Source organism: Phascolarctos cinereus, unplaced genomic scaffold (assembly GCF_003287225.1).
Source record: "Phascolarctos cinereus isolate Bilbo 61053 unplaced genomic scaffold, phaCin_HiC Scaffold_5;HRSCAF=322, whole genome shotgun sequence".
Taxonomy (NCBI): domain Eukaryota; kingdom Metazoa; phylum Chordata; class Mammalia; order Diprotodontia; family Phascolarctidae; genus Phascolarctos; species Phascolarctos cinereus.
In genome coordinates, this window is record NW_027555958.1 from 6,464,104 (window position 1) to 6,608,282 (window position 144,179).

Below are 144,179 nucleotides of genomic sequence, written 5' to 3' on the forward strand. Positions count from 1 at the left end.
TTGCTCTAGAAGCCACAGGAGATCACTGTTACTTTGACGCTGAAATGCAGACCACCTCAGTTAAGTAACTGAGGTCATTCCCAATCTGGTTCCAGCCAGTCATTCCAGGCCCATTCATGCATCATGCATATCATTCACCTTGTTCTAGCATCCAGGGTCGTGCTGGTAAATGTTTAACCACCAGCCCTTTAAAAATGCAGGACATGCTTTCAAGTGGAATGTGCATAATGAACATTTTCTCCATTACTTCATTAAGTCTAGACCAGGCCTGTACAACCTGCAGCCTGCCAAAGGATTTGGGATGGCCCATGAGAAATGTAGAGGCCTCTTTCCGCTCCCTTTTTCTCAGGCTTCTGAAGATCCTTTGGTGGCCGCAGGGCACAGATTGTGCAGGCCTGGTCTAAACAATCAATCAGACAATAAATCAAGCCGTCCTTTATAGCATTGGTTGATTTCTGAGGTGTCAATGCTCACACTGAAAACTTGAGGCTCTCTCTGTCTGAGCTGGCTCAGACATACCGCTGCCTACCTCCCAGCCAAATTCACTCACTTGCTTACCTAGACTTTTCTAGTACATGCATTTCCATTCCCCTCCTTCCAAGCCTTTGCATAGTGTGTCCCCCTACCTTGGGTGCCCTCCTTCCTTGTCACTACTGGGAGCTTCTAACTCCCTTCAAGACTCAGCTCAAATGCCAGTTGCTATAGAAGGCCTTTCTTCATTCTATTCCCCTGCCCCCCAAGTTGTTGGTGTCCCTGATGAGGATGGGATCTAGACCCCAAAAAGGAAAAACCCTGGACTTTCCCACATGGCCAAATCTCTGGTGTCCTCTGAGGCTATAATCCCATCAACTGGCCTTTCATTGTGGCTATGCCGGATCTCTTACCCTTAACCTAGCCTAGACCTCCCTATGCCCCCCCCTTCTCACCCTTAATCCTATCTAGGCTCCATTCTCCCTTGGCCACCCCTGGAGTTCTATTACCTCATACTTGGCCACTCCTAGATCTCTCCTATAGTCTTTCTGTATTTAAGGTCCATCTCATCTCCATTAATTTGCTCGGATTCTTATAATCTAGCCACTGCTCAGATTTTTACAATCTAGCCAATAGCTCACAGATACTCAGATTCCTTGAAAGTCTAGCTAACATGGCAGATCTTTAATAAACCTTATCTTTGGCTGAAGGAAAGCTTGGGTCGAATCCTTTCGGACAGGACCCATGTGTCATGATTTTGGGGTTCCATTACCCCTAAACCTCTAGACCTCATTATCCCCTCCCACAATTATTTTTATTTACTTATCTGTGAACATTTACCCCATCTCAATAGAATGTAAGCTCCTTGATGACAGATCTCTCATTTTTGCCTTTGTATTTCTAGTGTTTAATATGTGTGTATTAATTAATATTCCCACGTTCCAGAGGCCCCTCAAGTCATACTCAAAGCCCTACATTCTGGCCCCAGTACTTCCTCTGACCATGTGACTTTGGACAAGTCACTGAAACAACCTGGACCAATTCATGTCAGTGAAGTGAGACGCTTGGACTCCAGGACCCCTGAGGGACCTGCCAATCCTAGATTTCTGACTGCCTTGGTGTGGCGTGCACTGGATTCACCATATACTGATCAGTTGGAAGATATGAGGGTGCTGAGCACACCCCTGAATCCAACCTGCCCCTTTAGCCTTTCTCCATTATCCACAAACAAACCAGAACATAGGATCACAGGATCACAGGATGTAGAGCTCAAAAGGACCTCAGATTCACGAGAAAACACTCCACCAAGCAGCATTTCTAACCATTTTGGAAAAGTAAGTCTAGGGTTTTCTGGCCTCCAGGTTTTCTGATCTAAAGACCCACAGCTTAGGCCACAAGGCCCTGGCACAGATCAAGCTAGCAATTAGAACAGTAAGAAAACCAGACAGCAAGCAAGCTCTGAGAGCCAGGAACAGTTGGAAGGTGAAGGCCTGGGGCACTGGGCCTTCTTCCCCTTCGAGGCAAGTCTAGGCTTGTTATCCCAGTAGGGTCTTAGATCTACTGCAGGAAGGGGGAGCGAGGTGAAGACTGTTGCTTCTGGCTAGGAGTCTTTGAAGGCCTTCTCAGCTGCCAGCTCTCTAGATGAGAAATATATTGAAAGAAATCTAGGGAAATCCCAGTAGAATTCTAAGGTGTAGAGCTCATTTCCCAAAAGGCAGGGGACAAATGTGGAGGCATAGTTCCCTGAGGAGTTGTAAGGAACAAGTTTCAGTCTTTGGGCATCTAAACTCAAGACCTTCTCCCCCAAATGGATACAATGGTTGACACGACAGCAGCAACAACCACAATGAAGGTTGCATCTTCATTCTTTGTTTCTTTTTTTTTTCCCCTTTGGCTAGGCAATAGGGTTAAGTGACTTGCCCAGGGTCACACAGCTAGTAAGCGTTATGTGTCTGAGGCAGGATTTGAACTCAGGTTCTCCTGAATCCAGTGCTCTATCCACTGTGCCATCTAGCTGCCCCTGCATCTTCATTCCTTTTTTTTTTTTTTGCTTTTAGGCAATTGGAGTTAAGTGACTTGCCCAGGGTCATGCAGCTACTAAGTGTCAAGTGCTTGGTCTGAGGCCGGATTTGAACTCAGGTCCTCCTGACTTGAGGGCTGGTGCTCTATCCACTGTGCCGCCTAGCTGCCCCTGCATCTTCATTCCTGAAGGAGAAAAAAAGAACCCTCTGTGGTATTTGGCATGTAATAAGCAATGTTTGTTGCCTGCTTGTTATAACCCGTGGCTCTCTGGGGAAGGGAAGAGGGAAGGAGGCGAGAGGAAATCTCTATGTTGGTGAAACTAAAAGATGTCAATAAAAACTTATTTGAAAAAACATCGTGTTTCATTTGGTCATATGCAATCTGGCCACTTGTCTCGATGGGAAGGAAGTGTTCAGGCAGAAGGCCTCCTGTTAGAGAGAATTTGGGGTGGAGGGTGGGGTTCTTGACACTGAATTGATAAATGAGGAGAGTCTCTAATCAGAGACTTTCAAGTCCCTTTGAAAAAAATAAGGCCCAAGCATAGAAAACCGAGTCATCTGCTGCTGGGACCTTGGTCTCAGATGACAATGGAGGAAGGCAACCGGCTGACATCTACCATCTCCCTTAGTTGTTAAATCAGACTATTTAAGGAAAGGGAGATGAAGGGGCCCTCTAAGCTCCTTGATGGAAAATCAATATTGGAGGCCAAAGAACCTTTAGGGTAGAGGCAACAGCTGCCCAAGGGATCTCTCTCCAGGGCTTCGGGGATGACTTCTGCCAGCTCCTGGCAAACAGCCAGGTGTAATTGTTGGCCAATTAACCTGTTTCTGCCAATTCTAGTCTTTACCCTATGACTTAAATCATGGGAGCATAGAACTTAAAGCTGGAAAGGACTTTAAAGGTCATGTATTCCAACCTGTTGCCTTTTACAGATGAGGAAACTGAGGTCCAGAAAAGGTGGGAATCTAGCATTTATGAAATAATAAGCTAATATTTATGTAATATCTTAAGCTTTGTAAAATGCTTTATGTACCTTACCTCAATGGATCCTGAAAACAATCCTCTGAGCTATTGCTATTATGATTTCCATTTTCCAGAAAGGCAATGCGAGGCCCTGAGAGAGTAAGTGGTTTGCCCAAATTTAGACAATGAGTGACAAAGCTGGGGTTCCACCCAGGATCTTTCAGTCTCATGGAGTGAGCTTTTGTCATAGTCCCCCCACTGGGGAATTTTGTGATCTGTAGAGTGATGTGACGTCTTTCCTCAGTGGGCCAGGAGTTGGTCTGTGTGCTGGCCGGCTCCTTGGTCTTTACAGCACACATCTGCCTGCTGTGAGGGAGGAATCCCTGCTGGACATCTTAGAAGATAAAGATTAGATCTGTGGTTTTAATGGCATGGGAACTACCCAGGTGAGAAACCTCATCCATTCAAGCTGGCACCTTCTCTGCAAGTTCTGCTGTGGATTGCCTAGTCACTGAGGAGTAGAGTGACCTGCCCAGGATCACACAGTCAGAGCACTTGAACCCACGTCTTCCCTACGTAGAAGCTGACTCTCTATTCACTACACCACACTGCCTTTCCTTTTTGTTTTACTACCACTAGCAGGAATTTGAGAGCTCTGCCTGAAACAAGAGAATAGTTTCAGTCATGCCCGAATCACACATCTAGGCACTCAAAACGACCTTGACAGATCACACTCCACCGATGATTGGGTCCTGCCCAAAGCATTCCAGGAACGAGGTTTGGTTTTCCCCATTTTAGACAAAGCCCCTGAGGCCCTGAAAGTTTCGGTGACTAGTTCTAGGTTATGTTCGCTACTTGGGGATGCTGGCACTAAGACAAGATCTCTCTCTTGTTTTTTTCTTCCTGATTCTCTTTTCCAGCGAGGCTTATGCTATGTCTTACTGTGGACCCCATCATGTTAGGTAATCTTCACATCTTCATCATAGCATCATCGTCATCATCATCACTGTTTTCATCCTAAGTGATTTTGAATGGAAAGAGGTCTTTTTGAAAACAAAATCAGGAATGGGAAACTGAGGCCTAGAGGGTCCAGGTGACTTGTCCAAAGTCACTTAATTAGCAAAGTCAGGATTTGAACCCAGATCTTTGGACTCTAGACCCCATCCTTTCTTTTCTCCATGTACAAACTCTAGTATTATTGTCCACCCTCCTAATCCGCCTCCTATACTGAAAATGTTTGCCCAGGTAGGTATGAGCATTCCTGGGAGCTGGACTTTGCCCAGACAGGTAATGAAGCAGGTATTCAGCAGTCCTGAGTTTGGGGACACAGCAGAACCTGCAGGATTGTTAACTTGATTTCACTTTTCTTCAGGATTCATCAGCTACTTCTCTCACATAGGCAAGAGGCCGAAAAGAAAAACAAAACAAACAGACAAAATGCCCCACCTAAGCAGATCCAGAAGGGGCCTCAGAAGCTTTCATTTTTACTTATGAAAAATAAGCCCTAGAAAAGTTAAATGACTCACCCAAGGTGAGTGTCAAAATCAGATTTGAACCCAGGCCTCCTGACTTCAACCCTGCACCTTTCCCACTGGACCACATTTCCTTTCTCGGTTTTCTCTCTCTCTCTCTCTCTCTCTCTCTCTCTCTCTCTCTCTCTCTCTCTCTCTCTCTCTCTCTCTCTCTCTCTCTCCCCCTCCCCTTCTCTCTCTCTCTCTCCCTCCCTCTCTCTCTATCACTTGCAGTAAACTTTGACTGAATGATTTCTTTTTGCCTTAGGAGTGAGGTAAGATTATTTAATGGGATTTCCTGGAGCGTTCTGTTTTCTCTCCTCTGATTATTTGGGCACCAAAAATCGACTGCGCAAGTACAGGATTGGGGAGATGCGCCTAGACAACTGATCCACTGAAGAAGAGCTAGGGGCCTTAGTGGACCTCAAGCCCAATATGAGTCCACACTGCCAAGTGACAGCCAGAATAATTGAAATACACACTATCTCCCAACATGTGCCTCAAATTTTCCTATATAGTTACTCAACAGAGTTCTGGCATTTATCCCTAATTTATTCAAAGAACTTGGTAAATGTCTCCATTGTTTGCCATGAAATTAAACCTTGGAAAATAGATAGGGATAGGGACTGAACCTATGAATTCATTAAGTGAGATAAGTTCAGAATGAGGAAACTCCTTCTATAAATGTTAGTTGACATCTTTTCTTCAACTTACATTTGCCTTAGAAATTTATTCGTATGTGATCTTAGAGAGTTTCTTAGAGCCCTATGAAGTGAAGTGACTTCTGTAGGGTGCCGCATCCAGTAGGTGTCCAAGGTAGGTCTTGAACGCAGGGTCTTTCTGGAGCTGAGGTCTGGCTCGCTATCCAGTCTGTCCCAACGTGATATGCTGTACCCATTGCAACTTGTTTTTAAGAAGCAGTTTGGAAATTTTTTCTGCTTTGTTAAAGTAGACAAGAAAATTGGCAGAAGTCCAGAAAGTTGAAAGGGAGTCTCTCTTCTCTAAGCTTACCAAAGGGGGCTGTGGCAGTCTAAACAAAATGATAACAAAAGACATTGAACTATGCAAAGACTCCAACGGTTCTTTGATCTCATCCGCTTGGCTATTCCATCCAATAGTGCAGATTGCAACCCGTCCATGCTTCCCCACCTTGGGTGACTTTTGTCCCTCCTGTCCTACAAATTCAACAGAGAACCTCCTGCCCCCCTTGGAAATGTCCCCTTTCAGAATCTCTCTCTGCCCTACTCTAGCCTACATGGTAAAAGCACCTAGAGGACAGTGCCAGCCAAGAAGCGCTCTTTCTTTAATGCCGCACGTGTGGAGAGCTGCTTCCTGGGATGGGCCTTTCAAGGGCACCATGAGGAGGAAGACACTGGACTCTGGAGAAGACAAAAGCCTACAATGACACGGACCAACACAGGGCGCGTGGGTGTGAAGACGAAAAGGAAAGAGAAACAATGCAGCCGAAGGGCCCCAGGCTGCCTCAGTCACCTCCTCCAGAAGGTTCAAGCACTCCCTCGGAGCCCCAGAACAAAGCGGCAGCTCCTTTCTTTGGCATGCAGGGAGAGCTCTGGTCTCTGGCCACACAGATCCCCCCTCTCCTCTTCCCAGGACCCTTCTTTCCATCCTGCCTGAGGTTAGTCATGGTCAACGCGTCCCATCTCCCTCAGCCAGCCTCTCCATGCTGCGATGCTTTCCTTTCTCACCGAACTCCCTCTGAACTTCAGCTCAAGTGCCATCTCCTGCGAGTGACCTTTCCTGATTCCACCAATCACTGTGTTTCCTCTAAATTAGGCTGTATTTATTTTGATCGGTAAAAAACTTACCCGTGAGCACCCACTGCTGAGCAGTGGGTGTAACTGCAGCCATTTGGAAAAGCCCTAGCATCCACACTAGCTGATCTCCGATGAAGCCGTTGATTGGTGCCCTCTTGTGGCCAAAATGTAGACTGCACTCTACCGCTTAACTGAACTGAGGAATGAAAGGACAACCTGGTTTTCTGTAGGTGGTAGAATGCAGGTACCGTCGGCAAGTGTACGCGTGGCCCACACCGTCAGTCAGAAGCAGAATAATAATCGAGCAGCTCTGCCTGCTTTCAGCTGCCCCCCTGCAGTCTACGATCCAGCAACACTCACCTAGTCATTCTGTTCATGGCACAGAGCCTTCCAGCTCCCACCTGCTGCAGGAAGCCTTTCCTCCGGAGTGCCCCGCCCCCAGTCCCCGCTGCTAGTGCTTTCCCTCACAGACCATTTCTATCAGGAGGACCTTGTATGTACTTGGTTATTTACACATGATCTACCCACATCAGAAGGTGAGCTCCTTGGGGTCAGGGATTGTCTTTGCAAAGAAGTGGTGGTAAGTCTGCACCCACCTTCCCCAGCTATTGGGAAGAATTGTTTATACTTGTTTTTTGGTATGTTTTTGAAGTAAATATCCCTAAAGGAAAAATCTGTCTGTCTGTCTGTCTGTTTGTCTGTCTCTCTCTCTCCCCACATATAAAAAAATATATATGTATATATATACGTATATATACATATATTTGTCTATCTATATTTCTATTTATCTGGTTTTTTTTTTACCTAGAAAGTGCAGAAGATGGATGAGACAACACCCAAGCTTCCATGCAGCATCAAAGGTATGGAATTCTAGGTATATAATATATAACAAAGGCATACAATTCTAGGTCTGTGATTCTCTGATGTCACTTTGGTGAGAATTTTCAAAGTGAGTAGAAACATGACATTGCCAAACGATAATTCGGGCCCTCATACCTGGCATTTCTCTTGCAGAGAGTTAGCAAATTAAGTGCTCTATAATTTAATACACAGTCAGCCTCACTGATTCAAGTCACCTTCCCAGTTCCAAGGGTTCAGATTCAGCCCAGGCATTCAGGATTTGTTTGTGATGAATATAAAACCAAGGATGTCTTTTTGTCCCCTGGAAGTCACTGCATGTTTCATGATGTGTGGCAAAACAGTTCTGAAGAGGTGCAGAAACCCCACCTGGTCCTGGTAGAGCCAGAGGTTTCTAGAGCTAGAAGGAAATGTAGAGGTTGTTTGATTCAACCCCCACATAGAGCAATGCCCAGAAAAGTTAGGTGACTTGGCCAAAGGCACACAGTAAGTTAGTGATAGAATAGGAAGCACCTTCTCCTGTTTTTAGCCTACACTTGGCCCCAAGGCTTCTCATGCCATCTCCTCTAAGGACACCATTCATCTACTCCGAATTTATGTTGTATGTGATATTCTTTACACGTCTCTCCCATTAGGCTGTAAGCATGTAAGTTCCTTGAGGGCAGGGAGGAAGATTGCTTTGTTTTCTGTTTTTGCCTCTTTGGATACCAATGCATGAGCAGATAAGAGTGCCTACCTGAAGTCAGGGAGACTCATCTTCCTGCATTCAAATCGGGCCTCAGGCCTTAGCTCTCTGACCCTGGGCAAGTCACTTCACCCTGTGTGCCTCAGTTTCTTCATCTGTAATAAAGTGAGCTAGAGAAGGAAATGGCCAAACTCTCTAATATCTTTGCCAAGGAAATCCCCATTGAAGCCATGAAAAGTCAGACATGACTGACATGACTGAACATTGTCCCCAGTGCTAAGCATAGTGCCTAGAACACAGTAAGTGCTTAATAAGTGTTGTTTGCTTGCTTTTAGAAGTCAGCAAAATCACAGTCCTCTGTTTCGCTTATTTGACTTCAAAGCTCTTAGACTATCTGTAGGGTTATTCCTCCACACAGCCCACAAATCAGTCCCCCAGGACGATGATGCCCTCACCCAGATGTTCTCCAGGAAAGGCCCCACCTGAGTTCTCTTCAATCCCGACTCACCCACTCTCTAGACCACTTCTTCACCTCCTCACTGGCCATCTCTGCCCTGGTCTCTTGGTCTGTGATCCTTTGGCCAGGCCCACTATTTCAGGAGGAGTCCCAAACAGGCTCATGTCACTGACTCCCCTTCTGGACTTCTTCTTCACCTTCTCACCAGCCCCTTAGCCACTTAGCTCCCTTGTGGGTACCTTACCTGTGAGATGCTTATCATTATGCAGACGGAGTGCCTGGCACAGAAAAAGCACGTAATCAATGCTCTCTCTGTCTTTATCACTCAGTAAGGACTTAGTAAATACCACTCGGTGCCAAGCATTATTCTGGGGTGCTAGTGAAATAGCCCCTGTCCTTAGGGACCTTGCATTCTACTCTGAGATTTGGGCAGGCTCCTTGAGAGATGTTCTAGTTAAAATTTCCTTCTCTGGGTCAACCTCAGCTGGTCCTTAGACCACAGAGTAGCCACTACCAGGCTCATCCTCCAAACCTCCCCTGCTGAGGGGATATTCCAGAGCTTAGGCTTTGCCAGTCATGGCCTCTGAGAACCCAGGGTCACCTTCACATCAAAAGGAAGCAACTGAGGGGATCAATTTTCAAAAAAGACCCAATATATGTGATTGTTATTAAATAAAAACTTTAAAATCAGTGCTAGTTCTGCGATTCTAATCTTTGGTACATGTTTATGAATAACTTTTCTTTGAGTCATATCATTCAGTTAGTAAGCATTTATTAAGTGCTGACTGTTTGCCAGGCATTGGGAAGTCAGAGACAAAAAGGGAAGAGTGTCTGCTTCCAGGGAGCTTACAGGCTAGGAGGGGAATGTGAGGGAAGAGAACCTATGTAGAGAAAATTAGGATAGACACAATAAGCCACTGGAGAAAGGCAGTAGCAATTGGAGCAAGGGGAGGGGCCCAACAGGCTTCCTAAAGGAGGCCACACGTAGGCTGAATTTGGAAGGAAATGATAGGATGTGGCACCCTATAAAAAATAAATTTCCTTCTAAATTTAATCAACCCTCTGTGCAGTAGTAAAGGTATTTAAAGTTAAAGGGATGTTCCTCTCTCCTTCCTACACTTGCTTTGGTCTGGCATGGTTGGCAGGCATCTTAGGCCTGGGCCAGGGGTCATGGAGGGTCATTCCAGCACCAATCACAGTCATAGTGTCAACCTTGCTCTGTAGGACCACCTTAGCCCTGCCAACCTGGAAACTTTTAGTGTTATTATAAATGACTCTATTCTCTGGGTGGCTAGTCCTTATGAAACAGATGCCCTTCATGTTGGTAGCTAACTCCACTACTTCATTTGGGTAAAAGACTATTCCATTGAGAATGTCCCAGAATGAAGAGAGATCTTTGAGGGCCATCTGAGGGCCATCTTCACCAATGAACACTTCACAGTGTGAGCTACAGAGGTTGGTATTGCTCCCAGAGATTGATGCCAAATGGATCTGGTCAAAGGACCATTTATAGAAGCTAGCAAATGGGCTGTGGAAAGTCCTGGCCTCGTCCTGTATGGTGCACCCCATGGTGGAGCTCATCATGTTCTGTTCTGCCTAGGAACCTTCAATGAAGCAACTCTAGTGCTGCTTCCTGGAGAGTTCTGAAAAGGTGAGATTCTTGGTGACTCCATTCTGAGTAATCACATGGTCACTGGTGTGCCCCAATTTAGCCAGTGCCAGGACCTGGGCTTTGTAGATGACTGGCTTGTCTCCAGGTTTGTAACTTATGGCAGATATTATCTGGAAGCTGGTGATGTTAATCACAGGGACATCCTCTTTGGGGATGGCTGCTAGAATCTTCTTCTTGGGATCTGGCTGGAAGTACCCTTGATGATTTGTTCTTCCCATGATTTGGGGAAGGAGTTTCTCGTGCCAGGATTCCTTATCTTCTGCATCTGTGCTTCTTCTGCCTTCGAACATCTTTACAATGACAACCACTAGCTGATGCTTGGCCTGGACTTTCAGAGTTCCTTCACACTGTGTCCATCTACCATGGTTGCATTCTACCTAAAGGATTCAAAATGTTTCTGTAATATTCTACTTGATACTATAAGGGAGCAGGGTCACTGTGGCTCAGCTGGTTGATTCCAAGGATGGCAACCAGGGTACCCATGCAAAAGCTACGGCCTCCCACACAGAGCCTTTGCATGGCTCCCTATCACCCAGCATGCAATGGACATGTAGCTGGCTTTATTCAAGTATTTGCCAGTCTACACGATCCCTTAAATTGCCCCAGTCTCCTGACCCATAGAGGTTTATCTTGGGATTGAGTGGCTATCTAAAATAGAGCTAATCTTCAACTGCAACCACCTTGACCCAGACGGCACAGAGGAAGGGAGTGTACAAAGTGCTCATTGCTGAGGTCCCTGAGGGTGTGAGGAAGCAGAGCCTTGCCATGATCTCTGCTGCCATGGTGGCCGGGATAGAGCTGAAGGCAGCCATTGGTACTGTCCTTCAGTGCCTGCAGCTTTTGCTGGCTGGGCTGGTTGGACTTATGGCCATCCTCCATGGCTAGATGGGCAGCAAAGGCAGCAGCAGTTGTAGCAATAAGAGAAGTGGGAGCAGAGTAGAGTGGCCTGCCGATGGAGGTCAAGGAGCAAGCTGGGGGCTGTGTAAGCCAGAGGTAAGGAAGTCAAGCATTCCAGCCACAGGGGACAGCATGTACCAAGGTTTGGGGACAGGATGTGGAAGGTCATGTACTGAGAACAGCAAATGGGCCAGTTTATCTGGAGCAAAGAGTGAGGTACAGAATCCTCCTGTTGAGGAGCAGTAAGAAGGTCCTTCTTGGAAGTGTCCTAACTTGGACACTAATTGAGACAAGAGGCCAAATCAACCTTTTTGTTAAAGTGATTTTTTTTTTACTCTAATGGTGTTGGTTAGGGATGTCTTTGGGGATTTTAGCTGAAGGCAGTAGGAGTGGGAAGAAGGAGGAGGCCCTTGAAGATGATGAGAGGACAGTTTTTAATGGCTTCTGTTCTCTTCACTTATCCCTAAATCACCCTGACCTTATTTCTTTCCCTATGCTACAGGTCTAAGTCAGCTCCTGGTAGTCTGTGGTCTTCTGACACTTTGATATATAATAATTGGCATTAACATAGAACATTTGCATAAAACATCTCATGATATTTTATTTATGTTATCTTATTTGAGCCCCACAAAAATCCTGATTCATGGTTACGATAAGTTACTACTTCCATTTTAAATGGAGGAAACTGAGGCTAAGAGGTGAAGTGATTGGTTCCAGGTACAAAACAAGTAGGTGTCAGAAGTGGATTTAAAGCCCAGCCATCTCCTGATTCCAAATCTGGCAGTACCCACTGGACAATCAGCGGTAATAGCTGGCAGTGATGTTTTACTTTTTCAGGTTTACAAAGCACCTCTTATGCATTATCTATTGCTCTATGTTGCTTCTGCCCGTCAGTCACCCTAAGAAATGCCTTCCTTCAGCACCTCTCACCTGGACTTCTCCAAGAGCCTCCCAGTGGCTTCCCTGACATGGTTTCTCCCTTCTCCAGTCCATTTTCTTCTCAGCTGCCAGACTGATATTTTGAAGTGCAGTTCTGACCATGTCATTCCACATCTCAAGAAGCTTCTGTGACTCCCCATCACCTCTTGCATACAATGCAAACTCTGGCTTCAAAGCCCTCCATGAAATCCTGGGGCTTCACACTGGCTTCCCCATGATGCCTCTGACCCCCTCTTGGCTCTACTGGTTTTCACAGCACTATTAACTTGGGCTCTTGGAAGACCCTGAAGTTCTCCCCTGGAAGCTTGGCTTTCTGCTTTCTACCTTATTTTCTGATAGCACAAACCCAGCCCAAACTCTCATGGACTGCTTCACTCTCCCTGGTGTGGATTCCTGGCTGGTTCCTGGAAGCTGGCATTTTCCCTTATCCTGCCCTGCCCCCTGGTGGAAATCAGAAGAACGTCACTGTGTCCTCCCTGGGCAGAAAAAGGAAGAGAGAGGCCTGGATCTGGATGGCTTGAAGCATTGGCCTGGTCCCTGGCCAGTCCTAAGCCACAGACATCTACCAGGCACAGAAGGTCCAAAGCTGTGGTTCTTTGGCCAGGGGTCAGTTGGGCCAGTTGTGAGCAGATCTCAGGCCTAGGTGCTGTTCTCAAGGGCTGTGGTCCTGAAGCAGTCTTTCCTCCTTTCCTTGGTACTTGGCATATGCTTTCCATGTATTTTGCATGTCATTTGAGCTACGCTTTTGTTTTCCTCATAGAATAGAGGCAATGATGAAAATGGAAAAACACAATATGCCAGCTCCTACAGGCACAAAGAGAAGGGTAGCCTGCCTTCAGGGAGCTCACACTCCAATGGAGGGAGACAACACATATAGGGGCAGTTAGATGGCTCAGTGGATAGGGTGATGGGCCAGGAGTCAGGAAGACACGAGTTCATATCTGACCTCAGACGCTCATTAGCTGCATGACCCTGGGCAAGTCACTTAACCTATTGCCTTCCTCCACTGGAGAAGGAAATGGCAAACCACTCCAGTGTCTTTTCCAAGGAAACCTCATATGGGGTCATGAAGAGTTGGTCACAATTGAATGATTGAACAGTAACAACAATATCACACATAGGAGGCTCTGGCTCCCTCTCCTTTTGGGATGGAAAGAGGTGACTGGGGGGTACAGTCAGTAGGAAAACAGACTTGGAGTCCAGAAAACCTGTGTTTAAATCCTATCTCAGACACTTAGTAGCTGTGTAACAGTGGACAAGTCACTTACCCTCTCTTGGCCTCAGTTTACTTATACATAAAATCAGGTAGTTGGATTTGATGGCATCTTGGATCTCTTCCAGATCTGAGTTAATACTCTGAAAGGTCCGGTGGTCCTCAGGGTGAATGGGCATGATGGATGGCTGAGTTGGGATATCAGCTCTGCTACTGCGTAATTAACTATGTCACCTCGGGCAAGCGACTTCTCATTTATAGACCTCCAGAGGAGATGGTGTCCAAGGTCTCTCGCAGCCCTTTGTTAAACGGGCTTTATTCTGCATGTGCTCTATGCGTTGAGGACAGTGCTGGGAAGGAGGGAGAAGCAGTTTGTTAGAAAAAAGTTTGACTGATCCTTGCTGGTTTTTATATCATAGTCACTGATGGAAATAGAACCTTTCTTCTTTCCCCTCCCCCCTCAGAATTATGCCAAAGGGGCCATGTTTTTGCCTTTCTTTGTTTCCTCAGCAATGAGCACATAGTAAGTGGTTAATAAGCGAGCATTTTTCAACTGGCTGACTGACCCTATTCATGAGCCCATGCTTAAATTTTCATTTTACCCCAGACTCGAGGGATGGGGTATAAAGGGCCAAAACATGTGAGGAAAGAAGCCTGACCCTTCTTTGAGGTGATTAGGTTCCCCCAGGACTGGATCCAGTCTGTGACTGCCTGGGTCCAGGGTGGAGGGGCCCCATGGTGAAGAGTCCTAGATCCTTGGGCCCAACTTACATTCCCATGTTAAATTATCATTACTAATCCTACTGGAAAGGCCATCTCTTAGAGTAAAGAGAGTGACCGCTTTTATCCTAACATGTATCCTTAACCATGGAAGAAAGCTCTCCCACGGCCTCCTCCATGGTCCTGCTGCCATCCTGCAGTGTTCTGGAGCCAGATTTGGACCGTACCAACTGCTATAAGTGTCCACAGCCCTTAAAAGCCATGGGCTCCTGAGGTCACCTCAGGACACGTTGGCTGTCAAGGAACAGGTGGCACCTGGGGGTTGACAATGTGTTGGAAAGTAGATGATTTCACCAGGTCTGTATCCCAATACTTGTACGCCTCTTCGAGCATCACGTTGTAGAAAAGGTGCCGACTTTAAGCCAGAAGACAATCTTACCTGTTTTTCCAGGCTCTTTCTCCCCCCTCCCCCCAGCCCATCATCCATATGGCCTTCTTTGTCTTAGACTTTCCTCCTCCCCCCCCCCCACCGTGGTTCAGCTCAATTGGAATGCTCCAGGGGCCCAGAGTTCCTGTGTTTTCCTTTGAATGCCAGAGTTCTGGATCAGGAGGACCAGGGAGATGCCTGGTGGCTTGGCCTCGGAGCTGCAGGTTCCCTGCTACGCTCCTGTAGCAGCTCCTCCATTTGGACAAGTAGCCTGGAATTGAAGGATACCCAGGCTGTAGGGGCTTCCCTAGGAACTGGTGGCAGCGAAGGAGAGCCTTTTAATGGGAAGCAGACACACCCTTTGGCATATGCCAGTGATAAATGTCACTGGATAGTGGCCACTTTCCTCCTGTTATCTGAAGTGGTTAGTGTTGCTGCCTCTAGATAATCTCAGGAGTTGTTGATTCTGGTGACTTCACTCTAGGTGATTTCCATCACTTGTCACATTCGTCATTACTTATGCTGAAATAGCCTCAGTCTGGGACTTTGTCCCCCATGCTGGGCAGGCAGGGCCTGCTCAGTGCCGGCATGTGGAGGAGCACCCTGACAGCATTCCTTCCCGTGGATCAGCTGCTTTCTTCTACTCCCCAAATATCTCAGAGGAGGTAAGAGAATCCTAGAAAGGAAAGGGCAGTGATATATCAGCAAGCAATGGGCATTATTCAGGCCTGGGGCCATTCAAGGCATAAATACTGGGAGATTCTTCTTTTTTCATTGCGGTGGGAGGAATTCCACAGCCCAAGAGGGATTCTTGGAGACATTGCAGGAGCCACTAGGAGAATGGGAGGGAGGGCAGAGTACTTTCTAAGGGAGACTCTTCATAAAAAGATGGCGAGATGCTTGCACCACTATCCCTAATGGCTCCCCTTACATTGGGAGGGGGAGGGGCAGTTTCTTCCAAGGGCATGGTATGTGTGAGAGGTCCTAGGTCCCCACGGAGGTTCAGCCCCTTCCCAGACCTGGTCCTTTCCCTGGTCCTACAATTAATCTTATTTAGAATCAGAATTAGAGAGCTAGACGAGGAAGCAAAAAGTCCAGAGCCGTTAGAGCCATTGCCAAAGGTCACACAGGTGGGAAATGCCAGAAGTAGGGTTTGAACCCAGGTACTCTGAGAGGAGTCATGGTTCTGTAGGAAGAGCGTTAAATTTAGGATTAGGGGCTTGGGTTCAAATTTTACATCTCTCACTTCCTGAATGCCCTTTGGCAAAATCACTTAATCTTAATCTCCCTGTGACTCAGTTTCTTAATCTGTAAAATGGCTGGACCAGATGGCCTCTGACATCTGTGATGTCTGACTCTATATCTTTCCACTGCCCCCCAGTGGCTCTCACTGGCCCTTCCTCTTCTGTGACTTGCTGACTTTTCCTCCCTTTCTTAGGTCCTCCTTTTTCTTTTTCACTCCTCTCTTTCCACCCCTTCCTCCCATTCCTCTGCTTTGTGTTGCCACCAGAGGGCTGTATCTCAGCGAGGGATGAACTTAAGCTGCTTCACTGATCAAGGATCCGGGTGTAGTTCCTATTTGTGATTAAACCGTTTTGTGGCTTCTGTGGAAATAATAATATGTACGGTTTAAGTCAGTTATTATGAGCAAGCACAGGCTGGTGGTGGAGGGATGGGGATGCTGCTATGGGGAATTCTGTTCCAGCCAGAGCTGGCCTTGGCACTGTGAGAAAGCAAGTGGTTTCCTGTGATTGTTTTCAGATGATATTGTAATTATTATTTCATTGCTCATTGAAAAGATGAGATAAAGATAATAACTCACATTTCCATAGTCCTTTAATCTTTGAAAAACACTGCACATTTAGTCCGGTTGGATCTTCACAACAGTCCTGAGAGATGTCATCCCTATTTTATTTATGGAGAAACTGAGGCTTGGAGATGTTAAGGGACTTGCCCTGACTCACCCCTACTAAGTGTCTGAGCTAGATTGGAACCTAGGTCTTCCTGACACCAAAGAGCACTTTTACTGTCCCACTCTGTTCCACCTATGGTCATCAGATTGAGAACTTGAGTCACCTCATCCGGGGCTGGCTTCCAGATCTTGTGTGACCCAGAGCTCTTCAGTAGCATTCTGGGGAAGACAATGAGCCCAACCTCCCACCCCACTCCCACCAGGGTTTCTAGGAATCATGTTTTTAAGTGAATAAAATGCCATTGGGTCACAGAGGAAACTGATCATATTGAAATAGGGTTAGCAAAATATTTTTAAAAACAAGTTCCCAGACTGCAGGTTAAGAACCCCTGTATTGGCCTGATCCTTCACATTTTAGGCAAGAGGAAACATCCCTCAAGAAAGGAAGTGACTGGCCTCAGGCTGCGAGACCAGTGAGCAGTGTTGGGAGAGCTTCTTGGACATCCCTTCCTGAACATGGTGCATTCTAGGGGCACCTGGAGGCAAGAGGCTCTCGTGTCACCTCCGGCATTTACTGATTGTGTATCTGAGGACGTTAGCCAGCTACTTGTAAGGGGGCTACGCTGAGCCTCCATGTCCTCATGCATGCAGTATTCACACCGTCAGTGCCTCAAGACTAACACGGCCATCCCTGCCCTCCAGGAGCTTCCATTCTGATGGAGAGATGGCAGGCAGGGGTGGTCAGCAAAAGAGACGTATGGTCTTCGAAGCCACAGAGATGCTCTGCAGTAAGGGAATTTTGTAAGGATCAAGTATGATCCCGTATGTAATGTTTCACCGCCATTAACTGCTATGAACAGGTTCACAATGAGGGTGGGAGAGGTCCTCTGAGGGGAGTTGCAGGTTAAGTCCCTGGAGGCACAGAAGCTGACATGACCCAGGCTCTCAGGCTTCTGGCATCCCCAGCCTGCAGGGCAGAGGCAGCCATGAACCTCATGGTCCCTTCTCTCTGCAGCTCTTCCTTCAGCAGCTCAGAAGAAAAATATGGCATCCTTGAGCAGAGGGGACAGGCTCCTTCAAGAAGGTGAGCTGCCCATCTGGCCTTTCCCCAAAGCAGAGGGAGGCAGTCAGGATCTTGCAGGCCTCTGGCTCCCTGATGGCCCCTGGCTCCCTGGTGACCACCCCTGGCTCCCTCCAGCCCCCAGCTCCCTGGTGGCCCCCTGGCTTCCTGGTGGCCCCCAGCTTCCTGGTGGCCTTCAGGCTCAGTGGCGGCCCCCCGACTGTGCGGTAACCTCTGGCTCCCCGGTGGCCCCTGGCTCCTCTCCAGCCCTTAGTTCCCTGGTGGCCCTTGGCTCCTCTCTGGCCCCCCTGGCTCCCTGGTGGCCCCCAGCTTCCTGGTGGCCTTCAGACTCAGTGGTGGCCCCTGACTCTGTGGTAGCTCCCAGCTCCCTGGTGGTACCCAGCTCATCTGCTCCATCCTGGCCCCAAGAAAGTAATGGGCTTTCTGAGCAGGGCTGGGTGACCTCTTCTAGAGGCCTTTCCCATCTGAAGTTGGGAATCCTCTGACATTGTCATGTGGCAGAATTTGGGGCTATGAGTTTTGTTGAAAGCCTCAACAACAATAATAACACTGATAATAATATCTTATACCTCGAGGGCCCTTTAAAGTGTACAAAGCACTTAGGCCACATTGTCCCATCTGAGCATCAAGTCAACCAGGACTGATTGAACGCCTGTGTCAGATAAGGCAATGCCAGAGTTTATGAAGGTAGGAGTGACGCATTCATGCATAATGCAAGAGCAGAGGTCTGATTGTCTTTGTGTGTGTCTGGAACAGTGTGGGATGCACACACAAAGGCAATTGAAAATCTGTGCTCGCGAGGACCTCACAGTCTAATGCAATCAGCTACGTACAAATAAGATACAGACAGGATAAACTGGGGGTACTCAGAGGGAAAATGGGGGGATCAGGAAAGTCTCCTTGTAGAAGGTGGGCTTTCAGCTGGGATTAAAGCCAGGGAGGCCAGGGGATGGAGATGAAGGGGGAGAGAATTTCAGCTGAGAACCAGTGAAAATGCAAGAAGTCAAGAGATGAAATGACTTTGCTGAGGAAGGGCTGAATAGAGGAGCAAAGTGTAAGATAATGATTAGAGGGTAGACTGTGACAAGGACCCTGGGGGGTGCAGGGGATTGTAGCTAGATAATATCATCCCAAAGGGAATTTCATTGGCTTGCCCAAGGTCAACCAACTAGTCAATATCCCAGCCCACTTCCTTTCAGGTTCCAGATCCACCCCACCCCATTGTGAACTCCTTAATTTTCAGTTTACTTAATTAAAGAATTCTGCCCCTCCCACAAACCCCAAATACCACAATTTCAAGCTTCAGCCAAGAGATAGATTTGGGGCAGTGGACTAAAGAAATAAAACCCAACATCATCAAAACAGAATCTCCTGTCTGTCTTTTGGCCATCGGAAGCCTCCAGGATGTTGCAAAAAGAAATCTCAAGGAACATTTGACAGCGTTATTAGTGAGGACATTGACTGGTTCCATGTGGCAGTCAAAATGGTGCCTATTACTGTCCTGATAACTAGAAAACGAGGACTTTTCTATCTTACCAGAAAGCTCACTAGGAGTGGTAGAAGAAGGGAGAGAGAACCTAAGAATGACAGTAAGCATTTCTCTAGAGCTCCGAGGTCTGTAGAGCACTTTACCTGTGTTAGCTCATTTGATCCGTGGTCCATCTTACTCTGCCATGACCACTCCTCCACCCTACCTCAGCCACACTCCATGGCCAAACCTTGATCTTCCCATCACCCACAAATATACCACTTCTGTGGTCTGAAACAGCCTTATTTGATCTCAATCCATTAGCATTCTGTCTTTCCCCAACCTGTAACCCCAACCCCTGTTCTTCATCTTCACCATGACCTCCAGTCCCTTGACTCTTCGGTTCTTTCCCAGGCCATCTCCCTACTCCCCTTTCTTTCCCCCCTCACTTCTCCATCTTGACTCCTTGAAGACCCAGTCCAATCCCTCACTGTCCTCTTCTCTTGGGTCCCTTACTCTCTTATCCTATTGCTGATCATGCCCTGCCAAGCCTCAGCCTTATATAGCTCCCACCATCCACTGTCTTTACCTCTACCCATGTGCTGCTGAATGAAGCTGGTGAAAATCAGAGAGCTGCCGACTGGAGCCACTAAAACTTCATGCTCCATAATCTCAGCTAATCTTCATCCTGGTCACGCCTGCTTGCTCATGGGCTGGACCTTCTTCTCCTCCCTCTGTACTACTATACTTGATGAGCTCATTGGCTCTCATGACTGAATTATCATCTCTTTGTGGGTGATTATCAGATCTCATTATCCAGCTCTAACCTTTCCACTGACATTGGACATTCTCATGGCTCCAGTGGCCCATTAGACATCTCAAATTAAATGTCCTGTTGACATTTTAAACTCGCCAAGTCCAAAACAGCTCGTTGTCCGTCCCCCAAATGCTCCCTCTTACTCTTGAGGCCACCCCCCTCCTCCCAGTCCCTCAGGCTTGTAACCTAGGTGTCATCCTGGCTGCCTCACTCCTTCTCACCCCCTATATAGAATCCACTGCCAAGCTCAGTGACTTTACCTTCTAATGTCACTCCAATAGCTCCCCTCCCCTCTTTTGCTAGCACCACTGTCCTGGTTCAAGCCCTCATCCCTCCCGCCCCCTGCAGTCGCCCGCTGCTGGCTCTGACTGCCTCAAACTTCTCCCCACTCTTCCAGCTGATCCTCCAGGTCTGTTTGGTAAACTCCAGTGGCGCCCCATCACCTGCAGGGTCCAGTGTACAATCTGGGGTCTGCTCCCCTTTCTAGCTTCTTACACCTTGCCCCATATGATCTTTGATCCACTGTCACAGACCTCCCCGCTGTTTCTCACGGAACACTCCATCTCCAGACTCGGGGTGTTTTCTCAGGCTGTGCCCTCTGCCTGGAATGCTCTCCCTCTTCATCTCTGTCTCCTGGCTTCACCAGCTTCCTTCAAGCCCCACCTAAAATCCCCCACCCACCCAAGCCCTTCTCAATCCTCATACTGAATGTCTTCCCTGGCTTGCTTATCTCCAGCTCATCCTGTCCATGTTGTCTTTGTGCATGTGCATTTGCATGTTGTCTCTCTCATCCAACAGAGAGCTCCTTGAGAACAGGGATGGTTGTTTACCCTCCTTTGCTCCCCCAGTGCCCAGCACAGGCTGGAAACAGAGTAGAAACTTCATAAATGCTTGTGACTGATTGACTGATCCTCTCAGCGGTTCTGGGAGGTAAAAGTTATTATCCTCATTTTACAGACAGGGAGACTGATATACCTTCCCTGCTTCCTTTATGAACCCGTAAGTAACTAATATAATAGAGAGAGCTCTGGCCCAGAAGCCATGAGAGATTTACTCTCATCCATGCCTATGTGACCTTGGACAAGTCACTAATTGTTTTGGGTTCAACTTTTCGTGAATGAAAGGTTAGACTGAAAAACAATCTCTAAGATTCCTTCCAACTTCAAATTCAATGAAACCAATTTACCCTTTGCTGTGATTGGCCAAAGGGCTGGAGGTGGGCTAGTATATTTCTGACTGGTTTTCATTGTGTATTTTTTGGTGATCTCTTGATGATTCCTGATGGCACCTTCTCACCCTCAGCATTCAGCCGACATTTGTTTGTAAAATAATGATATCATAGAGCGAGGAAACGCTTCAAATGCACCTCACAGTTCCCAGAGTTCGTAGATGAGGAATTGTGTGGTTCAGAGAAGTGAAATGATTTCTCCAGGGTCACACAAATAACAAGTGGCAAAGCCAGGCTCTGAGCCTGGGTTAAGTGACATGGCCTCATCACATAGGGGACTGCTGGCCAAACCAAGACCAACACCATGGGTTCCTGGATCCTACTTCCCATTTTGCCGTGATATACACTAACTAGACAGAATTCCCAGCCATCTAGGGAGAGAGGCAGTGACCGGATGTGTGACCACATATATGCAAGGACCACATCTGTTCCTAAATTTTGGGGTAAAGTTCTGGGCAGCATATTTTAGAGAAGACATTGACAAATTGGAGTCCATCCCACAGGAGGAAGTCCAGATGGAAAATGGCCCTAAGATCATGCCGTGTTTGAATCAGTTGGAACTCTAATCTGGGGAATGTTTCACAGAGAGAAGATAAGAATAGGGCAGGCAGGGGACAGTAACTTTCAACTACCTGAACAGCTCTTACATGAAAGAGACACTAGATGTGTTCAGCTTGGTCAGTGAAGGCAGAATTCAGAGCAGTGGCTGCAAGTTGAGTTTAATGTCAAGTTCTATATTCAATCCAATACCAACAGAGGGTTGGTTGGCCAGCCCTAAGAAGGGGAAACAGTGATGGTGCCAACATGGATTCGCCAAGAGTAGGTCAGGGGAGACTTGTTTCCTTTCTTTTTTGTGATGCTTTCTGGGATGAGAATGCAAAAATTCCTTAGAGTAAACCTGCACTTTATCTTTTCATTTGTTCACAGAAAATGAAACTGAGGCTCAGAAAGGTTCAATGTTTTATGTTTTTCAAGGTGACTAGCCAAGATGGGAACTTAAGTCCTCTCACTTCAGGCACACTGATTTTTCCCTTCCAACACACTGCCTTCTTGTTCTTGGTAACCAAGTCCCTCTCCTGGTTGGCTTCCCAGATCAAAAAAGGATAGTGGCCCTGGAAAAAGCCGAAGCTCTTACAGGCACATGTCCGGACATATGTCCTGAGAAGGAACGCTACCCAAGGGAGATCCAGAGCCAGCTCAGCCCTTCTGAGATGCTCCCAGGAACTGACAAGGTACCATTGCTTCCATGGGGGGAGATGACTCTGCTCTTTTATCTTGTGGGTTTCTTTCAGCTGCTACAAGTACTAATGGTGTTTATCTGATGGAGGAGATGACTGAGGATGATGATGATGGGAGGTAGTCTAAGGTCTACAAAGCTTATGGGCAAAGTGAATATAACTGGCAATTCTTGTGCTTGTGAATATGGGAGTAAATTTCAACCAAATGATAAATTCCTCTCTGAAACTCTTGTATGTGTGTGACAATTTTTGCTTCCCTGAAGACTTATTCTTTACTTAATCACTCATAGGACATATTGGTCACGTTAAAGTTCTGCTCCCTGATGTGTTTCCCTGATGCCTCATTATTGCCTGGGCATGACTTTGGGTTCTAAAAGGCTAGGCCATATGTATGTATGTGCACGTATAAGCATGTAGACACATTTGTAAATGCAGACACATGTGCATCTCAACATATTCACCACACACACATACACACTCTCCCTGGAGGATAGAGGGGAGGGCATAAACAGGAAGATCACTGTGGGGGAGACTACAGACCTGTCCAAACAATGACATAGTCTCCCTGGGCAGGGGGATGGACATTTTGGAGGACTTTTTTCCATTGGAGTTGCATTAGAATATAAGCTCTTTGAGGTCAGCGATGGCTTTTTCATGTCTTCCTGGACCATAGGAAGTACTTTATTGATCAGTTCTGGGGGTATTTTTAAGACTCCATTGGGAGCTGTTGAGCTCCCAGCTCTCAAATGGAACGATTCTGTGACTACCCCATAGCCTCGACTGGCCAGTCATGATCCCCCACACCCCCACCCTGGGACCTGAGCTCACACCTGGTGTTCTTTTCCTCAGGTAGACCACCCAGCAGCAATTAAGGAATGCAGCAGGTCCTCTGCTGGCCTGGAGGAACTTCTGCCCCATGACCTCAGGCCCTTGGCTGTACTGAATATGACCATGGGTTATCTTGTCACCCATATCCTGGACCAAGAAGAGAGGAATTACCAGGACTGGTACAGCTTTGTGTGGAGCAGGACCCGTGGGATAAGGAAGGTATGCTCTGCCTCTGGTAGTGGGAATGACCTGGGAGCAAAGGGTGATCCCACACCCCCCTGTGCTTTCTTCTATGCTGGCCCTCAGCCTTGCATGATAATCTGGAGAGGGAACAGGGCATGGCTACCAGGAAGAAGAAGCCGAGATACTTCTGAAGCCTGGGGGACAGAACTGGGGGTGCTGGGCTTGAGTATTTGAGGAGCTATCTTATAGAGGAAAGATTAGCCTTGTTCTTCTCAGTCCTAGAGGGCAAAACCAGCAACAACGTTTAGGTTTGATGTTGAGGAAAAACCAAAGCAAAACCAACTTTCCAATGATGAGAGGTGTCCCTGAGTGGGCTGGAGATCCCCCAAAGCAAAGGTTGGCTGGTTACCTCCCGGTGAGCGTAGAAAAAGATTGTTTTGGGGGAATGGATTAGCCTAGATAGTAACTGTGGACCTTTCCTCCTCTGAGATTTCATGAAAGGAATCAAACCGCTTCCTCAAGGAATTCACTGTAAGGAGTTTGTTTATGAGGAATGAGAAGCAGCTTTTTTTAAAAAAAAAATTCCTAAATGCTTTTCTGTCTCTCTAGGACATTCTCCAGCAACACCTCCATGACCCGCAGACAGTGTCCCTGATGGAGAAATGTGCTCGTTTCCACATTCACTGTGCCCACCACCTGTGCGAGGAGCCCATCTCCTCCTTTGATGCTCCCACCAACAAGGCCCAAATCACCAAATGCCTTTTTGCTCTGAAGGAGATGTACTTGGATCTGGCCAGCGAGGGCAAGTCAAGCAGGAGGGAAGCCGAGTTCCAAGCGTCTGCCATCTTGCTTGCCCTCGACCAAGGGGACGTGCTCAGGTGACGCCGCAGTGTCATGAAGTACTCACCCAACTCCAAGCAGAGATGCTCAGTGGGCAGCCCAGTGCTTTAGTCCATCTTCCAATGGGTCCCCCCTTGTGGGAGTCGTGCCAGTTCTCTCTTGCCATTGGCTTTCTAAGAATTCTGGGGGACAAGTCGGAATGCCAGTTGGGGTTGAGGTGCCATTCCTTATACTTGCTCCACAGGTAATGATTATTCCCATTTCAGTTGAGCTTTAAGGCAAGAGAAAGCATTTGCCTCCTAATCAGCCCTCGAGGCAGGGAGTACATTTCACAGACGATGAAACCGAGGCTCAGAGGGACAGTGTCAGAGCTGGAGAGGGCTACTTCCATTCTGCCTCATACCAGGAGGGAAGCAAATCGTCTTGTCCACACTTTTGTTTCAGTTTGGATTTTCAGGCTAGGTCTGTGATGTCATGGCTGGAGGAACTCTCAGCATGGAATGGCCCTTCCGTTAGGGCAGATTCGTAACTTTGGGGCAACTCAGCTTGTTGCCTGAGGCAAGGACCAATTGGGTGACTAGGCCAGGGCTGCAAGAACAGGCTGCATCAGGGGCAGGTCTTGGTGATCCTGAGGCCAGCCTCCTGTCAGCTATGGGAGGTTGCCTTCACTCTGACTGTAGCACTGCAAAATTACTTTGTATGCTCAATTACCTTTAGAGAGGCAGCCCCCTCACTTTGTAGAGGAAGACATTGAAGTCCCCAGAAGGGGGAGATGACTTGGCCAAGGCATCACATATGGTGTAAGTGGCAGCACTGGGCCCATATTCAGGCAGGCAGTTTAATCCAGCCTCTGTTTTCTCATCAGCAAAATGGGGCTAACAAGATTTAGGCTACCTCCCTCATGAGATGATAAATATTTAGGTTTAATTATCCTTGTTGTTACTACCAAGGCCAGGAAGTCCCAGAGATGTACACTGTGCATTCATCCCAAGTTCTTACATCCATATAGATATAGATATAGATACAGACATAGATATAGATGTAGATATAGATAGATAGATAGATAGATAGATAGATAGATAGATAGATAGATAGATAGATAGATAGATGGATAGATAGATAGATATAGATATATATTTAATGTGAAAGATAATTTTTAACTTAACAGAAGAGTTAGAGAATAAACCCAGGGAAGGCTCCAAGTGACCCAATTCTAATTAGATATTATGGTTGTCATCTAAGGAGATTGTATAATATAGCGAATAGAGTGATAGGTGCAAAGTCAGGAGGACCCAAGTTCAAATCCCATGGAAGACACTTAGCAGCTTTGTGAACAGGGTAACATTCTTAACATTCTTTACTCCTCTCAGCCTCAGTTTCTTCACATGTAAAATGGAGATTATGATGTTACGTGGCAAGATTGGTGTGAGGAAAACACTGTTTGAACCTTAAAGCAGTTTGGAAATGTTAGTAATTAAGCATTCTAAAGCCAATTTAAGAAAATTTAAAGGCCATGGAGTATAGTTGCCAGGGGGCTGGACTTTTAATCAGGGAGAAAGGAATTCAAGTTCCCAGGGAACTCAGCCTATCACTGGTCATTCTTGGTCATAGACAGCTATCGTTCTGCATTGGTGGAGAAATATTCCACACCAGGAGTTCTCTACATCCCCAAAGTCACAGTTCTTTTTTTTTTTTTTACCAAGAATAATAACAACAAAATAACGGTCCTCAAAATAACTGATTCCCTTTCCTATTAATGATGATTTCTTAAGTTGCTTGGTGTAGCAAAAAGATCAGTGACTCTGCCATCACTGGATGAGAATTTGACTCCCAACTTTACCATTCACTATCTGGGTAACTTGGATAAGACAGCCTCCCCCATGCCTCAGTTTCCTCATCTGTAAAATGAGGGGAGTGGATTAAATGATCTCTAAGGTCCTGTCTAGCTCTAGAACTAGGGATCAATGGTTCTAAAAAAGCCAACCATTGTATAGCTAGACTATGGGCTAAGAGGGACCCTCAGCTTTTGTTTTACAGGGGAAGAAACTGAGGCCCACACCCAGCAAGGGCAAGTGATGTATCTAGGGTGATACAGCCAGTAAGTGGAAGAGACAGGAGGCAAACGCAGGTCGTCTCGACCCCAAGTCCAGCACTGTCATCAGAGGGCCACGCCACTGCTCAGCCGAGGTAGCCAATCGAGGGCAGCGAGTAACCACTGTCTCCTTCATGTTGGCAGACAAGTGCGGCAGCTCCAGCCCCAAGTCCGCAATGCCCCAGAGGTCAAGTTCGCCCTTCAAGCCTTCACAGCCTTAGACAGCAACAACTATGTGAGATTCTTCAAGCTGGTCCGAGAAGCTTCCTACCTGAATGCCTGTTTGTTACACGGCTACTTCAGCCAGGTAAGGGCCAAAGCAAGGGAGGCAACCTGCTCTCAGTCTCCTCGTATGTAGGAATTCATTTCTATCTTTTTTTCCCCCTTGCACCCAGCACAACTAAGCCCACAAAAGTGCTTAATACATACTTGACGATTGGACAAGTAGTCAGGACTCAACGTGGCCAAGTAGATAGGAGGCAGAGCTGAGCCTCAGTTTCCTCATCTGTAGGATAGGGGCTGTTTCATTTTTGTCTAACTCCCAGGCACCTAGCACAATATCTGGTATATGCTAGGTGTTTAATAAATGCTTCTACATCATTTGATTAGGAGAAACCCAACATGGCATCATAGATAGAAGATAAATCTTGGAGTCAGGAAGACCAGGCTTCAAATCATGTCTTGGACTGTGTGTCCCTGGGCAAATCACTTAAACTCAGGGTTCTAGGCAACTCTCTAAGACTGTGGTTTGGAGATGTATTGTCCATCTGCACCAGTGGAGAGAATTTCCACAGTGAGGATTTCCCACATGGATGAAACCATAGAATCTCTTTCTTTCCCTCTTCCACTGTTCCACCAATAAGAGCCAAAACATGCCTGAGAAACTGTAATACTGAATGCCAGGAGAGGCTGTGGCTCTCCAGGGATGGGAAAGTCATGGACAAAGAATCAGCATCTGAGGGAGACAACGAATTGTGAAAAAACTAAAAAACCAGAAGGTCCAGTCAAGGCAGGTACTATCGTAATTTCCATTTTGCAGATGAAAAAACTGAGGTGGTGAGAAGTTAGGTGACTTGCCCATGGCTACCCAGGTAGGAAGTGCCAGAGCCAGGACTGGAACTCGGGACTCGGATGTCCTGTTTCCACGTCTGCTGCTCTGCCTATTAAAGTACAAGGGGGCAATGAGGAATCATAAGAAAGAGCCTCCCTTTCAGTCAGAGTTGGGGAAGAGGCATCGAGGGAGGCTACACATAGGGGGCGACCCCTTAGCTGAGCCTTGAAGGCAGAGAGACCTCAACAGGTGGAGACGGAATGTGTCTGTTCTAGTCAAAGGGCTTTCTATGGGAAAGGACCCGGAGAAGGAAAGATGAGCATGGAGGATGGAGAGGATGAAAAGTGCCAGAATGCAGAGAATGTGATGGAGAATTCTATGAGAAAAGACTAGTAAGGGAGGTCAAAGTCAGATCATGGAGGGCTTTGAAAGCCTGGTCCAAACTGTATTTATTTGGGAGGTGATGAGGAGTCACTCAAGAATTTTGAGAAGAGTGTGACTGAGCGATTGAGAGGGCGGGCATGGTGAGGTGGGCACACTCCATCTGGCTGGAGCTGCAGGAAGGCCAGTTAGGAAGTCTGGGCAAGGGGAGATGAGGACCTAAATGAGGATGCTCCCAGTGTGGGAGAGGAGAGGATGGGTGGTTAGAGGCATCCTGGAGATGCTCCCAATGGCATCAAGTGTCGACCGGATCACCATGAGCCTACTGCATGCAAAGCACTAGAGACAGAAGCAAAGCAGTCCCTGCCCTCAGCGAGTTTATGTTCTATCAAGTGCATTGTATTAGCGCATGTTCTACTCAACTTTCATCATGAAACTCCCCAAGAACTATCCCATTCTAGGGGATTCTCCAAGAAGAAAAGGAGAGTATTCGATGGGGTCTAGTGAAGTGATTCTCAATCTCTAATCCACAGACTCCCATGGCACCACTGCTCATCTCCTGGCCTTCTCCTACACACCATTGCCCCTCCCCCCTTAATGGATTTGTTATAGTGCGGACTCCTCCCCTTGATGGGTATGTTATAATGAGGATTCCTCCCCTTAATATATATGTTATAATGGGGACTCCTTTTTGGTGGAGACTGAACCAGATCACCATCTAGTTAGCTGCCAATTCTCAATTTCTCTGATTTGGGTGGCACTGGATATATTGGCTTGTGACCCTGGGCAAGTCCTTTAACCTCTGAACTGGTAGGGTGAGTTTCCTTATCAGGAATTCCTTGGCACAGAGGTGAATCATAGACTGAGAGCTGGGAAGTGGCTTTGAGGTTATCAATTCCAAGCTCTCTTTTATACTTCAGGAAACTGAGGCTTCCAGAAGGGAAGGGACTTGCCTAGGGTCCTATAGCCAGTTAGTGTCAGAGGCAGATTTGAACTCAGGTCCCCTTTACCACACTGCCTCTGATGGACATTTGTAATCCGGAGACAGCGTGACAAAGTAAACAGAATCCTGGGCTGAGTTAGAAGAGCTGAGTTTGAACTCCAGCTTGAGACTCCCTAGCTGTGTGGCCCTGAGCAAGTCCACTAATGTCTCTGTGCTTCAGCCACTAACGTCTCTGGCCTCATAGTATTTTGCCCGGAAAGAGGGAGTTCTCCAAATTCCAGATCCTTCAGCCATCTGTGTACAGATAACTCAACATAGAAGAGATGTCCTGGGAAGCACAGGACACGTATCAGACAAGAACTCTCCATCCCCTTTCCATGGAAGTGTGTTCACAGAGCTTGGACTTTTCTCCCTCTCACTTCAGGCTCGAGGTAACGCCCTGAGGGCCATGACGGCCACCCATACTGTGAGCTCCCAGAAGACCACAGGCTTTCCCATGGACCGTGTGGTGGGATGGCTGCTTTTCAATGACTCCAGGGAGGCTGTTAGCTTCATGCACCATAATGGCCTGCACGTCTCGGAGGGGTAGGTGTGACCTTGTCAGTGCAAGAGGCCTTTCCAGCCTCCTTCCATGTCAGGGAGCTGGTGGAAGGGCTCCCCCAGCCTTGCCCAATTCAGCCCAAGGGCACAAGCTGGCAATGATTTGGTTAATAAAGAGAAGTATGAGAGACAATGGAGGAGCTTGGAGCAGCCAATCTTGGAGGAGCTGACAATCTTGGTGGGGCCAAGTCTGCTTTTCTGTTATTATTTTCATTAATATTAATATTTATGAGTTTGTCAATCATTTATTAAATACCTACTATTCGCCAAGCACTGTGGTAAGTGATGAAGATCCAAACAGAAAACCTGAAAGGCAACTGCCCTCCAGGAGATTGTACTCTCTTAGGAAAGTGACATAGACACAGAAAAGCTATTTCTTTTTTGCTTTTTTTGGTGAGGAAGTCAGGGTTAAGTGACTTGTCCAGGGTCACACAACTAGTGTCAAGTGTCTGAGATCAAATTTGAACTCAGGTCCTCCTGACTTCAAGGCTGGAGCTCTATCCACTATGCCACCTACCTGCCCTCCCAAAAAGCAAATTTTAAAAAATACAAAGTAGAATCAAGGTCAGTTGACCCTCGGCCAGTCTGGCCAAATTCTGAGGTGCTCCTCCCTCTTCTACATTGACCTCACAGAGTGGGGTCTTTGACTGGAAGAACATTGTCAGATTTCTCAGGGATTGGGATCTGCTTTGGGAGAGGTAGCCCCCACCCCTACACATTGATATCTTTGAAGTAATAAAAAGAAATCACCAATGCTAGTAAGGCTCTAAGGTTTGCAGAAGAACCCCGTGAATAAGGCAATGAAACCTCATTTTATAAGTAATACAAGCAAAGTGAAGTAAGGAGAGGCAGTGTGCCATAGTGGGCAGAGAGCTGCCCTCAGTAAGGAAGATATAGATTCAAATCCTGCCTCTGACACATGATTGGGTGACTGGGTAAGTCAAGGTCTTTGTGCTCCAAGCAACTCCCCCCCATCTCTCTCTTCTCTCTCTCTCCTCTCTCTCTCTCTCTCTCTCTCTCTCTCTCTCTCTCTCTCTCTCTCTCTCTCTCTCTCTCTCTCTCTGTCTCCTCTCTCTCTCTGTCTCCTCTCTCTCTCTGTCTCTCTCCTCTCTCTCCTCTCTCTCTGTCCTCTCTCTGTCCTCTATTTCTCCTCTCTGTCTCTCTCTCTCTCTCTCTCTTTCTGTCTCTATCTATCTATCTGTCTATCTGTCTATCTGTGTGTCAAATAAGTGTGTGTGTGTGTGTGTGTGTGTGTTACCCTCAATGATCTCTAGGTCCCTTCCAGCTCCAAAGACATAATTTTATGATCTATGAAATCCCAGGTGCAATAAAACAAACAAACCAGTAGTGATAATGACATGATAAACAGGAAGATCGTACATGTAGAGATGGTGGGAACCTTTAAGGTCATCTAGCCCAATGCCATCATTTTACAGAGTTCCAATGGAAGGAAATGATTTCCCTAGCATCATACAGCTAATAAGCATCAGAACTAGGCTTGGAGACTAGGTCTTTTAACTCCAAATCCAGTATTTTCAATTTAATTCATTTCACCTGCATTTGTTGAGCACCTAATAAGAGGCATGGTAGCTTAGTTGATAGAGAGCTGAAATGGGGGAAAGGAGACTTCTTACCCAGGTTGCTATCTGCACCATCATGACTGTGGGGCTCAAACTCTGCATGTTCCAAACCGCCTTTTGGGGACTGTAGGCTGCTGGGGAGGCACCAGCCTGGCAAAGGGCATTCCCTCCTTTGGGAGTGCCTTCTGTCAGTGAAATCCTAGGCCCAGTCCCTAATCCCCAGGAGCTAACATCTATGCCTTCTTTAAGATTCTCACATATTATCTCATTGAGTTTCCTTTTGAGGCAGAAGTGCAGATCTCATTGTGGTTCACAGAGGGAGGCAGCCTGGGATATCAGAAGGAAGAGGGAACTAGGTATCATGAGATCTGAGTTAAAGTCGCATCTTGGCCACTTTCTATCTGTGTGACTTTAGACAAAAATCACTAAACCTCTCTGGGCCTTAACTTCTTTAACGTTAACCTTAATCTTTCACTTCCTTTCCTGTACGGTGAAGGAGTTGGGCTAGGTGACCTTTATAGTCTCTTACAGATCTAGACATAGGGCTCTATGACTTGTGTAGGATGACATGGTCACCATTCGCCATTTCCTTCTTCAGCTCATTTTACATATGAGGAAACTGACGCAAACAAGGTTAAGTGACTTTCCCACAGTCACACAGCTAGTAAGTATCTGAGGCCAGACTTGAACTCCAGAAGATAAGTCATCTTGACTCTACCTGGCCCCCTATCCACTGTGGTGCCACCTAGCTGCTTGGTGCCTAACTACTAGTCAAAACCGGATAAATATAAATTAACGCATTTAATCCTTACCTGTGGGTTCTTTAGGCATTACCATGGGTAGTTAAAGAAACTGAGGCTCCTCAAGGATGTGGGACTCTGCCATGGTCACACAGTTGTCACAGTCAGAGCTAGAGACTCTTCTTGGACCTTGGGACAAGCTCAACATGACAGGCTTCCAAGGGGACCCTGCTTTCCCATCTGAGGCTGAGCTTAATTCTCACCCCTTTGGCAGGTGCCTAGGACAGCATCCCCCAGAGTGATGCCTTCTCTTGTTGGCTCGTTTTCATGCCCCACTTCAGCCACCATATCTCATGCACACATGTGGAATTCTGTTGGGGAATTCCATTGGGCACTGTGGGAATATTCCAGGGCTTGTTTAGATTATAAAGGTGTCACTTAGCAAACTGCTCTTTAGGGCACAAGAGTCCTTGGTTGGCCTGGGAGCATCCCAGAAAGTGTCAGCCGGATCCACTATAAAGTCTAGGGATAGGACGTTGGGGGACTGTCATCTCCCACTCTTGGAAGCCCTAGGACCTTTTGAGGCTTGGTTCGTGTTGTTTGATTCTCCAGTTATTAATGTCCTCCATCTCATCCCTAGTTTCTATTTCATATTCTGTATTTCCTTATGGGTGCTCCTCAGGGCTAGGAATGCCTTCCTAGTTGTTGTATCTCTAACATCTTCTGCAGCACCTGACACTTTTTTCAGGTTCAGACACAGGACTTCATTGGCGTTGGGAATCCCTACTATGGGATTCACCCAGGACAGACAAGTGCCTCCTCTGTTTCCTCTAGTCTTAGTTGTATGGCTCAGTGAGAAGCTCTCCTAATACAGCTGGTGTCCCAGGCAGAACTCACACCTCTGATCTCCTGACTCCAAGGCCAGATTCTATTGACTGGGCCACACTGCCTCTCCTTAAGTTGAATTGAAACACACTGGATTTAAAAGTCAGAAAACCTGCATGCACATCTCAGACCTGACACTTATTAGCAAAGTGACCTTAGACAAGTCATTTTCAGGTAGTTAAACATTTGTTAATATACTATGTACTAGTTACTAGGATGAGCTCTGGTGATACAAAAGAGGGAAAAGTTAGTCCCTGCCCTCAAGGAGCTTACAATCTAATGGAGGAGACCAGAAGTAAAGAAATATGGGCGAACTATACACAGGACAAACAGGAAATAATTAACAGAGGGAAGGCACTAAAATCTGATACAGGCTTCCTGGAAAAGATGAGATTTTAGTTCATATTTAAAGGAAGCCGGGGAGGTCAGTCATCCAGAGCAGAGGAGGGAGAAGGAGGCTGAGAGGACAGCCAGAGAAAAGGGGCGGAGCTGAGAGATGGAGGGTCTGATTCATGGAGCAGCCAGAAGGCCAAAGTCACTGGATATGTGTTGGGGATGAGGTGTAAAAAGACTGAAAAGGTGGGAGGGGGTGGGTTACGAAGGATTTTGAAGGCCAAACAGAACATGTTGTATTTGATCCTGGAGGCCACTGGAGTTTGTTGAGCAGGGGTGTGACATGGTTGGACCTGAATTTTAGAAAAACCGGGTTAGTGGCTGAGTAGAGGACGGACTGGAGTGTGGAGAGACTCAAGGCCACAGACCCTACAGCAAGCATTGCCGTAGTCCAGGCATTGTGTGATCAGGGTCTGTACCAGAGTTGGGGCAATGTCAGAGGAGAGAAGGGGAAGATGGTGAGAGGTGAAATTGATCAGAGACACTGCAGAGGTGAAACTGACAAGAGATGGTGGAGAGGTGAAATTCATGAGATGCTTGGAGAGGTACAATTAGTCAAAGATGCTGTAGAGGTGAAAGCAGCAAGAGATGCTGTAGAAGTGAAACTGACAAGAGATGCTGGAGAGGTGAAATTGATCAGAGATGCTACAGAGGTGAAATTGACAGACCATGGCACCATATTGGATATGGGCAGTGAGAGTGAGGTCTAGGATGACTCCTAGATTGGGAATCATGATCACTTCAGTCTGGGTACTCCTTCCTTCAGTACAAGTTACAATCCCTTTTCATCCTGAGTGACTTTTATCCAAAGCTTTATGTAAATAATCAGAGGGCCCAACTCCTGCCTTGGAAGGCATCCTCTGTCTCTGGAACAGCAATATCCCACTCAGGCATTGAATCTGTTATTATTCATTGTTATCGTGTGAACAACTGACATTTCTAGTTATGCACACCCTCCGTGTCTCATGAGGTCACATATAACACTTGACAGACTCACAAAAGTGAGAACTTAGAGAGCATTGTCTCACCCCCTCATTTATAGAGCCCCAGAGATATAAAATTGCATGGAGAGATTCAGACATGGGACTTGAACCCAGCTCTCCTGACTCTTTTAAGCCCATTTAGTTTGGCTTCCCTTATTTGACAGAACAGAAATTTAGGCCTGGGGTGATGAAATGGCTTAGGATCATAGATCTAGGAGAAAAGAACTCAGAAATATCTACTTCACTTAACAAAGGAGGAAACTGAGGTCCAGGGAAGTTGCAACAGGCCTGAGGTCACACAGGTAGTCTCTATCAGGAATGTGCTACAAGCTACTTAAACCCACCAAGTGTTCTTTCACTGGCCTTTGGGTTCCCCATGACTGTGATTCTCCTGTAGTCATCATGTTTCATGAGTCACATAAGCATACCCAGGGGATATTGCACTAAAGCAGGAGGGAGGGTCTTTGCAGCACTGAGCAGTTTGGGCTAATTACAAACACTGTGGAATTTCTTAACAGGATCCAGCTGATTCCTTTCTCTTCATTTTGAACCCAGCTTACAGTCAATCTGTGGTGATGTCATTGGTCTTCTTTGAAAACAAAAGACAAATAATGTACCCTAGCGGATTAATTAAATAAGCTGTCCCTCTTTCCTCTACCCCAAAGCCAAAGGTCATAGTTTAGACAATGGGTTTTTTTTTTTAAATCCACTTAGTTTTTATACTTCGGATATTTTGACTGGTGGACTCTGTGATTTGGGTGAAACCAAATTTTTGAAACATAACAATGGTAAAGGAAATGTTAGGAATTCAAAAAACATTAATTTCATTCAACAAGTATTTATTAAGAATCTTATGTTGTTCAGTCATTTATCAGTCATGTCTGACTCCACATTTGGGGTTTTCTTAACAAAGATACTGGAGCGGTTTGCTATTTCCTTCTCCAGCTCACTTTATTTATATGGAAACTGAGACCAACAAGTTTAAGTGATTTGTCCAGGGTCATACAGCTAGGAAGTGTCTGAGGCCAGATTTGAACTCAGGAAAAAGAATCTTTCTGACTCTAAGCCCAGGGCTCTGTCCATTGCACTATCCAGCTGCATTTTCAAAGACCCTACGATGTGCTAAGAAGTGGACTAAGAGCTGGAGAGAGGTGAGGAAGGTCCAAGACAAAATAAACTTCAACAATACACATCATCTGCCCTCAGGGAACTGACATTTTACTTGATGGAATTGTATTGTATTGAATTCACGTGATCTTAAGCTTAACTTAAGGTGCCATCCTGACCCTGAATGCCAATTACAACCACTTTCCTTACATCTGTCTTTAGCTATGTTGAACTGAACCGGCAAGCACTCATGGAACCAAAACAACCCTTCAGGCCCAAGAGATCTATTTTCATCTTGGAGAAACTGACCACATCAGTAGGAGAGGTGGTGAATGGGGAGATGCTACCTGCTGCACCTCAGCACATCCCTGAGAACAGCTTCAGCCCTGGAGGGGAGTACATTGGAGACCGAGCTGAGATGGTCATTGCTAGTTGCTGGAAAAGCACCCACGTGGACATGGCAGATAATGGCATGAATCAACATCTTGGGAAGCTCACTCTTGGTAATGGCCTCAACACTTTCTCAGCTTTTAGTCACCACATTCTTTTTTTTTGTTTGTTTTGCATAATTTTTGTTTTTTGTTCATATCCATTTTTGTTATCACATCACTCAGAGCTGAGCAAGAATCCTCCTACCAAACAAATGGTCACCTAGATGAAGCTCTCCAGCAAAGGGGAGAGACTACATCATGAGTGGTGGACATGGTGGACTACCTCTTCCATTTTGGGCCAGCAGTCTTTGTTAGGCAGGTTATCCTAATAGGGATAAAATCTGCCTCCCTGAAACTTCCCCTCCCTGCTCTTGGCTCTGTCGTCCAAAGCCAAGTGGAACAAATCTAGGTTATGTTTGGGATGACCCTCCCAAAATGGATTGGACCATTTCTGCAGCCTTTTCTCATGCTCATAGTAATGAAGTAGAAAAACATTCATATTTATTGAATCGAATGAGCAACTGTCAATGATACTGCAGTGAGGAGTATCTTGCAGGAATGGGTCAATCTAGATGACGCGTCCAGTGAGATGAGCACTGACTCTGGAGTCTGAGGACCTGGGTTCAAATTCTGACTTTAACATTCCCTGAGTGACTTTGACCCAGTCACTTCATCTTCTTAGGCCTGTTTTCCCCTCTGTAAAATGAGGAGAGTGGCTTGAATGGCCCCTCCCAGTTCGATAAGTAGGAGCCTCTCAACTCCAAGATTCAGGGAGACGTTTCCCGTTCTTGCCCAGCCTGGCCTGTGACTTTTTCCCACCCTTGCCAGAAGGGTAAACCCATTTGGCAACAATTTTTCTTCTATTTTTAGTTTCACCATCCAGGCAAAGAACAGAAAAGAGGTTCCTCGATCCCCAGGAGTCTGTATCAGCAGCCTCCTTTTCCTTCCTTCCTTTCATGGACCTGGAGCTTCCCATCATAAAGCGGCAGCATGTTTTCCCAAGGCTGGTAAGGAAACTTTTGCACTAAGATGGATGATTAAAAATGGGCAAAGGTTTTTTTTTTCTATTCTTGCTGCTTGCTGAAGGAGCATTGGCAGAGCCAATGAAGGCCAGAGCCTTGATGGAATTGTATTGTATGGAATTCACTTGATCTTAAGCTTAGCTTAGGGACACACCTGGCTCACACCAAGATCAGGGGGCCATTTTAGAAGTGGCATTTCACATAATTGCAGTTCTTCACTGGCCATATTTATACATGACTCATTGTGGTCCCATCCTCAGCAGCATGGGCCAGCTACATGACAGTTCTGTTGGCTTAGGGAGGCTTCAACAACCCATGATACTCAAGCCCTGTCTGGCACCTCGGCTGGGCACTGGTGATACTCTGCTCCTCATCACCTGCTACATCTTCCTTTTGGTTTTCCTCCTTTTTCTCTCTTCTGCTTCTCTATCTCTCTGTGTCTGCATCTGTGTCTCTCTCTGTGTGTATTTATTTCTCTTTCTCTCTCTCTCTTTTTTTTTTTTTGCTTTTTGGTGAGGCAATCGGGGCTAAATGACTTGCCCAGGGTCACATGGCTAGCTAAGTGTCAAGTGTCTGAGGCCAGATTTGAACTCAGGTCCTCCTGACTCCAAGGCTGGAGCTGTGTCCACTGTACCACCTAGCTGCCCTGTCTTTACCTCTTGATCTTCTTTTTCTTCTTTCCCCCTTTCCTTCATATTCCCTTGGCCTATCAGGGCCTCTCATTGACTTTTGGTCCTCCTGCTGGTGCCCAGTGACAAAGAGATTGCAGACCTCTGAACTAGACCATCATACAATAAAAATTTAAAAGGGAGAGGTTTGTAATGGCTATGGCCTATTGGCAATCTCTCTCCACATATGGTTTGGTGAAGATGGGGGCACATATACACTTATAGGCATGCATGCATTCTTACATGTATGTGTGTGTGTTTGTAAATTTGTAAAATGTGTTTGTAAAATGCAAGTACTTTGTTCTTGGGGGGAAGGCACTGCAGATGCATAAGCAAAATGAAACAGAAACTGGCCATGGAGCACTTATAGTCTAGCTAGGGGAGATAATATATAAATATCTGGGTATATACAAAGAGAGGTACAAAATGATGGTTGGGGTGGGGAGAATACTTACAGCCTTGGGGTGGGGATCTGGAAAGGTCTCTCATAAAAGGGTTTCTGAAAGTTGTAGATGAGGAGGGAGGGCATTACAAGCATTGGGAGCACCAGTGCAAAAGCACAGAGGAGGGAGATACATAAAGAATAGGGAGATGGCCAGTTCTGCTAGACCATATAGCTTAGCTAGCTTCAATGTTGGTTTAGAGGCATGGTCAGTATGAGGACCAGAATCTCCTCTACACTATTCCTTGACAAGTATCCAACCTTTGCTTAAAGACCTTCAGTGAGGGGGAATTTGTTCGACAGGTATAACAATAAAACCTGACACATTTATCTGCACAATTCACAGTTTTCAAATCTGTCACATTCCACTCCCCAATCCATTCCACATGGCCATTAAGTGTAAAGATAATTTTCAAAATAAAATATGGCTTACCTCAGAGCTGGCATCAACCTCCTGAAATGAGTCTAAAAAGACTAAATTGGGTTCTTTATGACTTGGCCCTTTCTCCCTCTTGACTTCTCATCCAGCTTCTCCAAGGATCAGCAGGCTCACTTCTCATTTTCCAGCATCTGGATAGACAAATGGCTCCTGCTTATTTCAAAGCCTCTGATACTCTATTTTTCAATCAGAGGGAATAGAAGCAAATGATCCTTCCTTGGCCTAAACCCTCCACTAATAAAGTTTCCAGATTTCTGTGCCTCATTAATGGCATCCTCCTATGATTCCTGAGCTTACCTTTTAAGCACTTCACAGAAAAGCTTCAAGGTGATGGAATTTTTTAGCTTCTCTTTCTCTCTCTCTCCCTCCCTCCCCCACCTCTTCCTCATAAAGACAAAACTTAAGAAACAAGACCTTTGGTTTGAGATGATTTTCACTTCCAAATATAACCTCCTCTCTCCCTCTCCTTCCTCTGAGGGATGTCCTCTGGAACAAAGAATTAAAAAGGGAGAGGACGGAAGGAAAGTCTTTAAGCAAGATAGCTCACCCATATACCAAACCAACGGCCCACACCCACAGTTCACCATCTCCGTAAAGAAGGAAGGGAGGTCCATTTGCCCTCTTGTATTCAGGGCATCTCTCCATTTCAAAATAGCCCCATTTTGAAAGACTTAGGCTGTCATTAGAAGGGAACGCTGTTCCTCAGCATTGCGGAGAGAGTTCCTTCAGCTCCACTTTCTCGATTCCTCTTCTCAGCTGGACACTTGTAATTTGGGGAGGTGTCCATGTCAGATCTGGAACCAGACAGCGCCTGAGCCCCTCTGCTTTTATTGTCCTTGTGGCCTTGGATGAGATGTTTCCTTTACAGATTCATAGATTCAGAGTTGAAAAGGAACCTGGTCCAACTTTTTTTTTTTAAACGATGCCGCCTCACTTTACAAAGGAGGAAATAGAAAGAGGTTAAGCCTTAATGAGCAGAACTGGGATTTGAGCCCAGGTCCTCTGACTCTAAATCCATTGTTCTTTCCATGGCACTGGGCTGCCTCTCTGGGTCTCAACTTCACCCTTTGTAAAATGAGGCACTTAGCTCTGGTGGCCTCTAGGTTTACTTCCATCTCCCAATGTATTACCTTGGGAGCTACGTGATGGAAGATGGAGGTAGAGGTTGTCCTCTGCTTAATGCATATGAAGAGACAACTTACACATGAACAGACAAAAATGGAAGGTGCACTCCATAGGAGACGGAGGTTTCTATGGCTCCCCTGCCCTTCTCTTGTTTTCTCTGACCTCCCTTTTCTTATCACATCCCATTCTGAAGCCATATATGGTACCATGGTGTTCTATGAGGAGGACCTCACATTCTCTGCATGGGAGAAAGAATACTTTTCTATCCCTCCCCTCAATTTCCAACTCAATTCACACTTATGTATTCCCATGGCCAGTTTGTCATTATATCAGTGTGGTGGGTGAAAGATGAAATGACTGAAGAAACAAAGGTTTGATGTTCCAAGCTGGATAAAATCATTGAATGCCAACGTATGCTAAATTTAAAGGGAAGTCAATTTTCTAACAGCATTTCTGATACAATGATTTCCCAAAGCATTTCATGATATAAGAAAATTAGAAACATGATAACATACACAATATCATGTATTTAAAACATGAAACAAAATTTATTACCAGTCAGATGACATTACTTCAGCTGAATGCATTTCCAAATTATCTTATAAGAAATCATTAATTTTATTACATTTGGCATTTTATACTAATCACATCGAAAACCTGGTATATAATTACTTTCAATTAAAGAAATAATAATAATAATAATATCAATAATTTTAGTAATTTTATTTCACGTCCCACTCTCCATGACTCCATCTGGGGTTTTCTTGGCAAGGGTACTACAGCGGTTTGCCATTTTCTTCTCCAGTTCATTTTACAGATGAGGAACTGAGGCAAACAGAGTTTAGTGACTTGCCTAGGGCCACACAGCGAGTAAGTGTCTGAGGACAGATTTGAACTGAGGAAGATGAGTCTTCTTGATTCCAGGTCTGGTCCTCTATCAGTGTGTCACCTAACTGTCCAATAATAACACTAGTCACCATTTTTCTAGTGCTTACCATATGCCAGTTGATGTGGTAAGCACTGTATAATCACTATATCATTTGATCCTCATGACAGCCCTGGAAGTGTATACAATTATTATTTTCCTCTTTACAGGTCAGGAAACTGAGGTAAACAGAGATAAGATAACTTGCTTAACATCTCATGGCTAAAAAAAAAAAACCTGAGATTGGAATGTAACCCAAGTTTCTCTGCATTTTTCCAGACTTTTTTTTTTGTTTAACACCTTTATTTGAGAATGTGATCTGAGATGAGAGGAGTTTAATGGGGTCAGAGGGGGAGGGCAAAATTAGGCTTAACCTGATCTCTCTATCCTCATTTCAAATCAGAGTTGGAAAAATAAATATGACTACTTGGTAAGTCATCCCTTCAGTGCCTTGATAACCCAAAGTAGAAGGAGCCCCATTTTTTTTTTTTAGCAAGGAAGGCTTCAGAACTCAGGAAGATCTCCTCAGTTAAGTTTTTTTCAGTGGTTTAAAATTTATTAGTTTTGCTAATTGAGTTTCATGCACTATTTAAAAAAATTATTTATTTAATTCAATATTTTTCTATCACATAAAAATAATATTTAACACTCATTTTAAAAAAAATTGCATTCTAAACTCCCTCCCTCCCTAATGTTCCTTTTCCCTCTCTGAGAAAGTAAGTAATTTGATATCAACTACAGATGTAGAGTCATGCAAAACTTATTTCTGTATTAGCTATATTGTGAAAGAAAACACAAACAAGATAAAACAAAAATAAACCTTTTTTTTAAAAAGTGCGCTTCACTCTGCATTCAGAATTCATCAGTTCTTTCTGGAGATAGCATCCTTCATCATAGGTCCTTTGGAATTGTCTTGGATTATTATCTTGATCAGAGTAGCTATCTTTCCCAGTTGATCATCCTTACAATATTGTTGTTATTATATAAAATATTTTCTTGGTTCTGCTCACTTTACTTTGTACCAGTTTACATAGATCTTCTCAGGTTTTTCTAAATCCCTTCTGCTTTTATATAAAATATTTTCTTGGTTCTGCTCACTTTACTTTGTACCAGTTTACATAGATCTTCTCAGGTTTTTCTAAATCCCTTCTGCTTGACATTTCTTATAGAACAATAGCGTTCCATCACAATCATGTACTACAGTTTGTTCAGGCATTCCCCAATTGATGGGCATTCCCTTGATTTCCAATTCCTTGCCACCACAAAATATAGCTCATTGAAATGCAAATTAAAACAACTCTGAGGTACCATCTCATACCTATAAGATTGGCTGATATGACAGAAAAGGAAAATGATAAATATTGGAGGGGATGTGGGATAATTGGGATACCAATGCACTGTTGGAGTTGCGAACTGATTCAATCATCCTGGAGAGCAATTTGGAACTATGCCCAAAGGGCTATAAAATTATGCATACTCATTGATACAGTCCCCTAACTAGGTCTGTATCACAAAGAGATTTAAAAAGGTGAGAAGGAAAGGACGTATTTGTACAAAAAATATTTATAGAAGCTCTTTTTGTAGTGGCAAAAAATTACAAATTGAGGGGATATCCATTAATTGAGTAATGGTTGATCAAGTTATGGTATATGATTGTAATGAAATACTACTGCTCTATAAGAAATGATGAGCAGGCTGACTTCAGAAAAACCTGGAAAGACTTACACAAACTAATGCAAAGTGAAATGAGCAGAACCAGGAGAACACCGTACACAGTAACAGCATGATGATCAACTGAGAATGACCTAGCTCTTCTCAGCAGTACAATAATCCAAGACAATTCCAAAGGATTTATGATGAAAAAATGTTCTCCACATCCGGAGAAAGAACTATGGAGTCTGAATGCAGGTCAGAGCATACTTTGTTCCAAGTATGGGGGACAGCCACTGCAAAAACACAGAGATAGAAGATATATGAGGAAAAGACTAAAGGCCAGTTGGGTTAGACCATAGTGTATGAGAAGAGTAGTGTTTAATGAAGATCATAATATAGGATGGGGCCAGGTTATAAAGGGATTGTAAAGCCAATCAGAGGAGTTTATATTTGATCTCAATCTCACTCCAAGTTCAATGCTTTTTTTCTTTGTCATAATGTTTTGTGCATTTCTTTGTGCATAAATGATAACTACACAATGAAATAAGTCTCTACTTCATAATTGTTTATTCCTAAGACCATGGTATGGGATTGAATTGAAATGAAGCCTTTTTCATGATGAGTGTGTTTACTTAAACTAATGTTAAGCTCTTATTCTCACTCATTTCTCTCAAATGTTGGTCACAGGATCAAAATGAAAAGATAAAGGAAAACATTCTACAAAATGAAGAAGAATGGAAAATAGAAAACAGAAGCCCAAAGGAACTTGGTTGGAAAGGGGAAGATGAAAGTAGGAAGGAAGAGGATGATGAAGGATGGCTTGAAATGCAAGAATGGGAAGGAGAATATAGTGAGAGATGGGAAGGACAAAATGGAGAAGTAAGAAAAGATAAAGGAAAGGAAGACAGAGATGAATGTGATAAACAAGGTGCAAGAACGAGATATGGGAGTGGTCATGTCCAAGAAAATAGGAAACGAGAACAGGGAAAAGAAAAAGAAGGAAGAACTCAGAAAAGAGAACACAAATATGATAAAATATGGGAAGGACCAGATAAGGTGCCAGAAGGCAGAACATGCCTGAAAAGACATACTAGGGAGATGAAGGGAAGAAGAAAGAGAGGACGAGGCTGTGAGGAAGAATTGGAAGTAGTGGACAAGAGAAAAATTATAGCACAAAATCAGGGAAGGAAAACTGGAAGACATCAAGAAAGAAAAGAAAACCCCCAAGAACATTGGCAACTAAATCAAGAACAGGAAAAAGAAAACAGTTGTGAGAGACGATCTCAAAGAGAGCAAGGAAAATTGCAAGAAGGAGGATCTGGAGACAATATTTGGGAAAGAAAAAAGACAGTTAAAGAGGAGGTAGAAAAATGGTGGTAGAATTACAGAGAATTGGAAAAAGGAAAAAGAAAGCAAAAGGACATAGAAGAGGAGAAAGAAAAACTAGAAAGACAAGGCCAGAAAAGAAAAAGTGGCAGGGATAGAGAGCACAAATATTATAAAGAAAGTTATGGAGAAAAGGAAGCCAATCGGGAAAGAGGGCATGAAGGCAGAAAAACCAGGAAAGAAGGGAATGAAAGAGGACATAATCACATAAAAGAAGGCCAGAACACTCAATATATGACAAAGAAACATGGAGAAGTGAAGAAAAATGAAAACTGGGAAAGAGAATATAGAGAAAGACAAGAAAGAAAAGATAAGAGAGGAGGGGGGCAATGTGGAGTAGAAAAAGGTGGAGAAAAGAGAGAAAGAAAAGCCTGGAAACTAAACTTTAAAGAAAGGAAGGAAGGAAGACACTTAACAGGAGAAGACAGAGAAGATGATGCAGAGCAGTATTGGAATAGAAAAGATGGAGGAGGAAAAGGGGAAAATGAATGTGAAAAGAAAGAAATAATAAATATGGAAAGAGAAAACTATAAGCACCTGAACATTTGCGGGAGAGAAAAGCGAAGATGTTTGAATGAAGGAAGGGTGAAATCAGAGAGACAAAGTCTCTCCAGAGAAGGTCAGGAGCAATATGATCAGAGAGGACAAGATGATGTTCAACGATCAAAAGATGCAGCTTTAGGAAGGGAATACTCAAATAGACTGGATGGAGACAAGCAGAAATTAGAAAGGAAAAACAGGAAAGCAAGGTGTGAAAGGAGCCATGAACCAGGGAAAAAAGAAACAAAAAGACAGAAAAGAAGAGTGTGGGGAAGGACCTCTGGAAAAGAATGGGGAACTGAAGATGGAGAACTGGTGGATGATAGCTTCGAACTAAAATACAATGACAAATGGAGTAGTGATCTCAGTGGAAAATTATGGGAAGGAGAATATCAGAAAGACCCGGACAGCAAAATAAGAAGAAAATGGGGTGAGTCACCCAGAGAAAGAGACTATAATGAACAGGAAAGAAAAAATGGACAAGAATTAAATGAAAAATCATACAGAGATGAATATCTGGATGGAGAAAAGGTCAAAAAGAAATCTCTAGGCAGAGAAGGAAAAGTAATAGCAGATGAATGGGAAAGAAAATATGGAAGAGAAAATGAACACATCAGAAGTAACAGTGGAAAAATAGAGGAACGAGAATGGACAGGAAAAGAAAAAGGAGAAAAAGAAGATGGGTGAGCAAATAAAGAACCCCTGGAACTGAAAAGAATCCCATTAAAATATCTAGATATCTGGAAGAAAGAAAATCAAGAAGGGCTGGAAGACAGAGGCAGAGGAAGATGGAAAGGACAGAGAGTGAAGAGAAAAGTCAGAAGAGAGCACCATGAGGAAGAGAAATGTGATGGAGTCAAGACATCCATCAGGGGAAAAGAATGTGGGGAAATTCTCCAGGAGGTAAACATGGGAATGTCTCAGAGAACAGAGTGCAGGGGGAATGCTGTAGTGGATCAGGGGGGAAATAAGCAAAAGCAAAAACAAGAGAAAGACAAAGGAAGGTATAGAGAAGAAGGGAAAAGAAAATATGGAAAGATGTGGGGAACTGGAGATCAAGAAGGATTAGACAAAGAAGTGTGGGGAGTAAGACGTAACAAAGACCAGAGAAGGGATCATGCACATGAACCAAGTGAGGAAGACTGGGAGAAGGAACATGGAACACAAAGAAATAGAGATGAAGAGTTGAGTGGCAAAGGATGGGGAAGAGAATCCAGAGAAGGTCCAAGAGAAGAGGAAAGTCAAGCTCAAGACGGACAAACCACTTTGGAGCTAAAAGAAAGAGATCAGAAAGTCTCAGAGAGACAATGGAAAGCAACCATGGAAGACATATGTGGAAATGTCCAAGAGCTGGATGGTCAGGAACAGGACTTAAGAGATCAAGGGAAAGGAAAGAGAGGACAGAATAGTCAAAAATGGGAAGCAGAGTATGGAGACGTTAAAGGACAAATTGAACACAAGCACTCTGAAGGAAGACAGGAAGAACAACCCAAGGGAGAGGAACAAGAAATAGAATGTGGAAGATGCAAGACAAGAGAAAATGTCAAAAATCAGAAAGAAGACATTGGAAAAAGTCCGGAAGAAGAAGGTGGAGGAGCCCTGAATGTGGATAATGGAATGAGTGACACAAAAGATGCAGCAGAATCTGATTGGGAAAGACCATGGGAAAAAGGGAGTGAAAGGACGAATGCAAAAGAAGACCCAAAGGGGAAACATTGGGCAAAATTACACAGAGGAGAATTAGAAGGAGAAGACTGGGTAAAAGAGGATGAAGAAAGCCTAAAACACCTAGGGGGAGACAGAGGAAAGATGAAAGGAAAAGAAAGTGGTTTAGAATGGGAAGTCACCATAGAGAAACATGGGGAAAGTTCATTGAATATAAAATATAGAAAAGAAGAAGAAATAGGAAATGAGAGAGGGAAAGAAAGAAAAGAAGAAATGCATAGAGAATTAGAAGAAGATTGTCAAAAAATTGACAACGGGGAGAAATTGGAATTCAGTGCTGGTCAAGAAGAAATATTCTGGGGAACTGAAGTCCAGGGGCAACTGGAAAGACAGGAAAGTCAGGAAAGCTCTGAGGAAGAGCAGAAATATCGGGCAAGAGAAGACGGAACTGCCCAAAGACTAGAACAAGACAACAGAGAAAGGGTGTCAGCACAGGACTGGGAAGGAGACTGCTGACAAGAAGGCTCTGGAGGTGGATTCTGGCCAGCAGACATCGGTGAGAGACAAAGAAGAAAAACAGAAGAGGATGGAGCGGTGCAGAAAGCTGAAGAGAATGCATTAACTGGGGAAGCCCAGAAAGGAGAAGGTGGGCAGGAAAGATTCATCATCCATCCTCAGGAGCTGTTGATCAGAAGCACAGGAGACCAGCAAGAGGATGACAGCTGGAGGGAAGGGGAGCTTGCTGCCCAGGGAAGGGAGAACAAGGAGGAAGACCCTTCAGCCTCACATTTATGGTAAAAACAGACACAGAATCCCCAGTGACAGTAGCTGCTAGTGATACGAATTAAAGTTGTTTAACGTCTAGATTTCCCTCTGAGAAGTACAGACTGTGAGGCTATTTTTGCTGTTTTAGCTGAGAGCAGGGTGTCCCAAAGCAAACATCATATGCACAGCAATGGCCAGTTCCCAGCAGGCAAATGTCTTCAGCTTTAAGTTGTTAAAAAAGAAAAGGAGAAGATTCTCGTCTTTGGCAGTGAACATTCTTAACTCTCCCCTGTTCACACAAATGTCCCTTATGATATACTCTCCATTTGCAGCAGAGAGTAGTGAGAACTTGGGAGCACTGGTAGCCTCCACTCAACCTTCTTTCACTTCCTTCAACTCCTGCCCTTTCTTTTATGATATATAATAGCCACGTCTATACATGTAGCACTATGTAGATGTGTATATATAGCACTGAAACCCTGTGAGATAGGGGTGATTATTAACCTCATTTTACAGATGAAAGAAGCTAAGGTTGGCTAGATTAAATGATTTATTCAGGGTCAGATATCTACAGCATGTCTCAAGTAGGAATTAAATTCAGGTTTTCTTGACTCCAGGTCCAGAGCTCTGCCCACTATGCCACCTAGCATCCACAGAGTGGGATTGGGTAGGGGAGTTGGTGTTGAGCCAATCCAAGAGGCATTTTAGTGGGTTTTTTTGTTTTGTTTTTTTTGTTGTTTTTAATTTTCCTGGGTTGTGAAAAAGTCACAACTGGAGATCTTGATGCCATGACATCATGCTGAGGGTTATTTATTCAGTGACTGGCTCTGTCCTCCTTTCTTGCAGTGAGCTGGCCAATGCAACAGAGGAGTCACCCCCTTCAGTTGTGGGAGGTCCAGAGGATGGTCAGAACAATGAAGGTGCCCAAGTAGGAGCAAGCCATCGATGGATGAGGTGAGTTACCAGATGATTAGTGAATCGATGTCTATGATCCTATGAGCTTTGCTTGCAGGGTCCTACCAAGCAATTAACAGGAGGCAGAATAATACAGTGGGAATGGATTCCCAAGGCCTGGGATTAAACCTTCTCTCTTCCACTTGCTATCTGTGTGACCTTGGACAAGTCACCTAACCTCTGTGGGCCTGACTCAAAGACCTTATAGCTCACTTCCAGCCCTAAATCTGATCCTATGTTGCTAAGTTCCAGTACTTTGCATCTTTAACAAAAACCTGGAGGCAAGAAGGAGCATGGGGGGAGGGGAAGGCATTGCATGATTGATACTGTAATTCAGTGCTGCATCTGTATTTCAGATTGTCAAGGTCGAGGAAGAAAAATCTGCCATGGGAACTCCAGGAGTCAACATGGTGAATAGTCATTTGTCTAATGATACATGAGGTGGCATTGAGGGGAGAGTGCTGAACTCCGAGGCAGGTTCAAATCCAGCTCCAGATACTTACTGGCTGGGTGACCCTGGAAAGTAATTTAATTCCCTATGCCTCATTTCCCTCATCTGTAAAACGAGAGAGTTGGAAGCAATGATCTCTTAGGTCCCTGCCAGCTCTAAATCCATGATGCGGTGAATATTCTTCTTCTTAAAAACCTTTTCTTAAAAAAGAAACCTGTACCTAAATACTATAGAAAGTGGTTATTTGCATATACATAATATGGCAGAAAAGGAAGATTGTACACGACATGGTAGATCTCTATCATGTCCCGTATGCTTTTCTTTTAAAATACATAATAAATTTAGCATTAACTTCCTATCAACTCTGGGAAATTTTTCTAGAGTGGGAAATGTTGTTTTTTGTTTGTTTGAAAGTTGTTTGAGAAGTTGGGACCACTCAAGTGGAATTCAAGATAGGGATTTCCCAGGGTGTCACCTTCCCCCTTACGTCTTATGTTTTGTCTTTTGCCAGCATGGCTGCTTGGGCCCCCTTGGATTTATACTCCTTGGTGGTTGAATGCCACCTAGTGCCCAGGCAGCAAATCTTCTGGAAGGTGCTACTGATCTTGCCAGGCTATGATACCTGTTTTGCCTACAGCCCAATGAGGTGAGTTGGACTTGATCTCAGCTCTTGGGGCCATTCAGGATTGATCTGTGCCCTGGAGTGTAAATGGTCTGCGTTGTGATGGCTTCAGTACTGTTTGCAGTTCCCCATATAGGGAACCCCCAGTTGAAGCCCTGGGGACAAGGGTCTGGTCTACCCTAACTTCATGTATGTGCATTGTTAGAGGAAGTGGGGTACAATAGAAACCATGCCAGACTTGGAAACACAAGTTATAGAATGGAAGCTCCTTGAGGGCAGGCCCTGTTTGATGTATTTGTATCCTCAGTGCCCAGTATAGCCCTCTGGACCTGCAGTAGTAGGCCCTTAATCAATGCTTGTTGACTGAAAGGCTCAGGTTCTAATCCTGCCTCTGACACCTCCTAGTAGTATGACTTGGACAAATTACTTTGCTTTACTGAAATAGCCCTCAGTTGTTTCACCTGTAAAATGAACATAACAATGCTTGGCCTGAGCCCAGGGCTGCTATAAGGACGGTCTTGGCGGGTATTCAACCAGAGGTTGTTACTTGCATTTTACAAATGTGGTCAGTGCTTCAATTAACATAGCACTGTGCTTCCTGTTTGGGTTTACATTGTACCCAAAGCCTTTTCCATAGACTCATAGAATTGTAAGGGCTTCAAGAGACCAGAGACTAATTCAACACTTACATTTTACAAATATATAAACTGAGGCCAAGGGAGGTTCATAGACTTTTGGAAGGGATCTTACAGGCCATCAAATCTAAACTTCTCTTTTTACAGTTGGGTAAACTGATGACCAGGGAAGTTAAGTGAATTAATTATGGCCATACCAGAGGCAAATCTCAATAAAGATTTGCATTCAGCCCTCTAACTCCAAATTCGGTGCTCTTTCTCCTATATCACACTGATGAAAGAAAGGTTTCAAGTCTTGATTTCACCTCTCCAACTTTCCATATCTAAAGTTTCCAGTCCAATATTTCTAGGAACTTACCTTTGTGATTCTAAGGACAGAATTCTAAAAGTTGACCAAAGATCTTTGCCAATAAACCAATGCCTCCTGGTATTTTTTTTTTCCATGGAGTGTTAATGGATTGGTTAAGAACCAAATTCATGGGAGCCAAAGCCCCACCACAGAACGGAACAAGCTGGCCTAATGACAGAGTGGAGACCTTATGCACCCTGAAATCCCAAAGACAAAAATGGAGTCTGGCTGTGGATATTAACATCTGCGTCAAGGTAGGTAAGTTACCCCCACCCTCTTTCTGGGGGCCAAAGGGCAGTGAAAACACAACCCAGGGAACAGATGATCCAGGAAACAGTGTGGAATGAGGGGAAGGTCACAAAGGCTAGAGCCAGAAGACTTGGACTTTACACATAGCAATTCTACTCGGAACTGGGAAGGACCTTCAGGGTTCACTAGTCCAATCTCTTTATTTGAGAGGAAACTGAGACCCAAAGTGACCTGCCTCAGTTTACCCAGGAAGGAAGGGTTGGAGTAATTTAAACTAGGTCATCTGACTCTGTGTCCAGTGCTCATTCCCTTGCAACACACTGCCTCCAAGTTAGCACATGACTTTGGAAGGGCTGTGTCTAAAGTCTCAGGCCCTGGGTTAAAAGGCCAGCCCTGCCATCTGCTCCTGAATGACTTTGGGAAAACCAGACAGCCTTAGTTTCATCATGTGCAAACTGAGGGGGTTATCTGAGATGGTTTCTTAAAGTACCTTCCAATTCTAAATCAACCAGCCTGTCATCCCTGTTTGTTCCTCAGTCTACCCAATTTAAAAGTAAGTGCTTCAGACCTTTTCATCTCTAAAGCCTCTTTAAGTTTCAACGTTCTGTGTGCCTGAGACTCTCAAGGATATTGGCCAGTGACTATGACCTTCACCCATTTTTTGACTTGGCCAGTTTCATCAGTCCCTGAGCTCTTTTTCTACTGCTCTTACAGCTACATATTCTTCTCTGGTATCTTAAGATGGCTCAAGAGAAGGAGCATTAATGAAGGGAAAGGATCAGGAGACCAAAAAATTTGGCATTGATTTTTATATCCTTCCATGTAAATCATGCTACCACTAAAATGAGTTGTTGGCCAGAAAAGGTCGTTGTTCCATGGCCAACTGGGGAGCTATTGCTTCCAAACTGAGGTAGCCTGGTCCTCAGACAATGTGCTGTCTCTCACAGGGCCTGGGCACAAAGCCTGTCAAGCTTGTTGTGGGACATGCCGGGGCTTATGCTCCACTAGCAAGACCTTCTTGAAGCCAGGATCCTCTTCATGGCCTGATAATAGTGGAGAAGGATAGGACATAGGCAGTGGAGCTCTGATTTAATTTCTGTAGATAACTCCCAGGTGAGGAAACTCCCTCTGCCAATGCAGGTAGGCACGTTCTCTGCCATTTTAGAGATCTGCCTCAGGCACTGAGTGGTACAGACTTGACACACATCAGAAACAGGACTTCAATGTTAATCTTCCTGACCTCGAGGCCAACTCCGTAGACACTGGCTCTCACATTAATGGAAGGAGACCAAAAGATCTTGGGGAAAATGCCAAAGCAGTCTTTGATTTTGTTAGTGCCGTCCAGTGGTGGGGCCCAGAGAATAAAGGGGCCCCAAGAGATCAAGTTTCATAAAACTGGGAGGCAGAGAGAGACAGAAACAAAGAGAGACAGAGACAAAGAGACAGAGAGACACACAGAGAAAGACACAGAAAGAGACCCAGAGACATATAAAGACAGAGAGAGAGTTCTTTGAAGTCCCTAAAATGGCTATGATTTTTTAAATTGTCATTAGGACTTAACATTATAAAGCCAATTCAAGTATACGTGTGTGGTGTGTGTGTGTGTGTGTGTGTGTGTGTATGCTGGCATTCTTTTTGGTAAATAGTTTCTATAAATGTTAATATATATGCACATGCATGCATGCAATGTATACATGTGTGTTTCTATATACATGTATGTGCACATGTACATGCATACATGTAAACTATTTGTCACGAAGATTATGTACTTTAGTGTACCAGTAACAGCTTCCCAATATCCTCCTTTGTGACGTCTTATCACCTGGTCCTCCCTTCCCAGCATGGGCAGATACCCTCCTATATCACTTGGAGCCTTTAAGCTTAGGGTAATGGACAAGACCAGTGATGGGCTGGACTGGATGTCTACTGTGTGACCTGGCCAACGCAATGGTGTGGCAGTGATCCTGGGCTCTCTGTGTTGCTGCCAGTGGGTGCAGGCTCTGATATACTCTACCTAGCTGGAGAAGCTTCGTATGGGGACCCAGTGATGGCCTGTGCATGTCTCTTCTGAGAACCTGCCTAGCTCGGTTTGGAACTTACCACCAGGTTATCTGTAGGCAGACAGGCTCATAGTAAGCACCTGGTAAGTGTTTGATTATTAATTGGGTGAGTGAGGGATCGTGTTTTCCACTGGTAAAAGGGTTGCCCACACCAACCCCACTGTGGCTTGTTGATGTCCTGAGGCAGTCTCGCAACCCTTATAATAGACCTAAACTTCCCTCCCATTCATTGCTCCTGCCCAGGCTTTGCATGGAGTCTGTACCAAGGAACAGCTTCAGAAGGCTCAGACCCAGGACAGTCTCTTCGCCCTCAATGGCCTCATCTTCCTCTTACCAACAAGGAGAAGAAGAGTTTGCCAAAACAGTTACTGGCATTTGGCCCGCCTGCAATTGTCCCACCTGCTGAAGGCAAAGCCATCCCAGCCATTGGTGCCCCTGGTGATCCTTGTCCCTGCTGACAGTGAGACCCTTGGAGAGGAAGAAGCCAAGGCAGGTGTGTCACTTGAGTAACCTTGGGTAAATTCCTATAAGCTGGTGCTGAATGTGACCCATGTGGCTAGGTAGATGAAACATAAGCTTGCCCTGCCATTTCCTTTATTCTTTCCTTGCCCTTCCCCACCTTTGCCCTTCCCTTCCTTGCCATTTTCTCCCTCCCCATTCTGCTTTTCCCTTCTTTTTCATTCCTTCCCTTCCCTCCCTTTAATGGAAGCCAGATGTAATGGCTAGAGAGGGACTGTGGTACAATGGACAGTTCTGGGTTTGGAAAAAGGAACACTTTGGTTCAATTTCCTCCTCTGACACATACTGGCTCCATGATCCTGGTTAATTGGCTTACCCTTTCAGTGTCTCCAGGCCTCTCTCTAAGACAATAAGTTATAGCTGACTTGTCAATGTGCACAGGTGGAGGTAATAGCCACACTTTGATTTCCCTACACCAATGATGTCTGAGATTCAGCTGAAAAGAAAACAAAAGAGAAATGAGGTTTAGAGGGAGGCAGCATAGTCTGGTATAGGGGATAGATAGATAGCACTAGTCTGGGAGCCAGGGAGCTTTGAACTGCAGTCTTGCCTCTGCCACTCGCCCACTATGGGAGCTCTGGGCACTGACCTCCTCCAAGCCTCAGGCTGCTCTCTAGAACTGTAGATTATTTATGAAGGAGTGGGCTGGTTGAGGTCATCAGTCTTAGGTGGAAGGAGATCCCCCAGCAATGCCATCATGAATCCTTGAGGTGTTGCCATCATACACTTTGGTAAACCTGAAAGGAGGCTCGGAATGGGCATCTGAGTGGAGCCGAATGGGCACTAACACTTCCTGGCATCTGTTTCTCTTGAAGGTCTCAGGCTGAGAGACTCTATTACCAGCCATCTCATTTCCTACTTCACCATCCTCAGGATCCCATGCTACATTCAAGACTTAGAAGGGTCCAACCAGGTAAAGTTAGAAGACCTGAGTCTATGTTCCATGGCCACTTGGGTTGTGAGACCCTCCTATGAACGGGAACTAAAAAACAAACAAAGAAAAGAAGAATACCTGATGATGAAACCTTTGTCTCAGAGACACCTGCAAGTCATGAGGGGCCTGGGGCCCCTTTTCATCTTTTTTTTTTTATCTCATAACCCCAACACAAGTGACTTGGGATGAGCCAGTCTATGGAGGTGGAAGCCTCACTTGCAAGCAAGAGAGGATCTGGAATGACAGGGAAGACATGATAGTTTTCCAGTGTTTGAAAGACTGTTATGTGGAACAGGGATTAAATTCTGCACAGTCTCAGATTGTAGAACTAGGAGTTATGGAGGATGGTTGCAGAATGTGAATGTTGGTTTAATTACATCATTATCAACAACATTTATATGACATGCCCTTTGTGCCAGCACTGTGCTAAGTGCCTTGTAATGATGATTTCATTTGATCCTCACAACAACCCTGAAGAGTAGGTGCTATAATATTATCCCCATTTTACAGATGAGGAAACTAAAGTAAACAGAGGTTAAGTGACTTGCCTAGGGTCACACAGCTAGTTAGTGTCTGAGGCCAAATTTGAACTCAGGTCTTCCTGACTCCAGACCCAATGTTCTGGACACTGCCCCACCTAGCTGCCTGCATGTCAGGAAGAAAACTTGCTGAAATGACAGCTATTCTGCAGTAAAATGGATGGCCTTCAGAGGCAGTGGGTCCTCCTTGACAAAGGCTCGTTGACTGATGTTGAGTGACGGAGGGTGATTCTTGCTCAGGTACAGACTGGACAAAGGGGCTTCTGAGCCTCCTTCTATGCCTGTCTCAAAGCTAACTGGATTTTTCTACCCTTGCTGGGTGCTTGCCTCTCTAGGTACAGAAGGCAGTGAGATGGCTGGTCTGCTAGTCACCTCTAGCTGCTGAGCTCTGCTGTGAAACCTTCACTCATTTCGTGGAGAAGGGCATCAACTGTGAATCTGGAGAGCGGCTTTCCAGGGACCAGAAGGACAGGCAGCTAGCTGGCTTGCCCTCCCAGGAACCAGCGGTGATCTTGGAATTGTACAACAGTGTGATTCAATTCCTTGCAGGGGTCATGTCCGCCCAACAGCTCCGTGGCCCAGCGGGGCTGGCCCCGGAGTTTTTCCAGCTAACTAACCAAAGATGCCTTCAACCCAAGGGGGGCATGCCAGAGTACCCGGAGTGGCTCAGGAGCATCACTCTGACCCTTCAGCTCCCCCCAGTTGTCTTGCCCCAGAAGACCAGTAAGTGGTTCCTGTGTTTCTAGCATATTTATAATTAGAACCAAAATCTAAAAGACTGTCAAGTTGGGGAGAGAGGGAGTGGCTGCTAATGGATAGTTGTTTTTTCTGCCCTTTCTTTTTAATGGGCTTGCCCACATTTCTTAGTAGTCACTGGTGAGCTATTAGATTGTCGTGAGTCGAAAATAGCAGAAGCCGGTGATAATGAGTCTGCAGCAACACAGAGAAATACCTAGTATGATATAACCAGATGCTGGCCCCAGGGGGCTGAATTTAGAGGGTGCTGACTCCATGTTTAGTGCTTTGATAGTTTACAAGAAAAAACAACCCAGACCTTATCAACTAACTAGATAGGATCATCAGTAAAAATTGGAAGCTGTTATGGAATCATAGGTCTAGAGTTTTAAGTGACCTCAGATGCCATGTGATCCAGCCCCTTCATTCTATAGTTTGGAAACCCAAGGCCTGGAATGATGAATAACTTGCCTGGGTAGTGAGTGGCAGAGCCAAGAGGTTCTCTGACCATATTTCCTGAGCTCTTGTCATTATCCCATGTTATCTCCCTCCCACGGCTGAGAAGAGTTCCTCCCATTTCCAACCCTCCCCTGCTCTCTCCCTCTCCATGCTGCAGCATTCCCAGCCTTGGCCTCATGCTGATGTCCCTGGGTCTCTGCCTTCCCCAGGGAGTGGAGTATCCCCCTATCCCCAGCCTGATGGAAGGCATCCTTTGGCCAGCTAGTCCAGAAAGAGAGTTAGCCCAGAAAACCAGTAGGAACTTGGTGATTTACTGGAAAGTCCTTTGCCCACCAATTACAATTCCCTGTTTTTTTAAGCTCAGGAAAAGATAATTAAATTTGCACAACAATATTTGATCCAATTTACCAACTTTCTATTCAACCACCACAGTTTTGAATCCTTTATAGTTCAGTTTCATCAAAAGCTGCAGCTCCATTAGACTTAGGACTCTAAAGAATGACCTTCCAGAGCCCGAGTCTAGGATCTATTGTGATAAAAATCTTATTTCTGGTTATTACTTTCAAAGACCAGAATTGAGGGCTAGTTAGAACTAGAAGATATCTTATGGGGAAAGACATCTGTGGTCTTCGAGGGACTGAAAAATTGGAGGAGTCAGTAATGTGACATGTTGGTCAAAAACCCAATGGAATCTTTAGTTGCCTTTAGAATCACACAATCAAGGAGTTGAGGAATTTTTAGAGTGGAAAGAGATGTCAGAAACCATCTTTTGTGGCATTAGCAGTTAGCCAGTGTTGTAAGGTTTGCAGAGCACTTTGTGAACAGTATCCCATTTTATCCCCACAACAACTCCGGAAGCTGGTGCAATTATTAACCCCTTCCTAAATATAGGAAACTGAGGCAGGCAGTTAATAGTTAAGTGAATTGCCCAGGGTCACACAGTTAAAAATATCTGAGTCAAGAATTGAACTCAGGTCTCCCTGACTCCAAGGCCACTGTTAACTGAATGAATCCATCACAAAGCAAGTCATTAAGCATCTATTAAAGGACTTTGGGTGCCAAACCTAGGGTTACAAAAACAAAGGTGAAGTAATCCGTGCCCTCACGGTGCTTACATTCTTCTCTGCTCCTTAGAAAACTCAGAACCACATTCCATTCTGTTCCACTCCACCCTACACAGTCCGGCTCCTACCCTCTCTCCTGGGGATGGCCTCCTTCCCAGCTGATGGGGACCTCGCCCCAGACCTGGAGCTGCCCTTGGCCAAGCCCTCTTTGCATTGCAGGTTGGCAGTGTGCAAGCTCCTCTGTCCTCAAGTACATCCATCACCTGCTTGGATCTCATCCCAGCTATCCCCTGCTCCACTGCCAGGTGGGGTATTTGCTGAGCCAAGCCTACTGCCACTGGTGGACCAGGGACTTTGGAGAGCAGGAGGAACCTTCTGGAGCGGAGGTGCCCTGGGATGTCATCATCTGTCTCTGTGTCCAGCAATTACTACAGACCTGGAGCCCTCCCAGGCAGCCAGGAATGCCAGCTGCAGACCCATGAAGCTCCCCCCCCCCCATTTCTGAAGACAGGAAGCTAAGAGGTGAAATAAAGCTTTGGCTTGTGTGGTAGTCAATTGTCGACTGACTGACTGACTGGCTACTCCAGATGGATGAGCCTGGGAATGCTTGTGAGAAGCTCTAGGATCCCACCTCCTCTGCCTCGGCTCAAAAACTGGTTTTTGTGTGTGGCTTGGCACTAATCAGGCATCTTCCGCCTCCTCCTTCTGTCTTCTGTTCCCTTTATTCATTGGGATCATGTGTCTTCAATTTTCTGCTTCCCTTGGGTGCAGTAGGAACTGCTGAGATCATGGTGGAACCTCAGAGGGACAGTTCAAATGTCCTTTCACTTAAACATTCAAGCTAAACTTTCTTCCCCCCCTTTTTTTTTCCTGTACTGGCCCTAAGGGCTGCTCAGATGTGTGACTCAACTGAGTCTTTTCAGCCCCAGAGGAAGTGGGCCACTTTCGACGCTGATGAGACCCCCCCCTTGTTCCCAGACTGAGTCTCTGGGCCGTTTGATGTTACCAGAGCACACTTGGGTGCATGTCAGAAAGAGAGTCTGGGACAGCGTCCATCCCTGTTGAGCTATTCCCACCAGGCCTGGATTCTCACAAATGCTGTCTCTGTTGTTTGTTTCAGAAGCTGTGGAACATCAGGGGAGAGAGATCCAGGTCTGCTATTTCAAAGACAGTCTGAGGGAGTATTGCCTCCCAGACTCCTGGGAAAATACTAGGCGGAAGCCCAGGAGAGAGACGGTGCAGCACGAGAAAGAACAGGCTTTGTAAGACTCTCAATGGAATGATGCAATGAAGTGTGCCTTCCTCATCACCAACATTTAGGGTGAGAGAATCCTAAAATAAACTTTATTTTAAACCACTAGTAAGAGCTGGAGAATCCTTCTGGGCCAAGCGCAAATGCAAATGCAGCACACTGAGAAGGAACCCTGGTGCAGAGGGAAACACTGGAGCTGGAGGGAGAGGACCTGGGTTTGAAAGCCAGTGCTACTGTCTACTTCCTCTGGGACGCTGGGCAAATCATTCGCCCCTTTCAGGCCTCAGTTTTCCCATATATAGGTCAGCTTGATTGCTCAGTGGAAAAAGAGCTGGGCCTGGAATAAGGAAGATTCCTTGTCATGAGTTCAAATACAATCTCAGACACTTATGAGCTGTGTGACCCTGGGCAAGTCATTTAACTCTGTTTGCCTAAGTTTCCTTATCTGTAAAATGAGCTGAGGAAGAAAATGGCAAACCACTCCAGCTTCTCTGCCAAGAAAACTCCAAATGGGGTCACAAAGAGATGAAAAGACTGAAATTGGACTAGAGAATCATTAACATTCCCCCTACTTTTCTGTGAGCCTATGATCCCTAGGAATCAGTTTATTCAACTTGTTTATTTGAAATTTCCAAACAGATTAGACTACTGTTTTTAATAATTACAGTCATAGAAGCTGAGTAGCTTCCTATTCTCTGGGAGATGGAACAGTCAACCTAAGACCCTGATAAGGGTTGCTACAAGGGGATGTTTCCCTGCTAGATAAGGCTTAGTTAACCCAACAGGTGTGGAATGCCTTTACTCTATATTCTTTTCCTCTCAGTGTTGAGCTACATCTTCTCAGAGTTGGGCCCAATGATTCCTCTTACCTGGGGTAGCAGGTAAGTCTTCTCTGAGGCCACCACAGTGCAACAATGGAGGTGCTAGGCTGTGTTCTAAAGACCTTGTTGAATCATTGTTCAGTTTTGTCTAACTCTTCATGACCCCATTTGGGCCTTTCTTGGCAGAGATACTGGAGTGCTTTGCCATTTCCTTCTCCAGCTTATTTTACAGGTGAGGAAACTGAGGCAAACAGGGTGAAGTGACTTGCCCAGGGTCACACAGAGAATAAGTATCTGAGGCAGGTTTGAACTGGTGAAATTAAGTCTTCCTGACTCTAGGCCCAGTGCTCTGTGCACTATAGCGCCCCCTAGCTTCCCTCTATTGACCTCAGTCAGAGTAAATGTGGCTGTGCCTACAGTTGTCATTCAGAGATTCTTGAAGAGCCTCAGTATAGAGTCCTTGATCTAGAGTAGAAAGACTTCAGAGGTCCTCTAGTGAAATCCCAACAACTTACAAAGGAGGAAACTGAGATCTCCCCCGCCTCCCCCCCTCCCCAAGGTCACAAAGCTGGTAAGTGGCAGAGGTGAGATTTGAATTCAAAGACCGGGGAACTCAGACAATAATGTAAAGTACAGACAGGGAGGGAGAGTGCTTTCTCTCCAGTTCTCTAAGCTTTGCGCTCACAAAACAGAACGAGGAGAGAGCAGCATGGTGCAGCAGGGAAAACAAAGAACAGCTGAAACCACTGGACTCGGAGTGAGAGTAGGGAGATTACAAGTCCACCTTTGCTGCTTCCTTTCTGAGTAATCGCACTCAAGTCACTCTCTGAGCCTGTAAAATGAAAGGGTTTGGACTGGTCAGTCTCTGAGTTCCTTTCCAGCTCTTCATCAATAACCCCAGGTTCCTCCAAGTTCTGTAGCCAATTCACATTTATGGGCACTTAATAAATGCTTCTTGATCGACTATTGATGGATTTCTTCCCATCAAGGAGATTAAAATATTCTCAAGGGTGGAGCGATGTGCATACAGATAGATGAATACAAAATAGATACACAGTGAATACAAAGTAACAGTTGAGGCATCCGGAAAGGCTTCCTATAGGAAGTGGCACTCTGACTAAACCTTGAAAGGGATTTTGAAAGGCATCAGTGAGGAGCAGGAGAATTCTTAAGGGTTAGGAAACAGTCTGTGTAAAAGCACATGTACATGGCCTCAGAGTAGAATGCTTTTTTTTAAATCTTTTTTTTCCTCCCTTTATATTCAATTCAATAGCAAATGCCAGGGAAACATGCCTAGGAAGTTGTCCTTGGAATATGGAAGCTTGATCATGATTCCTCACACCCTTTAGTACTTCATTATTTCAGTGGACTCACAGTGTCTTTAATGTGCTCACTCTTAGCCTAGGTCATTCTTCTCCCTGTCCTTCCATAAACTTTTCACAGTAGATCCAGCTAATTCATTGGAAGCCTCTGTCCAGGTCTTTTACCATCTCGATGGCACAAGCACAGAACAGCCCATCTATGGATTGGGTTGGCCCTGATATGGTCCCCTCCTCTGGTTCATGCAACCATTGGTGAAGGATAATAGTTCAGATTTATAGCTCTGAGCCTCCACTCATGCATCTTCTAATCCCAGACCAGGCCAGACAACACATGGATACAAAGGGAAAGGCTCTTAATGAAACAGAATATGAGGAGTTTTTAACATGGAACTGAACGAGGTCTGAAGCATGACACTTATTCTCCATTGGATTCAACTCACCTTTAGCCTCCTAAACAGGGCACTAGAGGCACTCAGCAGCTCATTCATGGAGGGTGCTTGGGGAGATTGCCATGGCCTCTTGGTGATCATGGGCTTCTCGGCAGCTCAGTGAGAGAGCATTCTGAAGTCCTCTGCTGCCTTCTCTTAATGTGATGGTAGTGGCAATCTAGGGAATGTCATGAGCTGGGTACACTGACCTCTCCCAGCCCTGTGGTCGTCTCCACTGGCTGTACTAGCCCCATTGTTATCTGGATGCGGCTGCCATGTTTTCTCACCACTCTCAACTCTACATGCCACCCCTGCAGCATTGTATCTCATGAAATTCCCCAGCCTTTAGAATTTCACGAACAGGAAATGCGCCTAGTCAATCAGAATGCATACTAGGTGATGTTGCCAGGCTATGGAAGCCATACTTTGGGAAATGGAATTCAGTGAATTTCTCTCAATGAGGGTCTCTCCCCTCTCCCCTTTCCTTCCTCCCTTCTCACTTTCTCCCTCCCCTTTCCCATTCCTCTTCTCCCTAGTTCCCTTCTTCTTCTTCCCTTATCTCTTCCTCTTCTCCCCTTTCTTCCTTCCCTTCTCTCTTCTTCCCCCTCCCTTTCCTTCTCTCTCCATTTCCTTATTCTTCTTCCCCCTCTCTTCCCCTCTCCCTTTTCCTCCCTCTCCTCTCTCTTCCTCCTCTCCCTTTTCCCCTCCTCTCTCTATTTCCCTTCATATCCTCCTATTTCTCCCTCCTTTTCCCTTTTTCTTCCTTCTATCTCTCCTTTCTCCCTTTCTTTCTCCCTTCCCCCTTTGCTCCTCTCCCTCTCCCTCTCTCCTACCAACGCTTGTTTTCTCCTGTCAAGGTTTTTGAGGTCCCAAGGAAAGTGATGATTGCCTTTTTCTCCTTGAATTTCTCTTTAGTGAACATTAGACTGAAAGCAACAGGATAGAGTGGAGCGAGAACTGACCTCAGAGCCAGAAAGACCCCAGTTCTGGTGCTGGCTGGACCACATCCGGCTGCGTGGAGCTCTGAGGCAAGCTGCTCAGCCTCTCAGCTCCCAGGTGAATCTCTAAGGCTCCCAGTTACAGAGGCGAGGTTGATCTGCTTTAGTAAAGGGGGTGTTTGTGCTCCCCCCAGTGAAGAAATCACAGGCCTGGAAGTCTCCCCACTCCGAAAAATGCCCAGAATTAACGGAGGCCAATGTCCCTGGATCAAAGAGTACATGGAGGAGGGGGGCAAAGACAGTGGGGTGAGGGAGCAGGTTGATCATAGGGGTGAGAGAGTCACTCTGTATCTTTGGATATTACTGCCCCACTCCGGGTCTCAGTTTCCCCATGTCTCAAATGAGGAGCTTGGGCTTCATGGCTTCTGACGTCTTTCCTCGCTCTCCCTTTGTGACCGTCTGGACCCATTCTCTAGGTGGGTCGGGCACCATCTTCCACCAGGAGGAGATCAAACCTCATCTTGCCTCTGCGCCACCTCCCCGTGGCCACTTGGTGTCGCTGCAGGAAGGATCTGTCCAGGCGCTGCCTATGGAGAGAGGGGGAGGACCACGCCAGTGTGTTTACAGGACGCAGAGGGAGGGCTGCTGCTGCAGCAGCCAGGATCATGCGGAGGCTGCTTCCTTTTCTTCTTTGCCGCACGTGGCTGCTCGGGGCGCATGCCAGTCCCCGGCCGGAAAGCGCAGGCAGGGCAGTCAGGGCCCCTCAGAGGAGCTCCCAGGAGGACCTTCCCGGCACTGCGAGCCCCTTGCCGACGATGCTCCGAGGATGCAGGACTCGGAGCTGGAGGGGACCTCCGGAATGGACCGTTTAGCCAACCCCCTCATTTTCACTGATTTTTTTTTTCAGGTGGACATAAAATACTTTTAGATGCATGTTATATTTGTTTCCGTCTGCGCATTACGCCATCATTGCCCTCTCAGTCACCTCTCTAAGGCTGCACATTGTTGGCCCTGGTTTGTAGACTATCACGCGAGGTCCCAGAGCCCACGGACTAGAGATGGGCTGAAAAACACTCTGCTCCGTGGACCGGCTGCAGGGGCAGATGGTGAATGGCGCCAGTGGTGGCCAAGGGGATGCAGAGCGGCTGGAGGCAGCGGAGACACTCACGCATAAGCTCGTGGTCGCAAGGAGAATGCATTTGTCACTCTCCATCTGTGACTGCACCGTTGGCATCTCATTTCTGCTCTGAATCATGAGACTGACCGGGAAGAGCCCGGGAGGGCAGGCAGTGACGCATCGCAGGGATCAGAGACGAGGCCTCGAGGGCCAGAAGGCAGCCCCAGGAAAACCCAGTGTCCTTGCGGAAGAAGGGCAAGGCTGAGGTTCTCAAATAAAATTCAAAAGTTCAACCCTGTCGTTTTACAGATGAGGAAACTGAGATACAGAGCCGTGAAGTGACGTAAGCGAGGCTACACAGGTGGGCTCACCGGCCCAGAAGGGACCTTCCTGGTCCAGACCCCTCCCACTAGAGGAAAGGAAACTGGGCTCTGGGGGGGTGAGCCTCGAGGTGAGCCCCAAGGTCACCGGGCTGGTATGCAGCAGCAGGGCAGTGAATACGTCAGCAAGCACAATGGGCCAGAGCCAGCGCTAAGTGTAGGAGACAAGGAGTAAACACTAACATAGCAACAAAAAATAAAGCCAGCCCTGCTGTCAAGGAGTCTGATGGTCAAGAAGTGGATCCGAATCCATCGTAGCCTGCCCGAAAGGCAGACCCAAGCCCACGATCAGGAGCCACGTGGCTGGGCTCAGGCCACTGCAGAGGAACACAGAACCAATCCAGAGGAAGCTTGGCTCGTGGGCAACTGCTCCACATTTACAGGCAGTCAGGAGAGCAAACTCCTAATGGAGCCGTTCCTGAGTGGGAGAAGCTGTCTCCTCTGGGGCAGAGGGAGAGGTCCTCCAGGAAATGCTCTTAGGTCACTTGTCGGGGTTCAGTGGAGCAGATTCTGGGCCTGCCTGCCAATGCTGAGATCCTGGGATTCTAGAGATAGAACGCCTTAATATGGTATAGTGGAAAGAGCACCGGGTTTGGAGTAGGAGGGACCTGGGTTCAAATCCTACTCAGTCACTTTGAACAAGCCAATTTAATCTCTCTGGACCTCAGTTTCCCAATTTGCAAAATGAGAGGGTTGGACATTGTGGTGTCTGAGGTTCCTTCTAGCTCTAGGGCATTAAGCCTGTGGTTTAAATTCTTCTTCTTCTTCTTTTTGGCTAGGCAATGGGGTTAAGTGACTTGCCCAGGGTCACACAGCTTATAAGTGCTATGTGTTTGAGGCAGGATTTGAACTCAGGACCCCCTGATTCCAGGGCGGGTGCTCTATCCACTGAGCCATCTAACTGCCCCTCTGTGGTTTAAATGCTAACATGACTCTACCCTAGGCATTGGCAGGGGAAGATTTCAGAGGTACAAAAGGACATAGAAATCAGAGAATAGCTTCCCAATAATGAACAGTTTCGAGGTGGGGTCACTCTGCTGAATCTTTCTGTTTTTTTCCTTCTATCCTTCTGGGATGGGGTCACGTCAAGGACCATAGACTTAAACATCAGCCAGTTGTAGAGAGACCTGGATGGAAGACCCCGAGAGCTGGAAGAGACGTTGGAGATATCTAGCCCAGGCCACATATGAACAATATCTCTCCAACATACACGCTCCACATCTCTACAGCAGCCTGACAGCTGGCCATCTAGCCTTGGCTTAAAATCCTCCACTTGGGCGATAGAAGGAAGCCCTTTCTAATCTGAGATGGCTCTCCTTGAGGACTATTAGAGACCAAATCCACTGAGTTTATCTGGCCCACTTCTGAACCTATCCTTGTCATTCAAATAAACTAAGAAGAAAGGATAGGGTGAAAGAAAGAAATATTGACCCAGGCCTTTCTCCGGGGAGGGGCTTTTCAGGGGGAGAGCTGTCATCCCCTCAGTCATAATGAGCACCTGTTTTATCCAGTTGCTATAGGATAACCTATTAAGAGATGATGGCATAATCTCAAACTTCCTTGAAAGACTATACAAGGCTTTATTGATGGCTTTTGTCTTCCCTTCTGTAATTGTCTGATAGATTGCCCCCCTAACCAAAACACGCAATACTCATGTATTATATCATCCCCTTGTAGCAAAAAATACAAACCCAAGAGATAGGAACCAAGACTGAATGCGTGCAACATTCTACCCCCATGGCCTCCCAAACAGCTACCTGGAACTTTTATTCTTTAGCTTGGGAGCACTTGAATTTACATTTATCCACAAGGCACCACCTAGGAAATTTCCTTTTTCTTGTTAGAAGGGTAGATTCCGAGACCACACTGCCTAGGAAATTAAAATCTCCTCCCATCTCCATCCTTAACTCCACTAGAAAGTTGGAATTTGTGACCAGAACATAGGTCTGCCACATTCTATGTTCGTCTATTTTCTTAACAAAAATGGGTGAAAAGGAAATCCGGGGAAGGGGAGATGGAGGGAGTGGCAGAGAGGGAAGTGGAAGGGGAGACTAAGAGCTGGTTTCACAGCCTGTTTTTTTATGAACATAAACCCCTTCTGACAGAGGTTTATACCCCTGTAGTCTTGGTCAGCCTTTTGGCTTTTTAAAATAAGGGGTTTTTTTATTGATATTTTCTGTTTTTACATCACCACAGTACCTCGTGTATTCCTCCCGCTTCCCCTCCACCCCACCCAAAGCCATCCCATGTGACACATAGTGTTTTTTAGAGAGGAAAACAAGTCAGCATAACTGGTCGATACATTGAAAAAGTTCAAAAACTTGTGCAGCACCCAACACTTGTGACCTCCCACCTCCACTAAAGACCGTGTTGGAGGTGTCCACTCACGTCTCTTCATTCAAGGCCCATTTGAGCTTTGTAATTTTGTTAGACTCACTTTTGTTCTCAGTGTGTTTCCCCCATTTCCATTGATGGAGTTACTGTGTGTATTGTGTGTTTGGCTCTGCTGACTTCACACGGCTTCAGTTCATGTAGCTCTTTCTATACTTCTCTGTATTCGTCACATGCATCATTTCTTAAATCACAGTAATAGTCCATCGTATTCATGTACAATTTCTTTAGCCATTCTCCAAACATCTACTTTGTTTCAAATTCTTGGCTATCACAAAAAGTGCTGCTATACATAGCTTGGAGTATACGGGGACTTTTTTCTTATCAAGGCATCCTTGGGGTATAGGCCCAGGAATGGAGCCTTGGTTCAAAAGTACAGGCAAGTCAGCCTTTAGTAATAGAAGAGTGGCCCATGAGAGCCCAGTGCTTAGAGAGTGATCGCTATTCTCTGCCTGCACCAATCCAAGGCATGGAAATTTAGAGCACCGGTTCCTTTGCCGTGAAGGCTGAGAGACCATGGGATGGTGAAAAGTCTTCTGGGGGCAGCTAGGTGGCACAGTGGATAGAGAACCGGCCCTGCATTCAGGAAGACCTGAGTTCAAATCCAGACTCAGACACATAACATTCACTAGCTGTGTGACCCTGGGCAGGTCACTTACCCCCACTGCCTAGCCAAAAAATAAAAGAAAATAAAAAAAAAAAGAAAAAGAAGAAAAGACTTCTGGTTGGCTAAGGGTCTGGAAGGAATACCAGTTCACCTGAGGCTGAGCTAGAGCTAAGTGTGCAGATGAAAGGTGCCAGTGGTTCTCTTCCCATTGTCTTTCTCAGGAATGCCCTAAGCTACTAGAAGCCCAGGTCTTTCCTGCCAGTCTTCTGCCTCTTCCCTTAAGGCGGCTACTGTTAGTTAGCAACTAGGTATTGATCTTATTGATTCTTTGATGAGAGGCATTCTTCACCAAGTGTGAAGGCCCTCCTGAGGAGAAGGTAGCACCTCCTTGAACCTTTCAAGGCTCAAGGAGGCGGCAAGGGAAGGGAGAGCATTCTGGGCATGGTGGGAGGAGATGGGTGCCATGTCCAGGGTCCACTCTCCCCAGGGTCCTTTCGTGCTCTCAAATATGTCAGTGTCCTCGTCAGCTTCCTCTGGACACACTCTAATTTGTACAGAAAGGTCTCAAAATGTTCTAATATCGAACCCAACACTCCAGAGGCATTCTGTCCAGGATGGAGGATAGACTCAAAGAACAGTGACTTTTAAGAACATTGGATTTAGAATCAAGGACCTGAGTTCAAATCCCTGCTCTGATACTTATGTACTGTGTGAGCTTGGGCAGGCTGCTTAACGTCTCTGGGCTCCTGTACACCAAGAAGAGGTGGATTGGGGGCCTCTGAGGCTTCTTCCAGCTCTAGACATAAGACCAGGACTATTTACAGACTCCAAAGCACCTTACATTTAATATTTTGTGTGTATTTGTGTGTAGGTAATTGTCTCCTTCATTGCAGTGTCAGCTCCTTGTGTCCCCAGAATCGCGCTGGGCTGGGCCCAGGCACTTAGGGAATACTTGCTGGTTAGTTGATAAAAGAGTCTGATTCGACCTCAGACATCACCCAAGATCAGAGGTTAGACGTCGGGGTCCTGTAGTTCAACCCCTTCCCTTTACAGATGAGGAGACTGAGGCCCAGAGCATTTCAATGCCTTGTCTAAGGGTACACAGCTATGAAGCAGGAGAATGAGCATTTGAACGAAGGTCCATTCATTTGAAATCTCTGAGTCTGTCCCCTACCCTGGCCAGATCACCTCTGGAGTGAGAGACTCTTACCCTAGGTCCCATAGCTAGTGAATGGTGAAAGCTAGGATTTGAACCCAAGTCCTTTGACTCGGAATCCAATACTTTTTCCATTGTACCTTCCTGGCCTCTGCTTCTGGGCATGGAAACTGAGGCCCATGCAACGTTAGATGATCAAGGGCTCAGGGGCAGGCAAGCCACGTGGGCACCCTGCCAGGTCGGAGGGCTTCAGGACAGTGGGTCCCGTGGCTTCTTCCAAGGGGAAGCTTCGGCAGCAGCTCAGCCAAAGGGGGGAGATGCTGAGCTCCCAAGGGCACTGTAGTTCCATCTATGGCACACTGAGGGCATTGCCTGTGGAAATGGGAAATCATTCCAACAAGCCATGGTGTTCCAAGTACTTGGTAATGGCTCATGTCTCTAATGTTCCTTAAATATCTCGGGTCAAATCATAAACACTGGTTCTCACTGTTTCTGAGTGAGTTCATTCTGTACTTTATTCTGTTTATCTCACATTGGGATGCGTATGAAAACAGTCAAACAGATGGCTAGCCTCGCCTGAGAAGCCTGGTGATGGCAGTGCCGTCAGAGGCCTGATGGAGGAGAACCAGGCCCATATGAATGGGCGGCCCCTGGGGAGGGGAGGAGATCAGCCAGCTTCTGTTTTTGACAGGTTCCGACTTCCTCCATCTGCAAAACTCCCCCAGCAGCATGGGTGAAGCAAAGCTGTCCCCTCAAGGAAGGAATGAACTGGTGCTTCAGGGTGGGTCAATCCATGCCAGAAAAGGTCAAGAACCAGGACCTGAGAAGACCAAGGTTAGCTTGGAGAAGCGGAGAGAGCATGGCCCTAGGAGTCAGAACTCAGCTCAATCCAATCCACTGCCCCACACACTGAGGATGCCAATCCATTGGAGGTTTGGTGGAAACATCATTGATCTGGGGTCACAAGACCACGGCCTGAATCCTGGTCTGCCGCCTATTTGTGGAATGTGGGGCAAGTCTCTTTCCCCCTCTGAATCCCGGTTTCTTCATTCCTAAAATGAAGGGGTGAATTGGATGGTCTGGGAGGCCCCTGATGGCTATACATCCAGGATTCTCTGTGTTCAGTGGGCAAGTCACTTTACCACTATCTGCCTCGGTTTACTCAGCTGTAAAATGAGGAGGCTGTTTTCGATGGTGCCTAAGGTCTCTTTCAGCTCCAGGTCTAGGATCCTGTAAGCAGAATGGCCAAGTCCACTTTTTGCGAGATACCTTTCGCAGTCCTTAGTGGGCCCTATGAGACTACCCTGAATTTATTCTGCCTGTATCTTGTTTATATGTATCTTGCTTTGTCTGCCTTTGTTCACGCACTGTCTCCCGCATCACCCTGTTGGCTGCTTGAGGGCAGGGGCTATCTGTTGCCTTTCTTTGTATTCCCAGCACTTAGCACTGTGCCTGGTACACAGTGGGTGCTTAATAAGTACCAGGTGACTGATGGGTGTTGCTAAAAGTGATGGGCCCTTGTTACAGGTGCATTCTCACCCACACGCAAGAGAAAGCTTGTGGCTTAAGTTCAGACAAACACAATCGTGATGGTAGAGGTGGCTGGGAGAGGGAGGAGGGCAAGGATATATCTGGAACACACTCTCCAGAGAGACGAGATTCGATGTCTGGAAGGGCCGACGTCCTTCTGTGACTCAGCCAGCACAGAAGCTTGGGTGTTGAATGGGACAACCTTAGGCCAGGAGGAGAAGGGAACGGGATGGCCCAGAGAGAGGCCCTCTCCAGGCCTGGTGACCAGTGTCCACCTGGGTCTCTCCACATCTCCCAGTTGGCTCCACACAGGGAGGTGAAGGACAGCCAGCGGGTTTACAGGGAGGAACAGGGGCTCTTGCCCTCTTGTCCTTTCCCATTTTGGCCTCAGTCGTGGAATCAGCATTTAGCAGTTTCCTGAGGCGTGGAAGTTTCTAGCCATATGGAATGGGGAGAAGCTTGCAGAAAGGGCAGGCTGGGTTAGGAGGAAGGAAGGGGCAGGTCTAAAGCTGGGAGAGTCAGCTGCAATAAAAGGGAGGCTCAGAAACTTATAGGGACTTAAGAGAGTTCCTTCAGGGGTTCACTACCTTCAAGGCCACCTGCTAGGCACTTAGGCACGAAGCCAAAGAAATGAAAAGCAGTCCCTGCCCTCAAGGGGCATACAAACTAGGAGGAAACCAAACCACAGCAAGGGCAACACACACAGAGTCGTTAACATGCAAGATTCACGCAGAGCTTGACCTGCCTTACCACGTTTGACTCTTACTAGAACCCATGAGGTCAGTCCTGTGGGTTTCCCCTTCTGACAGATGAGGAAGTTAAGACTTGGACAGACAGTGACTTGGCCAAGACTGTCCGGCTCCCAAGTGGCCAGCCTGGGACTCAAACCTCTGTCTTGCTGATCCCAAATCTAATGCTCTGTGACTACATCCCGCAGCTTCCATTTATAAGAATAAGCAGGGAGAATAGTTTTTTGGGAGGGACATGAACACCTAAGGAAATCTACAAAGGCATCTGAACGGAACCATGAAGATAAAGACTTCTAAGAGGCAGAGGTGGGGGGGGGCGTGCTCTTCAGCCATGCAAAGGTGTGGAGGTGGGAGATTAAGTGCCCAGTTCTGTGAGTGACAAGTAATCTAGTCTGGTTGGAGAGTAGTGGAAAGGACTGATGTGAAACACAGGAGGGAATGCAGTCTGGAAATGACTGTGAGGAGTCTGCATTTTCCCTTCATCATCAGTGACCTGGGTTTGGAGAAGGTTCTTTTGGCTCTGTTATGGAGGCTGGTGCAGAGAGGCTCGAGGTGGGGAGTCATAGGTGGAGGTTATTGCAATTATTCAGGCAACAAGGACTTGATGTAGGGTGAAGAACTGAGACTTGAGTTCAAGTCCCAGCTCTGACACTTACCAGTTGAGTGACCTTGGGAAAGTCATTCCAGCTCTCTAAGCCTCAGTTTTCTCATCTGTAAAATGGGGACGATAGTACCACCTGTGTCACAGGCTGTGTGAGGAAATTGATCCCTGAGCCAGAGTGTAATACAAACAAAAATTATTATTATTATCTTTAATTATTATCTCCTGTCCCAGTCCCTCCTGGTGTCTTTTGTCTGGGTAAGGACAAGTTCCTTTTTCCAGTCCAAAACCAAGCCAGGCTAAGAGACTCATTTTTCTTCCTTGCCTTTTCTCATTGCTGTTTAAGTGCTTGTGGGAACAGCCTGAGGCCATGTTGTCAAGCACTCATCCAATACCACTGGTACAATGCTATGTGTAATGAATGGCCCACTGTCTGTTAAAGGGACAGCAAAGAATCAGTCTATCACTATGCATTTATTTATTAAGGAGATCCTCTGTGCCAGGTACTGTGCTGGGATACAAGGACCACAGGAAACCTCCCTACCCTCTAGGAGCTTCCAGTCTACTCCTGAAGCTGCCTCACCCAGGAACATCTGTCTGCAGGGTGTCCAGAGCATCCGTCCGCCCCCTTACCCCATTGGTGAGTTCCTCCATTTTGGGGAGGAGTTCAGACTGTCTGGCTTTCATTCCCCTTCTCTCCCCTTCTGATGGTTGGACTTTGGCCTCCCGTCCCTGCATGAGTATGAACACTCCCCTTGAGCTCCATTTTGTGTGTTGTCTTCCCTCATTAGAATGTAAGCCCCTTGAAGAAGGGACTGTTTTTCTTTTTCCTAGTATAAACACCCCCACTGCTTCGCACAGCTCCTGGCACTTGATCAACATTTAATAAATGCTTATTGCTTTTCCTTCAAAAGCTTGAAGATAGTTATCACATCCCCCCTAAAAGTTTTCTTCTCTACAATTCTCCATTCCCTGTTCCTTCATCTGCTTCTCGTGATAAAGGCCTTTCCCAATTCCCATAACCCCTGGACATCCTAAGGCTTGGAAGTTACTGAGAGGCAGATTCGGGCTTAACGCCAAGAACTTCCTCACTATTAGAACCAACCCGATAGGGGATGGGCAGCCTCGATTGCCATCTGATTCCAGATGCCCTTGGCCAGTTCTTCTCTGAGTCCTTCCTAAGCCATGGTGCCCACAACTGAACCCAGTACTCCAGATGGTGTTTGACCAAGGCAGAGGAGCCACAGGAAGGCTGCACTGCTCTGAGGCTGAGGACTGCTTATGTACTCAAGGTATTTCATGGGTTTTTTTGATCTCCTGATCCTCTGTTGAGCTCCCTGAGTGCTGGGACTCTGGCTCACACTTCTCTACATCACTCAACATCTGGCCTGCTGCTCAGGACTCGGTGAATGCAGCCTGATGGATTTCTCCCTTCCTTGCTCTCAAGTATCATGTTCCTGTGGCTGGAAGCCTTCCTTGCTCATGGGTCTTTAATGATGTGACCTTCTAGAAACTCTTGGACCTGCTCTCTGGCCAGAAGCTCTTTTTAAGGCTGTGGGCTGGTGAGCTCATCGGGGTAGAGTTGGGGGCAAATGAAGCCAAGAACTTTGTAAATTTCAGTTCACATCCTTCTGTTCCTGGCAACCCAATCCGGTAAGCATATATTAAGCACCTATTATTGCAAAGGGATGTACAGACCAAGAGGAAAAATATAACTTCCTCAAGGAATTTATATTCTAATAAGTGGGGATGAGGTTGGGGAAGAAGGGTTGGTCTGGACCTATGATTTTACCGATTTCTACTAGTGTAGAAATTCCACCCACCAATTCAAATCTGCAACTTATCTTTGAGTTTAATGTTAGAGAGTTACTTGGGGGCACTGAAAGATTAAGTGACAGTCAGTGTATGTCACAGGTAGGGCTTGGGTCAGGTCTTCTTAAATCCAAGGTAATCCTCTAATCAGTATCCCATACTGCTTCCATTGGGTACCAAGGAATACCCCATGCTGCTTTTCTAATCCAGTCAGCTGCCCAATGGGAGTCACCTCCTGCTATTAAATCACTTCTCCAAGGAGGGTATGGCTACCTTCAGAATCATCTTGAAAGGACTGAGGAGTCATGCCTGACTGGCCAGACAGTCCAAACTTGATGAGTTTCTCAAACAGTAAAGACCCAAATTAAATGTGAAATGTCTATTTGGAAAACCCATAAGGTTGAGGTTATGTCTCAGAAGAGTACAATATGTCCAATGGGTTATTATTTTATTTTTTTGGTATTTGTTGATACAGGCTAAGTCATTTGAGTTTCAACCATTTCTTCTGTGCTGGAGGAAATAAATAGCTGTCCTATACCTTATAGCTAGCATATTGTACTGGTTCATTGAATATCTTTTACAGAAGTGACCTTTTTAAGGGAGACTAAAGATGTGAGCTGTATCCAAACTTTGTTGTAATGATTGTCCATGTAACTCAGGGAAAAGGGTTACAATGAATCACACATTGAATAAAAGCTTTGTTCCCCTCCCATTTTGGGGGGTCAGACCACTCCCAGGATTAATCCCGGATGGGGATGATTCCAAGGTGAGAGCTACTTTTCTGGAAAGAGGACTCCTGGGGTAGAGGTAACACTTTCATTCCACAAAAGAAGAGGAGATTCTGATGGGAACTGTTATTGGGACCCTGGAGAGGCATGCTGATCTAGAGCTAGGGTATTTCTTCTAAACCATGATGGCAGGATGGCATGGCAGACAAGAAAACCAGTCTGATCTTTAGGCTCCGTTAGGATAAACACATCCAGGAATAAGGAGGTATCAGTGCTCCCACACATTGACCCAGTCAGACCCAGCTGATGGATTGTGTGCAGTTCTGGGGGTCGCATTGGAGAAAGAACTTTGATAAAATGGTACAAATTCAGAAGGAGCAACCAGGCCAGGGGCCACGAAGGGTCCTTGAATGCACATCATATGAGGATCAACTAAAGCAACTGGGGGCTATTTGTTCTGGAAAAGAAAAGGCTCAGAGTGGGGCAGGGAAGGGGAGCATGATACTGTCTGATTATAGGAGGGATTAGGCTTGTTCTGCTACACCTCAGAGGCCAGAACTAAGGGTAGTGAGTGGCAGTCATATATAAGCAACTGAGTTGAACTCTGTATTGGAAAACTATCCTAACAATCAGTTACTGGAAAAGAAGATGGGAAGTGATAGCACCCCCTCTTTGGAATCTTCAGTCAAAAAGCCTGGATGGGGATTTGTGGGGAGTTTAGAGAGCAGATCCTTATTCAGGTGTACTTGAGTTCCCTCCAACTCAGAGATTCTGTGATTTGGACCAATTTCTAATAACACTGGGCAGAGTTTGGGGGCCAGAGGGAGCCCACTGCATTCCCATCATCTAGCTCTTTGAGCACATTCATTCTCTAGCTAGAGCAGAGAATCCTAGCCTTTTTAGGATCCTCTGTGGTACCCTTGGGTAGTCTGGTGAAGACTATGGATCCCTTCTCAGAATGATTAAATATATACAATAAAATACAAAGGCTCACAAAGGAAACCAATTCTATTAAAAGACAGTTATCAAAGCATAAAAAAAGCAAGTTTGTTGTCCCCTGGTTAAGAACTCCAATCTAGCTAAAAGGAAAAAAAAAATCCTGATGGGAGGGGGGGTATAGCTGGTCTACCATGATGTTGCAAATCCAAACCATGCCTTTGGTATCTGCTGAGAAGTAATATCTGGACTATTTAATGGTCGTGGAGTTCTCTATGCCAGAGTTAGGGCATCAGTCCTAGGAATCTCAAAGCCAGTGAGCTGAGGATGACTGGATAGCTGTCCCCATTAAGGCCAGTGGCAGTCACAAGGCATGGAGAGGAGGGCTGGGTCTAAGGAGTCCCATTAGGTCTTTGGAACTATACTATCACATGCAAATGAAGAAAAAAAAAAGAAAACCAGGATCAAGGCAATTTTCGTGTATTATAGACCCATCAGGCGTAGCTTATGCTTCTCAGACTCCACACACATGATTTCTGATGTGGGTCCAAGGGCCTGGAAAAGGATTTGGCCAAGCAGGTAGAAAACCAGTGAATCACATGTGCCAAGCTACTGGAATCTTTGGCTGAGAGACCAGGATACACGTCCCTTGGCATCACCAGCAGGAGGAAGCAGTTGGGTAATTAGGGACTGTGGTCCCTATGTTCTTCCTCTCTATCCTGTGAATAGGAGACAGCAGGACCTCTTCCATCCCCCTATGCCCCCCACCCTACCCCTACCTTCCTGGTTGTTGACTAGTGCCATGTAGGAGAGTCAGGGCTTAGCAAGGACATTGCCTACTTGTACGTGGTCTCTCAAGATGCCCACCTCTGAAAGGAGCCTGTTCAGGAACTGAGGATGAATTTCAGAATACCCCCTCCCTATCATACACATACACACATACACACAAACACACAATACAGACACAAACACACACAAACACATACATAAACATACACACGCACGCACACATGCACACACCTCCTGCAGGCAGTGTTGGGTAAAGAGATTTCAAGAATCCAAGAACACAGCAGCTGGGGCACACCTCCAAATGATGACAATTGGAATTTAAGAGGCAGCTTGGTGTAATGAGCAGAATCCTGGGCTTCGAGTCAAGAATCAGTCAATCAGTGAATGCACAAGCACTTATTAAACATCTCCTATGCCCTAGGCAGTGAGCCAGGTGCTGGGGATGCAAAGACAAAAGTGACATCCCCTGCCCTCAAGGAACTTGTCTTCCATCTGAGGGGGAAACATGTACTCAGATAATTACGTACAAAATAGATATGAGGTAGTTTTTCTAGAAGCTAATCTTGATCATGAAAAGCCTGATGTGAGAGGTGGCCCTTGAGCTGAGCTGCCTTGTAAGACAAGGAGGAGGTGGGGATAGAAGAAGGCGTTCCGAGCAAGAGGAACAGCACGTGCAAAGGCTTGTAGGAGAGAGATAGAGCATCACAGGAGAGTAAAAAATATCCATCTGACTTGACCATAGAGCGATGGAAGTGAGTGACATGTGAGAATCCACAAAAGGTGAATCAGGCCCAGGTTGTGAAGAGCTTTGTTGTTCATAGTTCATTCTCAAAGAAGACTGATGATGTCACAAGGGAGGTGGTTTGCAAGTGACATGGATTTAAGAGAGACAAAGCTGCGCGAAGCCATCACCCTCTTTAAATGCCCAAAGAAGAGCTAGGTTGGAATGTCCTCACTGTCCCAGACACCCGAGTCTCAGACAAAGTGCTGCATCCCTCAGTCCCCAAAGGCCTTTCAGGAGCTCCTGTTGAAGAATCTTGTTCCTCCTTTAGTGAACCCTGCCTCCAGTTTGCAGATTCTCCTGGGGGCATTGATTTGTCTGAAGACACAAGGCCTCCAGACTGAATATTTTTCACTTATTAAAACAAAATTAAATTTCCAGAATATCCCATCTACAATTTAATACCTGAGACAGGCCTAATGAGAAGGAGAGAACACAACTTATGACCTAAGGTGAACTATTAGTTATTAGCAGGAAGCATTAAAAAAAAAAGCCCAGGGGGTGAGTCAGAGTAGAAATATTTTTCTTCTAACCAATCTCCTTCTTCCTTAAGTGGCTGGAAGTTGGCAGCGATTGACATCAATCCCTTGCTAAGAAAGGCCCTACGTCCCTGCAGTGAGCCAGTCCACCGGCTGCTTCCCCCGCCCCACTGCTTTGGCCTGGCCAACATCCTTTGTAACACGGTTATGAGAAGTCTGGCTGCATTCGACTCTTGCCAAACCCGAGGGAAGAAGCTGCCGGGAATGAATCGTTCTGAAAAGCTCATGTGTGAGCCGCTACCACAAAGAGCCATTAGAGGTTGAGGGAAGCAGGCAGAGGGGGAGGGAGGCAGGGCAGCAGCAGAGAACGTGCCTCACGAGCCCCTGCACCCCCCTCCCCCACTCCTCTTCTCCTTGGCAGGTGCTCCTGGCAGCGCCTCCCCTGGGCTCTCAGGCCTGCCCCCTCCTCTTGAGCTCCATAGCAGGTCTCTTCTTGCTTTGATTTGGTCAGCAGGAATAAACAGATACATCTGGCACGGCCTTGGGCTACAAATGAGCCCATTAGGCAATCTCGGCCCATGGACGTAGGGATGGTCAGGAGCCCTTGGGGATTCCCCAAGAAGGGGTAGAATGGAGCAGCCTACGAGCTGGGTGGAAAGTGCTCACACACTCAGTCCACTTGGGTCATGTCCACCCTCCATCCCAGCCTCAAGCCAGGGGCCAAAATTGCCATGAAAGTTGGCTCAACAGGGCTTTGGCCCTCCTGTTCAGTGCAACGTTTGCTTGGGGTCTATGTCCAAATGAATCAATCAAAGCCTTCCATTGGTCCCATGAGGTGAAATAAATGTGGTGGATTTCTAGGGTTCCTGTCCACGAGCTGAGCTCCATTCCTTCCAAATTACTTATCAAGGACCCATTTGTGTGTCCAAAGTTGTCCTAGACTCTTGGGATACAAAACCAAAACTGAAATCCACAACCCTTAAGGAATTTTCACTGGGCGTGTTCTTGTTCAGTTGTTTCAGTTGCGTCCAACCCTTGGTGACCCATGTGGGGTTTTCTTGGCAGAGATGCTGGAGGGGTTTGCCATTTCCTTCTCTAGTTCATTTTACAGATGAGGAAACTGAGGCAAACAGGGTGAGGTGACATGCCCAGGGTCACACAGCTAGTAAGCCTCTGAGGTCAGATTTAAACTCATGAAGATGAGCCTTCCTGACTCCAGGCTTAGCACTCTATCCACCACCTAGCTGCCCCATTTATTAATGAGTAAAGCATTAAAAATTATTTGAAGTTAGAAGGATTGATATATTTGATTAAAGAATCACAGGGCTGAAGGGACCTTCAAAATCATCTACTCCAATGCCCTCATTGTACAGAGGAAATGCAGGCCCATCCAGAGAGGCTCCTTGACTAAGGCTGTTTGGTTATTATGTGGCAAAGACGGGTTCAAACTCCCCCTCCAAATACAGGGTGCTTTTGTCTTCATCATGAAGCCACATGAGCTGGTCCACCATCTTTTCTAGTCACACATATTCTTACTGATGTTTTTGTCACTTCTATTTATATACTGAAGTCTGTAGGCACCAATCGCACCATTCTCCTCTGCCTTTGAGCATCCATCACTGCCTGCAGCCCACAGATCATTGGATGCTGTGATTTGTAGCCACATAGCAGCATCATGAGAATAAGCTCATTGAAAAGACGGTCTCTTTATCCCGGGCAGATTGTTGTTAGGATGAACTGAAGCCCATGGATATCTCTAGCTGACCAGGGCAGGACCGTTATGGAACCCAACTCCAAGGGTGAAGGCAGCCTAGCTTTCTTCTAGCTGGACAGGACTGTGTATATTTGAGTATTAGCTTTGAAAGAAAAGTTCCTTTGTGTGTGTGTGTGTGTGTGTGTGTGTGTGTGTGTGTGTGTGTGTTAGTGAGGGGCACCTCCTATCTTGAGACCAGGCACTGGGGCCTTAAAAGGCATCTGGGGCTTGAGTTTTGGGCCAGACCCCAGAGAGCACAGCCCCCCGGGGAACATGGCTGGAAGTGAGGTGGTTCCCTCCCTAAATCTATCCTATGATCAGTCTTTCTGAGAGACATGAAAAGCTCCAGAAGCCTTTGTTCCTAGAGTTCAAGAGGTCTGATGGGTAAAGGCTCTATGGCTGATGGCTCCAGACCAGTGGGGCACCTGGGACAGGAGAGAAGGTCTTTGAAAGGAAGTTGAAACAGGCCATTATTCATGGCATCCTTGCTTGGTCTCACAAGCACACAGGGATGCAATTGAAACAGATTCTCCAGGAAGGTTTGGGGCCCTTCTGTAGGATGGAGAACTAGATGAGGTTTACATTTCTGACTGTAATTGTTTCATATATTCCATGTTCTAGTCACAGTTGGAAAATTAAGGTTGTAATAAAAATCTGGGGAAAATATTTACCACTGTTTAGTTACAATGAATGGATTCAGGAAGTATTTGCTGTCCCAGCTGAGGACAAACAGCTTTGCCTCGAGCCCCCAGAACATGTTTATATCCTTCGGCAGAGGACCTTAAAAAATGCAAGGGCATTCTGTTTTGCCTGGAAGCCCCAGAATGTATTCTAGAAATTTGTTATTGACTGTTTAAGGTTAAGCTCTCTCAGCTTTGTCTGTCCAACTTTTCTCTTTCTCGGACTCAGAATCTAGAAAAGAAGGGACCCTTGTGCCTCTCTGGTTCAGTCCTCCCTGAGGATGGGGCCTGTTTTCATTTTGGTCTTTGTGCCCCTGGTACCTACCACAGTGCCTGGCACATGGGCCCCCTTGAGACCCATTTGTTCAATTGCTTCCTTTGAATTTCTGCTCTATGGGAGAATAAGAATCCTGTGATGAACGAAGCTGCCCAGCCTCTTTCCCTTCAGCACTTTAGTGATGGAGAGGGACAACCACACAGACAAGGCCCCCAAGTTATGGAAATCCAGGTTGATTCATGGCAGAACATTTTCTGTAACCAGATGAATGAAATAAGCAGCCACTGGGACCAGAGCCATGTTTAGAGACAGTAGGCCAGAGAGGATGAGTCTAGCGGAGAACATGAGGGGGGGGAGGGTGACACATTTCTGTCTTATGAAGGTCTGTATTCTTAAGGACAGAAAACTCCCCTCCATGGGGGTGCAATGCCCCCATTGGATGGGGCCATTGGACGGGGGAAGAGGCTGCAATTTTCACACCTTGTGTATCCAGCTCTGGACCAATGCCACCCTCAGGACACAGAATTAGTCTTCGTAGCCATAACCTTCCCTGGGATGGCTTCTAGGTAATAGGATTTTTATCTGTTCTTGGGTGTGATCACAGCAGTGCTGAAAAGTGATATTTCCTATCTTCAGAAAGATATAAATCTTTTTGTTAGATTCACGCTCTGGGAAAATGAGGGAAAGTACACAGAACATTTTGCTAAACCCCAAATGACTAAAAAAAAAGCCTCAGGAATTAAAGTCTTTTTCTTTTATCTCAATTTGTTATGAATTCTTTTCTTCCCCCCTTCCCCTCCCCACACATTAAGAAAGCAAGAAAAACATATGCTGCAACATGAGGGTATATCCAAGCAAAACCAGTTCCTGCATTAGCCATGTTGACATACAAGTGTACGTATTTGTGTGTATATATACATACATACGCATGTAGATATATGTATATGTATATTATATATGCATGGATATGTGGATATGTGTGTCTACCTACAGGAATATGTGCCCCAATCTGTGCTCTGAGTCCTTCACCTCTCTGTCTCGAGGTGAGTTACATGTTTCATCATGACTCTTCTGGACCTGTGCTGGGTTCCCTTGTTCAGATCAGAGTTCTGAAGTCTTTCAAAGTTGTTAAGTCTTTTTATTATTGTATAATTTGAAGAACTAAACTTTTGGAGTGAGTGCCAGACTTGGAGGTGGGAAGGCCTGGGTTCAGATGAATTCAACTCAACTAGATTTATTGATGCGTTCAATTCCTTGTGCTAGGCACTAGGGAGACAAAGCCGAAGATCAAACTGGATTTGGAGAGCCTCAGGCTCTTGCCTGAGACACTTACTAGCTCTGTGAACTGGGGCAAATTGTCCATCTTCCCTTAGCCTCAGTTTCCTTATCTGTAAAATGGAGATAATAATCACACCAACTTCACAGGGTGGTTGTGAGGATAGAACAAGATCTTAAATGTAAAGAACTCAGCACAGTGCCAGACACATAGTATGAGCTATAGAAATGTGAGCTGTTCTTGCTATGATGATGATGATGATGATGATCATTGCAATGTCAATTATCTCATTCTACTCATTTTTTTCCCAACGGAGTTCAAATGGAAACAATCCTGGGCCGTCATTAAATTTCTGTCATTCTTTTCTATTTCATTTCTTATGGACAGGGGCACACACAGATGGATAATGTGATAGCTTTTGGCAAATGGTAGAAGTATTGGGATATCAGCTTATCTTTTGTCTGCTTATGGGCAGTAACTCTGAGCCTCCAGCAGCAAGCTACGATGGAGGTAGCTTGGGCCTCCCCCTGTGGTCGCCGAGTTTTGATCTTCTCAGAAGGTCAGTGTGGGATTTTCTGACTTTTTATTCTGTGTAGCTTGCTAATTGAGTATTGGGGATGGGCAACATGTTTAAAATGTTCTCTTTTTCTAAGAGTCGATGTTCTCCCTGAGCAATTACGGGCAACAGTTGGGTCCACGATGGTGACTTGCAATGTTCTACTTCAGTTTGCTAGTTGAGGTCCCCAGGATGCTTTGGGGTCTACGTTTGTAGTGTGGGGATTTACCTTCTAATGTTCCACCAGAAGTAGTGGCCTCTGCTGTATAATTACAGCCACTAGATTTTGTTTTGCTAGGTGTTTGCTAGGGTTTAGATGGCTGCAGCCTTCAGGGATATGTTGCACAATTTCAACATTTGCATGATATACATCATTTACTAGGTCTGATGTCCTTAAGGAAATCTCTTCTAAACACTTGGTGTGGTAACCTGGTCTGGTTTGCCATCGTAAACCTCTCCATTTCCATAAACAATGTCATTGTTTGCCTCTTCTTTGCCCACATGTGATTGGCTGATGTCATGCATCTGTGACCCAGAGCAGAACTTGAATATCATTATTGACGTTCCTCGACCTTAGATTCAACGGAGCTCAGGTTGAACAGTCCTGCTGTCATTTTTTAAATGCCCCTTTCCCCAGGCTATGAAATAAGGTGCCCGGAAAACTGGATTGGTTGTTACATTGGACGTAGCAGGGAAACACATGAGGGGCTTCCATGTAGGCAATATAGTACAGAAAAAAAGGGATCTGGACTGGAGTCAGAGATTGTGGGTTGGAATCCTGGCTGTGCCACTTCATGGCTATGTCACTTCAGTTTTTTAAACCTCAGTTTCCTCATGTGTAAAATGAGAGGGGTTCAGAGTATGACTTCTTAGGTCCCATCCAGTTAAAAATCTTTGGTCCTATGATCCTCTGTTGTGGTGTCAGTGGGACACAGAGATACCCCACAGATAATTGGAGGTGCAGGTGGGGACACTGGGAGATGAGGGCAGGGGAGAATCTACATTGAGGTGAAAACTGAAGACTTTGAAAGGGAATGAATCGGTCAAGGTGGATGTGAAGGCTGGGAGAAAATGGATGAGGCCTCAGGCCAGAGCTTTGTGGACTTTTTTAATATTAAGGAGCCAAGAAGACTGAAGAAGCAGACAAAGGTAGAAAGAGAAATGAGGGAGTGTTAGCTCTCTGAGTGAGGGGCAACCATAGGAGGAGGAGAGGCAGAAGAAGAGTGTAGTCAACAGGGGTCAAAGAGGATGAGATCTGAGAGGGAAAGGCCCTTGGGTTTAGGTATCATCAGCTGATCAAGCATTCTGAGGAAACTGTGATCTCATCAATGTGGGAGGTCTCTCCAAGAAGTCAGATGCCGGTCTGTTCATGTCTGCCTTCCTAAATGACTCTGCTCCATGTCCTCCCCAAAACTTACCTTGGGAATTCCACTCAACATTTTGGAGGCTCTTTTTGATTTTCTGCATATATCAAGAGCACAGCAGGGAAGTGCTCTGACTGCCCACCCATCATCCTTCATCCTTGCAAGGTGGCTAATCTCTCTTCTCTTCTTATCATATAATGCCTTGATGACATGCTTCAGGCCTGTTCTCCTTCAGGGCTCCTCATTGGTTGTACCCACCATGCCTCTCTCCTTTGCCTCTTTGTGATGCTCATTGGATCTTCCCAGGCATGGAGTTCCATATTTTGTTGCCATAGCAATGCTGATTAAATGTTGTGTTGGGGGCAAAAAGGACCAAGTAACAGGTAAGATCACAGTTCTAAAGTTAGAAGAAGTCTTCAAGGTCAATGAGCCCAACCCATTCTTTTTACAGATCAAGAAAGTTAGGGCCAGAGTGGCTAAATGAGGTGGGTCACCCCGTTAGGAGATACATGAAGGATTCAAACACACTTCTTCTTGATTCCAAGTTTAGTACACTAAACAGCACACTGTGATGCCAAGGACGGATCTGGACTCTAGAGATACAAAGACAAAAATGAAACCCTCCTTGCTCTCATGGCGCTTACACTCTTTTAGGGGAGATAACATGAACATTAAGAGGTCACTGGTGACCTTGAGGGAACAGTTTCAGGTGAGGAATAGGAATAGGAGGTCAGGTCTCACACTGTTGAAGACCGTAAGTGGATGGTTTGGAGGTGGGGGCTGAGGTGCAGACAGCTTTTTCAACAGTAAAGGACAGGTAAGAAATCAGCTCAATAGTGTAGGAGTGTCAAAGCAAGCCTGTTCAGTGTTGAGAAGGCCTGAGCATGTGACTTGTTGAAATAATTATTCATTTAATTGAATTGAAAGTTTGTGGGCAGATGGGGAAAAAGCCATTGGGGAGAGGAAGAATTGGAAGATGTATTTGGGTGGAGGAGGGGTGTAATTGGTGAACCTGGGTCCTGGGGAGGAGGCAGATCAAGGGTTGAGCCACAGGGAGAAATCTGAAGCACAAGAGCAGAAAAACAGAATGAAAGAAAGATGATCCTGAGAAGTTTGGAGGAGACGGGAAGGGAATGGAAAGGACAGTATGTCTTCAGTCCTTTCAGTGAATTAGGAGTAGGCTCATCTCTGTGCATTTGTACATATGTGTGTGCACATGTGTGTGTGTGTGTGTGTGTGTGTGTGTAAGGGGTTTGAGAGTGGAAAAGGCAGCTGGAGGAGGGAGTTCAAGGTTTAGAATAGCCGTTATGGGAAACCATTTCTAGTTCAGTCAGAAGGAATGATTTACTGAAAGTTTAGAGCACCTTTCTGCCAGGATCTTAAACATTCACAAACACACTTTGTTGGCCTTCATGTCTCAGAGTTAGCACATGTCAGATATTATTAATCCACTTTACTAGTGTGTGGAAACTGACTCTGAGCCATTTACTACCTGTGGGTCCCTGAGTAAATCACTGCCCTTCTCCTGGCCTCCATGCCCTGCCAATAAAATAAGAGTGTGGGGCTAGACACTCTCCAAGGTCCCTTCAGCAATCAATAATCCTTGAAGTGTCTATAAAACTGATACTAACTTTGTTACTAGGCTCAATGCCAGGAAAACAAAAAGCCCTTTCCTCCAATGAGAAATGTCTCCAGGTGGAATGAGCTTCTTACCTACTTAGTGACCCCCCCTCCCACTCCACAAGGGATCTTTAAGCAAAGACTAGGTGACTATGGAGGGGGTTGAAGTGGGAGGTGTTTTCCAGATATGGGTTCAATAGACAGCTTCTGGACACTGAGGTACTGTGCAATTTTCTTAGCATGCTTCAGATCCTTCTGGCTGTGTGACCCTGGGCAAGTCCTTTACCTTTTCTGTCTCAGTGTGCTCATTTGTCAAGTAGGATAATCACAGCACACTCTGAATGTCCTACAGAGCTGTACTCAGGATCACATAAGATGACATGCAAAGTGCTTTGTCGAGCTTGAAGCGCTGCGTATAAATGCTAGTCACCTTGGGTTTCCTCCTCCTCCAATGCCATAAAATCATAAAATAATAGATGAAGGGCTGGAAGGGATGTCAGAGAACACCTGGTCTAACTTCCTCATTTTACAGATGAGTAAACTGAGGCTTCACCAGAGTCTGAGGCAAGATTTGAACTCAGAGCCCTCTGACTCCAAGTTCTGTGCCTTGTCTATTACTCCCGGTAGCCTCCATTTCCTTTTTCTCCCCCTCTCTTTCCCTTTCTCAAGCACCCAAGCATGGTGCTGATGCTTAGTAAGCACTTACTGTATGCTTAATGATTAAGTGATTTCCAAATACATCCCTCTGACCTCTCCTACCCAAACTGCCATGCCTTAAGTAATGACTTTGCTCTAGTTCACTCACCCTAAGCAGGGACAGTTACTCAGAACAGGAGTCTATTGGGAACCCTGAGGTAGGTTTTTTTGGGGGGGCAGGGGTAATTTCTTTCGTGCTATTAACCCAAGCCCACCCTGGTTGTGTTCCTCCCTACTGTTAGGTGCCAATAACTAGCACCCCCTCCCCTGCTTCTATTTAACCACTTAACATGAATGAGCTATTACAAAGAAATGTTTACTTTGAAGATAGACAAAATTATGGCTGTCTCCCCTCAATGCTTAGAAAGGACATGCTTCTCTGCTGTCGTTCCATCATTTTTCAGTCAGGTCTTCATGGCCCCATTTGGGGTTTTCTTGGCCAGGATACTGGAGTGGTTGGCCACTTCCTTCTCCAGCTCTTCTTAAAGATGAGGAAACTGAGGCCAACTGGGTAAAGTGACTTGCCCAGGGTGGCACAGCTTGTAAGTATCTGACGCCAAATTTGAATTTAGATCTTCCTGACTCCAGGCCTGGTGCTTTATCCCTGCAGTACCTGGCTTCTCATGTGCTTTTCTAGTTCACCTTAGTCTCTAGGGAGAGTAGGTTCAGGCTTAGCTTAGCTTCTCTGCAGCATTGGTACCACCAAGTTCATGTCCAGATGTGGAATGGCTTCCAGAAGCATCTTTGTCTCAGCTGCAACTGGACTGGATCCAGACAATCACTCTCCAAGTTCATTATTTACTCCTTGGGCGTTGAAGGGGCTGGCTGCACAACCGAGATACTAGGATGTCTAGGATGCTCTCACTCCTGACCTTTCAACACTCACAAGGTCAGAGTCTCCAATCCCTTCACTTAAAACAGCCAAGAACTAATGCAGAGGCAAAGACAGAGCAGTCCCCCAAAATGGCCCAGGCATCGGTCACTAGTACTTTTTGAATATCTCCATAGTCAAGAAGTCTCAGATTTACCACATGGCAGGCCAGCCAGAGCTAGTTGTAGAATGTTTACAAGCGCTCCAGAGTCTCTCCAAGACACTTCCGTTGAACAGCGCCACAATTCTAAAAGTTGGCTTTCTAGACCCTCCCCCCCCCCTTGGGGAATTTGTTTCTTTGGAGCAGGCTGATGAACTTTGTACATCCCCCAGATCCCATTATACTTGTTCCAAGTGGGGGGAGGGGTCGGGGATCGTATCAGCTGAGTCTGAGAGTGTGGACAGCATTCTGTAGCAGTATTCTCAATAGGGCCCAGCAGAAAAAAATACTGAGTTTGGACACTTTTTCAGGGCCAGGCCCAGGCATGGTCATTTTTTTGTATTTTTTTTTAATTTTAAACTTAAATACAAAATGAGAAAAGAAAAAAAAACTTAAGGACTATAAGAGAGGATTCAACATAAAACAATAAATTTCTATTTCAAGAAAACCTATAGAATAAATAGTGCACATTGTTTTCAAAGCTGCCCAGCTTTTCTTTGCTTCCTTGTTAATTGTCTTTGGTCTCTGCTGTGCACTTTTTATTTTATCTCCCCCCTCCCCCTACTCAGAGAAGACTACAATTAAATGTGAATACATATATATACATATATATTTATAAACAAACACATATATACACATATGCACTCACATACATGTATACAAGATTGTAACATGCTTATTTCCTTCTATCATCTGTATCCCTAAAGGTGGATAGTGTCCTCCTTCATACAGCCAGCCAATCATGGTAATTAAAAATGTATATTCAATATATTTTATTTGCAATTAAATGTAAAGACAATGTTCAACATTCAGTTTTTGAAAGATTTTGACTTCCAAAGTTTTCTCCTTCCCTCTCTCCTTCCATCCTTTCCCCTTCCCCAAGATGGCAAGCAAGCTGATATAGGTTATACATTTGCAATCACCCAAAACACATATTCACATTAGTCATGTTGTAAAAGAAGAAACAGAACAAAAAGGAAAAAAACACATAAAACAAAAAAGTGAAAATAGTATTCTTCTGTCTGTCCTCAAGCTCCATCAGTTCTTTCTCTGGAGGTAGATAGTGTTTTCTGTCGGGAGTCTTTTGGAATTGTCTTGGATCATTGTATTGCTGAGAAGAGCTAACTAAGTTAATCATAGTTGATCATCACACAATGTGGCTGGTACCGTGTACAACGTTCTCCTGGTTCTGCTCACTTCACTCAGCATCACTTCATGTAAGTCTCTCCAGGTTTTCTGAAGTCAGCCTGTTCATCATTTCTTACAGCACAATACTATTCCATTGCATTCATATACCACAACTTGTTCAGCCATTCCCCAATGGATGGGCATCCCCTCATTTTCCAATTCTTTACCACCACAAAAGAGCTGCTATCAATATTTTTGTACAAATGGGTCCTTTTCCCTTTTTAATAATCTCTTTGTGATATAGACCTACTGTTGGTATTGCCAGATCAAAGGGTATACACAGTTCTTTGGGCATAATTCCAGATTGCTCTCCAGAATGGTTGGATCAGTTCACAACTCCACCAACAGTGCATTAATGTCCCCATTTTCCCACATCTTCTCCAACATTTATCATTTTCCTTTTCTGTCATATTAGCCTTCTCCAACATTTATCATTTTCCTTTTCTGTCATATTAGCCAATGTGATAGGTGTGAAGGGATAACCCAGAGTTGTTTTAATTTGCATTTCTCTAATCAATAGTGATTTAGAGCATTTTTTCATACACTAGTCATGGTAATTGTGCAATATTCAGTACCACTCACTTTGTGTCTGTCAATGCTTATCTGGATTCTTTAGGGACATTGTTTCTTACAGCTCAGAGATATTCCATTACATCCATGCCCCATGACTCATGCCCAGCAGAAGGGCAACTACTTTGTTTCTTGTTCTTTGCTACCATAAACGTGTCAGTATACATATTGTGGTGAAAACAGGACCTTTCTTTTGGTCTTTGACTTCATTTGGGCATGAATCCAGCAGTAGGGCATCCAAGTCAAGGCTATGGACATTTTAGTTAGTTTCTTAGCATGCCTCCTAACTGGCTTTCAGAATGGTTGGAACAATTTGCAGCTAAGCTTCCTTCCTTCCTTCCTTCCTTCCTTCCTTCCTTCCTTCCTTCCTTCCTTCCTTCCTTCCTTCCTTCCTTCCTTCCTTCCTTCCTTCCTTCCTTCCTTCCTTCCTTCTTTCCCCTTCTATCTCTTTCTTCCTTCTTCCCTTCTTTCCAACTTCTGTTTTTCTTCTCAACTGAAATTTCTAAAGAGTGGAGACATGAAAAAAACCTGAATATCTCATATTTGGCTAGAGTTTGTAGTTGAAATCTGTGAAGAAGTGCATTTGAATGTTTTGGTGTAGCTACTTTTAGGCAAACCTGGAGTTCATTTCCCTCCTAGTCAAATAATCAAACTTTTGCTGGACCATCCTCTAAATAGTGACTTCCTATAGGTTAGCTCCAAAGTCTTGAAGCAGAGAATACAAATTTTTATCCTCTCCAGTGCTCAGCAAGCAACAGCATTCCCCCCCAAACACACACACACACACACACACACACACACACACACACACACACACACTGACTTCTAGGAAGAAGCCCTGGGTCATTTGTGTTCATCCTGTGCTTCTCTTAGCTCACCCATGCTTCAGGGAAAGAAACACAAAGGACAGAAATCAACCAGAGCTTGAGGTCTAGTCTCAACTTTATTTAAGCCATCATATATTCATATAATCACCACTGCTGCCTGGGGAGAGATAGTCCCAAGGTTCTATCCTACTCATCTAAAAGGAATCTCAGAGAGAATGCAAAAGGATGGGAAAGATGGGAACAGAGATTGAGAGGATGTAGTCATCCCTTTTAAACTCTGGTGAGTCAGTTATTTTCCTGGCTCAGTGGCCAAAACTCTTTGACACAGTCACTCTCACTGTGCCCCTTGGAATGAGGTTGAGAGACTCAATAAAGAAATTGTTTCGGAACCTGAAAACCCAAGACATATGGACCAAGGTCAAGACAGGTTGCTCTGTCATTCCAAAACATAAGTCCTTCAATGCTAAGCCAGAGAACACTTCTCTAGGAGTGGTCCAGGTCATGCCTCCAGGTAATTTGCACATTGATGAGCCCAGCTAGCATGGGGAGGGGTGGTGGGGAAAGACCTTGTGGAAGAGGTAAATAATTGTCACTTGACTTCACTTCCATTTCTCTCCTAGAGAGGGGAAGTTAATTAGAGCACAGCCCTAACTACTTAGAGAACCACTCCAAGTAAATAAGAAGATGGTAAAGTACTGAAGGCAGATTTCAAGGTCTCAGGAGCCAGACCATGAAACTGTTCTACTTATTTGCTCTGTGATCTGAATGTTCCTTAGTCCTACTTTGTGTATTTTGCCCTAGTTCCTTTTCAGAGACAAAAAAGGGAACCCCCCCCCATGACAATGTCTCTTTCCACTGTACTTTCAAGTTTTCAAAGTGCATTATAGGCATTCTCTCAGTGGACCCACAATCTAACACTTCTGAGTGGGGACTATAAGGATCCTTATCCCACTTAATTGGTGAGAAGACTGAGGCTGCTAGAGATGAATAACTTACCCAGACCACATGGCTAGGAAGTATCAGAGGCAAAATTTTAATTGGAAATGTCCTGACTCCAAGTCTGGGAATTCACTTGTAGCAGGAGAAATGCATGCTCATGCGTGCATACACACATGAACACAATACACACATGTGTGTGTGCACGCACGCACACATACATGCACACATATGCGCACACACTTTAGAACAACAGGGAATGATGAATTCTGGGTTTCAGCAGTGTCTGTAAATCCAGGCAGATGGACAGCTCCAGTTCTGGGTCTGGCTCCTGCTAAAGATGATGAGAGGTTGTTTTGTTTTTTTTTAAAAAACCAAAGAGGGGATGGAAGAGACTCTATTGTTTGGCATCAAAGTCCTGTTAGCATAACAAAGAGAGGTAAAATGACTAGCCCCTGTGGAGCCCGGTAGTGTCAAGCAGGCCATAAAGTGACTCCAAAGAAGTTGGGCTCAGGCTGGCATCTCTTCAGGGCCATTTCAGTGAAGTCTCCTTGAAGAACAGCCCGGGGAGCAGCTGTCCAGCCTCAGTGGTCACTCCCAGACTCTACTGCCTTCTGGGGGGGATTCATGTTTTCCGGATGACACGTGTTGCAGATGGCTTTATGCTTTCACGGGCATGCTGCTTTTGTCTTCTCTGTGATAGAGTGATCCAAAGAAATGGCACTTTCAGCACATTTTTTGTCACAGGGAAAAGGAGGAGCTAATTGGCATAGGGCTACTGCTAAGAGGTTGGGAGGTTCAATGGAAAGAGCCAGGAGGATCTGGGTTTGACTCTTTCCTTGACTATAGGCCCATGGCTAGGTTGTGATCTCTGCTGTTGGAAAGATGATCCACATGGATGAGACCACAGAGCCATGGAAATCTGGGAAGATGTGTACCCAATACATGTGGTTTTAGGCTTCCTATCTGAAAAGCTGTCATTTGATATAGACACTAGCAGTGGTGCATATTTGACCTTACAAGATCTATTTCAACATTTCGTGGTCTCGTGGATGAGGCCATCCTTTCTGCGTCTTTTCAGTCTGTACCATTCTTGTCTATTTCCTTTCCCAAATTCTTTATGGAGGATTTGCCCAACATCCTGGCATTCCTCCTTCTGGGTCATTTAATGCTTTCTATCCTGGTACCAGCAGAGCTGACGACTTTCTAGCAGTGATCCTTCACTCTTGATAACACAACCGGCTGTTTTTAAGGCCCAGCTGAAGTCCCATCTCCTACAGGAAGCTGTTCCCAATTCTTCTTCATCCTTGTGCATTTCCTCTGCTGGTCATCTACAAGTTAGCTGTCTATATTACATAGTTGTTCACATGTTGCCTCCCCCTTACAAGGACTGTAAGTTCCTTGAGAGCAGGGACTCTCTTTTGCTTTTCTTTGTGTCCCCAGTGCTTAGCACAGTTCCTAGCACACAGTAGGTGCTCCATAAATGTTCATTGACTGACTGTCCACTATATCTTCCAGCTCCACACTTCATGGAATTATCATCTATGGAAATATGCCATAGCCAATTAATAGTATACCAACCACTGAAGGCAGCTAGGAGGCAAACAGATAGAACACTGGGTTTGGAGTCAGAAGACCTGAGTTCAAATCTGGCCTCAGACATTAATTAGTTGTGTGACCCTGGGCAAGTCACTTAACCTGTTTCCTTATCTGTAAAATGGGGATAATAGCACTTACCTCCCAGTGTTGTAGTGAGGATCAAATGTGGTGATAATTTTGAAGTGCTTAGCTCAGTGCCTGCACATAGTAAGTATTATATAAATGTTTTTTTAAATTTTTGTTATTTTATTATTATTATTCCTGTGTAGCCCCCAGAGTTTCATGTCTAACAACAGATTTGAAGGTCCAGGGTTTGATTCCTGACTAGTCCAACCCCAACAAATCACAATAAAACTTTTTAAAAGGCTAGGAAAGTGAAATTTTTTCCTGAGTATAAAATCATAAATGTAATGTAGTCTGGAATAGATGATTAAGCAAAGTCTATATAGGTGATTTCATCCATCTCTTCCTATCAATTGACCAGTTCTACCTATCACCTCCCACCATTCAATATCACATTCCCCATTCTGTCCCATTTTCCAATTCATTCTTTCTACCATGGCACTTATCAAGACTGTTCAAAATGCAACCTTGCCCTCTGTCACGTCCTGAGCTAGAGTCATAGAATAGCCTGACAAGAAGGCAAACATAACCCAGTAGTGTCAGCCCACGGAGGGCAAGATCTGGTTTGGGGGGTTGTCTTTCTATGCTCGGTGCCTGGTGCAATGACTGATATTCCATTCCAGTCAAGTCAACGTGCTTTTTAAAAGCACCTGTTATGTACTGGGCATTATACTAAGTGCTGCGAGAGAGAGAGAGAGAGAGAGAGAGAGAGAGAGAGAGAGAGAGAGAGAGAGAGAGAGAAGAAAAGAAGAGAAGGGAAGGGAAGGGGAGGGGGGAGGGGAGAGGAGGGGGAAGGGGAGAGGAGAGACAGAGAAGACAGAGAGACACAGACACACACACAGGCACACAACACACAGAAAGAGAGAGAAAGAGAGAGAGAAGAGGAGAAGAGAAGAGAAGAGAAGAGAAGAGAAGAGAAGAGAAGAGAAGAGAAGAGAAGAGAAGAGAAGAGAAGAGAAGAGAAGAGAAAGAAGAGAAGAGAAGAGAAGAGAAGAGAAGAGAAGAGAAGAGAAGAGAAGAGAAGGGAAAAGAAGAGAAAGGGACAGAAGAGAAGGGGAGAAGAGGGGAAGGGAGGGGAGGGGAGAGGAAAGGAGGGGAGAGGACAGACAGAGAAAACAGAGAGACACAGATACACATGCAGAAAGAGAGAGAGAGAGAGAGAGAGAGAGAGAGAGAGAGAGAGAGAGAGAGAAACAGTCCCTGTTCTCAAAGAGTTTATATTTTAATGAGATAGTCAACATGTATATTCAATATATAGTCAATGTAGGCATATTCAAGATATACACAGTCTAGATACAAGGTACCCACATGGAGCAGTGGCTAACACCTTTGCGAAGTACAGAAAAAGTGAGTTATGAATAAATAAATGAGTGAATGAATGAGAGAGCTTTAGAGATCACTTAGCCCCATCCCCTCATTTTGTAGATAAAAAATTGAAGCCCAGAGAGGTGAAGAGCCTCGAGGATGATGGACTTCATGGTGGCAATAAGAGAGAGTCCTGTAGGTGGCACAACCTTTCTGTACCTAGCTTTCTCATGAACAAAATGACAATCATGACCCTTGCCCTACCTCATGGGGTCAGTACTTTGCAATTCTAGTGGCTGTATCAGTGTGAGCTGTTATTATTATCCCAAACCATATGGCCAGGAAGTGGTTGGCTTGGCCCCAGAGTTCCAGATCTCAGGACCCAAGCTCCAGTGTTCCTTCTGCATCAGCCTCTGTATCAGTCTCATGAACTCCTCAGAATTGCCCTTTAAACAGCCTTACCATTTCTGCAATATTTTGCTCACATCTCATCTTCCTTTACTGTAGGCTTCTTTTTCAAACTCCCCCCCCCAATTCTCCCCATCTTGATATACTTGAAACTATAGAGACAAGTCATTTGCTGTCAGAAACAGATTTTTGCTTGACCACCACCAATTCATGTTCCCTCTAGTAACTGCTGGCCCTCTGAGGAAGGGGTGCCTCATCCCCACCATGAAAATGCACACACACACATACACACACACACACACACACACACACACACACACACACACACACACATCCCGCCCCCTACAATGCCCTGGGAATTTTTACTTCTCAGTATTTTTCTTCTTGGCAGAGAGGTTTGGCGACTGCCAGCTTTCCCATCATGAGAGGAAATAGTGCTGAGGATGCATGGTTAATATTCAGCTCTAGGCTCAACAATGCCATCCAGCTGAAACCCAAATGCTGCCTTCATTTTATGTCTTTCTCATGCTTCTCCAACATTAGTTCCAAAGCTGCTTTGCATTTGCAAAAAAATGCCACCAACATTGCTGGGTTAGAATCAAGTCTTTTCCAGAAGCAGGAGAAAAAGCCCTGTCCCTCATTCCTCTGAAAACAGGTTTCCTTGTGATAAGTCATCATGCTAATGACCCTCACCATTACTAAGCAGGGGCTGTAGAATCACCTTTCAAGGAGTCTGTAGAGACCATTCATGCATTGGGGATGGGGGTAAACTTTCTTTAAGCCTCTGTATGAACTTACAGCCTGTATCAGGAGGGCCTGGCATTCCCCAACCCAGCCACAACTGCACAGGACATGAGTAGTTGCCACATACGGTCCAAGCTTTGGAGGAGGTAAGTTGATTCTGACAAATGGCTAGCATCCTAGCTCACCATATGTTTTCCCTGCACTGCTAAGCCAACTGACAAGCCCAGTGGGGCTTGGTTTATTGTTTTGTTGATTGTCTAGACTTTTAAAGTGATGGAGAAAATGTTGATAATACAGATGAAACTTTCAAATGTGTTCTGCCTTTTCAGAGAGCCAGTTGGTGAGTATTTCCCAGCTCACCTCTGGGGACAGTATCCACTGCTAAGGATTCCTCATAGTGTGGGCTAAGGTGACCGTCATGGTGAGCAGGCTGCCAACTGGGCCACCCCTACCTCACTGAGAAGGGCACTTCTTGGCTGGTGGTTCCCTGGCCTCAGAGTCAATATTCCTATCCACCATATCCCCTGGCTCCATCTGGGACAATGACAGAATGAGACAGTTCTCCTACACCTCAAGAAAAGGACTGGAATAGACAACCCATACTCTGATAGAATTGATTTTTACAGAATTTGTCTACACTCAGGATGAATTAACTTAGTTAGACATGGCTACTGATCAGCCTTTACTTATATTACAATGTGTGTACTATCAAGTCTCAGAATCAAGTTGGTAGCCACACTCTTATGAATCTCCTGGGTGGGAGTTAGATGTCTATTGGTGAAGTGTGGAGTAGGGAGACTTGTAGCAGCTCAAAGAGCAGCATGAACATGGCATAATGGCAAAAACACTGGTTATAGAATCAGAAAGACCTGGGTTCAAATTCTGTTTCAGATATGAGGCAATGTAACCTTGGGAAAAATCATTTCACCTTTCTGAGTCTCAGTTTCTTCATCTGTTCAGTGGGAATAATAATAAGATCTACACTAGAGCACTGTGTTGAGCAAATGAGATAATGTGGTAAATCCCTTGGCAAACCTTAAAGAACTGCAGAAATGTCAGCTGCTGTTATTATTTTACCATGATCTATAATTTCTTTGGTTTAGAGAACTCTCAGATGAGAAAACGTCCTTTGCCAATACATACCAGCACCTACTCTTCAATTCATAGTTTGAGTTACCTGGGGCACTGAGAGGTGTCACCCTGCCAGTACGTGTCAGAGGCAGGACCCGACCTCAGGTCTTGCTAAGTCTGAAGCCAACTCTCTGTCTTATGACACATTGCCTGTCACCATCACCACCAGCATGGTCATTATCCCCATTATCTCCACACACACCATTGTCATCAACATCACCATAATGTCAAGCATCACTGTTATCATTGATATCACCATAATGTCAAGCATCACTGTTGTCATAGGGACCATTGCCACCTTCATCCCCATTGTTGTAGTCATCGTCTTGGTCATTGCTTCCATGGTCATCATTCCCGTTCATGGCTAATGGTCTTGCCCAAGCATGGAAGGGATCATCCAGGTAGGGATTTGCCCACGGACTGACCAGCCTGCCATTATTAGTAAAGGGGTGGCAACACCCACAGAAAAATCACACTCTGTGGCATCGCAGTCTATGGCTCACCTATTTTTAATTCTTTGGATGGCCCAGGCTGCAGACATAGCAGATTCTAACTGAAGGATTTGGGGTCTCTGTGAACAGGATAAGGACTTAACTCTGCCTCAGAGTAATCCAGACACCAGAGAAGCCTGATAGAAGCCAAAATGCTCCTTGAGTGTATACGAATAACCCAGATGGCAAATCCCTCTCTAGGTCTGAACAGGGACACATTGAGAGATACTCACCTCAGTATGACACATACCAAAGATTGACTGGCTGCAGCTGCATAATCAAGTCATCACACAGAGCCTGAGGAAGGTCGTTTTCCTTTCCCTATCTATATGAAGTCTGAGATAGTTGTCTGGGCCACTGAGAAGGCAAGGAATTTCCCCAGGTCATACAACCAGTATGTTTTAGGACTTAGACTCTAGTCATCCTACCTTTCAAGGCCAACCTATCCATTATGTCATCCTCCCTCACTAAAATTATCTGTGCAGATACGTACACACATACACAATGTATACATGCATACACATACACAGATATGAATAGAGAGATCCCTTTAGGTTTCCCTCTGAGGTCCCAAAGGGCCGGTTGATTGACCTCCCAAGTTACCTCTTTGCACCTGGCTGTTTCCCACATGACTCACAGGCAAGTGCTACTCCGATGTCCTGAGGTTTGGGAAGCAGTGAGCTTTCACTGCATGGAAACCCAGAGGGGCTAGTGTCGGTACCATCATTAGAAATCTTAAAAACAAATGCTTCACTGTGTGTGTGAAAATACCCTTAGTAAAATATTCCTTGTCATGCTTCAGAAAGTTGATGAGAACACATTTCCTGTTGTTCCCAGGCTGCCCCAGAGTACAAACAAGTCAAATAGCAGTGGGAGAGAAATGGAATCTCCAGATTTTGCCCTGCTCTTTTTTTTTTCTTTAAGTGTGTTATATTTGTGTCTTCACCTTTAGAATGAATCTCCCACTGACTGGTGTTTTAAGATTGTTTATAAAGTGATTGGTAAAAATGAACTCTGGTGTCCTCGGATGAGTGGGGTTGGTGGTTGTGATCTCCAGCAGCAGCTTTTCAAATGAGGAAGAGGGAGTCACAAGACTTTGGCTCAAATCTTAGCTTGGCCAGCCCCAAGCATATGACTCTAGACAAGTCTCTTATTAGCAATGGAACCATCTTCATCCCAAGTTAAGAAGTCAATAAACATTAATTAAGCACTTGCTATGTGCCAGGCACTGTAATAAGTGCTGAGAATATAAATACTAGCAGAAAAAAGGAAGGTCAGTCCCTGTCCTCGAGGCGTTTACATTCTAATGAGGGAAGACAGCACATAAAAGGAGCTGAAAGGGGGACAGAGTGAAAGGGAGTGTGGGGCATTGTAGAGAATGCCCAGAATGTTATGAGTGAAACCTGGAGAGGACTGAAGGCATAGCCAGCCTGGGCTTTCGCTTTAAAAACGGAGTTTCTAGAAGGAACTAGCAAATGAGAAGAAGGGGCCACAGGAAAGAAAACTTTCAGTGTGAAAAATCCATGAGTGGAATAAACTTCCTCCCTCTCTCCCTGTCTTTTTCCTTCCCTTCTTTCCTTCCTTCCTCTCTCCTTTCTTCGCTCCCTTCCTCCCCCTTCCCCCTTCACACTTCCTTCCTCCTTCCCTCTTTCTTTTCTCCCTTCTTTTTCTCTTCCTCCCTTCTTCCCTTTCCTTCCCTTCCTTCTTCCCTTTTCCCTCCCTCCCTTTGTTCCTTCCTCCCTCTCTCCCTTTGTTTCTCCCACCCTTCCTTACTCATTCCCTTTCTTTTTAATGTTCTTCTTTCCTACCATCCTATCTTCCATAAAAATCTCTTGAGTTGAATTCATTGAAATGGGTTGAAAACTCTTGTTATTGTTTTGCTTAGAGAATTTCACCTTGCAAGAAGTCCAGCATTCATCTAGCCACCATCTTCCTCATTCCTGCCTCAGTCACTGCCAGCTTCAGTCGCCTACCTTATCTGGTATTGAGGGGGTTTGTTGTTAGAACTTTGATTTTCTTGGCAGAGAGGTTTTGGTTTGGTTTCTAGGTAAGGGAACTCACTCTTCTGACCTTAAAGGCTCAGAACATTTCCTGGAGCACCAAGAGGTCTAGTAACTTGCTCAGAGTCAATCTTACAGCCAAGATGTATCCACAACAGGGCTTAGATCCTGGTCTCTTGGTTCCAGGGTCCTCTCTCTCTCTCTCTCTCCACTCTGCCATGTTGCCTCTTAGGTTTTCTATAGTCCATATGAATTTGGGGGTTCAAAGCAGGAGACAGAAATCCAGGAAGGCTCTCAGATGATTGAGCAATGCTCAGTTTGAGGCTAATTACATGAACTAATTTCTAGTCCCATCCATGTCTCAAAAGCATGGGGATAAGCATGGGGGTGGGGAAACTGGTGGCAATAAAATGAAACAGGTTTTTCCTTTTTAATTGCATGATAAAAATTAACTATTTTCAAACCTGGCTGACCATGCCCCTGTGGGCCACAGCAGGCACTGAGTGCTGAGTTAATTTAATAACAGAATGAGTAAGTGAAATGGAAGCAACCTGGAGATGAGGAAATGACTGTGTGTTAGGAAGGTGGTAAAAGAAACAGGGTATGTTACAGGAAGACACAAAATCCATCACATTTTCTGATGTTTTCTTAAGCATGAGGTGGTCTTTGAGCCTTGTGATCTACCTTCCTTTTGTCTTCCCACACCCTGCAGATAGAGTGTTCCCCTAGCACCTCAGATGGGGTTTACTACATCCCAGACATGTGGAAGGGAACAAATAAGTTGATTAGAGTCTTTCTTTCTAAAGTGATATCAAAGAATTCCAAAGGAAGACATCTTGAAAAATGTGCTACCATTGGCATGTCATTTGAGAGCCTCCAACTGCACTTTGGTGGTTTAATGAAGGTATTTCTCACAAAACTCATGGCAGCCCCCGCTGGCAACACAGTTGTTCTGCCGATGAGCCCAGAAATGAGTTGCCTAAGGCCACCTTGCTGGCTGGTGAACGTGCCAAGAGCAGACGTGTGTCCCAGCTGCTGTCTGGGACTTGCTTTATTGCCTAAAGAACCAGATTTCTATGGATCACACAAAGACCTAGGAGAGGCAGGGTGGCAGAGTGGGAAGGATGCTGGACTTGGTGTTGAGTTGCCTCTTCTATTTACAAACTATATAACCCTGGATAGGTCACTTCACTCCTTGATTCTTATTTCTTTGTCTATAAAACGCAGGTGATGGATCCTAGATCCCAGAACTAGAGCTAAAAGACACCTTAGTGGATGTCTAGTCCAATCTCCTCATTCTACAGGTGAGGAAACTGAGGCTGACTCACAACTAACTTGTTAGTGGTAACTTGTTGAGGCTAACAAGCAACTAACGCTCATGGTCAGAGAAATAGCATTCATCAGAGATAGAATCTGTATCTCTGACTTTGGAGGCAGTAGATAGAGAGCCTACAGGAACTTCAGAGGGCATATGATCCAGCTAGATCATTTTGTAGCTAGGGAAACTGAGGCCCAGGTAGGACCTGTAGTCTTTACTACCAAGCACTGTAGTGAAGCTCAGATGGGATGTGTTTAAAGTGCCTTGAAATGTGTGAAGTTGCAGGGTAGAGTCAGAAGCCAAACCCAACCAAACCAGCCCCCTCTGCACTTGACTTCAGGAGCCAATGATTCCACTTGCATTTGATTTCCACTTCTGACCTTCCTGGCTGTGTGACCTTGGGCAACCTCCTCACCTTTCAGAGCCTGAAGTACACCATTTGTAAAATGGGAATGATAGCTTTTAATTTACAAGGCTGTTGTAAAGACTAAATGAGATCTTAATGTGAGTTATTGTTATCATTATCACTGATATTAAGCCTAAATTTTAATATCTGTGGCTTTCGCCAGTTGTCCTAGTTTTGTTCTCTGGGGCTAAGCAGCATCTCTGTAATCCCTCTTCCATGTGACAGCTCCTTAATCAGTCAATCTGTCAGCAAGCACTTATTAACTCCCTACTGTAGTATGCCAGCCACTCTACTAGGTGCTAGGGACAGGAGGAAAAATCAAAACAACCACTTGCGAAGCCTAATGGGGAAGATAACATGCAAATAGGGACAATCTGCAGAGGAAAGCATTAGCCTTGGAGGGAATCAGGAAGAGCTTCTTGCAGGAGGTTTGATTTTAGCTGAGACTTGAAGTACACTAGGGAAGCCTGGAGATGGAGATGGGGGTTGAGTTCCAGGGAAGGGGGACAGTCAGTAAAATGCATGGCATTGGGAGATGGATTAGCCTGTGCTAGAAAAGCAAGGAAGCCAGGGTCACTGGATCGCAGAGTACATTGAGGTGGGGGGAGAAGGGAGGAATAATGCGTGAGAAGCCTGGAAAGGAAGGTGGCTAGGTTGTGAAGGGCTTTTAATACCTTAAAAATCCTTTAAAAAGAGGATTTTGTATGTGAGTTCTCTGGTTCAGACCCTGGTTCCACCTCAAAAGAAGACATCCCTGAGTTTAGAACTATCAGCTGCTGATGCTGTTGTGCTCACCCTCAGTCTCGGTCTTCCCAACTTTATGTTTGGTGGAGCTAAGGAAAAAGCCCACTACTACTAGTAACATGTCCTTCTTCTCATATTTTTGACAGAGCTCATATGGAAATAGTTCTAGGTCATGGCACTATCCCACTCTGCTCTTTTTTTATGTTCCGAGGATTCTGTGTAGGAGGACCAAATGGTGGCTTTTGTGTAGCGGCCCCTCCCGGGCTACTTTCCCCAACTTCAAACCCCTCCGGCTGGACAGGACCACTCCAGGATCGAGGTACGCTATGAATACTCATGGTTAATTTGCCTTTAATAACCAGATGACAAAATTAGCTCGAAGCAAAGACATTTGTTGTAGTAACATAGCATGAATAATAGTAATAAAGCATCCCTTTCGGAAACCTGGGGTGCACTCTACCCCAAATACACACAGCACCTACAGGAAGAGTCAGCCCATGCACGGAGAGACACACATACAAAAGAGATACAGCTGAGATGACCCCCTCCTCTAACTACAGGGCTCTGAAATCCTTTCCCTTCTCATGGTGTCTAGGGTGCAGCATCCCTGATGGGTAGTTTATTCAGCAGGGTGTTCTGGGTCTGTTCATCTCTGCTGCTCAACTCCTATGGCCGAGGCTGGCTCATGCTCCAGATTTTCACACTCCTCAGAGGTGTTTCCTGCTTCCCTAGACATCCCCTAGAGGATGTCTTTTGATTTTTGAAGGGACCCCAAAGGCATGGCTGCTCCTTCAGGCAGCCAATGGCTCACCCCATTAATCCCAAGTTTGACTAAAGAACTTTGCACCTCTCAAAGAGTTAACAAAGTGTAAATACTTCTTTATACTTTTTTGAAGACTTTGTTTCATTGCTCCCCCCCCCCCTTTAGGTTCCTTTAATTTCACCAACTGAGCCGGGGGGATGTTAATTAGTCACACTCATCTTGGTCATCTCCCTTACTATCCTTGTAATTGAATATAACTTTGGGAATCTCAGCTCACTTTCTGTAGGATCTCTGAAGGCATCTCTGCTATAACTGCAGTAGCACAAGAATGACCAGGATGACATGACCCTGTTCCCACAGAGTTTTTATTCTTATGATCTAATAATAAAATTATTATCAATAACAAGAATCAAATCCTTTCTCTGCTACTTACTAGCCATAAGACTTTAAGCAAATGCCAACCTCTCTGAACTTCAACTTCCTCATCCATAAGATATGGGGAAAGTCACACTTGTATAGTCATATCACAAGGTAATTGCAGGAGAAAAGCCACATTAGCAAAGTGCTATTATTTGTATCTCATCTGGTTTGTTGATCGACTTTTCTAGGGTCATGGGATCATAGATTCAGAGATGGATGTAAGCTTAGAAGGTGTCTTGTCCATTCCTCTAATTTGACAGATGGGAAAACTGAGACCCAGAGAACCAAGTGACTTACTGGACATTGCACACCAAATAAGGGGCCCTCTAATTCCATATTCAAGGCTTCTTCCACTGTACCTTCTTGGCCCCCAACCCTTTTTTGGCAACATGGCATTATAAAGCCTTTGCACCTCTCACACCCACCTCCAGACAACTGTGTCAGCTCCAGTGATGACTGGTGACATCTGTGCCTTTGCTCTGACTTGGTCCCTTGCCCCATGCTGAGAGCTGCCATGTCAACATGCAAATGCTGGCAATACTTCTATTCATCACCAGGTGGAGCCACTGCCACTAGTCTGATGCCCAAAACTAGTCACAATAAGGACCAGGGCCAGCGATATCCCTTCCTCATGTGGGCAGTTGTGTGCTGTGCCCAACACCAAGGGTTTCCTCTGTTTTCCTTCTCCCCCACTCCAATGCTTATCTGATGCTGCCAGAGCAATCTGTTTAAAGCCCCAGGACAGTCTCCTGATTAAAAAAAAAAGTTCACTGTTGCATTCAACGCCCTCCACAACTTCACTTTAGCCCATCTCTTTTTTTTTTTTTGGCTAGGCAATGGGGTTAAGTGACTTGCCCAGGGCCACATAGCTAGTAAGTGTCAAGTGTCTGAGGCCAGATTTGAGCTCAGGTCCTCCTGACTCCAGGGCTGGTGCTCTATCCACTGTACCACCTAGCTGCCCCTTCAACCCATCTTTTGCAGCCTGTACTTTCTGGTATGGGGAAGTTGGTTTCAGACCTTTGACTTCACCTCTGTAGGAAACCCTCAGTACAGAAACTCCATCAACTAGTACAGGTTAGCAACTCCCTTGCAACGTGTGGCCTCAGAGAGTTGCCTGGGACAGTGAGAGGATTTGACCTGCCCCTGGTCCCAAAGCTAGTATGTGCCAGGGGGAAGGAGTGAACCCAAGTCTTTACTGACTCAGTGCCTGGCTCTCTATCAATTACACCACCTCACCTTTCCTTTGCAATCTTATCTCCAACCAATGTTCCATTTATTGGACCTCTCTGTGCTTTTGCTCTTGACTTGTTTATTTCTAGAATTACTTTCCTTACTCTACCCCTACCCCCACCTTCTCCACCTGTTGAAAGTCCAACTCAAAGCCCAACTTCAATCTCAGATCCTACATGAACTTTTGCAGGATTTTCTTCCTTACCTCTCATCCCCAATTTGGAAATATTTTTCCCTCCTCTGACCTCTAGGGGTGGTTTTTTATGCCTCTCTTATCCACTTGGTTTGTATGAAGATTACTGTTCTAGAGCTTGGAGGCTCCTCTAGGCTATTTGGTCCAACTCTTTAGGGAGGAGAAAACTGAGGACCAGGGGGTTAAAGTAACTTTTCCAGGCTCACCCATGCAGCTTAATGGCAGAAGTGGGGTTTGAACTCAGGTCCTTGGACTCTTTCCGCAGATGCCCATCCAGGCACATTTTATGAAAACCCAGAAAAGGACATCCACAGATGAGGAAGCATGAGCTCCTCACAATGCCCACCTTTGGAGGGAGGGTCCACATTGAGGAAAACCCCATGGAAAGATGCAAGACATGCCTTCACTCTCTATCCCAGGGTTGCTATGTGAATTCAGTGGCTGTAAGCAAGCATGCAAAGCTCTTTGTGAACACTAAAGCACTATGGGATCATTGTTGGGATCATAAGCTCCCTGAAGAAAAGGCCTGGATCTTGTTCATCTTTGCATCCACTTCCATGCTCACCATAATGCTGTGCGTAGAGTAGATGCTTAACAAATATTTTATTAATGAATGATCGCAGGAAACTGAGGACTAGAGGCAAATCCTTTTTATTAGCTAAGCTGACATCTTGAATTTCCTACTTCTAATGGACTTGAAAATAAACACAAATATAGGAGAACTAACACCAACATGCTAGTAGATATAAATATGCGTTAGTGCCACGAGATGTGATCATAATGAAAGGCTTGAATTGAGCAGGTTTTCCAGAGAGAGGGAAATAGGGAGAGTAAGAATGACACTATAGTGTTTTTATTTTCTTTTTTTTCCCAACCTCATTCTCTGTTGGCTTAAATCCAGCTTGGGCTTGATCTGTCAAGATTGATTAGGCATGCTTTTTTACTCAACCATACTGAATATTTCAGCTCCTACCCAGAAACCTTTCTGCTATGATGGTAATATTTCTGTTCTGGTAACATATTTGCTACTGAACCAGTCATCCAATGCTGCAGCCCCTCATGGGCTGCAATGGAGACTTTCCTTAAAATACTGCACACACGAATATTCAGTTGGCCGCGGTGTGATTGTGCCATATAGTTGGGAATTTGGGGAGAAAAGTCACTCTGAGGCTCAAAATTTTGACCCAGTCATCCTGTGACAGAGAGGTCAAAAGGCAGAGGGGACTATCCCACGCATATCAAAAAACAAGTGTTTATTAGAGGATTCTGCTGTGGTGGCACAGGGCTAAATGCCATGGATACAAACTAAAACCCCAAAAGTTCCAATCCTCAAAGAACAGATATTCTTTTGAGAGAGACTACATAGAAATATGTACAGAGTACACTGAAAGGAGTCTGGGAAGGGAAGCCGCAAGTGTTTGGAAGGAAGGAGAAAGACCTATTACAAGAGGTGGCATGTGAGTCAACTCTTGAAAAAAGGCAAAGTATTCATTGTAGAACTTTTTATGGCAACAAAAACGGAGGAAGGGAGTGGGTGCCCATTGACTGGGGAATGACCGAACAAATTGTGACATATGAATGTAACAGAATATTGTATTGCAAAAAAAAAAATGGAAGCTATAAGGAATTCAAAGAAAGATGGGAAGACTTGCATGAGTTGATGCAGAGCAAGGGAAAGCAGAACCAGTAGATCTATATAGACAATGGCTAGAATAATTTAAATGAAAACATTGAAAGATAGCTGAGCTCAGATTAATTGCAATGACTGATATTAGTTCTAGAAAACTAGGGATGAAAACACAGTTTCCTCCTTTCAAAGAGATAGAGGACTAGGGCTACAGATATGCTGTCAGTTAATGTTATTGTGTGGGTTGAATATTTTTCTTTGGGAGATAGGGTTGTTTCTTCTTAGGCTCCTTTGCTGTATCATCATTTGTATCCAAAGCTCTGTCCTAAGACTTTTCCCCTTTTCTCTTTATACATCTTCATATTGTGATCTCAACAGTTTTCATATGTCAAATCGTCATTTCCAGGAAGATGATTTTCAGATTAACATTTCCAGCCCTAATCTCTCTCATGAGCTCCAGACCCACTTAATCTACTGTCTCCCCCAGAATAATGGCTAGATGTTTCCAGGCATCTTGAACTCAATAATAACACTGAAATGGAATTCAATTTTGCTGACTTGTCCCTGACCCATTCGTCTTTCTAACTTCCTTTGTCCTTTTGAAGCTGCCACTCTCCTTCTAGTGCTCTGGGTTTGTAAGCTCAGAGTTATCCTCACTTCACCATTCTCCTTCTGCATTACCATTCAGTGGGTCGGTCTTGTGGCTCACCCCTCCAGAGTAATACTTTCATCCGTATCTTGTCTCTATTCATTTGGCCACCACCTTAGTTAAGACTCTGTTCATTGCCTCTTCCCTGGACTGCGGCGATAGCTTCCTAGTTCGCCTCTCTGCCTCCAGTCTTTCCCCTTCCAATCCATCCCCTAGACACTGGCAAAGCGATTTTCCTAAAAAGAAAGCCTGGCCATAGCACCTGCTTCTCAAGAAAACTCAATGGCATCCTCAATGGCATCTAAGACAAAATACAAACTCCTCTGGGTGTCGTTTAGAGCTCTTCACTATTGGCCTCCAATGTAACTTTCCAGATTGATCTAATGTGACTTCCCCTCATGCAGTCTACCATGCAGGCAAACTGTTCTTACTGAAAATATTTCATCCCCTGCCTCCATATCTTTTTTACGGGATCTCGCCCTGCCAGGAATACACTGCCTTCTTCTCTCCACCTTGAAGAATCTCCCAGACCCTCCAAGGCTCAGCTCAAGTGTTACCTTACACAGACATCCTTCACTCATCTGCTGTTGCCAGCGTCTTCTCATTGAACTGACCTTGAGTTTCTTGTTAATATACTTATGTTTATTTATCTGTCTAGTAAAAGGCAAGCTCCCTCAGTGGAGAAGCTGTTTCTTTTGGCCCATAGACAGACAGCTAGGATATGTCAGAATCTATGTTTTCACTGTATCTTTGACACACGACATGGTGCCTTGCTTACTAAGTGCTTTTTGATAGCAGAAATAAATGAAGTATGTCAGGAAACGATACATACTAAACCTAAAAAGCAGCAGCAGCAGCAACAAATGAAGTCAAATTAAAAATTAAATGGCTGAGGGGTACCTGATTTCCAGCCTGAAATGTGCAGCCACTGATCCACCCACCACTTAGTTTGCCTCTCGGCCGCTCTACTTTGGCAGATGTCTAGTACTTGGGTGAGGTTTTCCATGTTCTGTTCTAAGCTATTGATTCTCCTATTTTTCTCCAGATCTCTTCATTCTATTTTTAAATCTCTTGATTTCTTCCAGGTATTTTTGTAATTCTTGTGTGAGCCTATTTTTCTCCCTGAATGTCTACTTGCATTTATTTTGTAGTTACTCTTTTCTTACAGGTTTACTCTTGAAAAACTTTTGGTGGAGCATGTTTCTTCATAGTGTTTGGGGTCTCCCGTTTACTCACATCTGAAGCTTTAGTTTCCAGTTTGGGACTTTCTGGCAGGATCAGGCTTCATTCCCTTCCACATTCCTGGAGGACACAGTCAGGCCCAGTGTGGTCCTGACCTTGACTGGTTCCTGCCAATGCCTTCCTCCCCGTGTGCCTGTGCTAGCCCCTTTCTGGCCCTTTGGGGTATACCGAGTGAGAGCTCAGAGATTGACAGGCTTTTGGCTTTAGTCAGAGCACCTTTTCCTTCAGGCATCCCTTGCAGCTCCCCTGTGAAAACACTCTGAGCTCCCCTCCCCCCGTGGGGGAGCAAAGTATAAAAGGCTTCAGGTGCCCTGAGTATCTCTGGTCGGAGCACTGCTTGGCTTCCACCATGGTTTCCTGATCTTACACCAGCTTCCCTGGAAGGATCAATTTTGCCTGCAATCATCAGTTTCTGGCTGTCTTTTCTGGCCAGTCTTGGACTGGATAAAACAGCTTTCTATGATTTCTCTTTAGATTTTTTTTTTTATTCAGTGTGGTGCCCTTTCTGGCTCTGTGCGACCGCAGATGTAGGAAATAACCAGGCTCCTCTGCAACCTTGGCTGATAGGTAAGTGGGATGAATTCTTCTCTTCTAATTAATTGCATACAAACACACACACACACACACACACACACACACACACACACACGCACATTTAAAGGATAATGACCCAGTTCAAGACTTTCAGTCTTTGAAATTCCCTTTAGAAACCTTAAAGACTAACAGTTAGGCCAGATGGGACTAGAGCTAGAAAATGTTGGCAAAGAAGGCTGGTCATACATTAGATTTATGAGATTTAGCTCACCAATGAAGAATTAATAGAGACCTGGGAAGATCTGTATGAACTGATACAGAATGAAGAAGGCAATGCCAGGAGAATTGCACACGCAGGGTAAATGAGAATGCCACCAGAAGGTACCACCACTCTAATTAATTGCATTGAATAATCTTGGTCCAGGAAAACAAATGATGAAGAGTCTTCTCTCCTTCTAGCAGAGAAATGGGGGGCTAGGTTTGCAGAATGTTGTTTTGTGCCATCTGATGGAGCTGTTTTTTCCTAGTTGGATGTGATTAACTAGTTTTCTTTTTCACAAAGGAGGGTTCAGTCAGTCAGTCAATAAACATTAAGTGCCAGGTGGGCAGCTAAGTGGTGCAGTGGATAAAGTATTGGGCCTGGAGTCAGCAAGAGCTGTGTTTAAATATTGCCTCAGATACTTACTAGCTGTGTGACCCTGGGCAAATCACTTCATGCTGTTTGCCTCAGTTTCCTCATCTGTAAAATGAACTGGAGAAGGAAATGGCAAACCACTCTAGTATCTTTGCCAAAAAAAAAAAAAACCCAAATGGGGTCACAGAGAGTCAAATGCAACTGAAACAATGAACAAATGTACTAGGCAGTGCCTGGGATAAAAAGAAATATAAAAAGAGAGTCCCTGTTCTTCAGGGCCTCCCAAAGGAGGGAAGGCTATATCAGGAAACAGGAAGCACTATTCTGTAAACAAACACACCAAAGCGTCAATAAAACACTTGAAAAGGAGAGGTTTGCCTCAAGATTCCTTTCCTTCCCTCTGACTTAGCTGCTCCCCTACCTATAGATCTTCACTGAGCAATAATTTAGTCTCCAGCTGTCAAAAGGAATTGTGAAAGATCAGAAGCACACACTTATTTCCATAAAGAAATTAGGTAATAAAATGAAATAATGAAAAAAGCCCCTTCAAAGCAGTTACAAATAATTTTAAATATCCAGACACTTGCATACTAAACAACATGGGGAATTTAGGAAGCAATCTCTCCTCCCCCTCTAATCAATGTCAGGAATGATTTCTTATTTATTTTTTCAAAGCAAAGGCATTTAATCAGCAGCATAGTAAGAGAAGTAGCAACAACCTAGTTCCTCTACAAACTGGCACCTGCTCTCCCACCAAAATTCTCCCACAGTATCAGCAGGAAGAGTGGGCACACGTAGAGGACACCAGCAGAGAAGCACACACGTAGGAAACACGTGCTGTCAATGCACATAGATGGAGATGAAGCTCAGGCTCCCACAAAGAGAGGCGACTCACTCCTCAGCCTCTGCAGAGACACGGAGGCCTTGAAACTGCTCCTATTGACAATGGTCTCCAACACTCAGCTGAATGGGTTGCCCTCTGGTCACCCCCAGACCAATGCCATTCCACCCCATTCCTGGCCCCTTCAGATGCAGCTGATTCAAAACCAGAAGAAGCTTTGCCCCACACCCTTCCATCCATCTGTTTTAGAAATAATTTACTCTCCGTGGTCAAAATCAATAAATAAGCATTTGTGAAATACCTACTATGTGCCAGGCACTGTGCTAGGTGGTGAGGAAACAAGGACAAAAAAATGAACCAGGCCTTGCTTCCAAGGAGCTTACAGAAGAGCAAGGGGAAATACTCCCTTGTGGTACATGGTCACATTTCAGATACGGTGTGTCAACACAGAAGACCCCTTGGACCACCTAAATGTTCGAAAGGAAGCAACAGCAGGAGGCACTGAGGTTTAGGGGAGGCAGAAGGATGTGGAAGGAAAAGCATTGGAGTCAAAAGACATGGGTTCAAATCCTGGCCCTGCTATTTATTACCTGTGTGACCTCAGGAAAGTCACTTTAGCCTCAGTATCCTCTTCTGTAAAATAAGAGTATTAGACTAGACAACCTCAAAAGCCCTTCTAATTCCAAAACTATGATTTTATGATCATCTTTAATATTCTTAAACACTCAAAAGAGGTCCAACTGCCCAAAACCCTCAAAAGAAAGTATTTTAAAATAACAGAAGGAATGAACAAACCAGAGAAGAGGTCTGATACAATTTAAAATAGTATATTATGGATTGAAAGAAGCAGGGACAACACCAGAAGCGATGCTTAATGAAATAACACCAGTCACATCAGAAATAAAACTAGAATTTTCTTGACACAATTAAAATCAATAATAAATCTCCTGAAAAATTCTAGACAGGCATGGAATTAGCAAAACATCACAAGAAGGAATAAAGTAGGAATGAGGATACTTAAGGAGAGATGACAATGAAGCTGTGTAGAGGTGATATACAAATTCAAAAATGAAACCTATGAAAAGTAAAATCATTATTCCTTGGGAAAATATGGCAGAAGGAAGAGAAAAAATAAAAAATAATAATTTGGAAAAGATTTCAGTGCAATGAAGTCCAAATTAAGGCAGACAAATCAAGAAGAGAAAATTTAAGAATTATCTGATTCTCTGCCCCCCCCATCCAATGAATGAGAAATGAGTCTGATGTCTGTATTTTAGGAAGTGATACAAGAAAAAGTCCCAGAAATAATAACTACCATGATGATGTCTACCATTTGTATGATATCTTAAGGAACACACTTTGCTCCATATACATTTTCTCATTTTCATCCTCATAGCAGCCCTAGAAGGTAGGTACTATTATTATCCTCATCTTACCGATGAGGAAACTGAGGCAGTAAAGGGCTAGGTGACTTGCCCAAAGTCTGATAACTAGCCAATATATGAGGCAGGATTTAAACTCAAGATTTCTTGACTCCAAGTCAGGAAACTATTTGCTGTACTACCTAGCTGGCTCCTACTCACTTTTTCTATACTCTAATTCTAAGCACTGCCGTTGTTGACGTCATTGTCTACCTATGGAAGGCGGATGCCCCCAGGCTGATTTTCAGCGTGCTAAACCCATATCCCAATGGTCATTAAATCCTTGGGGAGGCCTTGAACTTAAGGGCACAGGTCTTGTTGTTTTCCATAACCTCTGCATCAAACCCTTCTAGAGCCTGGCCCATCACCTGGGTGGTGGTTCGTATAGTCTACTAGTTAACTTTATACTCACACACACATTGTGATGAGCATGCCTTGACTAAACTTTACACTGCTACCTTGCTGCGTCTTGTCTATAGGTGCTAGTAGAGAAGGGACCAGGTTCTAGGATAGGCAACTGAGGGGACCGACTGGACTATGGACTGTAGAAGACAACATGAGCGGCAGGGCAATCAATCAGTCAATAAACATTAAGCGCCTACTATGCGCCAGACATTGTGCTAGGGACTGGGGATACCAAAAGGGCAAAAGATAGTCTCTGCCCTCAAGCAGCTTACAGTCTAATGGACAGAATGGCCTGGAAACATTAGTGGCTTTACCTCAATGCAATTTAAACATGCCCCAGGCTTCAGGCTCCTGAAGCCATTTTGAGGAGAGCAGTTCAAGCATACAGGCCCACGGGAACAGCTGAGTCAGGAGGGTGAATGGATGTTCTAGACCATACCCAAGCTGACCCCATTATAATGTTTGTTTTGCCTAAAAATGCCCTAGCCCTAGCGGAGAAAGGAGAAACAAAATCAGAGATGAGCAGCTTTTCTTTCTCTTGGGGACTCTGATTCTATAATTGGAATTTTAAATTGATTGCAGGCCTTAACTCAGTGACCCAGATTTGTTCTTGAGGTCCTCCCCTTTGTTCTTTCCAGCTGTAAAGTCAGTCAAAATTATGTTATGCTCCTACTGATGGTCAAAGTCAAAAGCTGGTCCCAAGCATGGCCCATTCTCTATCAATTATTTGGTCATCCTTGAGTTTTAAATGTTAATTTTTGTTTTCAAAAATATTACTTGATTTTGCTGGGAAATTGATGAAGTTGTGTGGAGGCTATGTGAGTGGACACAAGGGGCCTGATGCTAGAGAATTGTTATTTCCCTGAGTGGAAATGAGAATCTTTTTTCTTCGTGGGACAAGATTAAAATTAGCACCATGTGAATCCTGGGTTCAAACAAACAGGCAACTCTCTGATCTTGGGTGTGGCTTCTTCCCCCTTCTCCCCTCCCCAGCCCTCTCTCTTTGCTCCTCTAAGTTATAATGGACAGGCCCATCATGGTACCATCCCTTCCAGATGCCCTTGGACAAGCGCCACTATTCAGGCTCTAGTTGTGCTATTGCTCCAGTGGACATAGTGTGTTGAAAAGACAAAAAACCCACAAGGGCAAGGAGGCATTTTCTAGCATGATTTTCACATTATATTCCTCTTCGGTTCTGGGAAGCCCTCCCCTGTATTGGATGCAGCTGCATGGCTACCTCCCTTCCCTCCCCATTTCAAAGCACTCTCTGAGGCACTTTGATCTGCGAAAACTGGATTGGTTTATATTGCTGTTGTACTTTTTAATTAATGATTTGATGCTTCATCTCAATTGGTTCTAATTTTGTTCACTTTACATTGCCATTCAAACACCTCGCTGGCATCTGAAGCAGGGATGAAAGCACAATGTGCGATCTAATATCATTCACAATCACCGTTGACCAGGTTATTGTGCTTACCCATACCTTGGAGCTTGCCTTGAAAGACGTATGTGAAGTGTGAAGGTTAAGGAGCAAGAAGCATGGAAGTCTTGCTGTTCTTGGACCTTCTATCACATTTCAAGAAACTGAAGATGAGCAGGAGACAATCTCTGCTTCCTTCTGCCCAAGCGCCCAATCGTTGGCCATGTAGAAAGGTACGTGAGCTGTCACCGAATGGCAAGGAAGATCCATATCAAATGAGGCATGAAGCAGGCAGGTGGGTGGGTGCTTAACAAAGGGGATCACTACTGTCAAGGAGAATGGCCAATTCAGAGTTCCAGTAGAAGAGAGATTCCTGATGGAAAGTGAGCCTTTCCAGATGCCCCTCTTTGTGGATGACTGTGCTTGACTGCAAAAACCCCAGAACACTATAGAGCCTCCCAAATGAGATCCAAAATCACTCAAAGTAGCTGGCCTGACCATTGACATATAAAATCCAAGTGGATGAAAAATAAGTGTTTATTGTTCAGGTGATGATGTGAAGTGATGAAGTTTGAAGGAAGAACCATAGAGCGAAGGATCAGTGCCTTTATCTTTGACAGGTCTTGAAGATGATAATGAACTTGGCCCCAAATTAAGCAGGGGGAGCATGGAATGGATTGCCTTTGGAAAGTAGCCTGATGCTTTTGAGGGCCCTCAGCTTCTCCCTGAAAAAAGTCCACCTATTTAACAATAATCTTCCTTTGATGATGGAAGGCGCTGAGGTATAGAATGCCTCCATATCCAAAGAATCAAGGGTTCAAGTCACCTCAGGGACAATGGAGACATGCGTGTGGGGCATGTGTAGTACGTACAAAGTTGTCAGTTCAGGATTGCATAAGAGGAACAGAGAGGATATTGTCAAAGAGATGGACGATGAGCAAAGGCAAGGGGCCAATCACGCAGTAAGATTGAGGAGTCTACAGTGGACAGTTACAGGCCCCACTGGAAGTTATGAAATGGCAGAAAGATTGACAAGAAGACTTCCAGCAGACGCCCTGTGGAAAATTCATGAGAAGGTTTAGAAAAGAGTTGTCCAAGATCAGAGAGGGCTTATGGGCTGCAAGCGGTGTCGTCGCAGGATTATCCCCACCAGGGAGATCACGGTACCACTGCAGTGTGACCCTCTTCATGAAGGCACCAGGCCCTCCTTCTAGGACAAGGTCCCATTTGTCATGAATTGCTCCCTTCAATTGTTCTCACTCTTGGGGCTCTCACTTTTGGTGCCAGTCCTTGAAATCCCACACTCACACACCCCAACACACACACACACACAAGCAAACAAGAAAGGAAGCATTTATTAACCCACTACCAAGTCAAGCAATCAACCGACAAGCATCTATTAAGCAGTTACTACGTGCCAGGCATTGTGCTAAGCACTGAGGATACAAAGACAGACCCTGCCCTCAAGGAGTTTACTACCTAAGAGAGAGATACTGCATGCACACACATCCACAATAGTGACAGCTTCTATGCGCACCCAATTCTGATACACTGGGAGTTTTCCCTCAAGCTAGAACCACTCATCAAGGAAGAGCAGAGTGCAGAGGGTGGGATGAACTGTAATTTCCCAGACATAAGAGCTTTCCATTGTTGGTTGGACATGAGGTCGTCCTTGGACAAAACCCAGTCCCTAGCAGTGACACTGCAGGACACATTGTGAAGGGTCATCATCACTGTCTTTGCTGGCAGCCTCAGCAGTTAGCAATGGGCCTAAAATAGTTTTATTTTTCAGCACTTTTGAGGCTATTTATATTTTCAGCTTATGTCACATCTTAGTATCAATGCGTTACCTATTCTACAGGCTTTTTTTCCCTTCTATTTGTCCTGAGCTTATCTCTTTAGAGCTTTGAGGAGGCATATATCAGCATTTGTTGAATCCTGCCCCTAACACTTGTTATTTTACAGACTTAAGTAAGCCTTCCTCCTTGAGGCCTGAGCTTCCCAGTATTTTTCATCTGTTTTCCTGTATGGTCTCTTCCTCTCTGACCAGAGAATCTGAGTTAAAAGGGATCTCAGAGATCGTCTAGCCCAATGTATATCTGCCCAATACCCTCCTCTATGAGGCTCCCAAGAAGTGGTCACCCAGACTGTTTTCAGACCTCCAAGCACAGAGAACTTCTCCTTTTTAGTGCAGTCCATCCTACCTCGGGAGAGTTCCAATTGATAAAATAGTTTGGTTTTTTTCTTGGTGTCAAGCCTAAATCCACCTTTATATAGCTTTTCATATTCCTCTTCTGCCCTCACTGGCCAAATGGAGTGGGTCATATCCCTCTTCCCCAAAAACAAAACAAACTTTCAAAAACTTAGACAGATGACATCTCCCTCCTCCCCACATACTCTCTTTAACTTCCTTCTCTAGGCTAAACAGCCCCAATTTCATCAATGGATCTTTGCATAGCATGGTCTCCACTTGGGCTCCTAGCTGCCGTCTCCAGACAGACCCCAGCAGGCCTAAGTCCTATATAAAATATGGCTCCCTTATTTGTATGCAATAGCCCAGATGAGTCTAACTAGGAAAGACAATGGGACTATCCCCTCCCTCATTCTGGACCTGTTATAATTTCTATAATGACACTTTATGGCAACTAGCATGGAGGCAGGGAGGTTTCATGGTGGATAGAGCTCTGGACCTGGAATCAAGAAAACCTGCTTCAAATTTGGCCTCAGATCCTTACTAGCTGTGTGATGATGGGCAAGTTACTTAACCTTCCTCTGCCTCAGGCTCCTCATCTGTCTAATGAGGACAATAATAATACCTACTGTCCAGGGTTCTGGTGAGGATAAAGTGAAATGCAATTTGTAAGTTGCTCTAGCCATAGTAGAGGTAGTAGTAGCAGTAGCAGTAGCAGTAGTAGTGATGGTGGTAGTAGTAGTAGCAGTAGTACACGTGGTGGTGATAGTAGTAGTAGTGGTAGTAGTAGTAGTAATGGTAGTAGTAGATGTTGATTAGAATTAATAAATGCTGACTAGAATTCACCTCTGACATAATTATACAATTACCAACACCTGTCTTGTAATTGGTTTCACAGAAAGATCATTAAAGGTCCTAGTCTCTCCAAGTCCTCTGACTCCTGTGGCCCCATTTAAAGAATTTCTGAGCAGTCTGGTTTGTTCCAGTAAAACATGAGCTAAGATATGAAAAGAAGACAATAATGTCCTCTGGGGAAGGAGAGGGATACATTGACAAATGCATGTGATGGAAAAACCAAAGGTGTCAACTTTATTTTAAATTCCTGCAGGAGACTGTAATGATGACTCATATTAAATCCAAGTCTTTGTGGTTGGCTACTGCTATTACCCTGCTTAATTCATTTATAACTACCTGGGGGAAACTTTGCATGCACTCCTGTGTCATTTGTAGTTGATTAAATAATGGATTTAATACAGTTTGTGGTGGTTAGACATTAAGCCTTTTCAAAGGAATGCAATACCTTGTTGTAATAGTTTTATGGAAATTTTGATTTAAATACTTTCAACTTGGCCCCTATTCCTGGACAATACCCCACCCCACCCCTTCTGAAATACCTGGACTCCTTGTAGGCTGCATTAACATGGTCCAGTGGAAAGAGGTGAAGTTGGAGGAACAGGGTTCAAATTCTTTTTCTTTTCTTTAGCAGTTGTATCACCTTGAACAAATCGTTCTCTCTCCTACCCTCCACTCCCAAGAATTCACAATTTCCTTCAAAACTCAGCTCAAGGGCTAACTTCTATGATACCCTTCCCCCAAACTAGTGCTTTCCCCCAAAATGTACCTTGTATTTCTGTCCTTATTTTACGTGTATTATGGGGATTGGACTTCAAGGGTGTGCTCAGATTAGCCCTGACTGCTTTTGCCAAGTAGATGCCCTGGCTCTGTGCAGAGGACTCAGGTGGCTTTGAGATGATTCAGTAATCAATCCCCTAATTGGTCTCCAAGCCTCAGGACAGCAGGGTAGGTGCGGCTGCTTCAGTTTAAAAAAGAGACACCTGGCTTGTTCACTTGCCTCACCTCTCCTGTGTAGAATGTCAGACTCCCTTTCCAGATTTCACGTGAGAGGTGAGGGGCAGAGCTGTGACCTTCTCCCCACCCCAGGAGAAGTGTTGAACTATGAATGTACTATATAAATGAATGCTCATGTGTGAGTTTAGGCAAGCCTCAGCCTGGGCTTTGGTGCCCCTGGAAGGCTTTCTGCTTTGTGTTTCTTATCCTGAGCATACGTGACTGAACCGTGATCCTAAGGTAGTCATGGACAGCTTTGATACTTGGTCACATGGTCAGAACTGACTAGCAGCAGAGGGAGTTTCCCCATCAGGAGGATGACCACGACAGGTAGAGGAACACAGCCTTTGATCTGGATTACTTGAAGGCGTGGAACTTGAAGGAAATTGTTTGAACATTGCAGAGCAAAAAAAAAAAATCACTATTCAATAGTTTTAAGTATCAGTATCCTAGGAAAATAGAACAGTAGTCAATGTTACTCCAGTTTTTCAATCAATGTGCTTGGACATTCTCTATTTAGCATTTCTACTGTGTTGAGATAATAAATAGCTGTCCTATACCTGATCTACATTAGACACTGGGTACCTTTCTTTCCTCTTTGTTGAGGATCCTGTACACATGAGTAAAACCTATGTTTTTTAGAGTAAAACAATGCTTTTAGTATTTCCCACCCCCCACCCCCATGGCTTCAGGCTCAACGTGTGTAAAATGAGGTAAAGAATGTAAGAAAAGGAGATTAAACCCTCTCTTTAGACGACAGGATCTCTCCCAAAGATGAACCTTGATCCATGCTCATCAGAGGGGCTCCTTAATAGAGAAAGGATGATGCAGCACCCTCATTTCTTGGGACTAAGTTTTGATTGGTAGATATTTTCTTTGGTAAGAGCACAGTCTCTAGAGTTAGAGAATGTGGGTTCAAATGCTGCCTCTTAAATTTAAAACTTGATCATAGACAAAATTCTGAGCCTCTGAGAGCCTCAGTTTCCCCACCTGTTTGGACCAGGTGGCTTCTGAGGTCATTTCTATCTGCCTTGAGATCTGTGACAGCCAGGCGCTTTCTCCACTGTCCCATCTAGCTGCCTTCAGTGGTTGATGTACTCTAAGTTGGCTGTGGTGTATTTCCATAGAGGGTATTTCCATTCCTCAGTTGATAAGAGGTCAGAGGATATGAACAGAGTTCTCAAAAGATGAATTGCAAACTATTGTCAACCACGTGAAAGAATGCTCCGAATCACTAATAACAGGAGAAATGAACATTAAAACAACCCTAATGTTTCATTTCACACTCTGCAGGTGCTATATAAAGGTTGATTGTTATTATTACTAGTGTTATTGTTATTATTACTATTATTATTGATTGGCATAGCTAGGTGGTAGCACAGTACATACAGCATTGGGCCTGGAATCAGGAAGAACTTCATTCAAATCCAGCCTTAGATACTGGCTAGCTGTGTGACTCTAGGTAAGTCACTTAACTTCTGTCTGACTCAGTTTCCTCAACTGTAAAATGGAAATAATAACAGTACTTACCTCCCAGGGTTGTTGTGAGAATCAAATGAACAAATATTTGCAAAATGCCTAGCACATAGTAAGTGATATATGTGTGTGTGTGTGTGTGTGTTCCTTTCCTTTCTTTCTATTTCCCATTCTCTCTCTCTCTCTCTCTCTCTCTCTCTCTCTCTCTCTCTCTCTCTCTCTCTCTCATGATTTTTTCCCACTCAACTGCTTTTCTTCTTGTCCTAGATGCATTAATTTTGTCTGTGCATGGGCTTCCCAGTTTCATGTAATTACATTTATAATTGTCTCTATCCCTTGTTTGGTTAAGAATACATCTCCTATCCATAGCTGTGAAAGGCATATGATCTGTATCTCTTCTAATGTTTTTATGGGATGAACTTTAATATTATGGTCATGTATCCATTAAGATTGTATTGTGGAATATGGTATAAGATATTGGACTAAAACTAATTTCTGTCAGACTACATTCTAGTTTTTCTGGGAGTTTTTAATCAAGGAGAGAATCCTCTCTCTTAAATATTTTTTGGGGGATATCTAAACCTGGATTATTGAATTCCATGGGATTCCCCCCCCCCCAATTTTCCCTTGTCTAGTCTATTCCATTGAGATACTTCTTGATTTTTTTTAACCAATGTCAAATAATTTTGATAATACAATTTGAAGCCTGGAAGTGCTATTCATTCCCTTTGCAGGGATGATTTCTGTTCGAGTTTTGTTTTCGTTCCAGCAACATCTAACACAGTGCCAGGTAAAGGATAGTCATTCAATAACTCTGTTGATTAATTGGTAAGTGGCATAATTTATATCATCAGAGAGATGATTGGAAAGAGAATAATATAATGATTATAAACATTTTTTAATGGTGGGCATGATTATTCCCAATTCATAGAAAGAGAATATGGTAACATTTTGAAGATGGAATTCTTCCCTTCCCTCAACCTCTTACCCCATTTATGTGTTAGTGTCCTCATGATACTTGACATTTCTATTCCAGTTGGGCACCCCAATTACAAAGTATTTATCTTCAAAAGAATTGAGGAGATCCAAGGAATTTTTTCTCCTAGGCACGTCTACCAGCTTGTCCAAGCCCATTTCTTTGTACTCTGGGAAGTCATAGCTCTCTACATTTAAGGTTTCCACAGTTTAGCAATGACACAGATGGCAAGGTCCACAGGGCCTTAGTGTGCACAGCAGATCAGATGACAGTGCACTCAGTGGGAACTGAGTTTAAATCCAGCCTCAGACACTGACTAGCTGTGTGACTCTGGGCAAGTCACCTAACTTCTGTCTGCCTCAGTTTCCTCAACTGTAACTGGGCAAATTGTAAAGCCCAAAGGACCTTAGGATTTAGGGTCAGGCTATATCATAAGGACTGATCATCCTCCTTACCAAAATAATTGTAAATGATAACTCCTAGCTCATCCAAAAAATATCAGCAGACATTTTTTTCTCTTTTTCTCTGGCAGTGCTGGACAGGGAAGGGGTGAAGGGAAGCTAAGAGGGAAGAGTGACTTCATTGGTATTTCTTCTAACCTGCTCCCAATAAGGCCTGACTGGCCAAAGGGTTGGAAGAGGAATGAAGAGATGGATGGAAAGGGGAAAAGGTGAGAGGGAAGGAGGCCCCCAAAAGGAAGTTATTCCCTACCACCTCTGAGGTAATATAATACAAACCCTCATTTTATCAGTGAGCCTAAGATCACATAAGTAGTAAATGGCCAATGTGGGATTTGAACCCACAACCTCTGATGCCGAATTCACTGTACCATGCTACTCAGTCAGTAAGCATTTTCTAAGCACTGAATATGTTCTAGGTACTGTGCTAAGTGCTGGAGATACAAATACAAGCCAAAAGAAAGACATTTTGGGTCCCTGAGGAGCTTCCATTCTAATGGAGGAAGATGCATAAAAAGAGTGGAAAGGAAGAGAGGAGAAGCTACCTGGTGAGGGGGCCATGGTAGAGAAGGCCTGAGGGCAGCCTGGTGAGAAATGAAAACATGGCAGCCTCTGGCCTGGGCACCTGTCTTCCAAGGAGGTACTAGGAAAAGCCATCCAATCAGAGGGAGAAGCTTCTGGGGTCAGACCCTTTGAAGGCATGATTTCCAGGGCTGGAGTGGGTTACTAGGATGAAGGGATTCCTGGGGCCTGATTTCTGGGGTCTTTCAGCATCCCCAGGACATCCCAGCCTCTGCCTGAGCTCTGCTGAGGATAAGCACAACATGTCATGTGATAGCACATCCCACAGGCATTCAGCTCAGCATTAATTATTGGTAAATGCTTCATATCAAACAAAATCCCATCTCCTCTCTGCAATTCCCACCCTTTGGTCCCCCTTCTCCTCTCTAGAGCCAAAGGGATCACAGTGAAAAATAGAAGCAATAACATCTAATGAAGGGGCACCCAAGAGAATTCTACTCTGCCTTTAATCCATGCTATGTGAGGCCTAAATCTGAGCTCCTTAGATGTTAGGCTTGGAATAGCTGAAAGAATACAGCTCTCCAAGCTTCTAAATATGCTCACCGGGTAGAAAGTTTCTCTGTGTCACCTTGGCCTTGCCCCATCTTCAAAAAGTGCCAAATGACCCTTTCATTCATTCGCTCATTCATTCATTTAACAAACATTTATTAAGCGTCTACTGAGAGCAGGCACCACAGAGGATAGAAAACTGTACTAGGTTTAGTTCTTGTCCTCAGGGAGCTTATTGCCTCCTATTCAATCATGCAAACATCCTGTCCATTTCTCTGTACTTAAGCACTCATGCCAAGTGCCCGTAGGAAGAAGATGGCAACTCCACTGTGTTCCATGAAGATTAATGGCTCACCTTTGTTATTTGCCTTATCATTATTATGGAATATTATTTCTCTTCTGGGACCTTTATGATGTATTAACCATTCAAGTGTTATTCCTTGATTTATACCATCACTATAACCAGGGATAAAAATATTGCTTTATAGGATCCTATTATAATTCTTGTTGTAAATTTATGATTCTGTTGGTTACATCCAAAGGGATTATGTGTAAAGAGGTGGAGAGAATCCTGTGCCTTTTTTTTTTTTTTGGTAACCTTGAACTACCTAGTTTTTTTTTTATTAAAAAGAACAAAAGAATGTACTCGGAATATTTTGAACTAAACAAATACTTTATATAAAGGTATATTATTATTAGCTTTCATCTATTGTAGTCACTTAATGAAATCTCTGAAATGAGTTGGAAAAGACCTCAGGGGACAACAAAGAACTGAAAAAATTCACTTAAGAAGAATGCCCAGATGACAGAAAAGAGGACAGTAAAAGGCCTTGAGGTCATGGCACCGGTGGATCAGCTGGAAGGCTTGGGTGCATTTAGCTTAAGGAAGAAAGGACTTGAGGGAGGGGCCAGTCTTCCTCCCCCACTTGTCTGCATCCTTTTCTCTTGAATACTCTCCCCTCTCCATGTTTCATAACAGTGCTCCCTCCTGGTTTTCCTCCTAGCTACCTGACTGCTCCTTCTCTCTTTTTTGATGGATGTTTCTAGACCCCATCCTCAAACTGTGGGCATCCCCCAAGGCTCTCTCTTGAGCCCTTCTCTTCTTCCCTGTCTATGTTATTTAATGAGGTGATCTCATTGGCTCTCATGGACTCACTCATCTCTAAGTGGATGACTTTTAGGTCTTCTGATCCAGCCCTAACTGTTCTCCCAACCTCTAAGCTCCCATCTCCTACTGCCCATTGGACATCTCCACCTGGTTCTTAAGTTCAACATGTCTAAAACTGAACCCATGTTTCCTTTCAAACTCTCCCCTCTTCTTAACTTCCCTGTTACTGCTGAAGGTACCACCCTTCTCCTAGTCACATAACCTCACGACCTCTCATTCTCTCATCAACCTTATCCAATCTGTTATCAAGTCTCTCATTTTTACATTCATAACATCCCTCATATATGCCCCCCTCTCTCCTCTGGTCCTGCCCCCACCCTAGTGGAGGCCCCTCATCACCTCACACCTGGACTACAGCAAGAGCTGCTGGGAGGTCTGCCTGTCCCAAGTCTCTCCCCATTCCAGTCCACCCTCCAATCAGCTGTCAAAGTGATCTTCCTAAATCTGAGATCTGACCATGTCATCTCTCTACTCAGTCAACTTCAGGGATCATTTCTTACCTCCACGATCAAATATAAAATCCTCTGTTTGGCTTTTAAAACCCTTTATAACCTGGACTCTTCCTATCTTTCCTGTCTTCTTATACCATATACACCTCCACTTACTTTGTGATCTAGTGACACTGTTGTCCTTGTTCCTCACATGTGCTCCATCTTCAGAGTCTGCCTTTTCCCAGCTCTCCCCTGTGCCTGGAATTGTCTCCCTCCTTATTTACACTTCCAGGTTTTCCTTTCTTCTTTTAGTCTCAGCTAAAATCACATATTCTACAGGAAGCCTTTCCCAGATCTTCTCAAACTTAGTGGCTTCCTTCAGAGACTATCACCAATTTGTGCTGTATATATCTTCTTTTGACATAATTGTTTGCATGTTAGAACCCCATTAGACTGTGAGCTCCTTGAAAACAGGGATTATTTTTTTATTTTTTACTGTGTTCCTAGGTCTTACTTAGCACACACAGTGCTTGGAAAGCAATAGGTGCTCCATAAATTCTTTCTTCCCTCCTTCCCTCCTCACACACATACAAATCTGGAGTTTCAGCCGTGTGTGTGTGTGTGTGTGTGTGTGTGTGTGTGTGTGTGTGTTGGGGAAGACAGACACACAGGAGGCAGCATAGTCCAGTGGCAATAGCATGGGATCCAGTCAGAGGATGTGGTTTTATGTTTTTTTAAGGCATTTGGGGTTAAGTGACTTGCCCACGGTCACACAGCTAGTAAGTGTCAAGTGTTTGGTCTGAGGCCAGATTTGAACACAGGTCCTCCTGACTTCAAGGCTGGTGTTCTATCCCCTGCACCACCTAGCTGCCCCTGAGGATGTGGTTTTAAATCCCATCTCTAACACCTTTGCCATATTTGTGACTTTGAGCACGTCATTTTTTCTTTCCTGGGCCTCAGTTTCCTTATGGAAAAAGTTGTGGCACATGGTCTTCAGGTCCCTTCGAGGCTGAAGTCTATAATTCTATGAATATGTATTTTATGCAGCCCCCCAGAAAGAAGAAAGAGAATTAAGCTTGCTGCTGTTCAATTTTCTGCCTGTTGAGCATGGGTCTGGGTCCCAGACAAGCCCCACCATGACAATGAAGTCAGCTCATGATGTCTTAGACCCTCAACACATTTTGCTGATAAGATGTTATGTCCATTTTCTAACATAAGCACCCACTTCCCAAGCAACCATGAATATGGGAAGGTCTGTTAATTTGGCAATATGGAGTACTCCCTTTGTGGGAAGTCCCTTTACCAATTCTCATCATAGAGCCACAGCGCTGGGGAGAGGTAAGGGAGCTCAGTACCCCTTTCTTCTAACCAGTCTCAGAGAGGAAACCCCACTATGACACACCCAACAACTGGTTATCCAGCTTCTGCTTGAAGACCTCCAAAAAGGGGGAACCCTCCACCTCCTGAGTCCACTCTGAATGATTCCCATTGCTAGGAAGGGTGTCCTGACATCAAGCTTCAATTTACCTCTTCATGACTTTTATTCATTGCCTCTAGTTCTACCCTTCGAGGTGGAGCAGAACAAGGTTATTCCCTCTTCCACATGGGAATCCTTCAGATACTTCAAACAGATGTGACACTCGCCATGAGCCTTCCTATCTCCAGGCTAAACCTCCTCAGACCTCATCTATCAGGTACTGGAGGTCATTCACTGTCCTGGTAGCCTTTCCCTAGACTCTCTAGCTGACCTGGATCTGAACCCCAGCTGAGGTCTGATGATGGCAGAGAACAGGGGAAATATGGCTTCGTCATCCAGGAAAGCTCCACCTCTCTCAATTCAGTCCAAAATCCCATGAGCCTTTTTGATGGTCACATCACACTGCTGACTCCTAGGGCATTGCTTGAGGTTCTCAGACATTTTAAGTGACCATAGTGATTACTCAGCCAGTAAGTTTCAAAGGCAGGATTTGAACCCAGGACTTTCTGAATCCTAGCCTACTACTCTCTGCTCTGCCATGCTGTCTCTCTCTATAGCACAAGAAATAATAATACTATTTGATGAATGCATTTTTGTTAGCTCTTTCCAGGTAGGCTGAAGTGATGGGTTATACATACTTCTGTTGTGGGAGATATGTGCCAAGATCATTATTTACAGCCTAAATGACAGCATCCTTCAGTTGCTGCTACAGGCTCTGCATTCCAGCTTCCATAATGCACAATGTTGTTCCCTGTTATTTAGAACTCAAGTACTGAGCCTTCTTAATGGTAGCTGAACTGTTTCCAATGAAAATTAGGTTTCCTTTGTTGAAGCAATTTAATAACATTTCTTGATAGGTTTGTCTCAAATTCATTACACAATGCAGAGGCAGCCTCCCGCCTCCCTCTTTGAGCGAACATGGATGCCAATCTAAATGGTGGAATTCATCTGGTATCTCAGCATCTTGCACCACATCTTTTCAGAACACAGAGACCACGGGCAGATTGGCCACTGTAGAACAAAGACAACTGGGTTTGGGGTTGGAGTTCAAATCATGCCTCTTTTATCTACTGATTTGGTAACCTCTGGCAAGTGAACTCCCCTGCCCAGACCCAGGATTCCTTATCTGTAAAATGGGCAGGTTGGAGAAGATAATTCTAAATTTCTTTATAAGTCTTAATCTAGGCTATCCTACAATGTGAATGCTAATATATATCAAGGGTGGGGAACCTGTGGCCTTGAGGACATGTGTGGTCCTCTAGATCCTCATGTGCAGCCCTCTGATTAAATCTAAACTTCACATTGCTCAGGAAAGAGCAAAATAGGTTCTTTTCTGAGGCTCTTTTCCAATGATTTGTCATTATCAAAATTATTCAGCACTCCTTGAAGCTATAATGAGTTTTAAATTTAACTAAGGCTTTTGGGACACCTTACATTGGACCACCAAAATACTTTTTTTTTGGGGGGGGGCTAGGCAATGGGGTTAAGTGACTTGCCCAGGGTCACACAGGTAGTGTTATGTCTCTGATGCCAGATTTGAACTCAGGTCCTTCTGAATCCAGGGCTGGTGCTCTATCCACTGTACCATATAGCTGCTCCTCAAAATACCTCTTTTCAAAATCCTTTTTCATTCATTCCTTTATTCATCATGGGAGGCACAAAACAAAGAGATAGGGCTTCAAAGGTGCTGGCCACCATGATGGAGATCCTGCACACAATCCAAGTCCAAGAGAGATTACTTTCCTGTGAAAGGTGAAGCCATTCAGATGCCCCTGCTTGAGGTTGAAATTGTGAGGATAGTTCAAGCCTTGGAACGTTGTAGTCTCCTAGAGGAGAGGTCAGTCTAGCAATCCACACTGGAAAGTCCAAGCAGTAAAGAATGTCTACTTCCTGGATTATGACACCCTGTTGGATAAATAACCTATGGAGCTTGTCTGTTGGTTGGATAGACACAGTCAACAGGTTGAATGCAGAATTTAGGAGGAGTAAAGTGATCTGAATTGTCTTCGGGACATTGTAATGCTCTTGTAATGACCCCCAAACTTCTAGAAACAAGGACCCATCACTTTACTACTTCCATCTACCAGCGTTATATGGCATTCTAAGTTTTGACATGGAATGCTACAATCTCTGAAGAATTGAAAATGAATGTTGCCCAGTGAGGCATGGTAGGAGTGAGTTGATTGCAACGTAGATCCAATGAAGAACTCCAAAGACAAACAAGAGTAAAGGATGTCACCAGGGAAATATAGGTAGGAAATGAAGATGAGCTGGTCACATAGTGAGTGTGCAAAAGATAGCCCAAGTGCTCCACTGGTATCTTCTCTATATCAAGAGAAAGCAAGGAAGTTTCCTAGCATGTGGTGCCCTCCAGGTGTTGAAATTATCAGAGGACATGGACAAAGTCACACAAGTGAGTTTGCAATTAGCATAGTTAAAGGGAACACATTCATTGATGAGATCTCAAAATGTTCAGAGCATCTGACCATGAAAGAACTGCTAACTTCAAACTTTTTATTACCTTTTTTATGAATTTATTTTGATTTATCAACAATCACTTCTATAAGCTTTTGAGTTTTAAATTTTTCTCCCCCCCCTTCCTGCCTCCCTCCCCAAGACAGCACAAAATCTGATATAGGCTATACATATACATTCCTATTAAACATATTTTCACATTAGTGATGTTGTAAGGAAGAATTAGAACCCATAGGAGGAACCACAAGAAAGAGAAAACAAAACAGAAGAAAAAAAATACCAAACAGTGTGCTTCAATCTGCATTCAAACTCCATAGTTCTTTGTTCGGATGTGGATAGCATTTTCCATCATGAGACCTTTGGAGATGCCTTAGATCTTGCATTGCTGAGAAGGGCTGAGTCTATCAGAGTTAGTCATTGCAGAACATGGCTGTTACTTTGTACAATGTTCTCCTGGTTCTGCTCACTTCACTTGGCATTAGTCCATACAAGTCTTTCCAGGTTTCTCTGAGTCTGCCTGCTCATCATTTCTTATGAACTTTACACTTAAACTATAAGAGAGGAGAGATCAAGAAGCCAATTCAAGGGGGAATTCATTTATGTGGGACAGGGATTGCCTTGAAGTTTTAAATTTCAATTCAATAAAAATGTGTTAAGCATTTAGTACACACCAGGTACTCTACTGGAGATACAAAGGCAAGAATTAAAGAGTCCCTGCCTTCAAAAGGCATACATTAAAAAAAAGGCTTACATTTTACTGCAGAGAAGCCATAACAAATACATAGTATATACAAGCAAAAGCCAGAGAAATTGGGAGGGTGAGGGGCGCTAAGATCAGGTTATCCTGGCTCTCCATCAGAAACAAAGCTTCCAGTTATAAGATCTAGTTGAGAGTGGGGTGGAACCTGGTTTCAGTTTGCACCAATTGATATGAATAAAGGATTAGGTCCAGGTGGGGAGAGTTACTCAGTGGTATCCAACAGAATTTGAGAGTCTCATTGACGTGGTAAAAAGAAATTATGAGAATTAGAAGAAAAAAAACCTGTTCTCTATGACTCATCCCTAATAGAAAGTGGAAAAAAAAAAGCAGAGTAAGTAGGGAGGAAATCAGAGTGGACTTGTTATAATCACAGTCCCAAAGTAATGAGGAGCAAGCTAGCAAAGCTTCTTTTCTAGTATAAACTCATTAATCTCCTCCTTGCCAGAGCCTTGCTCTTTAAGGGGCTGATTAGAATTATGGTCTCATAATCCTGAAAGGGACCGTAAGCAGCTGACCCTAAGTGGCCCCCTGTTTCCTCTCCCCTCCCCCGTCTCCTCTAGTCTTGCCATGATTACATTGAAAACATCTCTTTGGCAGATGAAAATCTCTCATCTTTTTAAAGAGGAGCTTCCAACATTTTCTCCCCTCTTATTATTATAAAAAGGTTTCTCCACCAACACCAGAGACCGTTATGCTGTGAAGGCCATTTATTAAGAATCTCATCTCAAATTCAATTTCTTCCTTGGATTAGAGTCTCAGCTATTCCTCATCATCCTGGGAGACAGTGGAAATCTCCAGATGCGTGTTCTTGTTGATTTGAGCTGCTTCTGGGTTATGAAAAAAATAAATATGTAAAATACAGCAAATTTATGGCCTAACATTATCCCTACTTAAAATGTAAAAAAAAAAAAACAACAACAGAACTAAATTCATGAGATCGTAGATTTAAGAGCTGAACTGGGGCAGCTAGGTGGCGCCATAGTGCATAGAGCTCTGGGCCTGGAGTCTCTTCCTGAGTTCAAATGTGGCCTCAGACACTTCCTAGCTGTGTGACCGTAGGCAAGTCACTTAACCCTGTTTGCCTCAGTTTCCTCATTTGTAAAATGAGGTGGAGAAGGAAATGGCAAGCCACTCCAGTGTCTTTGCCAAGAAAACTCCAAATCAGGGTATGAAGAGTCAGACGTGACTAAAAGACAACTGCACAACTACTCCATTCAATCAATAAACATTCATTTACGTGCCGGGCACTATGCTAAATGCTGGGGATACAAAGAAAGGCAAAGGACATTCTCTACCCTCAAGAATCTTATAATTTAACGAGCCCAACTTCATTTTACATATGAAGAAAATGAAGCTATAAGAGGTTAAGTGATGTGCCAAGGTCAACAGCAGTGCTGGGTATCAAGCCAAGGTCCTCTGACTATGAAACTCCTTCCACCAGATGTCTCTGTTACCGCTCCTGGCCCCAACATAAGCAAATTCTTGTCTCTTCTCCATTAAATGGACGGGAGACCATGAGTTCTTGAAGACTGTACGAGTGGAGCAAAATTTCTAGTAAGTTTTACCAAACTGAAGGAACTTCAGGGAATGGTCCAATGACAGCTTGTGTCTCAGGTCCAAGGATCAGCCGCCTAAGTACACCTTTAGGCTGATTCATGTTGAATTCTTTCGTCATGACCACCCAGGAAATGGAGAAAACTACCCAGTGGCGCTCACTCCTGTATGGCCACTTCTCTGCTTCTGTTGTGATAGCACCAGAGTGTTGGCAAAAGGCGCAAAGTATGCTAAGAATCTCAATATTTATGTACTCTAAAAACATTAACCATTGGAAGTCTCAACGTGAGGTCCTTGTCCAGCATCTGATAAGGACACGAAGCTACTGACAGACCTGGACTTAATTTATATCAACATTGTCACTCTCAGTAAAACCAGAAGGGTGAACCATAAAGACACTGCAGTTAACTGGAAGGATGGTTCCCCTGTTTTCCTTACAAGAAGCAAATACATAGAAGAGGTAGTTTCATTGAGGTCCCGAAGGCATTAGGAAATGTCATCCGTAAGGCATTCAGTCATCCTAAGCCACAGTGTTCCTAACAACAGAGTAAAATGGCCACCATGGAGATTTTTGTATCTTCTTTACCAACATCTGATGCAAAGAATCTAGAAGTCAACAGAGTCCATGGAGACATTGATAAAAGCCTCCTAGCCACAGGTGCATGTGCTTTGATGGTTGGCGTCATCAAGACGAACCAGCAGAAGATGATGTGCTAGTTCTGAGGGAGTCATTTCAGAATCAGCCCTCCCTGTGAAGTCAGATCATTAACTTTAGAGAAAACATTTCAATTAATTACAAATTTTAAAAAAAGAATAAAAGTTAAGAATGTACTGCTAGAAGGTATTTTATTTTTTTATCATTTTTACAAGGGGATTTTATTTGTCTTTTTAAAAGTTTCTTAATTGTTTTCATTTTCCTTCTTGTAATGATCTTAATAAATGGCAGCAAACATGGAAATTTCAATACACAAAGGGAAGCCTAATAAGGGCATATGAAACTATGAACTTGTGTCACATACCGTTCCCCCCACTATCTATACTTCATTTTTTTAGAAGACAAATTTAACAGAGTTTGAATACTTCCCTGTTTATCTATATTCCCTTCGCAATCAGTCAATCTTTCTGTCAACTCACATTCATTAAGTGCTTACTATGTGCTGCAGATATTAAGAAAGGCAAAAGATAGTCCTCACCCTCAAGAAGATCACAGCCTAGTGAGGGTAGGGGGGCTGAATGCAAGCAGCTACATAAAAACAAGCTATGTACAGGGTAAATAAAAGATAAAAGCAGGAGGATGTTAGAAATTCCTTCTCTCTACTGCATATTATAAATTAGTTTTTGATAGTCTTTCCTTTCTTCTTCTTTAAAAGTATCAATATGCAGGGGCAGCTAGGTGGCGCAGTGGATAGAGCACCAGCCCTGACGTCAGGAGGACCTGAGTTCAAATCCGGCCTCAGACACATAACACTTACTAGCTGTGTGACCCTGGGCAAGTCACTTAACCCTAATTGCCTTAAAAAAAAAGTATCAATATTCACTTTTCCTCCAGCTTACCCCCTCTCCCAGAAATAGAAAGTTCTCTCTTATAATAAATATGTGTATTCATGCAAAACAAACCTGCATGTTGGCCATATGCAAAAAATATATGTCTCATTCTGCATCTTAAGTTCATCACTTCTCTTTTGGAGGTGGGAAGCAAGCTCCATCACTGGTCTTCTAGAATTGTAATCTATCATTGTGTTGATCAGAATTCTTAATTCTGTCAATTGTTTTTCTTACAATGCTGTGTTATATTCATGATTTATTATATAAGTTATTGTCCTGTTTTTGCTTACTTTATTCTGTACCTTTTCCAACAAGTTCTCCCAGGTTTCTCCAAATCTCTCCCTTTTATTTTTTTTCTTACATTTGAATAATATTCTATTACATTTGTATAGCATAATTTGTTTACTATTCCCTACCTGATAGATATCTACTTTACCAATACTTTGCTTCCTTTAATAAGAAAGGTCATCACAAAAAATGCTAGCTTTTGGTCTTAGAAAGATATTTTTCATCATATTAAAAAACAGTTGATTTGTCCCTATGATTTTAAATATTTTTAACATAAATGAGTGTTATATTTCATCAAAAGCTTTTTTCTTCATCTATTGATATAATCATGTGATTTTCATTGTTTTTGTTATTAACATGGCTTGTTATGTTTATAGTTTTCTTAAGATCAAATAACCCCCTTGTTTCTTATATAAATCCAATCTATTCATAGAGTACCATTTTTCAAATATATTGCTCTAACCTCCTTGTTAATATGTATTTGATATTTTTGTATTGATTCAATTAGAGATATTATTTTTGTAATTTTCTTTTGCTGTTTTACATCCCCCTAGTTTGAATGTCAATCAAAACTATATTTATTGGATAAAAGAAGCTTGATTGAGTCCTTTCTTTCCCTATTTTTGCAAATAATTTATAGAATATCAGAATTAATTGTTCTTGGAATATCTGTTGGAATTCATTTGGAAATCCATCTGGTCCTATTTTTTTTCCTTTTATGGCATGTTCAATTTATTTTTCTGAGGTGGGATTGCTTAAGTTCTTTATTTTGTTAATCTGACTTTTAAAATAGTATTTACTATTTCATTTTGTTGGCATATAATAAGAAAAAGTTTTTTCTAGTAACTCCCTTGTTTCTTCATTCTTGTTAATTCTCATTTTTCATTGTTTAATCTAGATAATTTGGTTTTGCTTTTAAAAATCAAATTAGATACAGCCTATATTGAATTGCTTGCCTTCTTAATGAGGGTGGGTGGGGAGGGAGGAAGGGAGAGAATGTGGAACTCAAAGTTTTAAAAATGAATGTTAAAAATTATTTTTATATGAAACTGGGAAATAAGATACACAGACAATAAGTTATAGAAATCTATCTTACCCTATAGGGAAATAGAAGGGGCAGGGGATAAGACAAGGGAAGAGGTGATAGAAGGCTGGGCAGATTAAGGGAAGGGATAATCAGAATGGGGTCAAGGGAAAGGGGAGAGACGGGAGAAAATCGTGAACTCAAAATCCTGTGGAAGTGAGTGTTGAAAACTAAAAATAAATAAATTAAAAGTAAAAAAAATCAAATTAGATATTGGTTTATCTATTTTATTAGGTTTTTTTGTAAAAAAAACCCCTAGCTTTATAAATTAACTTTTTGTTTAAAAATTTACTTATCTTTTCTTTTTCAGAATTTTATTCTTTTTTTTGTCATTTGGGAAATTTTCACTTCTCTCTCTTATTTTTTTTAGCTACATGCCCAATTTACTGATTTGCTCTTTATCTCTTTTGTTGATATGTTTGGAAATATAAAGTTTCTCCCTAAGGATTACTCTGGCAGCGTCCCAAAGTTTTGTTATGTTACCTCGTTGCTGGTTTTCTTTAGTGAAATGATCTATTGTTTCTGTATTTGGTCTTTGACTCATAAATCATTTAGATTTACATGATTTTAGTCTCTAAACTTCACTTCTTTCTTCATTGTCCTAGTATAGATTATAACTTTATTACGTAGGGTCATTAAAAGATGTGATTGATATTTTGGTTTTTCTGCATTTTTAAAGGTCTTATGTTCAAGCACAGGGCTAATTTTTGTAAAGATGTTATTGGTAGCTGAGAAATATATATATTTATTTCTTTTCCCATTCATTCAGTAATTACCATAAATTTATCATATATGACTCTTGTAAAATTCTATTTGGTCTTTTCCATCCTTATTTATCACTTTATTAGATTTGTCCGTGTCTTAAAGTGATACATTTTGGTCCCCAACTATTATAGCTTTGCTGTCTATCTTTTTCTATAATTTGATGAACTTTCAATTCAGGTACTTAGATACTAAATCAAGCATGACATAAAAGAGGGAGACTTTTGTGTGCCAAAGATATTTGCCATTTCCTTAGATTATGTCCTTTGTAAAGTTTCAAATGGAAGAGGGGTTCTCTCTAGAACAGAGAATGAGTAAGTATAGGTAGGTCATAATCAGTCCTGAAGAAGTGAATCTCAACACTGATGTAGTCATGGAATTGTTGAAATCCATATATTGCTTTTTTTTCATTGTTGTTGTTTGTTTGTTTGTTTTTTCTAAACCTTCTAGATTGGCATGTCTGAAATGTTACCAAAATGGTGATAATATCCTATGGTAAACAAGAGTTAGTTCTAGAGATTTAATTAGCAATTTTTTTTGTCCTAAAGACATGAAGCACAAAATAAGTCTTGATTTTAATTATTGGAGATGGGACAGTGGCCAGGAGATACCTGGGATACCAGGAGCTTACTACTGCTTGTGGTGGTAGGAAAGCTGGAAGTTGGAATGGGTAACTTCCTACTTTAACTCATTATTTTTGCTAGCTAGATGCTGGGCTCAGGTGTTTTCATTCTGTTAAAGATGTAAAGTGTTATCAGTGCCTGCTCCAAACCCCCTGGGGAAGTGCCATGGTTGCCCCACCCTAGTTACTATTTGGCTTATTTTTTCATCTTACAAAAATATTTTACTCGTTTTTAAAAGATAGACTTACAAAGCAAGTGTATAAAATATAAACCAAATGTTGAAGTCCATTAGTCCCTTGAGTTCTTTCATGTTGTACAGTGAGCATCTGGCTTCCTTTGGGAGGTCAAGCCACTTCTCAATGTTAACATAAATTATCCTAGGGCAAGGGCCATCACTGTAGAAATTGCACTGCTAAACCCCAGTCTTCTGAACAGAACTAGTTGACCTTTTTATCATACATCAAAGGCTGGCTGGGTACAGGACTGGGAAGGACTCGTGAGCTCCATTTCTGGCAAAAATCCTCATCTCTATATTTCACAATGTCAGGAGAAAGAACAAAGCCTGTCTTGTGTACACTACAATATAGGCTTGGCTGTTGTGTGGCATAGGGGGAGGGGCAGAGAGGTAGAAATAGCATAAAATGAGGAGAGAAGAAACCTGGGTTGGGATCTTGTAGGATTGGGGAAAGAATGGGAAAGAAGGACAGAGCAGATGAAAGAAAATTCTCTTCAGTGGTATGCCGGTGAAAAAGAATTGAGGCTGGAAAATAGGATACAAAGAGAGGTAGAGCAGGGATTGAAACCATGGCATGAAAGAAAGAAGAAAAGACATGGAGAGAGCCAAGCTGAAATGGGACAGCATCTCAATATATTTGTGGGAAGTCCAAAGCTTTTTGGCAGAGCCTTGGTCTAAGAATGAATAAACCTAGGTTCAAGTGCCAAGCTCTTCCACTAACTCATTGTCGCTGAAATTAACTGAGGTTTGTTAACATTATTGATTACAAAAAAGGGAGGTTATAGTAGATGGCTTATATTGTTGAAGACTTATCGTCTATACTGTTTATTTAGGAAAAAATATGTATCTTTGTTTTCATATTGCTTTCATTCCCCAACACATCTATTTATATATCTCTTATCCATTATATAGATATAGATATATATGTGTATGGAAATATGTATGTATGTTTCCTTTTTTTTTTTTGTAGTCACCTCTATCATGTGGAAGGGAGAACATGGGACCCTAGGTGCAGAGCTGGAAGGAACCCTAGAGGCCATTTCTTCTAACATTCTCTCATTTTACAGATGACGAAACTGAGGGCCATAGAGGTCGTCTATGATTCAGCACATATTAAGTACTTACTCTTGGGTAAACACTGTGCTATGGGCTAGGGCTACAGGGACACAAGTAAAATGGTGCCTGACCTCAGGGAGCTTCCATTCTAACAGCAGCAAGATGTATCTATCTAGGCATGTGTAAGATGCAGCCAGAGTAGATGGAAGGTAACCATAGAAGGAAATGCATAGGGGGAGGGGGAAGAGGAAGAAAGTGCCCTACAGAAGGCAGTGCTTGACCTGAGTCTGGGAGGAGGCCAAGGATTCCAAGAGACATACACAAGGAGGAGTGGCATTCTGGGGGGGAGCTGGTGCTAAGGCAGAGTCTGGAGATGGAATGTTGAGCGTGAGGGGCAGCGATGAGGCCACGTCACTGGACCGCAGAGTGCATGGAACATGACATGGAGGAAGACCATTATGCTAAGGATCTAGAGCAAGAGAAGATGGACCGTCCATCACGAGGAGTGCAAGTAGGTCTCCAAGTTCTGAGCTCTCCCAATTTAACCATGAGCTCTTATGTGGGCACTTCACCCAGCCTCCTCAGGCCTTCTCTTGCCCATGTGTTCAGAAGATTGAAATGTACCATTGGTGGGCCTGGCACCAGCAGGCGTAATTGTCCCTGCATGTACAGAGTCATTCTCAATAGGAAGCCTGCTTCTGCTGGCATTTTTCCTTGGTAACTTGTTGGAGAAGGAAGTAGCAGACGTTGTTTGAGCCCACGTATCAAGAGGATCTGAGTGGGGAAGTGTTAATGCTGACAACACTGGCCCAGATGTGGGCAGATGAAAAGAAGCATTCGGGAGGCTGTCTGCCCAATGGGAAGGAAAAAAATCCATAAAATATGAATTTCTACCAGAGCCTTCTCTCCATCATTTTGAAGTGGAAAACAAACAGGTCAAGTATGAAGCATTCTAATCACACAGCTCCTTTCCCTCAAAGATTCAATGGTGTTTATTTTATTTTTTCTTTACTGCCGTGTAAATAGGTCTGTGCTTGTGACTCGTGGGTGTATGTCGATTTAAATAGTAGTATAGAATGCTGGCTAATGAAGGTTCCTGGCTCATATCGAGTCTCGTTTAAAACTCGTCCTTCTGTAGGAAGCCTTTTCCATCCTTCCTTCATGCTAATGCCTTCCCTCTAGAATTATGCCTAATGTATCCTGTAGGTACTTGGTCTGTACATAGGGGTTTGCACATTTTCTCCCCCTTACACAATGGGCTCCTGGGGAGCAGAGATTGTCCTTGGCCTTTTTTGTGTGCCCAGTGCTTAGCACAGAGCCTGGCAGAGGAAATATTGAATAAGTACCAGGTGGCTGGAAACCAGCAGGCCAGGGTCTTCATCCCCAAGCTATAACATTCCTGTACCGTTCACTTTCTGTCTTCTAAGGCTATGAGCCTTCCTTCCCTGGAACCTCCCCACTAATTTCCCAATGATACCCAATTCACAAAGTCCATTTCTTAAGTGACTGTTATGTGTCACACCCCATGTTAGGTGCTGGTGACATCAAGAAAAAAATGAAAAAGACAGTCATGGTCCTCAGAGGCTTACACTCTGTAGGTATAGAATCCAACAGATTAATCAATCAATCAACATTTATTAAGTGCTTACTGTGTGCCAGGCACTATGCTAAATATTGGGGACACAAAAAAAGGCAAAAGACAATCCCTGCCCTCAACGTGTCAATGAATACTTGGGGGCACGTACATGCTGACAATTTCCAAGAACCACAGACCTCGGGGGTCATTCAGTAAGACCCAGACCTCCCCCAAAGAACTCCCTAACAGCACACTGATAAGTGATTGCTCCACCTTCGCTTAAAGTCCACACATTACAGGGCTCCCCCTTGGCTCCTGAGACACCCAGCTCCACTTTAGAATCGTTTCAAGTACTGTGGAGGCTTGCTCTCTTCTTGGTTCTCCTACAGTACAATGGAAAGACTCTTCTGGAGTCAGAAGACCTGGGTTCAAATCCTCCTTTGATATTTCTTTGGGTGGGCCCTTCATGTCTCTCTGCCTCAGCTTCCCCCTCTGTAAGGTGGGGAGGTGGTCTAGAGGCCCTGAGGCCCTTCCCCCTGTAGAGGTCTGAATCCACTAAAATCCTTCCTTTTTCCTGCTCTGCCTGTGCCTCTGCTCTGAGCTTGTTTCCCTCCCCGCTCCTCTTTCCTATTGCTCTTCCTTCTTTAACCTCAGCTGTCCCCATGGCTGCGCACTGCCACATGTAGCTTGGTGTAAGCACTTGATTTCCCCAGTGCCTCAAACTGGGAGATGATGGAGGGAGAAAGGTCCAACCCAGTATTGCTACATTTCTTTCTCCGGTGTAAAAAATAGAAAACTTTCCATTTTACCAGGTACCATATGTAGCTCGGTGCCAGGAAGGCCCCTGGTTTTCACACACATGGATATTACACACACACATAATATTCATAGAAAATACGTCTGCAGACAGCACATGATAGGCAGTATACCACATTCATACACAGTAAACATGCATGCAGTAAACTTTCCACGCCCTCTGGCATCAACTTGTATGCAGTATGCTACCCTGTGCCACTAATAGCCATTCGTGAGCCAGTGAGTCATTGGCTGCGCAGCCGGACACTTGTGTGATGACTCACTTCCACGGCTAAGTTCTATGTCTCTATTGTTTGGGAAAGAGAAGTTCCTCATGTTCTGGGCCCATGGACACTTGAGATCTATTTAGATCATCTGATGATTTAGGCAGGGCAGATGCCATTGAGGTTTCTGTCTCCTTGAAATTCTCTTTGAACCACAGAAGTAGCTATCTCTGTGCTTAGTATCTCTTACAGGACAATAGACTTAGGGGTGGAAGGGACCTTAAAGGTAAACTAATTCAATCCTCTCATATTGCACAAGAAACTGAGACCCGAGAAGAGAAGTGAACAGGGGCAGGAGAGTGGGCTATGTTACCTAAGGGAAATTATTTTATGATTTAATGACTGTCATGTTTCTCTCTGAAGCAAAGGTCCTGATCCTTCTTAATTTGGCAAGTCTGTATGGATATGAGTCATGAAATGTCAGTCACCGAAGAGTTAACATTGCCAGTTACCCAAAAGGCAATGGAAACGGCAACATGTTACCAAACCAAGATGGTGTGGAGCATGGAAAGCTGGATGTGAAATCAGGAAGACTTGGGATCCAGTCCTAGCTCAGAAGATTCCCACTGTGTGACCTTGTGCACTTCTACCACTTTGCCTAAAAGAGCTTCTTTCATCATCTCTAAGCCTACCTCCCTGGGTTGTGAGGACTGAATGAAATAATGGTTATAAAACACCTAGGAAACCATAGAACTCTATGTAAATGTGAGTTATGAATAGTCAGGAATTGTGAAGGAGTGGCATAAAGAATAAAGAGATGGAGGAGTGAGAATGATACTGGGCAGCACATGTCCCAAGGCAGAGGGATAATCATTGAACAGTTCCCATGATCCATTGGTATCCGATTTCAAGATTGTCAAGATATCTAAAGGAAGGTCCCGTACCATACTGGAGAAGCTTCCTTGGAGAATTCCCAGAGAACACAAAGAGATTCATGCAGAAAGCTAAACATAGATGACCTATAATCCAGACCATCTATGAGCCCCTAGATCCATGGAAGTGCCCAAGGATTTGTGCTCTCTCCTCTGTGTAAGATGAAGAGAAACCCCAGACACCACAGTCCTTCACTTCTAGTAAGAAGAGAAGGGTTCTTCTAGTTTGCATTTACTAATCTATGTACCTGTTGCTTTCTTCTAGAAGGTATGGATTCCTTGAGGGAAGGGACTGTTTCCTTTTGGTGTTTATATTTCCTCAGCCCAGCAAAGTGTCTGGTACATGGCAGGTGTTCAATAAATGCTTACCCAATTAAACTGAACAAGATTTGAACCTGAATCTCCAGACTCCATATCTAGCCCTGATTCTAACACACCTTTTGGCTTCTTTCCAACAGCTTCTGAAGCTCTTCACCAGAGGCCATGGGATACCAAGGCAAAAAAAATCACTATTTCCCAGGGAAATCTTGTGCTATCATTCCTAGTGGTACTGTATGCTGAACCAGACCTTCTGTTCTGGCCTAAATACTCTCAGCGGAGTCCACAAGATGCAATTGGATGACCATTTGTCATGTACATCATAGCTGGGATTCCTCTCCTGTATGCGTTGGACTAGATGGCCTCTGGGGTCACTTCTGACTCCCAAATTCTGTACTTTTGTGATTTTGCTTGGAGACCTCCTCAGGAATGGTAAGGATGACCAGAATTCCTACTGGGTTGAGTGCTTCTCTGAATGAGTTGCTTTCAACATTCTGATTTTAGTCAGACTAGATTCTGGGAGGGGAATGATCCATAAAGTAATCTTTCTGTAACATTTGATCACTGACAAGACCCTTTGATTTGGAGATTTATTTATTCATTCCCTTAACAAACATTAACTATTCACTCTGCTCTTGATACTATGCTAGACAGGGCTGACTTAAAGGCAAAAATGAAATGGTTGTTGCCCTCAGAGAGCTTACATTCTAATGAAGGAGCCAACCTATAAATAATTAGAGTTAGACACAAGTTAAACAAAATAGAAGGAAACTAATCTGAGAGGGGAAGACATTAGTAACTGTGGGAGGGGACAGGGAAAGGTCTCCTGCAGAAGGCAGGATTTGAGCAGGGTCTTGAAGGAAGCCAGGGAAGCTGAGAGGCAGAGGGGAGGGGCAGAGTATTCCAGGGCTGGGTGCCAAAGCAGTAGATGCTGTGTCATAGAGTGGGTGTCCAGCAGATCCGGCCCAAGACACAGAAGAAGGGCCACAATCCAAACCAGTCTGAAGACGAAAGACTCTCACAAGTCAGCTAGTCCAACCCTCATTTTACAGTTGAGGACACAGTCCCAGGGAAGTTACATGACTTGCCAAAGTGACAAGTAGCTGGTTCTTGAAGCCAGTTTCTCTGACTCTAAATTGGACATACTTTGCCCAGCACCTCTGCTGCTCTCCAAGAGGAGAATCCCCTTGCCAAATGTCTCCCCAAAGGAATAAAATTTGCATCTTCCTACTCTCCATACAGCCATTGATCTTGACAATTTGGCAGGCTCCTGGGGGAAGTCAGATATCATTTTCATCACATCAGTAATGTTTCAAAGGAGAAGAACCCCCAAATTGTCCATATTGGGACAGTTACTGTGAGAGCTGAGAATTCTCAAAGCAATTATCTGATCCCTGCTTGGGAAATTACATCTTTCACTATATTAAACCAGAGATGTTCTGCACAGAGGACTGGAGGGGCTTAATAAGATAATCAATAAATGTATAAACTGCTTTTCTCTGTGATGAAGTCACCAGTTGAGGTAATGCATAGCCCAGGGTACACTTTGGACTCCTGTGTGTTTCAGAAGAAGATTATAAAAGAAGAAACAGAAAACAGTAAATTTTCCACACTGGCTTCCTGAGTCTGAAATAATTTCAGAACTGAGACCAGAGATGAGCAACTCCCTTTGGTATTTAGCAAACGCATCCCTTAAAAGCTTAATTCAAACACCAAGAGCTAACAGATGGAATAAACCCTCCACTAGGCCAGTGATGCCATTCCCAATGGTCTACACTCTGGTGCTTGGTCCAGTCTATTTTTAAATGAGTCCAAGTCACTAGGCTTTCAGCATGGTCTCAGAAGGCCTTGCCTGGGTCTACAGAGAGGAGATGCAGGCATATTTCCTGATGTTTCTTGAATCGGAAATGTCACCTCAACTCAGCAAATGTGTCCTTCACAAGTGACGCTGCTCCTAATTAGGGTCCATGGCTGCTTTGGGCTTGGGTCAGGCTGGCATAATGAGCCAGTCAAAGAGCCTGGCCTCTTGTGAATTTCCACTGGTAATCAACTTTAGTTCTGTCCCTGGGTCCAGCCTGTGACAGTATTGACAGTGGCCCACTCTGCCCACCATGAAGCCTGAGCCAACTTCTCTTCATACCGATCACATCTTTCCCTGGCCTAGTCATTTTTGCTAATAGGATGGAGTCAATTAATTATTTTGAGAAAGGTGGTGACGGGGAGGGAGGGGTCATTGATTAGAGACTTACTAACTTCCTAAGACAAGAAATTCTTTTGAGTCTCTTTGAGGAAAAAATAATACTGTGAATCAATGGGCTTGTTGGTACCTGTGGATTCTTTTTTTTTTCTTTTACTATTTATTTATAGAATTTCCTCTTTTCCTGGCCTGAATTCACCACCTCTCCACTCAATCCTGTGGGGCTGGGCACAAGGAACCCACAAAGAAGGATGTTGAAAACTGACATGGAGTCACTCAATTACAGAGCCTTCCCTCACAAGGACGGGAGGTGGTGGGTAGGATCACAAAGATCTCAGGCAGGAGGGGAAGGAAAAGTGCTCCTTTCATTCAACTATCAGTGCCTCCGAGAGAATGAAAACATTTACCCCTTGAAAGCTGGAAATTCATAGGGCTGCCTGACTGGGGTGACTCCTGTAGAGTGGCTTATCTTTGCAGAACGTGGAGGGTCAGAGCTCTGGGCCTGCTAAGCTCATTAGAGGTCATCTGGTCCAACCCTCTTGTTCACAGATGAAGGAACTGAGACTAAGGAAAGGAAATGACTTATTCAAAGTCAGGCTGAAAGGACCCCCAAGGGTCATCAGTCCAACCCTCTAATTTTACAAAGGAAGAAACTGAGGCCTGAAGAGGAAGAGAAATGCCTTCTCCAAAGTCACAGAGGTGGGATTTGAACCCAAGTCCTCTGCTTCCAAATCCAGTGCTATTTTCCCTGTGTCCTGCTGTCTTCCCATTTATGAGAGCTGACATTTCCATAGTTCTTCATGGTTTTTTAAGTACTTTTCATCCATAATCTCATTTGGGCCTCATAACAACCCTCTGAAGGAGGAGTTACAGTATGGATAAATCCTTACTGGTCAGCTTGGAAGGGCCTGGAACAGAGGATGTCAGAGCTGGGAGGGGCCTGAGAACGGGGAAGGTCAGAGCTGGGAGGGGCCTGAAAACATAAGATTATAACTGCCATTTACAAGGTATGTTGAAGTTTGCAAAGCACTGTTTTTTAATCCACAGACATATCTTAAGGCTTTATTGAGTGCCAAGGCCTGGAAATACAAACATAGAAGTGAAAGCGGCCCAGGCCTCTGGTAGATGAGGCACACTGAGGGAGCTGATAGTACATCTCTAAGGACATCCACAATTTGTGTATTTGGAGGATTGGCTGCATGACTCCATCCATGCAGAGAGCTCTCTGGTGGGGAAACCCCCCTTCTGCTGCATACCAGTAACTCGCCTGGCATCGATGGTCTAGGGGTGCAAGTGCAGCGACTTGCCCAAGGTCACTATATGTCAGAGACAGGACTTTGGTTTGTCACCTCTATTCCACACTACCTGGTGTAAAATACAGGGTCCCCAAAGTCTGAGTGTGGTTTTATGCCTTACTAACTGGTGGCTGGACTAAGGCTTTGGGGGAAACTCTCTCTCCCTGTCTCTCTAGATAGATAGATAGATAGATAGATAGATAGATAGATAGATAGATAGATAGATAGATAGATAGATAGATTTATCTGTATCTATGTTTATCTATATCTATATGTATAGCTGAGGTGGTTTTGGTGGGAGGAAGCACTAGCCCCTGGGAAGAAGGGGAGGGCTCGCAGAGCAGGAGGGATTTGAGCTGAGCTTGAAAGGAAACCACGAAGTCTGGGAGGTGGATATGGAGAGGGAAAGCTTTGGGAGGATTGGGAGCATGGGGTGCAGCTGGGAATGGAGCCCCAAGACCAGCTTGGCCAGACCTCCACTGATACAGTGATGTCTGATGTCTGATCTTCACACTACCCTCTGAGGTAGAGAATCCATTTGACGGGTGACGAAACAGAAGCTTAAGGAGATGCAAATCCTTAGCCTTAGTTGGAGAAAGGATGCAAACCCAAATCTTAGTGACCTGCAATCCAATACCACATTGTGCTACCTATGCTGGGAACTGACCGATATAGAAAGCCTCATTGACCACAGAGTGCATACTCCGTTCCAATTCCTTTGGGAAAATATATATTTTTGGATATCTTTTGTTTTTTACATCACTAGACTTTTCCCAGAATCCCCCTCCACCCCAGAGCTATCCCCTATAATTAATTTTTTTAAAGGAAAAGGAGAAAGAAGAGACAAAAAATCAGTAACATTCTTGAATATGTTGAAAAAGTCTGAAAATCTGTGTCTTCTGTTTCCTTTGTGCAGGCCAGTAATTTTGCAACATTCACTTTTGATTGTTTTGCGATGTTCTTTCCATTTACACCATTGAGTCACTCTGTGTGTGTGTGTGTGTGTGTGTGTCTTCTTGACTCTTACTTCTCTCTGCATCGGTGCATGTAAGCGTTTCTATATTTCTCTGTATTCATCGTATACATGGTTTCATACAGAATTTAATATTCCATTAAATGTACATACCATGGTATGTTTAGCTATTACCCAAGTGATGGGCTTGGACTAGGTTTCCAATTCTTTGTCAATAAATCAAAGCATTTATTAAGTGTACCAGGCATTGTGCTAAGCTCTGGGAATACAGATACAAGAAAAAAAGGACACTCCCTGTCCTCAAAAAGCTTATATTCTAATGGGGAAAGACAACACACAAAAGACAGTTGAAGAGGGGTAGGGGACAAGGTGTCCCACTTGGGATGAGTGGAAAAGTTTGGAGAGTCAGGGGCAGATCTGGGAGAGCAGTGAAGGGGATGGTGTTGCCTAACCTGAACTCTCCCTCAAAATGGACATTGGAAGAGAACCTCAACAAAGGAGGGGCTGCAAGGGTGGAGACATGCGTGTTCTATGGTGACAAGACTTCTGGGGCATAGCAAGAAGTCCAGAGTCAGTAGCAAGGAGCTTGGAGAGGAGCAAAGGAGTTGCTACCAAACACACACACAAAAATGCTGCTATAAATGTACATGGACTTTTTCTTTTTCTTCACAGCAACTTTAGGACAGCTAGGTGGAATGGCAGAGAGAAAACTAGAGCATTGGCCCTTGAGTCAGAAAGACCTGATTTCAAATTCAGCCTTAGAACGAATTTATTAGCTGGGTGACCCTGGGTAAGTCACTTAACCCCTAATGCCTCCAAAAATTAAAAAAAAAAATAAAAACAATAACTTTGGGTATTGGCCTAGTAGTGGAATCTCTGGGTTAAAGGGAATGGACATTTAGTCATTTTGTTTACATAATTCTAACTTGCTTTTCAAGATGGTTATATTGGTTTACAGCTCCCCCAACAATGCACTAGTGTTCCTGTCTCCCCCAAACCCCTCTAACATTGACTGTCACCATTTGTTGTCACGTGTGCCAATTTGGCAGGTGTGAGATGAAGCCTCATCGTTGCTCTGGTTTGCATTTCTCCTGTTATTGCTCGTTTGGCCATCTTTTCATATGATTGTTAACAACTTGCATTTCTGCTCTTAGAAATGGTTTGTCCATGTCTTTTGACTACTTGTCCATTGGGGAATGGCTATTGTTTTTGTAAACCTATTTGTTACTGAGAAATGTGATAGCTTCCCCCCCATTCAATTGCTTTCCTAGTTCTCCTTGATGCATTCATTTTTAAAAGCTTTTCAGCATCATGTAATTATTATTATCTATTTTATCTTTAGTAGTTGCCTCTATCCATTCTTTGATTAAGACTACACTTTGTGCTGATGACTGGGAGAGACTATGATGCACTTCTGTTTTTTTTATGATGTGGACTTTAATATGAAAGTCATACCTCTATTTTCAATTAGCTGTGAAATATGGTGTAAGGTAATAGTCTAAGTTCTTCCAGATGGCTTTTCATTTCTCCCTGAGATTTTTGTCAAACACAGAATTCTCTCCTAAGAAATTTCTGTCTTCTAGTTTACCGAAGACTGAATTACTAAGTCCCATTGTTTCAGAGTCTCCCTTGTTTAGTCTGTTCCATTGGCGTATTTTTCTATTTTTTAACTAAGAAAAATGGTTTTGCTACCTGCTGCTTTATAATATGATTTGAGATCTATTTTTTTCTATTCCCATTTATCTCTACTTTTTTTTCATAAATTCCTTTGATGTGACAGCTCTCTTATTTCTCTGAATTAATTTGGCTATTACTTTATTAAATCTGTAAAATAATTCTTTGATTATCTGATGTGGCATTAAAACTCTAGATTCACTTTGGTCATTTTTGTTATATTGGCATGGTCTAGCCATGAACTCTGAATGGTCCGCCAGCTGTTTAAGTTTTATATTTTTTTAAGGAGTACTCTGTAACTGAATTGACATAAGTAGCTTATGTGCTTTCATAGATTGCCTATATATTTTATTAATTTTAAAATTTATTTTGAATGGGACTTACGTTTCTGTTATTGCCTCTTGGATTTAGTTATTATTATATAGAAATGCTTTGTGGGTTTGTTTTGTAGCCTGAAACATTTCTGAAGCTAATTACCTTAATTAGTATCTTTGATGATTCAGTAGGATTTGCTAAGTAAACAATCATGTCTGCAGCAAATAAGGATCATTTTATCTCCTCTTTTCTGTGTTTGTGCCTTTAATGTCTCTCTTATCTTTTGCTGGCATTTCTAGTACTACATCAAATAATAATGGGAAGCTTGGGCGTCCTTGCTTTACTCATGTAATTATGGGCAAAGCTGCACAGGATGCTTGCTTTTAGTTTCAGGTAACTACTTATAATTGACAAAGTGATATTTAAAAGAGACGTTCCTATGCTTATACTTTGTACGGTGCCTTTTGTCAAAGGCTTTGTCTTAATAGATACCAAGTGGCTCTGGAGTTTTTCTTTGTTTTAATATGTTTGATTTTGTTGATTGTTTCCCTAATATCCTTGGTACAAACCCAGACTCATCATGATGAATGAATTCCTGGATGAATTGCTATATTCCCCTTAATAGAATTTCACTTAACATTTTTCGAATTGATATTCATTAATGGCATTGGTCTCCCTTTCCGATTTAGGATTTAGTGTTAGAACTATATTTGTGTCATAAAACAAGTCTGGTAGAGTTATTTTTTTCCCCTCGATCTTTGAGAATAAGTAGCTTCAGTACAAATGATTCTTTAAAAGTTTGATAGAATTTCCTATGAATCCATCAGGCCCAGAAAGTTCTCCCCTCTCATTCAGTAGTTACATTACTAGTTCAATTTCCTTTTCTAAGACTAGATTATTGGCGATCACTATTTGGTTTCCTGGGCAGCGAGGTGGGGCAGTGGGGAGAGTGCCGGGGGTGGCTGGAATCAGGAAGACTTGAGTGCGAATCCAGCCTCAGACACTTACTAGCTGTGTGACCCTGGGCAAGTCAGTTAACCTGTTTGCCTCAGTTTCCTCATCTGTCAAGTGACCTGGAATGATGGCCAACCACTCCAGTATCTTTGCCAAGGAAATCCCAGATGGGATCCCAAAGAGTTGGACGTGACTAAAAATGACCAAACAAAACATTTGCTTTTCTCTCACCAAAAACCTGTCTGTTTTTCCTTAGCACTAGCCTAGGCTGTATGGGACGTGCAGTTGGGATGGGGTAGTCTGGTACCAGCTGGCCTCGGTGTTGTTTTTCTAGCTGTGGCTGAGGGTTTGTGCTGAGCAAGTGGTAAAATGGTTCGCCCAAGCAAGGAGGGCTGTCTGAGGCCGTGGGATCCAGCTGTTCTCTGTGGGAAGCTGAGTGGCTCCTAAGGAGACCTTGGCCTTGTGCGCTAACCACTTGAACTAACCAAACCAGGCAAATATGCTTACTAGGAGGTGGAGAAAACCCAACACCAACAAGGAGGCATCTCAGGTTCCCAAAGGTATTCTTTTTTAGATGGTTTCCCAGCGAGTCAGTCCACCGTCAGCTCCCATGACCTGGCCTCCAGGCCCATGACTACGTGCACAGCTAGACTCCATAACCTACCACTTTTCCTGGGATATTGGATGAGCATCGGGTCCCACCCCATCTACTACTCTGCAGTGTTGCTGAGGTACATTTCTTGATGAAATGGAAAAGAGGCACATGTCACTTTAAGAAAAATAGCTTCCAAATGTTGATGCAACTAGGAAGCCTACCAAATCCTCTCTGTCTCTGTCTCTGTCTCTGTCTCTCTCTCTCTGTATGTGTGTCTCTCTCCCTCTTCCTCTCCCTTCCCTTCTTCTCCCCTCCTTTCCTCTCCATTCCTTCTTTCCCCTCTTGTTCCCTCCTCTCCTCTTTTCCCATCTTCTCCCTTCTCCTCCCTTTCCTTCCTCTCTAAGTGATGCTAAAGTGATAGCTTCCATGAATTGACTGAGTGACCTTGGCCAAGTAATTTCCCCTTTTTTGGCCTCGGTGTCCTCCTTTGTAAGATGAGGGGATTGGACTCGACCTTCAAGGTCTTTTCAGCCACAGCAACCACAGCTCTATGATCTTATAAAGTCACTGGCATCTCTGAACATCAGTTTTCTTCTTTGTGTAAAATGAAGGCATTGACTTAATTCAGTTCAGTGAATATTTATTAATTACCTACTGTGTACCAGCTGCCAAGGTAGCTGGGAGGCACAGTGGATAGAGCACCAGGCTTGGAATCAGGAAAACCTGAGTTCAAATCTGGCCTCAGACACCCACTAGCTGTGTGACCCTGGACATGTCACTTTACCTCTATTTGCCTAAACCACTGGAGTGTGAAATGACAAATCCCTCCAATATCTTTGCCAAGAAAACCCTGTACTGGGTCATGAAGAGTCGGACATGACTAAGTGACTGAATAACCTTATGTACCAGACACTGTGCTAGGTTCCGGGCATACAAATAAGAAAAAGGAAGATAATCCCTGACCTCAAGGAGCTTCCTTTTTTTTCTTTTTTTTGGGGGGGGCAGTTAGGCAATGGGGGTTAAAGGACTTACCCAGGGTCACACAGCTAGTAAGTATTATGTGTATGAGGCTGGATTTGAACTCAGGTCCTCCTGAATCCAAAGCCAGTGCTCTATCCACTGCCCCATCTAGCTGCCCCCTCAAGGAGCTTCCAATATGATAGGGAAAGACAACAAAGGAAGGGGAACCCATCTGGATTGGGGGCATCCTCCATGGAGCTGAACTGAGTGAAACTGCAGGCGCAACATGGAGAGAAGGAAGGAAGAGCCTCCAAGGGGAAGCTCTTGAGGGAGGTTTGTGCTCCGGCTCCCTCGACAGCTAAGGCTCCATGATGCCATTTGGGGGCTGGTCCAGACCCGTGATTCCTTCCATGGAGAGAACTTGTATGAACTTTCTGATAATTCTGGTCAGCTAACAACAACAAAAATAATAATAATAATAATAATAATAAGCTAGCATTGAAATGGAGCTATGAGGTTGGCAGAGCACACTGCAGATGTTACCTCATTTTACACTCACAACAGCTCTTGAGGTGCGGGCTATTATTATCCCCATTTTATAGATAAGGAAACTGATCCTAAGTAGTTTGCCCAGGGTAACAGTTTGTAGGTATCTAAAGGAAGATTTGAGCAGAGAGTTTTGGAGGGGGCCAGCAGCACCACGGGAAGGTTTAATTCCTCCTCCAGTAGCTGGAGCCTCAGTGGGGTCTTGGCCCCTCCTCTCCATCATCCCAGGTGTGAGACCTCCTAGCTCAGATTTTGCCCAAGATGTCTGCTGTTCTCTGGGGGATAATGTCTCCTTCACTTCTCTCAGGGCTAGCTAGACAACAGCTCTGTATTTTGCAGAGCTTTCTTACTGAGTTTCTTTTAATTAGATGAGGTCTTGTTCCCAGTCTCTAAGAAAAAAAGGTCATCCCAATTATGTACCCACTTGACAAACTGTCAGGGATTGTCCAATTCTCTTATTACACAGGACTTTCATTGTTTTTAATATTGCTTAGAAGGAGTGGTTCATTTTTACCCC

The 144,179-nt window shown here is 44.4% G+C and overlaps 2 protein-coding genes, 1 long non-coding RNA gene and 1 pseudogene across 3 annotated transcripts; 3 read left to right on the forward strand and 1 right to left on the reverse strand.

The window, feature by feature from the left end:
• Positions 1–9,796: 9,796 nt before the first annotated feature.
• LOC144457601 (transketolase pseudogene) lies at positions 9,797–14,576 on the reverse strand (annotated as a pseudogene).
• A 7,962-nt stretch (positions 14,577–22,538) lies between these two features.
• LOC110199915 (germinal-center associated nuclear protein-like) lies at positions 22,539–46,386 on the forward strand. Its single transcript, XM_020974943.2, has 9 exons — positions 22,539–22,544; positions 23,204–23,401; positions 23,975–24,243; positions 26,442–26,604; positions 29,097–29,257; positions 35,183–35,463; positions 36,262–36,398; positions 42,353–42,721; positions 46,354–46,386. Exons 1-9 carry the CDS (start codon positions 22,539–22,541, stop codon positions 46,384–46,386), a joined length of 1,617 nt encoding a protein of 538 aa, XP_020830602.2.
• A 486-nt stretch (positions 46,387–46,872) lies between these two features.
• LOC110199909 (uncharacterized) lies at positions 46,873–49,279 on the forward strand. Its single transcript, XR_013487479.1, has 3 exons — positions 46,873–46,975; positions 47,938–48,072; positions 49,132–49,279. It is a non-coding gene; the product is annotated as an uncharacterized LOC110199909 (long non-coding RNA).
• A 4,393-nt stretch (positions 49,280–53,672) lies between these two features.
• Positions 53,673–56,940, forward strand: LOC144457884 (germinal-center associated nuclear protein-like). Its single transcript, XM_078156737.1, has 3 exons — positions 53,673–54,056; positions 55,811–56,057; positions 56,713–56,940. Exons 1-3 carry the CDS (start codon positions 53,888–53,890, stop codon positions 56,855–56,857), a joined length of 561 nt encoding a protein of 186 aa, XP_078012863.1. The 5' UTR covers positions 53,673–53,887; the 3' UTR covers positions 56,858–56,940.
• Positions 56,941–144,179: the final 87,239 nt, after the last annotated feature.

Coding starts and splice junctions, on each gene's coding strand:
- LOC144457884 (XM_078156737.1), top strand. CDS start 53,888: ATGTCCGCCCAACAGCTCCGTGGCCCAGCGGGGCTGGCCCCGGAGTTT. Junction 54,057..55,810: donor TGTCTTGCCCCAGAAGACCA/GTAAGTGGTTCC, acceptor TTTGCATTGCAG/GTTGGCAGTGTGCAAGCTCC. Junction 56,058..56,712: donor CCCAGGCAGCCAGGAATGCC/AGCTGCAGACCC, acceptor GTTTGTTTCAGA/AGCTGTGGAACATCAGGGGA.
- LOC110199915 (XM_020974943.2), top strand. Junction 26,605..29,096: donor TACACGGCTACTTCAGCCAG/GTAAGGGCCAAA, acceptor CTCTCACTTCAG/GCTCGAGGTAACGCCCTGAG. Junction 36,399..42,352: donor AGCATGTTTTCCCAAGGCTG/GTAAGGAAACTT, acceptor TGTTGGTCACAG/GATCAAAATGAAAAGATAAA.